This window comes from Staurois parvus, unplaced genomic scaffold (genome assembly GCF_062004578.1).
Source record: "Staurois parvus isolate SC_StPar_1 unplaced genomic scaffold, SC_StPar_1.0 ptg000696l, whole genome shotgun sequence".
Lineage (NCBI taxonomy): Eukaryota > Metazoa > Chordata > Amphibia > Anura > Ranidae > Staurois > Staurois parvus.
This window is the reverse complement of record NW_028318492.1, coordinates 10,549,796-10,656,575: the sequence shown is the minus strand read 5'-3', so window position 1 is coordinate 10,656,575 and position 106,780 is coordinate 10,549,796. Positions and strand designations below refer to the sequence as shown.

The window sequence follows — 106,780 nt, the reverse complement described above, 5'->3', positions numbered from 1 at the left end:
AATGCACAGGAGATGTTTCTAAGCTTTAAGTCTCATTTACATATTTGTACTTAAAGTAGAACTAAATGAATTGTTTCCATTTTTTTTTTTTTTTTTAAGAAAGGCAGGGTTATGAGCCTTGCCTGTTTTTGTTTTGCCATTTGTGTACCATTGGGAAATTTCACTTCCTGTCTTAGACAAAACAGGAAGTGAGAACAAATCCCTCCAAAGTGAGGAAATTCCTGGTTGGCACCTGACTTAGGTTTCCCATTCTTTTATGGCCTGGGGACAGCCCACAGTTCGGAGTGTTCTTTAACTTTCAATGATAATGGTAAACAGGACAAATAGAGTGGGGGAAATATTTCTAACAGGGACACAGACAGCAATGAAATTGTGACTGGTGTTCTATTCCCTCTCCAGTCTATCCAATTTGCCTTCAGTTATATTGTGTTTTGCAGTCCAGTTCTTGTCAACTGGGATGTAGCGGCTGCTCAGACACAGCCACTGCTCCAGATTTGCACCCATGTGGGTAGTGATGCCTGAACTCATACTGTCTGCATTCAGGGACTGGCACCCACATCAATATCAAATTGGAAGCAACGATTGTGCCTGTGCAGCCGCTGCGCCCCAGTTGACATGAATGGGACTGCAAAACATGGCCTTTACACAGGTGTACATTTAAAGTATAACTCAAGGCAAAAGTGTGGGAGTGACATCATCCCCATCCGGCCAATGATAGCAGTTGGCGTTCAGGACACGGAAGCCAGTTTCCACATGGGGACTTCCAGGACAGAGCATCGATGGATCAGAGACTAGTATAGTTCCACTTTAAAATACTTGTAAATATTTTCATGTCCTCAGTCTAGCACAGGTATGGCTGTGTCATACAGGTTTGATTGTGTGATAATTTCACCCCTACCTGACCGGCAACTGAGACCCGGATCCCGGCTGCCCAAACATGTCAGCGGCCAGTTCCAAAACGTTGCATTGCTGGATCCAAAGTGAGTATAGTTCCACTTTAAAGTGTATTTCAGCTTTTGCAGTCAAACTTGAAAATCCCCTACAATATGTTTGTTATGTTTTCCCAATCATCCAGCATACTTAAAAATTATTTTAACCACTTGCCCTCCAGAGAATTTACCCCCTTCCTGACCAGGCTATTTTTTTCAATACGGCACTGGGTTACTTTAACTGCCAATTGTGTGGTCATGCAACTTTCTTTTGGTGGTATTTATTCACCACTGGGATTTTTTTTATACAAAAATGGAAAAAAAAAGTGGAAAAAAAAACAAAACATATTTTTCTTATAAAATTTTTCAAAAAATCTTTCTTCATAAATCTTGGCCAAAATGTATTTGGCTAACTTTTTGGTAAAAAAAAAGAGAAACCCAAACCAGTTTATAAAAACATCAAAATGTAAAATCATTTTATTTAAATTATATTTGTTTTTTTTTCCCCTAGCAGTAGTGTCACCATAGTGACACTGTACTACTTGTGAGGTTGTGATCTAGATTTTTTTTTTATACAGATTGCTTTTACACCCATTAAGGCTGTAAAAGCAATTTTCTCCTTCTCTCTGGCTGCATTCCTGTAGCCACTGAGAAATAATGAGAAGTGTAATTGGTCACAGCTCATCACATGGTACAAGGCTGTTGTGAATGGAATCTGTGATCATTCACAGAATTAGCAAGTAGTAAATAATGATGTCAGGAAGTGACATCTTGTTTACTGATGTCAGGAAGTGACATCTTGTTTACTACTGTTCATGTGATCACCGATTGGCCAATTAGTGATCACATGAATTGGGACATCACACAGCGGACCCGTACAGCGATCGGTGTTCTGCTGTGTTTGGCGGACACAGATCACAGAACTGTGCGCTCCCTGGGAAGGCAATGGTTGTGGGTGGGATGTTTAGAAACATCTCTCTGCATTGGCAATGCTCCCATCTGGCCGTTTATCGGCATGGGCCGGACGTGACAAGGGTAAACATTAGATCAAACTTAGGGTGTACATTTTCTGGTAAAAAAAAAAAAAAACAACACACCTTTGAGGAAAACACATGGTGCCTAGGATTCCAAAAACTAAAGATTCGGTGTCCAGAGATTTGTGTTTGCTTTTTATCCCCAGGTCAATGTTAATGCAAAAGCTACTGGAAGCAAACCGGAAATAATGTACACAGGCTTCATATTTACAGGCAAGTAAAACGCAGCCTCTTCATGGGAAATGTGTTACATTTGATTTGCAATGGAGATGGTTTTGTAGTCATTAACATTGACTTCACAAGTTCAATTGCAGGAGAATAGGGCATGCTCCCGAAACACAAAGCAAATGCAGTAACACAGAAAAAAAAAAAAAAGTAAAGCACAAATCTCATAAGTCTAAGTGCACTAATCTTGAATATGCTCAATATGTGTATTTGGCCATATGCTTTGAGTTCAGCTTTAATCAGATGAGGGAGAACTCAGAAATGTAATTACAGTGTATAAAAGTGTCCAGGTCATTTTTAGCCAGACAGAAGTTTCCACAATGAAGGTTTTCCAATCTTGCATTCATAGCTGGTCAGGTGTTTTGGTAATGTTTGAGGTGCAATAACTGTGGGCAGTCAATCATTTTTTGTAGCCATTCATGCATCGGGAAATTAAACTGAGAATACCATGTGAATCTTTACTCATATCACACCTATTGCACCTTATATAACACATCATAACAGACTTTTACTAAAATGCAAAAATTGTGATTCACAAAACAATTGGGTGCTTTATTATTTCAGCCACTTGCAGGATGCAAACCAATCACCTTTACAATACAGGAATTTAGATGCATTAAAGTACCAGCATGATATTTTTAAACCATATATTCTTTTCAGTTTTATGTCTTTTGTTCTAACAAAAAGAAAAAAAAAGTTAAAAATATTACCTTAAAAAATGCAGTGCACAACATTTCTAAATCTGCCTTCACTTTTATAAGCAGATTCATTAACAATGTGCAAATAACACAGCTATTTCGACTCTGGCATTTCATTTTAATTGAAGTCAAGTGGGTCCATTGAGGGCACAAAGTACCTTCTGTGCTGTAAACATCGAGCAATTTTCACAAAATGGGAAGCTCAACAGCAGGTTGGGAGGAATAGACTGGGGGATACGGACAAGAGGGGAAAAAGCAAGGAGGATGAAAAACAATACACAGAAAATGTGCACGCCTGTGTATATGAGTACGTATGTATACACAAACGTACATACATACACACACAAACGTACATACATACACACACACACACACACGACTGGACAAGTCCACTTATCCGTGAATTATCACAACTAAGTGAACCAATAAAAAAATAATAATGCTGCCCTATATAAAGAAGAATATGTGGCCTGTTTTCTTTTCCACTCTTGTCTGGTAAGTATATATTAGTGTATACATTTCAATGAACGCGCTAAAGTAAAATGAGCATTTTGGCATAGGTGTTGCAGACCCTTAGGGAGTAATCATACATAATGGTCACATTGAATGTGCCAAAAACAGCTTTTGGGAATCACTTCAACAGGAATACAGACTGAATACATGCAGTAAAATGTCCATCTTCAGCTTGGTATATATTAAATTGTGTGAACATAACCAGTAGTCTGACAATATAGCTTTCTTGACACAACACAAACAGAAGGGGACTGCATTAATACATTGGATAATGTGCTCTAAAAAGGTAAGGCTAAAACCTTGATTTCTCACAGCAACATTGAATAACAGCATATTGTTTTCATTTCATATGGACTTAATTACCCTGAAGAAAGCAGCAATTACTTCTCTCTGAATATGCTTCATAAGATATTATATACTACAACACCATCTCCCCACCAAAGTCTTCATTCAGTAGGATACTTCTGGGAAGCAAAAAAGACAAATTCTGTTCATCTTATCTGTCTTCAGCTTCATAAATCCAAACAATTGGTCTGCAAAACGGTGACTCCCATTCACCTCTCTGCTAGATCTCGTCTTCTGGAGAAGAAACCAAATGACCAGCATTTTGAGACCTCCATCATTTCCACACAAAATGCAGAGAGGTGATCTGGTAGATCACTAACAGGGCTGTCCTGCAAATAATGAGTCTTGCTTGCGAACAAAGCATTTCCAACTGCAGCACTGGAGTTGGGCTCAGCTTGCTGATACACTGAAGTAAGGTCCCTACGTTCCCTTGCATGCTAGATAGTATCTGTATAAAACCTCAAGCAAAGTGAAGCAGCTGGCAGCAGATTCAGGTGAACCGAGGCATCTCGCACTGCTCGCAACGGTTTAGTGCTGGGTGATTGAGAAAAGTACAGCTATTGCAATTCCATGGAGACCCTTCAAAATCTTCATCTCTTGCTTGTCTCTGGTTGGGTCTGTGCCGATGAGCTGGAAAATAGGCACATTTTCAATTAGTTTTCAATGAATTCAACATTCACAGAAACTTCTCAATATCATTACACAGTTTTCAAAGGGAAGATAGCAGAATTTGCAGCTACAGTCAGTGGCTTAGTTTTCTAAAGGTGGAAGCTGCAGGCCTCTTATCCTTCTTCTGTCTTCTCTATCTAATGTTCGCTGCCTGGAGAAAGCTTGCAGGGTGGGAGTTGAGATGTATTTTTACTTCTACAGCCAAATTGGTACAACACCTACTTTATATTTGTTACATCTTCTGAATCACATAGCAGAACTAAAAAAAACTAGTTAACAATTGCTGCTTACTTATTTAATTGTGTACAGTTTATTTATCTTTTTGCTTCTATTTAATGTTAAGGAAAGGATTGTGGAGGCAGGTTTACCGCAATTATCCCTGTCTGTACTGTGCTGATGCATGTTTTCTTTTTATTTCTATAGTCGAGATATGAGTAACAAACCAAGGTATAACAATGAGCTCATGCTCGGGAACAGAACATACAGGAGCTCTAAGGCAGAATAAAAATTGGGCAAAGAATAAATTACTTCCTGGGGTTTGAGCAAAAAGAAATGGACAAGCTTGTTTCTTATATTTCTATTCAGATACAGTGGGTATAAAAAAGCATCACCCCCCCCCTTTAAAATAATCACATTTTGTTGCTTTGCAGTCAGAAATGAAGACAGACACAGTTTTTGTTTTATCCAGCTCTATTTACTCAGGACAACTTATAACATCCAAGTGAAAGGTATAACACCAATATGTCAGAAAAAAACAAAACAAAAACAGAATCGCTGAGTTGGAAAAAGGATCACCCCCTTGTGTCAGTATTTTGTTGAACACCCTTTTGCTTTAATTACAGACTTTAGTCTGTTGGGATAAGTCTCTAACTTTACACATCTAGACTTTGCAATATTTGCCCACTCTTCATAGCAGAACTGCTCAAGTTCAGTTAAATTTGATGGTGACTGCTAGTAGACTGCAGTCTTCAAATTATTCCATAGATCTTTATTGGGGTTTAAGTCTGGGATCTGACTAGGCCATGCAAGGACATTCACCTTTTTCTCCTTCAACCACTGTGTGGTCATTTTTGCTGTGTGCTTTGGGTCATTGTCATGTTGGAAGGTAAACCTTCTTCCCATTGACAACTTTCTGGCAGAGGGCAGCAGATTTTCCTGAAGAATTTGATGGTATTTTGAACCATACATTTTTCCTTCTATCCTGACAAGTGCTCCAGTCCCTGCTGCATAAGAACACCCCCATAACAGGATATTAATACCTCCATGCTTTACTGTAGGAATGGTGTTATTTGGATGGTGAGCTGTATTGGATTTCTACTAGACATAGCATTGAGTGTTGAGGCCAAATAATTACATTTTATTCTCATCTAACCATAACTTTTTCAATGTGGCCTCAATCTTCAAGGTGCGTTTTGGCAAAGCTCATTCGTGACTGCATGTGACCTTTCTTGAGGAGTGACCGTTTTTCTTGCAACCCTCCCATACAAGCCACAATTGTGGAGAATACGTGATATTGTTGTCACATGCACACAATGACCACTCTGTGTCATAAATTCCTGCAACTGCTTCAGAGTTGCTGTAGGCCTCTTGGTAGCCTCTCTGACCAGTTCCCTCCTGACTCTTTCATCCAGTTTGGAGCAATGTCCTCATCAAGGGAGGATCTGTGTTGTACCAAATACTTTCAACTTCTTAATAATAGACTTCACTGTACTTTAAGACATTGATAAAGTGATTACATTTTTTTTTTATCACTCTGATGACTTGTACCGTGCTACCCATAGTTGATTGTTTGCTTCAGTTGCACTAACAGGGTCTGAAACAGTCCAGAAAAGCTCGTTTCATTCTGAGCCAATCAAAAGAACCACAGTTCATCACAGCTGAAAGTAAAATGGCTTTGTGTGCCATTGGGAAGGTGATTAGATACACCTGATTGAGTTTACAAGTCTTTCTTAGGAGGGGGGGGGGTTGATCCTTTTTCCAACCTAGCTGCACTGAGTAAACACAGCTGCATAAAACAAAAACTGTGTTTGTCTTCATTTCAGGCTGCAAAGCAACAAAATGTGATTGTAGACGGGGTGATTCTTTTCTATACCAACTGTAAGCTCTTGAGGATCCATGTACACTGTAGGAGAGATTTATTAGAAGCTTAAGTACTCAGAATCTGGTGCACGGTGTCCTGTGCATGGCAGCCAATCAGCTTCTAACTTCAGCTTGTTCAGTTAAGCTTTGAAGAAAAAAAAAAAAAACCCTAGAAACTGATTGGTTTTAGTAAATTTCCTCCTTGTATGCTGTGGTACCGTAGTGCACTTCAACATAATCTGTGTGCACAGTGTCATTTATTTTGAATGGCACCCCAATACATATACACAAATTAAGTGTGGTGCAGTAAACTTCATATGGGTTACGGTGACCTGCAGTGAGAAAAAAAAATGCCAGCACAACCACACCATTCATTCAAAGATCTGTCTGCCGAGACTTAAAGCACTCAATGAAACACAAGTGCGGTGATTACTGCACTCATAGTCCATTGACACTTCCCCCAGCTCAGTAACTGAAAGTCCACATCTTAGTACAGACCTGAGCTGGAGAAAGAAGCTGCAGGAGTCTGTGCACTGCACCTGTGATCCACTAATTGCAGTTGAAATGTTTTGCAGGCTCATTTGCAACAAAATTGCACTTTTTTGGCTGCAAATATGGAAGCATTTTTAATTTTGCAAAAGGTTGCGCTAGCCTTTAAGCAGTCTTTAACCACTTCATGACCAGGACATTTTTTACTGTTTGGCACTGTGCTACATTAATTGGCAATTGCTTGGTCATGCAACACTGTACCCAAATTAAATTTTTATAATTTTGTTTTTACACACAAATAGAGCTTTCTTATGGTAGTATTTGATCACCACTGGACAAAAAACAAAAATATTGAAAAAAAAAAAAACCCCAATATGTTCTACTTTCTGTTACAAAATATATTCAATAAAGTCAAATCTCTTCATAAATTTAAGCCAGAATTTCTTTGGTAAAAAAAAATCCCATTAAGTGTGCATTAATTGGTTAGTGTGAAATGTATAGTGTCTACAAACTACAGGGAAGAGTTGTGTTCAAAATAATAGCAGTCCAGCATTACTAGCCAGACCAATCACTGTTTCTGGTATAAATTATATTTCTACATAGCAAATAATTTACAAATAGGTGTAGTAGAGCAATAGAAAACAAACAGACCCAACAGTCATGACATGCATGCTGCTGATTCTGTGTAAATGAATCATTATTGAAATGGGGAGTATTCAATATAATAGCAGTGTGAAGTTCAATTAGTGAGGTCTGTGAAAAAACAGATGTCAAACAGGTGGCCCTTATTTAAGGAAGGAAGGAAGGCAGCAAATGTACATGCTGGTTACAGTGCATTTCTCTCTGAACATCTGAGTAAAATGGGTCGTTGCAGACATTGTTCAGAAGAACAGCGTACTTTGATTAAGAAGTTGATTGGAGAGGGGAAAACATAAAGAAGTGCAGAAAACGATAGGCTGCTCAGCTAAAATGATCGCAAATGCTTAAAAATGAAAACCAAAACCAGAAAGACGTGGAAGAAAACAGAAAACTACCCTTCGAATGGATTGAAGAATAGGCAAAATGGCAAGGACTCAGCCAATGATCAGCTCCGGGGTGATCAAAGAAGGTCTAAAGTTACCTGTGAGTACTGTTACAATTAGAAGACGCCTATGTGAAGCCAAGCTATCTGCAAGAAGCCCCCGCAAAGTCCCACTGTTAAAAAAAAAATCTACATGTGCTAAAGAGGTAATAATTTACCAAAGAGCACATTGACTGGCGCAACCATGCTTCACTGTCTTCACAGTGTACTGTGGCTTGAATTCAGTGTTTGGGGGTCGTCTGACAAATTGTCTCTGGCCACTAGACCCAAAAAGAACAATCTTACTTTCATCAGTCCACAAAATGTTGCACCATTTCTCTTTAAGCCAGTCAATGTGCTCTTTGGCAAATTGTAACCTCTTCAGCACGTCTTTTTTTCAACAGTGGGACTTTGCGGGGGCTTCTTGCAGATAGTTTGGCTTCACATAGGAGTCTTCTAATTGTAACAGTACTCACAGGTAACTTTAGACCTTCTTTGATCTTCCTGGAGCTGATTGTTGGCTGAGTCCTTGCCATTTTGGCTATTTTTCTAACCATTCGAATGGTAGTTTTTCGCTTTCTTCCACGTCTTTCAGGTTTTGGTTGCCATTTTAAAGCATTTGCGATCATTTTAGCTGCACTTCTTTATATGTTTTCCCCTCTCCAATCAACTCTTTAATCAAGGTACGCTGTTCTTCTGAACAATGTCTGGAACAACCTATTTTCCTCAGAATTTCAGAGAGAAATACACCAGCATGTACAATAATTGTCACCTGTTTTTCAAAGAATGAATGACCTCACTAATAGAACTCCACACTGCTATTATTTTGAACATGCCCCTTTCAATTAGTGATTCAATTACACAGAATCAGCAGCATGCATGTCATGACTGTTGGGTCTGTTGGATTTCTATTACTCTACTACACCTGCTAGTAAATTATTTGCCATGAAGAACTATCATTTCTACCAAAAACATTGATTTATCAGGTTAGAGATGTCTGACTGGTATTATTTTGAACACAGCTCTCTCTCTCTATATATAAATAAAATTTGCCTGCCACGTGCTGCCCCTGTCGTAGTACATATACTGTAGAGGGGTGGCAAATGGTTAAGTGTGTGTGCGTGTGTGTGTATGTGCGTGCGTGTGTGTGTAAAAACATTGCATTTTTGCATGGAAGCTGTGGGACGGTACTCCAAACTTCCTTCCTGCATTTAAACTTTTGGGGATCCCAAGCGAGATCCAGTATCATGATCAGCTGATCAATGTGGTAATCTGGTCTTGCTGTGTCACCAGGCAATGGAAAGAACATTCTTCTCAAAAGGGACAAAGACATTTGACCAGTAAGGATCTCGTCTTGGGAGCAAAAAGTGGAAGGAAATGTGCCTCAACCTTTACTATAACAAAGTTTTGTAATGTCCATTTCTACAGGAAGTGATTACATTTGATATATGGCAAGATCTATCAAATCTCTTTGACATGCCTACATGTGGATATGAGTTTTTCAGTTTTACAATCTGGAGTTTACATTAGAATGTTTACTATTTAATTAACCTGGCACTGTGAATGAATAAAAAATATTTATTTTTATTTATTGTGATAAGTTCGCTATAGCTGAAATCTGGGCTAAACAAACATAAAAGTCTTGTGTGTTTATTCTTGAATCTGGGTCTCCTTTGCGTATTTCTACCAAATCTGTGAAGTAATCCAGCATGAAACAACTGTCGTTTGCCTCAGAAGCATCCTGCAATACAGACTAGTCAGTACTGCTCTCTAATTGTGCAAGTGTGGCTGGTTTTGTATCCACCCCCAGTAGGCAGCCTATGGGGGGGTCCTGCCCACAGCTTTGCAAAGCACAGTGAAACCACTCCAGTGTAGCTTTACCTGTCTGTTTAGGATGAATTTCTGTGCCAGTCTAATGTCTCCTACAGAATGAAACAGGTTTCCCTGTACTGGGTTTCATTCATTCTGGTGTGTTTTGATCAAAAGCATCCCTACAACATTATTTGCTACCTCCATTACTCACCATGCGGATGGTCTTCTCCGTGTGTGAGTGTTGGCTTTATGAACTTCCTATATACCAGCATGTTTCTTCATGTTGGAAAATAAATTGTGGGAGAAAATGAGATCAGCAAGCCGGTTTTAACCCTTTATTTTGCCATGAAGTGTGGCACCCCGTTTTGACAGCGAAAGGGTTAAAGAGATGGGCTATAGAAGCAGAATACAAAAACAGGTTCCATTTCTATCACATAAGAATGAAAAATGAGCCTCAAGTGGGAGAGGATTACCAAAACCATAAAACTGATAGATCCTCGTGTGACATCTCAACTTCTGTGACAGAGCTAGAAATGAGCAAAAACCCTCAGGATGAGGTAAACAGGATTTCCATACAAATGTGTGGCTGACAAAGGAACTACAGCTCAGGCATCACAGTAGCCTGGACCTGCAACTCTAGGTATCACATTAGCAGTCCACAGCTGGTGAAGGCAGAACACATTGTCAGCAGCAAAAGCATTTCATTTCCTGTATACATAATCATTTCTCATTTGCCCTGTTGCACTGGCATGTATTGAAACTGGTCTAGTTTTTCATTTTTACTTATAAAAAAAAAAAAAATGCTATCTGAAAGGAAGAGCAGCAGGACACATACCAATGTCCCCAGCACCTGGGTTTGGGATGTCAGGGGGCTCAGGTTTTTTATTTGAGGTCACGCTGATTCTTCTTGCTTTCCTTTCAACTGATGAAGAATCAGATGAATCTGATCAAAAAAATACAAAAAGACAAGTTACACCTAAAGACAGTTCAATAATAATATGTTTGTAGTCATTTTCAAAAATTTAGAAACAGTATATTTTATGCCTGTTTCTGGAACTGGAAGTTTTTAAATTATAATTAAAGGCATTTTTTTTTTATTCTGAATAACGTTAAGAGTGATTAGAACACTTGTAAGGTTTTAATTGCTGTCTGTGTCCCTGTTGGGAAGATTTATTTTCTCTTTGTCCTGATGACCTTTAAAATGTTACACTCATATTCAGGGTGTAACATTCAACATGTTATGAAAAGACCAGTCCCCGTTCTGCTGCTTTGACAGCTAGTGGGGAATCTCCTCCTTGCCAACGGTAAAAATTAAAAAAAACAAAAATGCGGCTGTGCAGGGCTCTGCCCGCCCAGCCACATCACTCATTCACAATGCTCTGTGAATGAATGAACTACAAGTCCCAACAACCTTAGTGGCTGTCGGCTTGTAGTTCACAATGAGCTACCATGGCGTTCTGGAACTCTATGGTAGTACATTGATTCTTCTTGTCAGCATATCTGCTTGCCCGTATATCACTGATGCAATGGTTTACAGGCTGCTGCAACAAAAACTAATAAATGCATGTTTTTATAACCTGTAAAAAAAGAGCATATATTGTTTTTTTAGCAAAAGGTGAACTTATCCTTTAACACTAAAAGTAAGGAAAAAAACCCACCAAATTGTGGTCACCAGAAGAGGAATAGAAGGGAAATCTTCCTATGGGGACACCATTTCTGGTGACTGTGGCGACTACCAGTGATTTCCCTCAATTTGCAGAAATTTCATCTCAGCTGTGACTATAGGCAGTGAAGGGAAATCTTTCCAATGGGACACAGATCAAAACAATACATTTAGTTCTACTTTAAAATCTAACATTCACATAGTATAAATATTTCATTAGGACTATGCACACATCAGTTTCTTTCCCATCATCTATTTTATGTGCCTTTTTTTTCCCCCATAAAATACATAAAACAAAAAAAGGTGTCTATTAGCAGTGGAAGCAATGTACGCCTTTTATGTGTGAACCTAGGCTAACTAGAGTTTTGACACAAATCAACAAAAGAAACAAGGCGGCAGATGACCCTCTTATTATCTTGCAGGTAACAGAAGAGGCAAATCAAGTATTTTAAAAAGTTCTTACTTACAGATTTTTTTCTTCCATAACAGATGTTTTTATTACCTTGCAGTATGCCACTGAAAGGACTAGAAAATGTGACTACTCCTGGACAACAGATCACCAGCACATCCCCCTGCTTCTTTAAACTTCCAAAAGAAGAAAGGGCTTGGACGTGTAATTACCCTGTAGACTGGTCCAGCATAACAACTCTCTACATACCCTCTAATGTACTAAGGCTGCTGGGGGAGAGGGGCCAAAGGTACTACTACAGAACGGTGGCACACAGCTGCAGACTCAAAGCTTTTGTCTTTCTACACAGAGGACGCTTTCACAGGTAAACATGCAAAAGGGTCTCTAACTTTTCTTCAAACAATATTGCATGCCAATAACAGATAGAGTTGCTCGCAGAGTTAAGGTATACAGAAAAAAAGAATCCTACTTATGCTATGATAAAGAACATCTCCCATATCAAGAAAACAGAACATTGATAACAGCATTCACCCAATTACATATTACTGGCTAAATCAAATCACCGCGATACCATTGTATACCAGTGGATATAGAAACTAATCATAATCCCCCTAAAAAAAAAATAAAAAAAAAATAAATAAAAAAATCACATTTTGTTGCTTTGTAATATGAAATGAAGACAGGCAGTTTTTGTTTTATCCAGCTGTATTTACTCAGTGCAACTTATAACAGCCAAGTGAAGGATACAGAGCCTTGAAAAAGTATTCATATCCCTTGAAATATTCCACATTGTGTCATATTACAACCAAAAAACCTACATATATTTTATTGGGATTTTATGTGATGGACCAACATAAAGTGGCACATAATTGTGAAGTGGAAAGAGAATGATAAATGGTTTTAAAAAATTTTTTACAAATAAATATCTGAAAAGTTTGGCGTGCATTTGTATTCAGCCCCCTTTACTCTGATACCCCTAACTAAAATCTAGTGGACCCAATTGCCTTCAGAAGTCACCAAATTAGTAAATATAGTCCACCTGTGTGTAGTTTAATCTCAGTATAAATACAGCTGTTCTGTGAAGCCCTCAGGTTTGTTAGAGAACATTAGTGAACAAAAAGCATCATGAAGGACAAGGAAGGCACCAGACAGGTCAGGGATAAAGATGTGGATAAGTTTAAAAGACATTTAAATTAATCATCTGAGAAATGGATTGAGTATGGCACAACTGCAAACCTACCAAGACATGGCTGTCCACCTAAACGGACAGGTCGGGCAATGAGAGCATTATTCAGAGAAGCAGACAAGAAGCCCCTGGTAACTCTGGAGGAGCTGCAGAGATCCACAGCTCAGGTGGGAGAATCTGTCCACAGGAGAACTATTAGTCGTGCACTCCAGAAATCTGGCCTTTATGGAAGAATGGCAAGAAGAAAGCCATTGTCGAAAGAAAGACATAAGAAGTCCTATTTGCAGTTTGCGAGAAGCCACGTGGGGGAAACAGCAAACATGTGGAAGAAGGTGCTCTGGTAAGATGAGACCAAAATGGAACTTTTTGACCTAAAAGCAAAACGCTGTGTGTGGTGGAAAGATAACACTGCACATCACCCTGAACACACCATCCCCACCGTGAAACATGGTGGTGACAGCAGCATGTTGTGGGGATGCTTTTCTTCAGCAGGGACAGGGAAGCTGGTCAGAGTGGATGGGAAGATGGATGGAGCCAAATACAGGGCAATCTCAAAAGAAAACCTGTTAGAGTCTTCAAAACCCTTTAGACTGGGGCGGAGGTTCACCTTCCAGCAGGACAACGACCCTAAACATACAACCATAGTAACAATGGAATGGTTTAGATCAAAGCATATTCATGTGTTAGAACGGCCCAGTCAAAGTCCAGACCTAAATCTAAATAAGAATCTGTGGCAAGACTTGAAAATTGCTGTTCACAGACATTCCATCCAATCTCACAGAACTTGAGCTATTTTGCAAAGAAGAATGGGCAAAAATGTCACTCTAGATGTACAAAGCTGGTAGACATATCCATATAGACTTGCAGCTCTAATTGCAGCTAAAGGTGGTTCTACAAAGTATTCCCTCAGGGGGGCTGAATACAAATGCATGACACACTTTTCACATATTAATTTGTAAAAAATTTGGAAAACCATTTCTCATTTTCCTTCCACTTCACAATTATGTGCCACTTTGTGTTGGTCTATTACATAAAATCCCAATAAAATACATTTATGTTTTTGATTGTAACATGACAAACTGTGGAAAATTTCAAGGGGTATGATTACTTTTTCAAGGCACTGTATAACACGAACATTGAGGGGGAAAAAAAACAAATAAAAGTCAAAAACAGAATCACTGAGTTGAAAAAAGGATCACTCCCTTGTGCCAGTATTTTGTGGAACCCTCTTTTGCTTTAATTACAGCCTTTAGTCTGTTGGGATATGTCTCTATGTCGTACTAACTTTGCACATCTAGACTTTACAATATTTGCCCACTCTTCTTTGCAGAACTGTTCACGTTCAGTTAAATGTGATGGTTACCATATGTGGACTGCAGTCTTCAAGTCATTCCACAGATTTTCAATGGGATTTAAGTCTGGCCTCTGACTAGGCCATGCAAGGACATTCACCTTTGTCTCCTTCAACCACTGAGTGGTCATTCTTGCTGCGTGCTTTGGGTCATTGCCATGTTGGAAGGTAAATCTTCCCATTGACAACTTTCTGCAGATGGCAACAGATTTTCTTCAAGAATTTGATGGTATTTTGCCTCATACATTTTTCCTTCTATCCTTACAAGTGCTCCAGTCCCTGCTGCAGAGAACCCCCCCCCCCCTCTCATAACAGGATATTACCACCTCCATGCTTTATTGTAGGAATGGTGTAATTTGGATGGTGAGCTGTACTGGATTTCTGCCAGACATATCGTTTAGTGTTGAGGCCAGATAATTCCGTTTTAGTCTCACCTGACCAGAACACCTCTTCCATGTGGCCTCAGAATCTTCAAGGTGTGTTTTGTGTGGCTGCATGTGGCCTTTCTTGAGGAGTGGCTTTTTTTCTTGCAACCCTCCCATACAAGCAACATTTGTGGAGAATTTGTGATATCGTTGTCACATTCACACAATGACAACTCTGTCAAATTCCCACAACTGCTTCAGAGTTGTTGTAGGCCTCTCAGTAGCTTCTCTGACCAGTTTCCTCCTGGCTATATCATCCAGTTTGGCATGACATCCTGATCCAGGGAGGGTCTGTGTTGTACCAAATACCTTCCACTTCTTAATAATAGACTTAACTGTGCTTCTATGAATTGATAATGCATTTGAATTCTCTTTTTGTATCCATCTCCTGACTTGTGTCTGTCCATAACTTTATCCTGGCGATCTTTTGACAGTGCCTTGCCATCCATAGTTGATTGTTTGCACTATCAGGGACACAAATACTCTAGGAAAGCTCTTTTCATACTGAGCTATCACAGTTGAAAGTCAAATAGCTTTGTGTGCCAATGAAAAAGGTGATTAGCTACACCTGATTGAGTCATTTTTCGGAGGGGGTGGGATCCTTTTTCCAACTCCATGATTCTGTTTTTGATTTTTTTAAAAAAAAATTTCTAGCACGTTGGCGTTAAATCTTTCCCTTGGATGTTACAAGTTGCACTACGTAAATACAGTTGGATAAAACAAAGTTGTGTCTGTCTTCATTTAAGGCTGCAAAGCAAGAAAATATGAATATTTTAAAGGGGGTGATTCTTTTCTATACCCACTTTATACGACCTCGTAATGAGGTGTTTATACTGGGATCATGGTTCAGGCTACAATCATGATCCTGGTAAAATATTTTATTATGGCAATTCCCTTCAATGTAAACGTAATCCTAGCAGCTACACGCTCGCTGGATTACTTTTACAGGCGGCAGAAGGGTGTCCCTACCCCTTCCCGACAGTTTATACAGGGCTCTCTTGTCCCATCGGGGAGCCAGGTAAAGATGCAACTCGTGACATTGGCTTCCCCATACACAGTGAGGAATTGATGTTGTTCCTTCCATTGTGTGATATCAGAAACCAGAAGCGACTAGGCTTTGGTCACTTTCGGTTTGTTTGTTTACAAGTCGTTGCTGGCTTGTGAAGCAGAAGATCCAACCGAGCTCTGTTTAATCTGCTGCTTTGGGGGCCAGAGGATTCACAGACCCCAGATCCCTCCATGAGGACCTGTCACAGCCCATGCTATCACAGGGGATGTTGTTCATCCCTTGTGATTGCAATAAGGTACAGTTTAACTACTTTACAGTTGCCCTAAAGCAGAAGTACTGCTACAGGGCAACAGGGCTGCGCAAAATCATGTATATATACACACATGATTTGCATGATCTTCAGGTAGGGGGCACATGCCGTCCTATCTGCGCTGCTATATTCGGCTAGGGATGTCAATCATTGGGTCCCGGACGTCGTTTTGTATCTATCTGCACTGCACAGCAGAGAGATACAGAACAGCATATCTCCTTGGTAAAACACAGCACACAGTAACCCTTTGATCGCCCCAGATGATAATCCCTTCCTGACCAGTGTCATTAGTATAGTGTCAGTGCTTTTCATTAGCACTGATCACTAGATTAATGTCACTGGAAAGGTCAGTGGCAGTTAGTTCCCACAGTGTGTCAGAATGCCCGCTGCAGTCCCGCTATAAGTCGCTGATTGCCGCCATTACTAGTATAAAAAAATAAAAATTCCAGTATATACACCGCCATTCGTACGTGCTACAACTTTCACGTAAACCAATTAATATACACATACTGGGATTTTTCTTAGCAAAGACATGTAGCAAAATACATTTTGGCCTCCCCCTCCCACACACACAAAGGCGAACGTTTTATTCGCACACACTTACGTAATTGGTGATTACGCCACACGTGAAGTATTGCCATGAACATCAGAGCAAGTGCAACAATTCTAGGACAAGATCTCCTGTGTGACTCTAATCTGGTAACCTGCAAAGGCTTCTAAAGTGTTGCCTATGGATAATTTAATGTGCCGCAGTTTGCTGCTGTTCCACGTGACAGGTTAGGTACCTATTTACTCAGCTTAACATCATCTTTTATATTTACAAAAACCAAAGAAAAAGTTTTTGATTCGGTTTGTGTTCACTAAAATCGATTAAAGTATTTCTTCCAAAAAATTTTGCATTTGAAAAACTGCTACGCAAATACCATGTGCCATAAAAAAAAGCAACACCCACCATTTTATTCTCTAGGGCCTCTGTTTAAAAAAATAAACAATGTTTCAGGGTTCAAAGTAATTTTTCCAGCAAATAAATGTAGATTTTTACATGTAAGACAAATGTCAGAATTGGCTCGGTAGGCAAGTGGTTAAGTGTACCACTTTTTTTTTTCTTAATATAGAATAAGGAGCAAGATGAAACCCAGACAGAGCTCCTTGGTCTGGTGAAATATGTATTTATAAAAGTTTAAAATTGTACTCACAACAGGGCGTTCACTGTGGTAGGGGCATGGCCCGGAAACGCATCAGACTTACCAAACATTGATTACATTGGTGAAGTCTTCAGCTGCTGTTTGTCCTTTGGAAGCTTCTCTAGATACAATTATAGTACGGAATAATTAGAACCCCTGCCATGTTTTTGTTGCTCTGTGAACCTGCGAGAGATTTACTTGCTTCACTTTGACTTGTTGCCAGAACTGAAATAGAGGGTAAGTTTTCCAATGAGGACTCTTACACAAGTCACAATTGTCGAGTCTCTCACTTTTTGGATATTTCCTCACTCCTTGTTACTAATGCAGGCCATATACGGCTCGAACATCGGCTGACTTTTCGAAAAAAAAAAAAAAAAAGAAAAAAAAAGAAAAATGGTCGTTCGTTCGGCCGACGTTACCACCAACGATAAAAAAAATCGGCCGACTAAATCATAAAATTCACCCCATAACTTCTGTCCCTTGCAGGTCACAGCTCATGCGTGGATTTTTTTATCGGTAAAACAATCGGCCGATTTGCTGGGAAAATCGGACAATTGTCAAAATCGGCCGCAAATTTTCCAACAAGACCGATAAAAAAAAACCTGTAAAAAAAAAACGAAAAACGGCCGACCAATTTTTTTTCGCCCAAAAAAAAATCGGCCTATTTTCAAACCGTCTATGGCCGGCATAAGGCTAGGGTCATACTTGTGCGAGGGGCTACAGCTGAGGGACTGCACCTGTTACCGCAGCCGCGACCACCTGCACATAACGTGCTTCCGCTCAGGAGATGCGTGGGCGAACCATTAATCCTAATGGACCCCTCCAAAAACTGGAAACCACAGTGCAGTTTCCCTGCACTGGGAACTGCACTGCACAGTTTCCCTGCGCTCCCATTTTCTGAAAAGGCGTGGGGACCTTCCCCTGCGTTTTCAGCGGATGCAGCAGCCTATTCAAATGAATTGGCTGCTGTGCACGAGCAATGCAGCTGCATGGACACTGAGTGTGAACCTATCCTTAGACAGGAAATGAAGGAAAATCTTCCACAGACAACTAAAAACTTAACAGAGGTTTTTAACCACAGAGTCTAGATATACCAAAACTGTGATCAAGAAATGTAACACATGCATTTCATTCACATAAAGGCAAAGACAGCAGTAGAACTAAAGCAGCAGGCCACTTACCTTTTTTACAAGTGTTGGGGGGCACAGCAGGACCAGGAGCTATGTTGTCATAGAAGTTGCTCAAATCAAGCTTCCCCACTCCTATAAAACAAATCTGTTAATTACAAGTCTGCATGTGGTAAATTTACCTCAACACCCAAAATAGAAAGCAGAAACAGGAAAAAAAATAGATTAATCTTGTTTTCTGTGTTTAAAGTGGTTGTGAATCCTTAAACCCAGTGACATGACAAGCCTCAGATGTTACACAGAGATGAAAAAAAATTCTCCTACACAAGTTGCACTCATTTATCTGCAACCATCTGTCTTCTATAGCCTCCTAAAGCACACATTTTATACAGCATTTTAGATCACCAGAAGGCAAGAGATCTCATGTCACATACTGCACAGATTAGAGCAGGGAACCAAGTGTAATCTGAGACTTAAGTGGAGGGAATAGACACCACCTTCTACATAGTCTCATAGGGAAATATGCACAGCTGAGGCTGTCAATCACCTGCGGTGTGCTGGGGGTGGTGGGGTGGGGCCATCTCCCGACTGCCTGGCGTCCAAAACTGTCAGAAGAAGTGACTCCTATAGATACCAGAGGAATGAGAGAGAAGACAAAAATCACACTAGGTGCCTTGGATCAAGGCAAATACACGCTATAGAAGGATAAGCTTAGTTCATTTTTAATTTCGGAGATTTACAACCACTTTAAAAAAAATGTAAGTAGCAATAGCGTAAATGCACATCAGTGATTCCAAGGTAATGCAGGCCTTAAAATACATATATATTTTAATGCATTCAGTTTAAACAGGTAAAAACATTTTTTAATTTTGTAGTGAATATTTTACTGTATTTACCATATAGTTTTAGATTAAGTTGAAGAATAAGATCTTCACTCCTATATATTTGCCCTATTAATGCCCAAAGTAGGTTAATTACACAAGAGCACATTGGGACAGAGACTAAAAGAGGAGGTAAATCCAGAATTACCCAAAACTAATATACTGCTATGCTGTAAATATGTCAAAATACACTATAGTATAATAGTTTGTAGCTCCTTAAAAGTACAACTAGTCTTTTATTTTTACCTAATGCATTCTTTGCATTACAGTAAAAAACACATCACTACTTGTCCTATCACCCCCCCCCACACACACACACACACACACACTTCCCTGTCCCTAAAAACCTACCGGGCCCATGTCATGGGGGGCACTTGCTATGGGGGCTCTTGTTCTTGAGCCCCATTCGGTTTGTCCATTCACACACAAATCGTGACTTGGCCCTGCTACCCACCTCTCCTCAATGGATCTGATTGACAGCTGCTGTCTCTGAGCCAATGAGGAGGGAGAGAGCGAGGTAAGCCGCTGCTCTCATGCACATCGCTGGATTGAGAACAGGCTCAGGTAAGTATAAGGGGGCTGGGGGGTAGAGCAGACCAAAGAAGGCTTTTTACCTTTAAAAAGGTAAAGAAAAAAAAAAATTCTAGCTTTACGACTTGAAGCATGGTTTAATTGTAAATACAGGCGTACCTCGGTTTACAAACGCCTCGGTTAATGTAATTTTCGGTTTATGAATGAAAATCCAATGAAAATAATGCCTCAATTTAAGAATTTTTTTTGCAATACAAACGAATTAATTGGTTTTCAATGTATTTACAATTTGTTTTTAATCATGTCCCTGTACAGTATTTATGCCTTTAAAGTGCACTTTATAAAGCGTATTGAACAGATAAGACTTCTTTTTTACCTTTTTCTGACCTCCAGAATGGATTAATTGGTTTTCAATGCATTCCTATGGGAAACCGAGTTTCGGTTTACGAATTTTTCGCAATGCAAAAAGTCCTGCAGAACGCATTAAATTCATAAACTGCAGTACACCTGTAACTAACTTTCAGCATAAAAATATCCTTCTTCCTGAGTTACCCTTAGTGACATTGAAAACACTTACTGACAGTTGACAGCACTGAAATCTAGGCCCAAGCTTCATATTGCTGTGTTAAATGATATGCCTTTCTTAAGACAACATGTTCCGCTGCAATGACAGCTTTTTAAGGAACAGTCTTAGCTTGTGCATGTTTCACATTTTAAAATCCAGCATTAAGTGAAAACATTCATCACCAAGCCAAGAAAATGCAAGCAAGTGGACAATTTATTATCACATGAATTGCAGACTTTTCACTGAAGGGCTTTTGAGACCATTACCTGCTGTGCACCAAATACAGACTGAGTGTTTAATGTAGGATGTTAAAAGATTTAATGCGAAGCCAGTTAATCTTAATGAATACTTAAGATTAGGATTTTGCAGTTCACTTGCAAATTAATTTCCTCTGACTCGAGTTAATAAAAAAACGTTTTCTAATCATTCACTAAGCTGTGCACAATTTCGGGCAATTCAGATTACATTTCTATACACCAGGACTGTTCAGATGTGTCAGAAATGCAGACTCAGATTAATGTAATGCTAGAGCCAAGTGCAAAGAGATGGCAAACATTGGATTCATTAAATAATGAAAATACATTTGCTGTGCAGCTTAAAAGGCTGCAAGCTAAAACTAGATACAGGAAACTCTGTGAAAGTGGATGTACTCTAAACGTTTTAGAGAGAAAACATTTGAGTGTTAAAGATAAAATATGCAGACTATAAAAGGTCTAACCACACTGGTGTTAATATTTATATTCAGATCAGATGGAAAAAATGACTGTTGGAAACTAGCTGCTATGTGCTACAGCACCATTTTGTTAGTTTTGAGGAATGCCCACCACTGACACTTCAGTAATTTATTAACGACATCACCAAAACATTTGAAATAGTAAGAATACGCTGATCTGTTGACATTTCTGTATTCACATCTCAAAACTTTTTTTTTTTTTTTTATTATTCTATGCAGTGCTGTATCACTGAATAAAATTATTTCAAAAGCCAATTAAACATTTAAATCAGATTAGTTCATATAGCCTCACACTGTAAAGATAGCCTTGATTCTATTATTGACAAAGGTAGAATGACCAGTATCTAAACGTATTAATGTAGAAACAGTTTATTCATTTACATAATTAAATGTTAAACTGAAGAGTTTAGAATAATTAAAAAAAAAAAAAAAAAAGTTTTGATATGTGAATACAGAAATGTCAACAGATCAGCATATTCTTACTATTTCAAACGTTAAACTGTTGCAAACTTTTTTTTTTCTTTTTTAGAAATTCTGTATATTTTTAGACCAAAATGTTGCCTAGCTGCAAATATAATATTATTACTGACTACAATTACTGCAAATTCTTCTTTTTTACCAAACTTTGAGATGAAAGGCAAAAATGCATTGTGCACATCAAAATAACAACCAAGATGTGTGCTTGCTGTTAATTCTGAAATAAAAATATATTTAGGCTTCTGCCCACCCTACAAATAAAAATCAAAATGCCAACAACCTCCTACAAAGTCATCTACAACTCTGTCCCAAGCTACATTACCTAACTTGTTTCAAAATACAAACAAAACAGTTCTCTGCTTGTCTCTCAAAGACCTCCTGCTCTCTAGTTCCCTTGTTACCTCCTCCCATGCTCGCCTCTAGGACTTCTCCTGAGCCTCTTCCATTCTCTGGAGCTCCATACCTCGATCTGTCCTACTATTTCCTACTCGGTCCGCCTTTAGGCGATCCCTGAAAACCAATCACCTAATGCCTAATACACACAACCAGAAGACCTGGACAAAAAAAAAAAATTGCTTTCGGAGGGATCAGCCAATAATCGGATGGTTGGTACACAGCTTTCGAGAGCCGATCATGACAGTTCATGGGACAATATCCAAAGGGACAAGCACAATTTTTCTTGTACGATACCAGAACGGATGATTTTCATTTAATCAGTGCATTATTTGTCCAAAAGAAAAGTGACCAAAACCGTGCATGCTCGGAAATGAAAGAATACATTGCAATACAATATATTACATCACTTCAGAAGTTGTATTCCGTTCGCAAGAATATTTTCGTAACTTTTGTGACCTCTTCATTTTCGATAACAGACTAGCATGCAAAAACAACTGTCAGGGTTCTGTCCATGGCAGAAGTTCTGCCATTTCTGCCAGTACCCTGCATGGCCGTAGAAGCACACATCCGTCTCAGTTTGGTGCCAGATGGCCTTTATAAAGGAGGCTCATCACTTCCTCAAGTTGCTGGATGATCTTTAGCTCAACGTGGCTTGTTCCCGTTTCCAGTGATTGTGACCTGTGATTTCCGGATACTGGCTTCGCTTGCTCCTGGACCTGTCTACTCTGCTTTACCCCTGCTCTAACCTCGGCTTGGCTTACGGATACTCTCTCGCTCCTCTGTGTATGACCTCGGCTATCCCATTCGACTATGTCTGCTCTGATTCCCACGTGGTACCTGACCTTGGCTTGAACCGACTACCCAGTAAACATCTAAATACTAGCAGGGCTGGCATACCAAGCACAGGCGCCTCCTGTCTGCAGACCTATCTCTGTGCACCAGCTGTGCGCCTGAGCTGTGCTTCACCAACCAGCACTCCCACAGGTGCCCTGTGCAACTTTGGGCCTGACTCCTGCTGTCCCCACTCTCAGGGGAGTCTGGAACTTAGCCGCAAGGGAAGTCCACTCTCCATTGGCCTCCATCACCAGGTACGTGATAAAAACAAAAACAAATGATCATTCGTCCGATATTCTCATTATGTGTATGTATGTATGAGGCTTTAGGTAGGCCTATCCTGCCTTTAACGAATATACTGTACTTCTACTTTCTCCATCATCCCTAACAGTTATCACCTTTTTTATCCTTGACCCTTACTTTAAGATTATAAGCTCCAAGGAGCAGGGTCTTATGATCCCCATTGTAGAGAATTGTATTGTAATTGTACTTTCTCCCTCAATTTTGTAACATGCTGTGCAAACTGTTGGTGCTATATAAAAACATGATTTGGTCATTTCTTCTTGATAATCCTGAGAATCCCTGATTGTTATGCTCACTTCTCCACTGCATTTATGGAGGCAGACATGCTTGACACCCAGATTTCAAACATATCTTCCTCTTTATTACATGGGGGTTGGGAATTAATAATTTACACAAGATAAGAACATTTGTGTTTTCTTTTCAACTCACGGGAAGTGGTAAGCACACTGTATTTCTGGCAAGATCAACAGGTATTTTCTATACTTGCTGAAAATGTTCTTAAACTAAAAAAATAAAATAAATGCAGCCACCAAATCTAAGGACTGGTAAGCTGCTCTGTACTACATTTTTGTTTCTGGATTTAGATATACTTTAACCTATGTATCATCCCTCAAGATCCATTCTAGGTTATCTGCAATCCCTTGGAAAAAAAAAATCAGACACCCTGATAAAAGGATGATGATTTTCCATTGGGTTTCCTTAGAAGCACATGTAAATAAGCAGTTACGACTTATGGGCAAATCATGGTATAGTTAAAAACACACGCAGAGACCTTCACAACGTCAAGTTTAACATCTTGTTATTACTTTGTCGCATATAAAATTATCATGCAATTTCCAACATTGTTGCTATGTTACACTTATTACGCTTTGATCTTTACCCCTGGACTGCAGGTCAACTTCTTTCAGTGTACAATCTATATTTATTTGCAGTTGCCTATTCAGGCTCCTCAGTCTGGTCATCTCCTCTGGCTGAAAACATTAAACAAAAACAAGATAACATGAGTTAATAGGAAATTAAAGAAAAATCATTTAAAAAGGTAAATGTTAACACAAAGTCATCTGAATAGCATTTATGCACACAGGCACTAAACCTAAATTAACCACTTATCTACTGGGACATTAGTTTCATTTTTCGCACACGATAAAGCAGAACTACAATGCATCTGAGCCCCACAAACTAAAAACACTGATTCATTTTTAATATTCAAAGCAAACTCCTCCATTCATTCATGTCTCCATGCTTTATTTTGCGGAGAAATCATTTTGATATAGAGCCGAACATCCCCTCATTTTGCAATTTTTTTATGGCGCATGATATTTAACAATTTAATAAAATACATATTTTCAGGAATAAATACACTAAAATGGATTTTAGTGCAAACAAAACAATACTATACCCAATTTATGGTAACGTATATAAAATAATATGTTTCAAGAAGTAAATAGATTACATGTCAAGCCTTAAAATAGTGCATGGCTGTGGAATTGCAAAAAATGATGGTACCCAAAATCCTCCATAGGCGATGTTTTAAAAGCCTTTAGAGGTCATCAGTTTAGAGTTAACCGTGAATTATGACTCTCACTACAAACATTTGCGGCGATAACCCACGTGTGGCCTAACTGATGTTTACATACACCTGCTTGTCCCACACTGCGCTTTTTATATGGAGTGTGCGCAAGTATGACAGGGGTGTTTTAATTTTAATTTTTTTTTTATTATTTGTTTATTTCATACAATTCATTATTTCTTTTTTTTTTATTTTATTGCTATCACAGGCAGTCTAACAATTCCCCTATGTGATAGCATGAGCAGATGACAAGTCCTCTTTAAGGAGACATTGGGAGTATATTGGAGCCCCAAATGTTGGCAAACGTTAGCTCTGCTGTCCCCATTTACAACTTTTATGTCCTTTTCCATCTTTATAAGGTTCCATTACCTTGTTACACAGGATTTTGACAGTTCTTTACTGATCCCCATGGCTCCGTATCTAGCCTAGTCAGTGCTTCCATGTAAGAGCTAACAAACTCATTGACTATTTATACACTGACACTAATTTCAATTTAAAAAGTCACAGATGTGGGACATTAACCTCTAATTGGCATTTTAACTTGTGTGTGTCACCTTGTGTGTCTGTAACAAGGCCAAACATTCCAGGGTATGTAAACTTTTGATCATGGCCATTTGGGTGATTTCTGTTATTATGATTTAAAAAGGAGCCAAACAACTATTTGATAATAAATGGCTTCATATGATCATCATCCTTTAATAAAAGAGCATTTTTTTTGCCATGATCAGTCGTATTTTCAATATCAATGCCAAAATGTTCACAATTTCTGCCAGGGTATGCAAACTTTTTAGCACAATGTATGTTTAAGCTTTAGGGCACGTGCACACTGAGCTTAGAAAAAAAAAAGCCACTTTTTTGGGTGCTGAGCATTTTTTTCCCCCTTTTTTTCAGCATGTAAAAGCACCTCTATGTAAGCCTGTATCCAAGAACAGGTATATTAGAAGAGGAGAGCTTACAAGATGAAAAAGGGAGCTGGATTTTTCTCAAAGGAGCTTTGAGAACTCAAATTTCTAACAGTGTACGTGGTTTCCATTCCATAAAGTCCACTCATTCCAAAAGAAAAAGGTAAAAGCAAACAAGGTCTTTTGAACGAAATCCCCTCCTAGGCACTAACCCCCCAAACTAGGCAAGGCTTCAATTTTTCTACCAGGCCATAAACCTCAAAGGCAGTGGGTACAATCCCAGCGTCCTGTAATGTACTCCAAAATAGGATTTTACAGGTAAACTAAAAAAAACCTTTATTCTGGTGGGCCTATTGGTAGTGTTAAGTTGTCCACCCCTTAGTTTTATTAATTTTATTTTTAGACTTGTGGTATCAAACCCAAAAGCAAACATTTATTATACTCCAGTTTACCAATTCGTAGATGTTATGGTTGCATTCATTTGCTTTTTTGGGCTCTTTCTTCTATTTTCAGATGGTGATACAACCAGTAAGTCTGTTTTTACAAAAAACAACTAACAGAATGTACCAATTACAGAGATGAGATAAACCATTTAACACTAGCAGGAGCGCTTACAAAGATCAACTTTATTTATGTAAATCCCATTATCCCAAAAAGGTAAACAAACGGTTTGCTGCTACTGCTTATAAAGTGTGAGCTGGAGTTTTTATTCAATTTATTTGTTTATTTAAATCTACATCCAACATTCCCCTGCCCCCAGACTGACAATGATGCTGTCTAAAGGCGTCCCTGTGCTCCGTCATCCAGAGTAGGGGCACTCTAATACAGGAGGTGGTTACTGGCCAGAACACCAGGTGAAAATAGAGAGAAAAGAACGGATATAGCCACCACATTTAATGATTGGTAATTTGCAATATATTAAATTGTTGGTTTTGGGTTTAACATTGCTTTAATTCATAAAAGGTTACATAACCATTTCTAGATAAAATGTATCCATAGTAACTTAGAAAAAGTGGGTTTAATAAAAATAAAAGTGTTCTGGGTGCGCATGCGCGAGGTTGCCGGAACAAACATCTCCGCTTTAGGCTCCACAGCATAGGGGGATAAGAAGACTCTTGGCCCGATCCAGCACCACGTCTTCATAGCAACCTCTCCGGCACCCGCAAGGATAGTCCGGGGGGGCCACCAAACACCAGACGCTGCTGAAACATATTAAGGAGGCCCTGGCATCAGCCAAGATGGCGACCGCTCCTACACCTGACAAAGACACAGCCAAAAATAGGGCCCGGTGTTCAAATCTACATATTCGGGGCCTCCCTGAGTCTATCATGGACGTCCTTTCCACAGTCACAGCCCTGTTTCAAGAGATGGCCCTAGCTATCCCAACTGAATGTCTTGATCTAGACTGAGTCCATTGGGCTCTGGTCCCCTGCCGCCCGGACGGCCCACCATGCGATATCATCACCAAGTTCCATTATTTTCGCATGAAGGAGCAGCTCCTACAAGCAGCCTGCGCCGCTGGGTCCTTAACCAATCAGGGCAATAGCTACCAGTTATTTCAGGATCTATTCCCAGCCACGATTGCTAAGCGTAGAGCCATGAAACCCGATGTCCAGGTCCTCCAGGTATAGCCTACAGATGGTTTGTTTCTCTTTCCAATCCCGGGACTACTCCTGTAGATCTCCTAATGATCTTCTGGATACGTTGCGGCATCTCCAACTTCATCCTCACGTCACTACTCCAGATGGCTCCCGTCGACGGTCGGTGTCCTGCTCTCCAAGCCAAATGTAGAGGGGTCCTTATACCCTTCCATCGCACGGCCCCTTTTACATTAAATATTATGATCAGAGACCATGAAAGTCGGTACCTTATCCTGTCGCGGATCCTCCTCGATTCAGCAGTTACCATTATAACCAATTATGCCCCCAGTCAGGGCCAGCTTCCGTTCCTCTCCCACCTACTGACTCATCGACTGCCATACACGTGGCACTTTTTTGTTTGCCGCCTCTGCCGCTGTCCTCTAGACTCTCCTTCCAGCAACTTCTGCACCGCCACTCCTTGGTTGACTCGCGGAGGGAACTTAATCCTGTGAAACACCGATATACCTTTTATTTGCACCCACACAAAATGTTTTCGTGTCTTGATCATATTCTCACATCTGTCGGTTTCTCTTCACGACTCCTCGCCTCTGATATCCTCCCTATTCCGACCATTGTGCTGTCATCACGTCCATCTCGTCCCTCGCTCCCTTGGCAGCTGATGCCTCTTGGATTCTCAATAATAACCTATTATCTCATTCCTCCCACAACCTGGACATAGCGATAGCTCTTAAGGAGCACTTGTCAACGAACTCCACTCTGGATATTTCTCCCCTCCTTTTATGGGAGGCCCACAAACCAGTGCTTAGAGGGTTCTGTATTAGCAAATCATCTTTCCTAAATAAAGAAAAACGTCAACCGCGTTCCCATCTTGAGGCAATTTATACTCACTCTGATCAGGCATTCCAAGCCACCCCATCACTCAGCAATCCTAAGACCTTGGAGCAGTCCTGTTTGGAACTAAACCTCTTTCTCACAGACATAGCGGAACTCTCTCTCCGTAGATCACGACATAAGTACTATACTAAAGCAAACAAACCTGACACGTTCCTCGCCCTCTCGCTCGTAGACTAGATCACGCCACTAAATCGATTCGCTTACGTGTGTCCCAGGGTGGTTTCACTAGCAATCCAGTACGCATATTACAAGTTTTCCACAAAAACTTGTCTCAGCTGTACTCCCCAATGGAATCCTTTGACCAGTCTCGTGCTGAAACCCTCTTGGCTCATCTTACTTTCCCGAAGCTGTCAGGCCAACAACTGGAAATCCTAGAGAAGCCAAGCACACCTGCTGAAACCCTGATTGCCATCAAGGTTCTGAAGATATCTTGACTTCATTCTACGTCATTGGGGTTTTGGGACTCATTTCTTGTCATGGATCTCCTCCTTGTACTGTGAGCCATCTGCTTGCGTTAGATATTTGGGACACAAGTTGGCCTCGTTTCCAATCCTGCAAGGCACCCGCCAAGGCTGCCCGCTCTCACCGTTGCTCTTCGCCCTAGCCATCGAACCTTTTGCCCTCTTGATCAGAGCCGACCCAGATATCTGTGGACTTGAGCTAGGAGGTTCTCACCATAAGCACTGCCTCTTTACTGACGACGTGCTCCTCTTTCTCACGTCCCCGCTGACTTCTACTCCAACCTTACTCCGACTTCTTCAGAACTTCGGCCACATATCTGGTCTTCACGCTAACCCTCAAAAGTTGATAGCACTGAAGATCTCCCTACCTCCTCAAGAACTGGCCCATCTGCAGCAGGTACTCCCGTTTACCTGGTCCCAACAATCCATTTCCTACCTAGGTGTTAAATTGACTGCTGGCCCATCAAAACTTTATTAGGCCAAATACCTACCTATGCTAACCAATCTTACTAGGCTCATGACCAAATGGTCCCCCCTCAGGCTGGCCTGGATGGGCAGGATCACTGTAGTGAATGTCCATTCTCCCTAAAATACTATACTTATTCAGAGTCCTACCCATTCCAGTGCCAGCACATTTCCTCCGCATTTTGCAGTGACAAGCCTACGTATATATCTGGGGTTCCGCCCGCGTATACCTCTGTCAGGACGCGGGTGTTCTGTGGCATCGCGTCGGGCGGCGCATGCGCAGAACACCAGCACTTACCACCAGGCAAGCGATAGGACCTGGGCACGCACGGCGGCGGCGATGTTCACGCATGCACACTCACGATCGCGCGCCTGGCACCAACGACAGCGCGAGGCGGGCTATTTAAATCTGGAATCAGGTATGTCAGATTACCGTTTGGTCTCATTACCTTGTTCCTGATCCTGTGTTCCTGTGTATCTGTTGCTGACCTCTGCTTGTTCCTGATTAACCCCTGTCTTGCCTGACTACTCTTTTGCTTGACCCCTGGTACTGCGCTGCCCGCATCCTGTTGAACCTGGCTTGTGACCTGACCATCCTTCTGCTCGCTCCTTCTGTACCTCGCTGCTCGCACGATACAGACCCGGCCTGTCTGACCACGCATACCTCACCCGACCATCCATCCATCCCGCTCGGATCATACCAGTAGGTCTGTCTGCCTCTTCCAATCAGATTCCGTCCCTGCACTCCCCTGCCAGTACTCTCTACCACCGCCGGACGCACTCGGGGGTCGCGACCTGGTTGCAGTCTGCACCAAGTCCATCCCCACCATCAGGGGCCCTGGTGAACAGCAGGCTGGGACTTAGACCCCGCGCCCTGAGGAAATCCGTGCAGTGGGCTGCTAGAGACTCTGCCAGGCGGCACCTAACAACCTCACTCTACCATACATAGATCTAAGCTTATGGGAGGCCTAGGTCTCCCAGATTTTACCAAGTATTACCAAGCTATACATCTTGCACAACTGCCAAATTACCATGCGATGTGCGAAATCCCTCAATGGGTCACCCTTGAATCTGCCGATGGTGACTCACTCTCAGTCGCTAACCTTCTATGGATTAGACCTCCAGACCGTCGGGACGCTTTGTAATCCAATTACGTCTAAAATCCCACAATTCCCTTCAGTCGCCGCTTAACCCTGTACTCTCGTACCTTTGGAATCCAGCCTGGTCCTCTCCACACTCCTTCACACACTGGTCCTCGGCTAATCTGCTTTGCGCCCATCGCTTTCTGACCCATAGGGGTTTCAAATCCTTCCCTCTGTGAGTCACACTCTATTCAGGCGTCAAAGGTTTTTAGATATCTCCAGTTGCAGCACTTTTACACCCCGCTTGCTATTCAATCTCATTCAGCCCATACCCTAACCCTTTTCGCTTGCTCTTGCTACAAGGACCCCCATAGACGTGGTCTTATCTCTGCACTCTATAACCTCCTTTCTACTCCTGAGTCTCTGCTAAACCCTACATATGTCGCTAAGTGGGAGAAAGATCTTGAGCCCTATGGATTGGGATCGCATTTGGTTGGCTACCAAATCCTGCTCACAGAATGTGGTAGCTGCGGAGACTAAATTACAAAGTATTCACCCAATGGTACTTAGGGGTATATTTAGCAATCCTCACCGGAACTAAGTATCCTCCTGGTTGTTTTCGGGGCTGTGCGATGGTAGGAACATACTTTCATATATGGTGGTCTTGCCGGTTGCCCAAGCTTTTTGGGCCAAAGTCTTTCGTATGCTGTCCTTGCTTTTTGCAAAGCCATTACTACCGGATCTGACCATAGCCTTGTTAAATCTTCAAACCCCTAATTCAAACTGCTCTTGCAAATCACTATGGCAGCCAAATTATGGCCAAATCATAGAAGTCCCTGTCTCTGTGTATATTAGCAGTTAAGAACAAGGCAACACAGGCAACGATTCATGCCAAAGTGGAAGCAACCATTGGGGACTCTGTCCCCAAGTTTCTGAAGATTTGGACCCCATGGGTGGAACGTTTTCTCCCACTGAATTTTGATGATTCGCAGCTCCTCCCTTAACATTCCCTGGCCACATCGTATGGTGGTTCTGTGGGCTAATCCATACATTAGCTAGATCCTGAGATTACCTTTTCTCTTCTGGAAGTCGCACATCCCCCCCTCCCCTCCCGATTCCCCCTCTTGGTCTCCTCTTTTCTCCCCTTCCTCTATTCTACCTGTACCTGCCTTTGCTTTCTATTTCCTTTGTCTTACATGGAACCTATGTTGGGAGCAGCTTTCCATATTTAGCTCATAACATTGTTTTATTTCCCCTCGCATTGTATTATACCCTATTGTTTCCTTATGGTTCCCAGATGCATGTTTTTGTGTGACATTCTCCTTCTTGCCTTGGGGCAACTCATGCCCCCTTTTTTTCCTGTACATACATTTGAATGTCCTGCATTTGTTACTGAACTAAAAAGTTTGAACATGAAAAATAAAGGGTTCTAGATATAGAAGCTGTTTTACCCTGCTTTGGGCCTTTCCTGAAGCAGAATGAGGAAACCTGAATTTCAGCAGTCAAATTCAGGTAACACCTGACAGCACGAACCACAGCAAAGGTATTAGGAGCCTTGTCCCCTGGTGTCTCAGGTTTAGGACAGAAGGATGGCAATACAATGACTGTCTAAGAGAAAAACGAAGAAACCTCTTTCAGGTAAAAATGATGGTTGAAGTCATAAAACCACACCATCAAAATGGAGAATAGAGAATGGTTCCGTACTGAAAAGTGCAGCCAATTCTGAAACTCTCCGTGCCAAAGTAATGGGAACTATAAAAATAACCTTCTGAGTTAGAGGAACCAAAGAATAATCCCAGAGGAGTTTAAACTGAGATTTTAGCAATATAAAAAGTACCAAGCTGAGGACCCATGCAGTCAACAGGTCTTTAACTGGTAGAATATACAAATCTATAAAAAAGTGTCAGCGCTCAATGATAGAAAATAGCTGCTAGCAAAAAGTGTTCACACACAAATGACAAAATATTAAATAGTCAACAACACCGTTCAGAAAAAAATGAAAATATATAAACAGTCCAATAATTTCAAATATTTAAAGCGGAGCTCCACCCAAAAGGGGAAAAAACCTTTTTGGGGCCACAAAAATAAAAAATCCTCTCTCATGTTGCATCTGGGGGGCATGAGGGTAACAAAAGTAGAGTACCAGCAGGACACTCTAGAGCACCTACTAATCCATGTCACAGGACATCCTAGGGGTTCCAATCTTCACCCATCATTGTGGGCAATGCCACTGGGGCCCTCGGGGACTCCACTTCCCCACTGGAGATCACTGCCCTGGACCTGCATAGTATCTACTGGTTTGCAAGGCAGTATATATGAATGTGCAGATCCAGTTCCACAGGTTCCAGGGCCAAGTGACAATGTTACAGGCCATCCCCACGTGAGTGGGTTTGGGTACCATTCCTCAGAGTATAGAAAAGATGTAGGAAAATGGATTAAGAAAAAGCTAGTCCTCTAATTCTAAACAGATCCGTGATACAAATGCCTGATGCTAAAAATCCCAGGAGACACAAACAGCTCTGGTGAAATAGGCTCTTATGGGAAAGGGATGAACCTTTTTTTCTTAAGGGTGTAGACCCTAGAAATGGGTTGTATGATCCACCTGGCAATTGTGGAGTGGGTGGTAGGGTATTCTCTACAAGATGCCCACAGACATTACAAATGGGGGCTCAATCTTACAAACAGAAGCTGTAGCTTTCACGTAGGGCAACTTTCTTGTCATGTTTTGGAGGCAGGACAGAAAGGAAGAACAAACATCCGCAATGAGGTGGAATGGGGAGACTACCTTATGCAAAGAATAAGATTAATCTGAAGGTAGCTGCATACAGCACATCCCACTCCAATGATTTAAAGAAGTCTGTGCCCTGTACTATACACTCAAAAAATATATATTTTTTCCATTTTGCATTGACATATGCTTTAACTTAATGCACACCTGGATTTTGCAGCTTCTAATAAAGAAATCCCAATACTGCATATGTATTTTAGGTAAATAGTCAGGAATCTTACTCTTTTTTTATTCTAAGTCTGGTATCAATTCTCTCCAATTGGCCTCACATTTCTTACCAATATTAAGCTTGCCATTTCCTCGATGAAAGAAGTACTTCTAAATGTGCGAGCTTTATATCCGGTTTGTCCTATTCTACAACTTGAGAATATTTGGCACAACTGCTATGGGCCTATATGTCACAGGCAAGAAAGAACTGCTTAAAACTAAATATCTAGGCGTTCCTAGGTTTTTGGTGTCTTTGCACTTTTACCAGTTTAATGTGGTTGTCAGTTTTAGAATATAAGAATTACCCTTTGGAAAGCCTAGGGTTGTTTACAATTTTTCTCATTTTTCTGCCCTTCTATGCATGCGTTGTTAAAATGTTATAGGTTTTGATATGTGAATGCCTTAACTATAATTTGTAGGGGCCAAACAGTCAAAATAAAGCAAGTAATATTTTAATAAAACTGCTAAATTTTTTATTCCATGTAAAGGCTTCACTTTCAAATGAAAAGAGAATACTTCCCTGGAATAATAAAGTAAGGGCTGACAAAAGAGATACATAATTTATCAATGGAAATCAGCTTTTGTATGCCTCCAAATAGTACATTATTCTAGTCTGACTTACAGTTGGAATTGCTGTGGTGCAGCTCACTCTTCTGAGGCGTCTTTGCATCAGATCGTGCTCCATTCCATTCACTTCTGCCTTCAGCAACTCTAGCCCTTCTTTTTCATGTTTCAGTTCTTTTGCAAGTCTTTCCATTCTTGCCCGCTGGTGCAACAATAAGGCTTTGAACAACAACATATGTTTTTTAAAAGCCGGAATGGTTGTCCACATTTTACAGTATTTTGTTCAAAACTGTAATTAACAATTTATTTGAAAAACAGTATCCAGCACATAGATCCAGAATTGGTTTCTGTGTTACTATCTAAATACAAAAACAGGTAAAAGCCTCTTCTTTGAAATAGCATCCTAAAAGACAGACAATCTCAAGTTAAAAAAAAAATTACACAGGTGTGTACTGCACTACCTACCAAAGATTGACCTTGCTTGTAGTATAAGATTCACTTTTATGCAAGCCAGGTGGAAAATATAGACCTCCTGCTTAAACCAAAATTTGATTCACTCCCCTAAGCCAACGTTATTAGCTTCCTGTAATACTAAAACTTATCTGGCACCCCTTTGTAAATGGCAGTTACAGTGGATATAAAAAGTCTACACACCACTGTTTCTGTAATGTAAAAAAATTAGACAAAGAAATAATTTCAGAACTTTTTCCACCTTTATTGTGACCTATAAAGTGTACAACTCAACTGAAAAACAAACCGAAATCTTTTAGGCTGGGGGAGTGAACATAAAAAAAGCTAAAATAATGTGGGTGCAGAGTGTGCACACCCTCTTATAACTGGGGATGTAGCTGTGTTCAGAATTAAGCAATCACATTCAAAATCATGTTTAAATGGCAGGGGTGTACTGACTCCTATTTTAGTTTAGCTTTTCTAGTAGGTCTTTCCTGACATTTTCTTAGCCGCATCCTACAGCAAAAGCCATAGTCAGCAGAGAGCTTCCAAAGAATCAGAGGGATCTCATTGTAAAAAAAGCTATCAGTCAGGAGAAGGGTACAAAAGAATGTCCAAGGCATTAGATATACCATGGAACACTGGGAAGACAGGCATCATCAAGTGGAGAAAATATGGTATAACAGTAACATTACCAAGAACTGGACGTCCCTCCAAAACTGAGGAAGACGAGAAAAAAAGATGGCCTGGTAGGCTTCTAAGAAGTCTACATCAACATTAAAGGAACTGCAGGAATATCAGGCCGTGTGGTACATGTGACAACAATCTACTGTATTCTTCATATGTCTGGGCTATGGTGTAGAGTGGCAAGACGGAAGCCTTTTCTTACAAGGAAAAACATCCAAGCCTGGCTAAATTTAGCAAAAACACATTTGAAGTCTCCCAAAAGCATGTGGGAAAATGTGTTCTGGTGTGATGAAACCAAGGTTGAACTTTTTGGCCATAATTCCAAAAGATAGGTTTGGCGCAAAACCAATACTGCACATCACCAAAAGAACACTATACCCACAGTGATGCATGGTGGTGGCAGCATCATGGTTTGTGGCTGTTTTTCTTCACCTGGGACTGGGGCTTTAGTCATGGTAGAGGGCATTATGAACAGTACAAATACCAGTCAACATTGGCAAAAATCATTCAGGCTTCAGCTAGAAAGCTGAACATGAAGAGGAACTTCATCTTTCAGCATGACAACGACCCAAAGCATACATCCAAATCAACAAAGGAATGGAGTCACCCGAAGAAGATTAAAGTTTTGGAATGGTCCAGCCAGAGCCCAGACCTGAATCCTATTGAAAATCTGTGGGGTGATCTGAAGAGGGCTGTGCACAGGAGATGCCCTCGCAATCTAACAGATTTGGTGTGTTTTTGCAAGGAAGAGTGGGCAAATATTGCCAAGTCAAGATGTGCCATGCTGATAGACGCATACCAAAAAAGACTGAGAGCTGGAAAAAAATCAAAAGGCGCTTCAACAAAGTATTAGTTTAAGGGTGTGCACACGTATGCAACCATATTATTTTAGTTTTTTATTTTTACTTTCCTCCACCTAAAAGATTTCAGTTTGTTGTTCAACTTAGTTGTACAGTTTAAAGATTGCATTAAAAGGTGGAAAAAGTTCTGAAATGATTTGTCTAATTTTTTTACAGCACAGAAACAGGGGTTTGTAGACTTTTTATATCCACTGTTGGTGCAAGGCATACATTGTGGGATGGAAGTAGAAAGCATGAATCTTTCCCACCACCAAGAAGTAAAGAACAGGCAGTACTAGAGGGAAAATGTGAAGGAAAGTATGTTTTAACAATTGACGATAGTAGCTGACTGAACTTTTGGAATTGTAGATTCCAGCAGGAATGCAATTTCAGTATTCTATCTAACTCCCCCCCTTTGACCCCAACTGCTACTCAAAGGGTCAATGAACCCTACCAGACGTTACCCTGAAAGTATGTATGACTGCCTGGATATTTTGCCAAGAGCAATGCCAGAGAATTCAATGGGAAATGTTCCTTCAGAAATGACTTCAGTCAAACATTCATGCTCACAGCAGGACCCTGGCTCATGAGGTTTACAAAGCCTTCTGAGCAGCAGGTGGGGTGCAGATCTAACTGTACTTAGCTCAGCTAGATGCATGGAAAGTTTGGCTGCCTTCTCTAAAAGTCAGCTGCAAGAACTTTTCACTGTATTTGACAGCAAGGTCGGTATATTGAACCTGAAGAAAAAAAAGTGAAAGTGAAAAAAAGGCTTTGATTAAAGCAACCAAATTAGTTGATCTTTTTACTATGAGTGTCACTTTTGAACTACTTTTTATAAAGCCCCTGCTCAAGATGAAAGGGGACACTACCAAAACTTCCAATGAAGTCTGAGACAGGTTAAAATCTAAATTAAAGTGGTTGTAAACTCTTACATGTACCCAGTGTAGTGACTTTTCTCAGGTGATACAAAGAGGAAACAAAGCCTTCTACATAAGTTGTCCCTGATTATCTACAGCCTTCTCTTTTTTACATTCGTACAAAGTGCTAAAGTTATAAAGATTGTCTGAGAGTTCAGAAAAAGGGGGTGGGGAGCTAAATTAAACATAGTGCTTAGCGAGAGCTCTGAAACCTGATTGGAGGGAAGGGACACACCCCTCTCCACACAGCTCATAGAAACAGAGCTGAGGCTATCAGTCAGCTGGAACTCCCTCCCCTGTCAACATTTTTCTCTCATGTCAGGAAAACTTGTCAGAAGTGATTCATGCTGACAGCAGAGGAACAAAGCAGCATACAGAAATTAAACTTCATGATCGAGAGAAGTACACACTATAGAGGGATATGCTTTGTTTATATTTCAAGACTGAGGTTTACAACCACTTTAAGTCTCATTTGCAACAGTCCATTTGTTTGTTTAATTTTAGATCCAGTAAAAAAAAATAACATAACTGAAAATGATAGATTATAAACATAGCAGGAAGAAGAGATTCCTGTTAAAACAACTGCAACACTTTGAAATAATGAAATCTATTTCCCCTTACAAAATAGAAAGAGAAATACAAATAGAAGACAAAGGCATTAAACAGAACCCCCCCCCCCCCCCCCCACCTCCAAAAGAAAAAAAAAAACAAAAAAACAAAAAAAAAAAAAACAGGTTGCATTCCTTTTATAAACTGTGTTTAGTTTTCAGCTGCAATGACTGCCATCAAAGTACTACTAGATAGATGTCTGTGAGTCTCCGACAATCTGATTAAAACTATTTTAGCATCTCGAGAGAAGCTCTTGTTTGAAACTTGCTCGTGCTCATACAAATCTCTCTCTTCAAGCATCAGAGCTGCTGTCCAATATTCATCACAACACAAACAAATCTAGGTCTTTAGCAATACAATCAAAATACATACCTGTTATATCCACACGGATCTCTTTAGCACAAATGTCATTCATATTTATTTTGATTCTGCATACATGATAATGCATTAGTAGCATAATCCCACATGGATTATGGATTAAGGAAAGCACATACTTCTGACTCATTGGAAACATTACACAGCATAGACACACCACACAAGCACTATAGAAACATAACAAGTAGAGCTGCTTGTTGTGTCAAAAAGAATCTGAACTCTTAGATCAATGTGTATGACATTTTCAGAACTGAAATAGATTGTAGAAATGTTCTCCAGTGGCACAGTGATGTACATTTTGGGCCATTTGAGGAGTATAGATTGTAAAATGGCAATGGTGAAGTAAGCATATTTAACCATTTTCCATGCTTATGGTCTACCTCCATGAACCTATCTACTGGTATCAGTGGTTTTATATTATTATTGATAATGCTCATAAGATAAGACTTTATTAATAGTCATTTTCTCCATTCATGTTGCTCAGGTAAATAAGAAAATGGAAAAATGACTAGTTACTATGGACAATACAAAATACTTCTTGTAGGCAGTTGCCATAATTTGGTTTTACATTAAAAACAAGTAAAAGAACCAATTGACAGTATGGAGGCCTGCAGATCAAATCAATAGTACAGCCCTTCCAGAAAATCATGCATGGGTAGAAGGAAAACAGCGGTGCTCCTCTAGGTCTTTAGGGAATAAAAAACCCCCAAAAAACACAACAGTACCTTGGGTATATGCGTAGTCATCTGATCCAGAACTGGAACTTCGATGGTATTTGTGAACTCCCTTTTCAATTCCTGATGATGGCATCAATGAAATTGGCTGTATAGGTTCTGGAGCACCAGGATGCTGCTCTTGGTCCACAATATTTAGCAGATTTTCAGTAGGCGCCCGTGCAACAGTAATTTTGAAAACAGTTGGGTTAGATGGAGACATCAGTACACGAGGAGAAGGTGTGGGAGAGCCACAGGTGGTCGGTGGTTGTGAATAGGTTATATATAAGGGATTAACACCATATGGAGTCTTTGGCTGGCCTTGTATTGCCCTTGAAGGTGAACCTGGCCGTGCACTTGAGGCATATGGAGAATGCGTACTCCGCTGGGGGGGTTGATTACTTATTGGTGAAGGACTTCTATTCATTGCATTTCCTGGTCTTTGTTGTGATTCAACTGTAATTTCTATTTTGTTCATCCCAGGAGCCTTGTTCATGCCAGTTCCATAAGGAAGATAAGATACAGAATGGCCACTTTGCTTTGGATAGGGAGGTGGAGCTTGCGAATAGGGATGAGGAGAAACTGTTGGACTAGGGGGCATAAACACATGTGAAGTCTGGTGACTTAGCTGATTAGGCTGTACTTGATGCTGTGGAGAGCTATAAGGAGATGTGCACTGTGACGTAGGAGGGGAACGAAAAGCAGACTGTGGAATTTGAGGCTGCTTAGGTGAATACTGTGCAGGTTGGTAACTTTGAGGAAACACTGGAAGAGGGCAAGGACTATAGTTTGGGAGAGGAACTGGAGAGGACTGGGGCCATGGTGTGTTTTGTGGAGTTTGTCTTCCTGGAGAATTTTGCGAAGACTGTCTAATGTAAATAGAACTTGGAGACCCATAAGGATTGCTTTGCACTTGAGGAAGAATCTGTAAAGCTCTGGGCACATTGTGAGCAGAGGGTATATTTTGTGATACTGTTACAGTTATAGGATTTGCACTGTAGCGAGGTATGTGCATATAATTTGGCAGGGAAGCTTGCATAGCTGACGTATTGACACTTTGCTGCTGAATAGGCTGTGGGGGTGGAGTTGGCGAGTTTCGGTCATTCAAGAAAAATGGATTGTAATTTTGTGGCACAATTGCTGGGGCAGAATGAGGCTCTTGAACCAAACATATAAGCTTGCCAGAAGCGCGCTGAGGATCAATGTGCCCATCACTTGAGCTATGAACCAGTGGTCGACCATTCATTTGTGTTACATCACCATGGAAATTGGTGCCTGGGTGAATACCAAGATTGATGTGCAAAAGATTGTTTGTTCTAGTGTCTTCTGGATTGTGCCCCTCCATATAAAGGTATTTACAGCTCTCTTGTGTCAGGGCGTGGCAGCAGGCATCAATGTTGCTGTTATTCTTCATTAAAAAAAGAAAATAGGAATTAGAAAAAAAAACTCCAATAAAAAAAAAAAAAAAATGTCAAGCAAGTATATGTACATTTTGTGCCAATTAGAGGACTTCTGTAATAGGTGAAAAAAGGCCGCCATTAGTGACTCTCTCAAAATGCTAATTGCCTAGCAGGGTTTGGCTTCAATATTTTATGAAGCAGAAACCTGCAACATGCATGCACACACCAAAAGTCATACCACCTAATCTACATGATTGTTCTTGGTGGGTGACTGGGAAAGTACCAAAGCCAATATCAACATGGCAGCCAGAGATATAGTAAATTTCAAAACAACATGACGTTCTCAAGTTGCCTTTTCATAAAAGTTTAAATTAAGCTGCATCCATGCCTGCCAAAAGAAGAATTGCCTTATCAGGACATTGTATTCTGACAGCGGCTGCAGCCCCTAATCCTTAAAAAAAAAAAAAACAACTTTCCAATGTGTCCTTTCAGTGTCTATTAACCCTCTCGCTGCCACCGACATAAGGGACTCAGGTATACAAAACTGCTTGCAGCTGAACAGGTCAGCATCCCTTATGGCCATGTCAGTTTCAGCTGCAGTTTGTGTCCTCTCCTCTCTGCTGCAATCTGTCACCTTCTCCAATCCCTCCCTCCTCCCCCCCCCCCCACCCCCTTGCCCTCATTGTTAGCTTCTGCCTCTTTCACCTGTCACTATCCTCACCACTATGTCTGCCAACTGGACCAGATCCAAGTATGTTTGGATATGGAGGTACACATGGCCACATCTCCTACTTTCCCACAATGCAGTTGCCAATGCTTATGCATTGTCACATGGGGGGGTCCGTATCTCTGTGTAAGCTCTAACACAGCAGAGAAGCACTCTTCTTACCTTTCCTGCTTTAACTGCTTCCAGTCTGCCCTGTAGCAGGACTGCAAAAAATGACGTATATATACACAATGATTTTGCATTTCCGGGTAGATGGTGCGTGTGAGTCATGTGCGCGCCCTACCCATGTCGCCATTCGTGGCCTCGGCTGTCAATCACCGGGTCCCGGCTGGGGATTGCCGAGTATCTTGCATCTCTGGGGGGGGAATGGGGAGAACTGTTTGTAAACCAAACAGTTCTCTCCTGTCAGCTCCTACTCACTGCTTTGCATGGCAGTGAAGCACAAACACAGCCCAGTATGTAAAACGGCACACAGTTAACCCTTTGATCACCCTACATATTAATCCCTGCCAGCCCAGTGCCATTAGTACAGTGTCAGTGTTTATTAGCACTGATTGTTGTACTGGTGTCACTGGGGATGTCACAGTGTTTTACTGTGCTTTACTATGCAGCAATACAAAGCAATGTGCAGGAGCTGACAGGGGAGAGATCTATTTTGTTTACATACAGGTCTCTCCCCAGTCAGTGATACACGGTGATCGCTGGGTGCTGGCGGGGATTCAACGGCCGGGACCCGGTGATCGACAGGTGAGGCCACCAATAGCAGTGCGATTATGGCTTGCGTGCACCCCCTACTTGGTAATTAAAAATTACGTATATATACACACGTGATTTTGCGCAGCCCTGCCACCCTGTAGCAGTATTTCTGCTATAGGGCAGCAGGAAAGCGGTTAACACAAACATGTTCCCTGAAGTGGTAAAGAACAGGTTCACTTTAATTATTTCTTTAATATTGGAACTGATAACATGTAGTGTAGGAATAGTAATTAGTGACACAAGATTCACTTTACGCCAGATTGGAATAGAACTATGACATAAATGTTATACTATGTAGCATCACCCTGAATTAGACTCTTAAGTGGAATGACACTAGTATGCTGCACAGCAGAACAAGTGTGATATTACACTGACTGATGTTTTCTCCATATTCGTATATAAAAATCCTGAAGAGCAAACACAGCACTTGGCAATGAATCAATACATACCTGCAAGTAAAAGAGAGAGCCTCATGTAACGCAAGTGTCTGCAAAGAAACTGCATGTGCTGCCTTCATCAAATAATTTCCAACTGTCATTTTACAAGTACAACTTACAATAGTAAAATCATACGATTTCTACAGGCAACACAGGCACTTTCCTTTAATAAACATGAGATACTTGACGTCCACAGCAATTATTCAAAGAAAAAATCCCATTGTGCAGATGAATTTTAAGATGTTGGATAATTGAGATGCCTAAGTTACATCAATATGCTGTATTTTATTTTGCACAAGACATCGAATATAAAGTAAGAAAGGGGAGTGCATTTCATTACAATATATGTTGGAGTTGATATACATGTTTTGAATATTATGATCAGTCAGGGTCAGGAAAAAAAAACAAAAAAAAGAAAAAAAAACAAAATATATCTACTAAAAAAAAAAGCCGACATTTACCATTTGCAGTCAGCACTCTAGAGGCTGCTGACTATTCTTATTTAACTTCTATGTGTAAAATTGGCTAATCCAAGGTCAATAAAACCAATCTGCTACTGGTTTTATTGACCTTGGACTGTACAATGTGTTTTTTGAGCATCAGCCTAATGTATTTTTGCGATTACAATTATCAAATATTTGTGCATTAATATTTGTTATAATTGCATTATAGACTGGATATACCCACCTCTCTCCCTGAAGAAGGAAATAACATTTCTGAAACGAGTTGGACCTTTCTCTATGGATCACCAATACTGACCAAGCTACAACTTCACTGGCAGTTCTATTTCAGTATATCTCAGATCATTAGGGTATCTGTATTCCTATATTATTAATATTATTATTACATCGAGTTTATATAGCGCCAAAGGGTTTGCTCAGCGCTGTACAATAGGGGGGACAATACATGGAACAGTACAACAAAAACAGACAGCGTACGAGGGCCCTACTCTTTCAAGCGTACAATCTAGGAGGGAGGGGGTAGTGGAACAATAGGAAGTGGCTGAGGGGGATGAAGTGGTGGGAGGAATGAGGGAGAATGGCCGTTAGGTGAGGGTGGGGTAGGCTTCCCTGAAGAGATGGGTTTTGAGGGAGCGTCTGAATGTGGGGAGGGAAGGCGACAGTCTGATGGATTGGGGCAGTGAGTTCCAGAGGATAGGGGAGGACCTGGAGAAGTCCTGCAGTCGTGCATGGGAGGAGGAGACCAGGGAGCAGGATAGAAGGAGGTCCTGTGAGGAGCGAAGGATACGGGTAGGGTGGTACTTGGGGATCAGGTTGGTGAGGTAGTCAGGGGCAGTGTTATGAACGGCTTTGTAGGTCAGGATTAGAAGTTTAAATTTGATGCGTTGGGCAATCGGGAGCCAGTGGAGGGAGAGGCAGAGGGGGGTGGCAGAGGTGGAGCGGGTGGTGAGGTGGATGAGTCTGGCCGCTGAGTACAGGATGGTCTGGAGCGGGGAGAGCCTGCACTTGGGTAGGCCAGTGAGAAGAGAGTTGCAATAGTCAAGGCGTGAGATGATGAGGGAGTGTACAAGAAGTTTGGTGGTGTCTGGGGTGAGGAAGGCACGTATCTTGGCAATATTGCGGAGATGGAGCCTGCAGGTGTTTGTAAGTGATTTGACATGAGGCAGGAAGGAGAGGTTCGAGTCAAGAATGACGCCAAGGACTTTGGCTTGCGGGGCGGGAATGATAGTGGTGTTGGTGGTGGTGATGGATAGGATGGGGGGGGGGGGGGGTGGGCAGGGGGAAAGACGAGGAGTTCAGTTTTGGAGAGGTTAAGCTTGAGGAAATGGAGCGACATCCAGTCTGAGATGTCGTTTAGGAGGTGAGTGATGCAGGCGGAGATAGTGGGGGTGAGGAGAGGTGAATTTGGGTGTAGTCAGCATAGAGGTGATAATTAAAGCCATGGGAGTGTATGAGTGTGCCCAGGGAGGAGGTGTAGATGGAGAAGAGAAGGGGTCCAAGGACAGAGCCTTGAGGGACCCCAACAGAGAGGGGGAGGGAGGGGGAGGTGGCGCCATTGTAGGTGACGCTGAAGGAGCGTCGGGATAGGTAAGATGAGAACCAGGAGAGAGCGGTATCTCTGATGCCAAGGGAGAGTAGTTTATTAAGGAGGAGGGGGTGGTCGACTGTGTCAAAGGCCGCAGAGAGGTCCAGGAGAAGGAGGACAGAGAAGTCGCCCTTGGCTTTGGCATTTAGTAGGTCGTTAGTGATTTTGAGGAGGGCAGTTTCGGTGGAGTGTAGGGGACAGAAGCCGGATTTTAATGGGTCAAGGAGGTTATTGTCAATAAGGTGGGCGCTTAGGCGATCGTAGACTATGCGCTCAAGGAGCTTGGAGGCGAGTGGCAGCACGGAGATGGGTATGAGGTTGTTGGGGTCTGCGGGATCCCTATATTGTATTATGTTCAATTTTTATGTAATTTAAGTATGGTACTACAATTTTGACCTATTGGTCATTTTACTATGTTTATAATAAAGACTGGCTTTGTTTTTTTAAGATATCTGTAAGTTTGATTCCATCTAAAAAGTACCGTGGGGGTTCTTTTTTTTGTTTGTCACATTTAGATTCGGTTTTTGAACACTTCACTCTGCATTAATTTTTTATAGAATATACGCAAAATATCACTTTATGGACATCTGAAAAATTATTGAACAAAAATCATTATAGCTCTTCTTTAAATGCAGGAAAGGTGACACTATAATTTTACAGGATTTTTTACTGACAGCATTACATCTTTTGTGGCTAGATGGTTACGACATTTTCATAACACCTGAGTAGGTAGAAGATGAGAAACCAAATTTATATTGATCCTAGTCTACAATGTTTCAGGATGCTTTTTACTTTGAGAGAATTAAAAAAAATTCACACACATAGCTGACCTGGAAAAAAAAAATTAGGACAGCTGCGGAATCTGTATTCATAAGAATCAAGAAAAACAAGCAAGCAATTTAAAGTACAGAGAAACACATTTCATGCTTTATTGAGGATTAATTTGTGTGAATAATATATTAGCAGTTCTATCATTATTCTAATATTGCATATGAAAATATAATTCCACACATGCTGTTACATCATTTTCAACTACTACAATAATGCCATACAATGATTTTGTTTTTTGAAGCAGATATTATTTTGTTTCGCTAGCAAGTAGGAAAAGGGGCTAAAGTTTGTTAGGTAAAGCAAACCACACGCATAATTAGTTTGTCACTCTAGCACATACCTGCATCATGCACTGAGATACCACTTCCAGTGGAATCTCAGGGAAGCGTTGTTGAAGATCATTTAATACCTGGATGTCAAGCTGTTGAGTGCTTTGCGCCATCTCCACATGGATGCAGGACTACGTTGTAATAGGAGGGGACTCACAACGCCCGCCAGTGGTTGTGATCTTCTGATCCTTCCTGCATTTTCTGCATAAAACACATTAAACATTCATTAGCCAAAGTAATGCAATTCTGAGTATATATTTAGTAATATATTAAAAAACCTACTGAAAACGATGGGAACAGGGATTAACTACTCCACTCAGCCAGAAGCTGTGTAGAAATATATACAGTAAATCAAAAAATTATCTCCTCCCTCCCCTAATGCTTGTAGCTATAAATATTTTTCTCATTCAATAATTTTATTGAATTAATAAAGTAACAAAGATATCAACGTTAACATGACGTTCACAGCAATATGTGGAATTCACACTCACTGAAAACACAGACGATGTAGTGAGATAAATAGAGCAAAATTGAAGTGCTATATTGTAGAAATTGACAGGTAGCTATAATATTTTTACTGGGTTTTTTTACCATTTGTCTTAAGTTTTTTTTGTTTTGCTTGCTCATTTTTGTAAAATCGCATGGAAGCGAAAAAAACAATAAAAAAAAAAAAAAGACTTTTATTAGTAAATACAAAGGGCATTTGAGTCAAACCAGGACTTTTGAGTTTATATAATAAAACAAAAAATTTCAAGGAGAGGAAACTGCATTTATTTTTCAACATTCTCCCCTGGTACATTTACAAGCTTTGGCATAGAAAGATTTGTCAGTACACCTGAACCATCCTAGGACAGGCTGCTTCACTTTTTCATCATTGTGTTCACCGTTCCCACAGAAATAAAGACAAGTCTCAATTTCACGACAGGTTATGCATTGATTATCCAGGATCAGGCGTTCCACACACTGAATGTTCACAGGAATGACTGCTGTGGGCTGGGAACCACCACAGGATCATCAATGACAGACGTCATACAGGCTTGGAAAAATCCGTATGTAAATGGATAGAAAACTGGCTAAAAGATTTTATTCAGAGAGTAGTGGTTATGATTAATACTCTGAATGGTCTAGGGTTGTCAGTGGTGTACCTCAAGGTTCAGTGTTGGGATCCTTACTTTTTAATATATTTTTAAATGATATAGGGTCTGGGATTATAAATACCATTTCAGTCTTTCCAGGTGACACCAAGCTTACAGGATGTCTCCAACTTTCAAGCTGAACTCAATGCACTGTTTAATTGAGCAACTATGTGGCAAATGAGGTTTAATGTTGATAAATGTAAAGTTATGCACTTGGGGGCTAAGAATATACAGGCACCATACATACTGGGGGGGGGGGGGGGGGTACAACAACTGGGGCAATCAATAGTGGAGAACAGGGGCGGACTGACAACTCATGGGGCCCCCGGGCAATAGGGGATCATGGGGCCCCTGTGTCCTTGCCCAAACTCAAAAAAGCCTATGAAAAAGGTACCAGGGGCATCTCATGGGGCCCCCTGCTGACCTTGGGCCCTCGGACAGTGCCCGAGTTTCCAAATGGTCAGTCTGCCCCTGGTGGAGAAGGATCTGGGAGTTCTGGTAGATCACAAGCTTAATAATGGCATGCAATGCCAAGCTGCAGTTTCTAAAGAGGTATAGACTCCAGAGAGAGAGATATCATCTAGAAAAACCTCACCTAGAATATGCAGTTCAGTTTTGGGCACCAATTCACAGAAAGAACATTGGGGAACTGTGAAAGTACAGAGAAGGGCAACCAAACTGATAAGAGGCATGGAGGAGTTCAGCTATGAGGAAAGATTAGAGGAACTGAATTAATTCTCTCTTGAGAAGAGGCGATACGGGGGATACGATCAACACGTATAAATACATCAGTGGTTCATATAGTGAACCTGGTGTAGAGTTATTACCCTGAGGTCATCACAGAGGACAAGGGGGCATTATTTACGTCTGGAGGAAAAGACATTTAATTTCAAAACACAGAAAGGTTTCTTCACAGTGAGTGTGAAAATGTGGAATAGACTCCCTCAAGAGTTGGTTCTGGCCAGCTCAGTGGATTGCTTTAACCATTTCAATACCGTGCAATTTTACACCTTCCTGCCCAGGCCATTTTTCAGGTTTCAGCGCTCTCACACTCTGAATGACATTGCGCGGTCATACAACATTGTACCCAAACTAAAATTTTATCATTTTCTTCACACAACTAGAGCTTTCTTTTGGTGGTATTTAACTACCTGCCGACCGCAGATAGCCGAATGACGGCTGCACTGCGGCCGGCCAGTTCTGGGTGGACGTCATATGACGTCCTCCCAGAACGCGCTCTCCTGCGCGCCCCAGGGGGCGCGCACCCGGCGATCTCCGTGATGTGGTAAAAGGCCATCAAAAGGCGATCTCCTACGGACACAGCTGATCACGTGATGTGGTAAAAGGCCAATCACAGCGGCCTTTTACCACCTGATCAGCGGTGTCCAATGACACGCTGATCAGAGGGAAATGCAAGTGCCGGTTCTCGGCTGCACTTTCCTCACGCTGTCAGATCGTGAGGAAAGTACTGCCGAGAACCGGCAGTTGTCAGAGCGGGGATCGGCACTGATGATCAATGCCCTGATGATCGGTGCCCAGCAGTGCCACCCGCAAGCTCCGCCCACCTGTGCCCAGCAGTGCGCCCGCTAGCTCCGCCCACCTGTGCCCAGCAGATCACCCACCTGTGCCCAGCAGTGCACCCACCTGTGTCCAGCAGTGCACCCACCTGTGCCACTCTGCAGTGTCACACACCTGTGCCCAGAAGCGCCACCCACCTGTGCCCAGCAGTGCCACCCACCTGTGCCCACCCACATGTGCCACCCACCAGTGCCCAGGGGTTGTGCCAGTCAGTGCAGCCAGTCAGTGCCCAGCAGTGATGCCAGTCAGTGCCGTCTATCAGTACCCATCATCAGTGTCACCTATCAGTGCTGCATATTAGTGCCGCCTATCTGTGACACCTCATTAGTACTGCCTATCAGTGCCCTTTAGTGCCGCCTATCAGTGCCCATCAGTGCTGCCTCATCAACGCACATCAGTGAAGGAGAAAAATTACCTGTTTGAAAAATTTTATAATAGAAACAAAGAAACTTTTTTTTTTTCAAATTTTTTGCACTTTTTGTATTTATAACGCAAAAAGTAAAGTGCCCAGTGGCGATTAAATACCACCAAAAGAAAGCTCTATTTGTGAGAAAAAAATGATCAAAATTTCATATGGGTACAATGTTGCATGATCGCGCAATTGTCAATCAAAGTGCGGCAGTGCTGAAAGCTGAAAATTGGCCTGGTAAGGAAGGGGGTATAAGTGCCTGGTAGGCAAGTGGTTAATCACTGCTGGGGTTTTTTTTTTGCTAAATTAACAAAAAAAAAACAAAATTTTGAAAAACAAACACGTTTTTCTTTGTTTCTGTTATAAACGTTTACAAATAATTAATTGTTCTTCATAAATTTAGGCCAAGATGTATTCTGCTACATGTCTTTGGTGAAAATAACCCAAATTAGGATGTATTATTTAGTTTGTAGGAAAGTTATAGAGTTCACAAACTATTGTATATATCTGAAAATTGATCAGTCCTGAAGTACTGACAGCCAATCTAATTTCTTGAGGTCCAAGAATGTCAGATATCCCCCAAATGACCCCTTTTTGCAGAGTAGACAGTCCGACATACTTCATAAGAGGAATGGCGAGTTTTTTGAAGTTGTATATTTTTTGTCATAATTTTTCGGAAAATGAAAAAATTAAAAAAATGTTCACTAGTGCAGTACAGCGTCATCATATAACTGGCATGGCGGTGAACAGGGACACTGACTGGTGACAGTATGAAAAAAAAAATATATATATATACCGTATTTGCCGGCGTATAAGACGACTGGGCGTATAAGACGACCCCCCTACTTTTCCTGCTAAAATGTAGTGTTTGGGCTATACTCGCCGTATAAGACTACCCCTCTTCCAATGCACACCAGTGGGAGGAATAGTGCCCCATCATTGATGTCAGTGGGAGGAATAGTGCCCCATCATTGATATCAGTGGGGGGAATAGTGCCCCATCATTGATATCAGTGGGAGGAATAGTGCCCCATCATTGGTATCAGTGGGAGGAGTAGTGCCCCATCATTGGTGTCAGTGGGAGGAATAGTGCCCCATCATTGATGTCAGTGGGAGGAATAGTGCCCCATCATTGGTATCAGTGGGGGGAATAGGTGCCCCTTCATTGGTATCAGTGGCAGGAATGGTGCCCCATCATTGGCATCAGTGGGAGGAATAGTGCCCCATCATTGGTATCAGTGGGGGGAATAGGTGCCCCATCATTGGTATCAGTGGCAGGAATAGTGCCCCATCATTGGTGTCAGTGGGAGGAATGGTGTCCCATCATTGGTGTCAGTGAGGGGTGGAATAGTGCCCCATCATTGGTGTCAGTGGGGGGTGGAATAGTGCCCCATCGTTGGTGTCAGTGGGGGGGGGGGAATAGTGCCCCATCGTTGGTGTCAGTGGGGGGGGGGAATAGTGCCCCATCGTTGGTGTCAGTGGGGGGGGGGAATAGTGCCCCATCGTTGGTGTCAGTGGGAGGAATAGTGCCCCATCGTTGGTATCAGTGGGAGGAATAGTGCCCCATCATTGGTATCAGTGACACCAATGATGGGGCACTATTCCTCCCACTGACACTTGCTGACCCTGTTCTAGTACGGTGCTGCTGCTGCCAGCATATGTGGTTGCAGCAGCACCTCTACACAGAGCACTTACCTGCTGCTCCGGCACTCAATTTTCGCGGGGCCGCTCGGCTCCGCCCCCTCGCCGGTGATTGGCCGCCTGTGTGCCTTTCCCGAGCTACAGTTCTGGCGGCCAATCACCGGTGAGGAGGCGGAGCCGCGCAGCCGCACGAACATCCAGTGGCCGAACTGAAGGAGACGCCGCGCTTCCTGGACCGGATCGCCGTGGGACTGGATCCAGGTAAGAGACGTCAGCCCCTGCAAACCCCTGTACTTAATGCCGCAGCCCCCCTAACATGTGTACCGGCGTATAAGACGACCCCCGACTTTTGAGAAGATTTTCAAGGGTCAAAAAGTCGTCTTATACGCCGGCAAATACGGTATATATTTTTTTTTTTATTTTTAATTTATTACTTTTTTTTAAATTTTTTTAAGATTTTTTTCATATTTTACTATGACCAAAGTAGTACAGTGTTACCATAGTAACATTGTACTACTTTGGGGAAGTGATCAGTATTTTTTTTTTTTTTTTTTTTTTTACACAATTTGCTTATAGCAAAGAATTACTTTGCTATAAGCAAGCATTTACCTGAATGACAGATTCATTCAGGTGATTTGGCCACAGCTAATCACATGACATGTGCATGTGACCTGCTGTGACCATTCACAGCTAGGCACTAGTATACAATGTATAAAACGACCATGCAGCGCTAATGCATAAAGTGATGTATACACAAAACCCTTTGGTGCAGGTGATAAAGTAAAACACCACTTAATAATAGAAAGGATCTTTAAGAATTAATCTAAAAAGTCCAAAAATACTAATGATGGTGAAAATCTTATAACAAGAGTGCTCTTGCGGTGCACAACACATAAACGTTTTTAGGACAAAAGGTGACACAATATGTGACTTCTGTGACCATATTCCTCCCGCAGAAAATGAGTGTAGATTGCACTAACCAGAGAGCGCAATTTTTATGCGCCTTTGAGTGTTAACCAACTCCTGGTCATCCGGCTACTGCAAACTGGAACTGGATCACATCCTTCCCAAACATACAGGGAAGGATCTCATAGCTTCCTGAAGGTGAGCAGAACTCAGACAAACTCCAACAGCACCAGATCATCATGAGCAGACCTGACTAATCAATCACAGCACTCTGTTACTCAGAATACCACACTGAATCTACCTGACAGCCTCTCTGAACATAATGTTAGCATCTTTATACAGGTGCTGGATATGGAAGATTTTCACCATCATTAGTATTTTTGGACTTTTTAGATTAATTCTTAAAGATCCTTTCTATTATTAAGTGGTGTTTTACTTTATCACCTGCACCAAAGGGTTTTGTGTATACATCACTTTATGCATTAGCGCTGCATGGTCGTTTTATATATTACTTTTGAGGCTCCTGGTATTTGCCTTTCATGCTAGCCGCTCTCTGATTGATTATCCAGCGCTCGTATTGTTTCTATTTTTACTAGTATACAATGGATGGCATGAATGAAGCCATCCATTGTATACAACTGTCATGTAACCTTCTGTGATTGGTCACAGCAGGTCACAGGGTACCGGCAACGGGGGGCTGGTACTCAGATCTGTCACCGGCCGTGTACCTCGCTGCGCGGCTCTGCAACCGCGCGAACTGCGCATGTGCGGGAGGACGCCAAATGGTGTACACCCCGGAAAGCTACAGCATTTTTGCAGCCCCCAAACGGCTATATGCCGGGCGGCTAATGGTTAAAAAAGGCCTGGATTATTTATTGGATACACAGAAGATAACTGGATACTATCATTTATATGTAAAGTTGATCCACGGAATATCCAACTGCTTCTTGGGGGATCAGGAAGGAATTTTTTCCCTTGCAGAAGCAAATTGGATCATGCTTTGCTGTGTTTTTTTTTTTCCTTCCTCTGGATCAACTGTGGGTATAGGATTATAACTTTTTTTTTTTTAATGGCTGAACTGGATGGACTTTTGTCTTTTTTGGCCAGACTAACTATGTGACTATGACGGGGGTACACCCCAACAGCTTGTCCTGAAAACTTGGATGTTAGTTCAAATAAAAAACAAAAAAGTATCATGAACAGTACTAATTGTTTTTGTTGCAAATGCACTAAAATGACTACAATCACCTCTACAAAAAGGGAGTAACGTACCCAAGTAAAAAAAACTGAAATACTGTACTCTTTGTATGCATTTCAAGGTCATGTATGTTTAACTGGTTCCCGCCTGGCCTATTGTACAAGGACTACCCAGTACTATGATCGGTGATGCACTGTGTTCCTCACATCACCAAACAGAGTAAAGGGCCAATGACTTTGGCTCTTTACCATGTGATCAGCTGTGTCTAATCACATGTAAACAAATGCCTGTTATAGCCATTTCCTTTCCTCAGTGCTGTCACTGTCTGAGAAAAGAAAAGCCCATAACCGGCTTTCCTGTCACAGGAGATATTTACTATAATTATCAGAGCAGCCTATCAGTGCCCATCAGTGAAGAAGAAAAATTTACTTATTTACAAAATTTTATAACAGAAACGAAGAAAAAGGGTTTTCAAAATTTTTGGTCTCGTTTTGTTTTAGCAAAAAATAAAATAAAACAAAAAAAACACAGGGGTGATTAAATACCACCAAAGAAAAGCACTGTCTGTGTCAAAAAAATTAAAAAAAGTTTCACTTTGATAAAAAGTGCAAAAACACTGAAAGCTGAAAATTGGCCTGGGCATGAAGTGGTTAAAATGAGCAAAAAACATTCAAGAAAACAATCTTAAACTTACATAAAATAGTAGGTCTTTACTCAGTTTTCAGATTACCAATAAATTATAAACTTCCTTAAGCAACAGTGATTATCAATAACAGGAAAATGCTAGGTCTATTATTTTTGTTACCTTAATTTGATGGTTTATGCATCATACCAAATTCTTTAAAACAGCACTTGCAGGGTCCGCATACCTGGCAGTCCCCAATCCCTATATAAACTCTTAAAATTACAACAAAAGCAAATCGCTTAACTGTTTAAGAAAGATATGTTGGTTGGTTACTATATTGACATCACTTTGTCCTTTTAAGCTCTGTATTTCCTCTATGAGCATCTTATATGTCACAAGGCTTTTTACAGTGTGATGGAATGCGTCTTCCCTATGACTAAGAAATCTCAAGTAACACATTCCTTTATCTACAAATAGCGATTGGCACCACTTTAAATAAAGCACTGAAGGGAGAAGAAAAGTGATAAAGAATATACAGCAAAAGACATAATTGAGAATATTTGAGATTTGTAGATTTAGCAGTATATTTTGAATGGAAGATATACCAGTTTTGGGTAATTTTTACATCAGTTTATATACTTTTAAACAGAAGTCATTCATATATATCTAAAGACATCTTGTCACCAAACGATTTCCACAAAAATCTTACTATAAGATTGTGTATTTAAAGCCCAACTCTGGGCACATAAAAAAAAAACAACAAATTCCATACAGTAATACTGTGCCCACAATGTAAGGGTTATGTGCTTGTTTTGCCTAGGGGAGAAGAGAAACCGTTTTACTTACCTAAGCCTCCATTTCCCCTGCAGGCTGTGCTCCCCCAAGATCCAAGAGTAGACTGTTCCTAATGTCCTGAACAGGTTTTTGGACCCTGAGGAGCACAATCAGGCAAGCACCTCAGCACCATATACTTCACTAGCAATCAAATACGAAAAACTGACAGTCGAGGTGGAAGAAAACCTGAAGCCTGACCTTACCTCCTTCATCCAGGTTATTATCTCTTAGCAACTACAGGAAGATTGTTGCCACTGAATCTAAACAGGGACATTAGAAGTGTAGAGTAGATGAGCAAATGACAACTAGTGGGCATATCCAAATGCCTGGGCCTGTGTGTGCCCACATTTTCCTTGTTGTTGCTAGGTCTTCTGGGAAAGTGGAGTGACCATAGTCCATCTGCCAACCATGCTCAAATGCTTCCCAGCCATGAGAGGTTTTGGCCCGCTATCTCTCCAACTATTCTCCAACTTCTCGGTAAGTTTCCAACATACACAGGGCTTTTACTTCATTCTGTAAGGTTGTAATGGGAAAGAGGATCTAATTCTCATTATACCTGTATACCCTCAGACCACTTTGACAAGTTACTGGATGTGGCCTCTTCATTAGGCCGAAACATCCAGGTTTCAGGTGAAGAGGCACTGGGGAAGAAACCTAAACTCTGTTAAACTTTGGTGTTGCTGGTGCTGGACAGCACTCTAACTACAATTCTTCTTCTCTATCATATCTCTCCACTTCCACATGTCTGGACAAGAAGTTCTTATTTAACACTATTACAAAAGCCACCTTTGATTCGTATTTAAACATTACAACTGGCTGGACTGAGTGTTTAAGGTAACGGCTTCAACCCCTTTAGCTTCTATAATGAAAAGGTCTTTTTGCTTGCAATTGTGCACTTTTCTCACATAGGGTTAGTTTTCTAGGGTCCCAGTGTGGTATTTTGTTTTTTTTCGCCTTATTATAGGTTTAGTTCTAAGTTGTTCTCCCTATTGTTTACTGCCAGGCTGCATTTTTCCTGCCACTGTGACTTTCCTGTCACCGATACCCCAAAATGAAAACAGCGACAAACATTAAAGGATTATGCTTGCCAAATAAACATTTAAAAACCATTCCTCATCAAGAAATGACCAATGTTGTTCTTTTGCAAGAGACCCATTTACACAAGGAGGACATTCATTTTTGTTGCAAGTCATGGCTGGGCATTATTTGGGGAGCTTTAGCGAAGGGGGCACAGAACTAGGTGTCATTCTGTTGCATAAACATTTACAATGTGGCATATTGCCTAAGAATTGTGATCTTGCAGAAAGTAGATGGGTGAATGTATCTATTCAAACTCCCATAGCATTAATGTCCACAACATACTTTCTAAATTAATAGTGAGAGGGAATTTCTGTGCAGTTCCTGATCCCTTGAAGACTGGATAATTACCAACTCCTCAAGACTATCAACTCTGTAGCCTCATCTCTTCTACTTCTGGAGGCATTTTGCACCCTCTGGATATAGAGATTTTACTCACCATTATATTGTCCAAAAATTCCTCTCAAGATTGGATATGATTCCGATTGAAGAAAACCTACTGCAGAAAGTTAAATTAGCTAGTATACTACCTATGACTATGATAATTCCCTAGCTCTCCTAGAGCTTCATGATTGATTACTTACAAAGGGTAGATCCTTATGGAGACTCCCTTCACACCTCTGAATCCTTTAATCACCACTTCCAGTTGTGTGGGTTGATTCTATTCTCTATTGGGAAACAGGAAAATCATTCCTGCAGGGCAAAATAATGGCTTTTACCACAGTTCAGAGACAAACTGTCCTACATAGCTACTTAGAAGCTAGCAACAAAGCAACAGAAACCCATTGCAAAATAAGCAGCATATCAGAGACCTGAATTGTCCAAAATTGGTCTGGCCCTCAAAACAAATCTCCACAGCTCAAAAAAACAAGCACTCTGGTTGAAGAGACGTGCAGACAGTGACAGCTGAGGAAGTCTGCCTCACGATTTTGCATGCACAGGATATGCACAGTGGACAAAGCTGAAGCTTTAAAAGTTCTGCCCAGGCCCGAGTCAGTTTCACTGCTCTTTGACTGTGCAAGTTCTCTTACCTTTTTAATGGTTGATGCAAGCCACAGCCATGACATTATCCAATTGAATCCTGGTCAAATGACCTTGCAACTGAAGGGACAATCAAATTGTCCTGAGCTCCAGGACGTTGATCGGGAACAGAGCTTCATTTGATGACCATGCCCCCTAAACTGAGAGGGCCCAGACTCCTCCCCAGCTTGACAGGCTGGTGGCCATCAAGACACCTTTAAGATTAATGGGAGGGGGAATTTTACTGGTTACAGTGATGAACTGACCATCCATCATGTCAGGGCAAGGTTGGTTTTGTTGGACATGGTAAACAGGAAAAGAGAGAGTCCCTCCCTGGCAAAATGTTGATCTGCAATGGCCCCGAGTGAAGTTGCACATATGGGACTGCCTTGAATGCAACCACCATTAGGCCCAGAACCCACATGCAAAGGTGAATGGATGAGTAGCTGTAGACTGAGATTGAAGGTTTTCTGGGGGAAGGAAGACCATAGTCCTGCCACATCCAGGAAAAGGCCCCGATATCCAAGCAATAGGTTGGATCTAGCATGGACTTCTTACAGTTTAGGATCAATCTAAAGTGCCCAGGATCCGCACAGTCCATTGGACTTGGTCAGACAGACAGTAATGACTGTTCTCTCAGGAGGGGATGGGAATGGAAATTACATGAAAACAGAGCAGGGCCAGAACAGGGGCCAGCAAATTGATGAAGATTCAAAGCACAGGGGACAGATAAAAGGGAAGGGCAACAAATGCAAAATGCTGCATGTCCAGGTAGTTTTGATGTGCAGGAAAGATAGAATAGTACAGATAAGTCTCCTAGGTGTAGGAAAACCATCATTGACCAGACAGATACTCTACAGAACTTTTGCACTCAGGAAACTACTAAGGGGCTTTAGATTCAGAATAGGATGAACCCCTCCCTTTGCCATGGGGACAGTAAAAATATTGGAATAAAAACCATGGAACCGCTTTGGTTCTGGAAGAGGGATGATGTCCTCTTGAGGGAGGAGTTGCTCCAAGGCAACAAGAAAGTCTGTCCACCATTGAGAAGATGTAGGCAAGTTTGAAAGCATGGAGGCAGAGAACGAAACTCCAGTTTGTAACCCCTGGACATGATGTCCTGGACCAAAGCATTTTAAATGCACTGGGATCAGACAGCAGTGAAGGTTGACAGACGCCACTTCCACATTGATAAGTGGAAGTGCCCCTTCACTGAAGGGAAGTGAAGACTTTATCAGCATGAGGCCAGTCACCATGCAACACAGGCTGAAGCAATTGGTGTATAGAAAGAAGACTTTGTGGAATGGGCCCCTCTAAGGAAAACATACTTTGGCAAGGTTGACACAGGTAGCTCTATTTTTAAGCACTTGTGTACTGTGCCCACAGGGATAGAAACGGTGTGCTTGAACTTTTAGGGGAAAATCACCAGGTCGTCTTCTTGTGCAGAGATGAAATGAAAGAACTGGTACCATCATCCTGTTCCTCGTCAGGGAGCTCAAGGACAGGCAGAGTGAGATCAAAGGAGGAGTCTGGAAAAGAGGATGAGGGGCTTGTTTAAGCCCCTTGTGGTCTGAAGTCTTTAAAATGGTCATAAAATTATCCCATAAATATAACCCAAAAAGATACTTTTTTTGTATTACATTAAAGACAAGGATTGGAGCAAGTGAGCACCAAGACCTACACTGCATTCTTCAGAATGACAACACAGTCCACCATAGCACAGATATACCATAGCAGCCTCTCTAAGCATATGTCTCCCCCTCCAAAGAAACATTTGTAAGCGAGTCATCTCTACTATGTTTCAATTTTCTCATATACTCAGACACAGATGCAGCAAATTCCTTTATAGATAGATAGGAGAGGGAAGATGCAGATTAGAACTCTGAGCCAGAGAAGAGTCCACAATGACTAAGTCGACATCCCTAGAGAAGGGTAAGAAAACCACCTTTGGTTGCCAGCAAAACTGAAGCTGGGGGATGCTGAATCCCTAGTCCCCCTTTGTTTTAGGGGTACTCTTGACAAGTGCTGCAGCAAAAGTGCGGGTCTGCTTGCCCAGACACCACTGTGCATACGGAGGTCACTCTGTGCTGTGGTTTCTGGATTCAAGGTGCAAAGATCTGTTGGCACTGCATGGGGACCCACACAAAATGATAAGTGCATGCACAAAACGGATTACAAGAAGGGAAACTGCGCCTGAGCCCCAGCATTCCTCTGCTGAAGCTTTGGTGAAAAAGTGTCCCTTATTTGATTTTTTTCTTTCTTTTTTAAGCAGCTTAACTGCTCTCTCCTTCAGGGAAAGGTCACCACTGCCAGACGAACCACAGCCTTGGAACTATCTAGCACCCTGTGGCTTACCATGTGATGTATGTTGTTCCAATGTGATCACCAATTGCAGGATCCAGATTCTTTTTTTCACTCCCTTTTTCCATGTGTGAGAGATAACAAGGAATCCGCAGTGCTCATGTTTGGGAGTGGTTCTGTATCCCAAAATTGAGGCGCTCAGACTGCCAACTTGGGTTAACTACAAATACCTTTTTTTTCTCCTGTTCGCTTCCACAATCCCCATCTAGGTGAGAAAGACATATCCAGTGACAGCTGCCTCCTGGGACACCTATGTCGCACATGTCAGGAGACATAATGCCAGTATCAGGTTTCAGTGGTAGTGAGCTATTGATCGACAACTCGGGGCTCCTCACGGTGCGGCGTCTAAGCCCTAGCCCACTTCTTCATCAGGGCACCTAATGGTGGGGATGGACAGCAAGCTGGAACCAGGTCGTGGACTCTAGGTACGCGCAGCTGAGTAGGAGACCGCTAACATGTACAACGACAGGAGATAGACAAGAATCCAGGAAACAAGGTCAAGGCAGGTGGCAGGCAAGCACAGATGGTAGCTGAAGCTAGGGTTGTTACAAGAGAAGTCAGACACAGAATACACGTAATATTAACGGAACAGGCGCTCAGAGACCTGTAAAGCTGCTCAGGCAATGCGAGCTGCATTGAGCATCTTTTTCAGCTCCTACATACTCCCAATGGAGTCCCTCTGGACATATTTGACTATGCATGCTGGGAGAGTTTGATGACAACTGTGCATGTCAATATCAGCCACTCCAGTAATGAGTTCTTGGTACGTTATTTTTTTTATTTGATAGAGTTTCTAATTATATAGACAACTTTAGGACAGTGCAAAAATAGAAACTGTAGTATATTAAAGTCTAAAGTTGCTTGGTTTCCATGACAGTATTGCTGGTTGATCCAAACTGACAAGTGAGTTTAACAGTTTAATGTTATAAAATTACTTACTGAAAGCAATGCAATAGTGTACAAGCTTCTAACTGTAATAAAGAAACCATTTCTACATTTTGAAAATCTGTTACATTCATAATTTCCTATGTTACCTCGAGAAACATGAAAATTTGATAACACTGAAAGCGCTCACAAATAACCATATTAAAAATTGAACACCTTCTTTCTACAAGATAAAAAAAGCACATATCAGAACAAAAAGGCTGCTTGTTGGGTATGAAACCTGTAGTTATTTTATTAACACACCCTTCCCACCATTGTTTTACAAACAAGCACAACTAGGAAGTATTCCCTTACACTATATATGTCCAAAGCCTAAAAAAGGCACACGCCATAGTGTTTATGTCTTGCAGGTTCAGGGCTATAATGCTTAGCATGTATGTGAACTGTGTAGATTTATTACTCATACTGCCAGTTATCAAAACAATAACTAATAATAAACTAAACAATGATTTTAGGATCTAATTAAGGGAAAAGTTCACATATTTGTAGTTGCAGGAATGCATGTAAATTGCATGAGTTCTCGCAGCCGCACAAAAAAGTGCTGCTTTTAAGATAATGCACAGTAGCACCCCCACAAACGTGGTGCGGTTTCTTGCACATGGAAATGAATGGTGCCAAAGCACCAAGTGCTTTCTATGCGGCCTTGTTTAAAAAGTTCAGGGATCTTTTTCCAGCAGAAAACGCATGTACAGCAGAACATTTTAAATGAATAGGCTGCCGTGCCTGCACAAACACAGCATGCAGAACCACAAAAATGGGAATCTTACAACAAGCATCCCTAGGAGACAACATGGAGTATATAAAAGCCATGTCATGAAACAAAAAATCATTTCTGAAAATGATTTTTAAACACATGGTTAGTCATTCCGGCAGTGAATCAAAAGAGCTGAAAAATTAACAAATTTACTGTATATAATCTAATCTTAGAACTTCTCACTGCCGTCCTCTTTTTATCCCCTTTTCTCTGTAGACTGCAATTAATTTTCTAAAGTCTCTTCTCTCACTTGTGGCAATAAAACACACAGCTATGAAAAATTATATTTATAATGTAGCTCTGGCCAATATTTTTTTTTCAGTTTTAGAAGCAAACGGGTCAGTGTCCCATTATCCTAATGTCCTACTACCGTTATCACTGTGCCTAGGAACTAGGGAAAATCCCTAATAGGAACACATTTAACAATAAACAAAAATTTCTTCTAACCTAGAGATTTAAAAAAAAAAAATAATAATAATAATTTCACTGCCATTGTGCTACGAGCGATGTTCCCTCACTTTTTCTCCTAGTGACATTTTACTTTGCAATTATTTTACTGAACACATGGATTAAACAATGAAGGTCATTGATGGAAAAAATATATGAGTGTACCTAGGATAATATTTCCTAATCAATCCAGATGTTGGTTTGACCTGCTCTGCTGTACCTGGTCCTTTGATATTTCAGCATGATTTCAAAACAATCTTAGCAGGAGAGTCCCTGAAGGTAGATTAGAATGGGCTGAAAAGGATTTCTTTCCTCAGTTGAAATGTTACTAAACCCACAACAGTAAAATCAGTCTGTTTATGCAGTAAAGCACGCTTGTAATACTCACTGTGGAACTTAAGGGCCTCTGCATTCTGTAAAAAGAATGTTTGATTCTCCCCTTCGTTCACTGTCCCCGACTCATCTCCTGACTGAGCATGTGCAGCTTGCGCCCAAGGCTCTGTTCTGTTTTGTGTGAATTGCTAGAGAGGTTTTTTTTTTGCAAGGGAGGGTGCATGTAAAAAGCACAGGGCCAACCAGAACTGTCCAAACAGATGGTCAGGGGTTATGCAGTCTCAAAGGACAGTGAGAGGAGAATGAAAACTCCTCCTACAAGCTTTAACCAGTGCTCAGCTGGACAAGTCACAAGAGTGCTGTAACTGCTGATGAGAAAAGGTATTTAGCAGTTAATATTTACTAAAATAATTGCATTTTCATGTTCTGTGTACTGTGGGAGACCAGATAAAGTGAATGCAGGTTCCTGGGTTTAGTAACACTTTAATGTGCAGTGTTTTGATCCCAAATACTGCTACCCTAGGAGTACTGGGAGCAGAACCAGCCCAATTCCTCTCCTAGGTTAACTCGGCATCCGAAACATGTCAAATTTATATTAATTTTGAGGCTAAATTCAGACTGGACAATAATCTGCATGTTAGCACACTGTACCTGGTAGGCATTCAGAGATATGAATACCTATAGTAAACAGTTTCTGGGACATAGTCATAAACCTAGTGACATCCCAAAAACCACACCTGAGACACTTAATTTGTCAGATGGCCTCTGTCAACACATCTTTGATACCACAGAAAAAGGGAAAGCCAGGACATTTTGACAGCCCTCATTTAACATCAAACCAAGGAAGAACTGTAAGAGCCAATGTACCGTCTTGCTTGATGGACTCCAAGCACTTTGCAAGTATTTCAAGAATTTGTCTGTGATAAAATAGGGTGAAAGCAAAAGCATTCAGATTAAAAACACTAAGGTGAAAGCTAAAGATCTGTATCTGAACCAACTGATATTAGAACAAAACTGGTTTTCATGAGAGAATATTTAGCCGGTCATTTGTTAAACATGGTTCCGTTTATTAATGAATGTAAACTTTTAGAAATTCATTAAAACTGGGCCCAGGATAAACAAATTAGGTCACCTTTAGGAAAAGCCATTGCCAAAGGTGTAAGCCATCTGCGTACCATCCAAAGCCTGACCAAAAACTCCCAAAGATGGCATCATCCCATTCTACCTTGTATCTAGGACGTTCCTAAGATATCACTATCTCCTCCACAGATTCTGAGATGAGGAGAGAGCACATGTGAGAGGGTCTGAATCTGCTGGAAGTGTCTTAGTAAGGTCCTAGAAACAAGGCAGGATAGGAGGATGCCATCTCTGAGTTTTCAGTCAAGCTTTGGGAGGTACAGTGGATATAAAAAGTCTACACACCCCTGTTACAATGTAAGGTTTCTGTGATGTAAAAAAAGAAATATAAAACAGATAAATCATTTCAGAACTTTTTCCACCTTTACCTGTGACCTATAAACTGTACAACTCAATTGATAAACAAACTGAAATCTTTTAAAGGAGGGTAAACATAAAAAACTAAAAACAATGTGGTTGCATAAGTGTGCACACCCTCTTATAACTGGGGATGTAGCTGTGTTCAGAATTAAGCAATCGCATTCAAAATCATACTAAATAGGAGTCAGTACACACCTGCCATCATTTAGAGTGCCTCTGATTAACCCCAAATAAAGTTCAGCTGTTCTAGTAGGTCTTTCCTAGCATTTTCTAGAACTGGGACCTTATGTAAGCCATAGACTGTTCGTTTAGCGGCCGATTTTTCGTCCGAAAGAATAATTGGCTGATTTTTGCACTGTTAGTGGGGCAATGGCATCAGCCAATTTTCTCGGTTCTTCCTCATTTCGTTTATCGGTCATGCTGCAAAATTTGTAAAAAACGGACGAATTTCGAAATTATTGGTGGCAACATCGGATTACAGAATGAGCGATGTTTTTCGGAGAAAAAAAATCGGCCGATAAATGAACTGTCTATGGCCTGCATAAGTCAAGGTAGAGGGAGTTATGAACAGTTCCGAATACCAGTCAATATTGGCACAAAACCTTCAGGCTTCCGCATGAAAGCTAAACATGAAGAGGAACTTCATCTTCAGCATGCATGACAACCACCCAAAGCATACATCCAAATCAACAAAGGAATGGCTTCAGCAGAAGATTAACCCCTTCACGCCGGATCGTCCCGGCGTGAAGAAAAGTTCCTGGGAGGTGGGTGGGACGGGGCTTAGTGTCATGTGGCCGCCGTGACGTCACATGATCGGGAAAGGTCCCGATCGAAAGAGCGGACCGGGACCTTTCCGTGAGCACCTCACATGTGTGCTGGGAGCGCACAGGGCGCACGCTCTCAGCACATATGTTTTTTGTTCAATGAAGGCCCAGACGCCGGGAGGCCGTACATTTGCGTGCGGCAGGCGTGAAGGGGTTAAAGTTTTGGAATGGCCCAGCCAGAGCCCAGACCTGAATCCGATCAAAGATCTGTGGGGTGATCTGAAGAGAGCTGTGCACAGGAGATGCCCTCACAATCTGACAGATTTGGAGTGTTTTTGCGAGGAAGAGTAGGCAAATATTGCCAAGTCAAGATGTGCCATGCTGATAGACTCATACCCAAAAAGACTGAGTGCTGTAATAAAATCAAAAGGTGCTTCGACAAAGTATTAGTTTAAGGGTGTGCACACTTATGCAACCATATTATTTTAGTTTTTTTTATTTTTACAGTTTTACTTCCCTTCACTTAAAAGATTTCAGTTTGTTGTTCAAATGAGTTGTACAGTTTATATTTTACATTAAAAGGTGGAAAAAGTTCTGAAATGGTTTATCTTTGTCTCATTGTTTTACATCACAGAAACCTGAGATTTTAACAAGGGTGTGTAGACTTGTTATATCCACTGTACATAAATGGCCTATACCTATAGCAAGAGCAATATTTAAAGTGGAAGTCCAGGGTTTTCCCTAACTATGCATAAACCTGCTCCCACCCTAATTCTAACTCCTACTCCAACTACCCTGTGAAAGGGTCGCTGGAAGCCCAAGAATTTGACTTCTGATCGCTCTTCTGGAGAAAGTTGACTGTCAGTCACTGGCTCTCTGCTCTGACCCTCCAGAGCTCATTTGAGCCTCGGACAAGAGTGGCTGGTTCAGGCTCTCAGTAACACTCTGAGAGACTGAGTCAGCTGCCAGTCAGGCATCTGAATGTGTCCCAATATTATTGATGGGATCCCTCCAGAGTCTGGAGCTGCTCTCTTATGTCAGCCAACAGTGGGCTTTAGCCTGCCATTGGCTGATTCTAGGTCACAGGAGTGCAAAAGTAAATGCACTCATGTGACCCACAGGAGAAGTCTGACCATTCTGCTTTTTTAAGTAGAACTGATCATAAACAAATACTTAGTTTTGTAGAGTAACGTGAGTAGAACAAGATTACCTAGCTGGTTGGGTCACATTTTTTACTGCTTCCTAACCCCCTATGAACGCCACTGACAATTGTTAAAACAGGGAGCAGATGGAGGTATACAAAGGTATAGGAGGTATTACCAGATATCTTATATTGTTAAGCATGATATAGAAGCACCATTCTGTATTTTCCATGTATATGCAAGGTTTGACTATGGTTTGTGATTTATATGTTAGCATATAGGATTGTAAAATTTCTTGCTGTCAGTTGTGTATGTGTAGCGCTTCACCAACATTTGAACTTATACAAACAGTAGCGTTAATACTGCCTGCAGAGTTTAGCAGGTGTGATCATTTTCAACCTTCTCTACTTACTGCTATTGAAACATGCTGAAAATGTGCCTATAGCCTATAAAAGGTGCGGTTGCAAAGCATTGAAAATAACTTCCCCATTTTAGCACTGTTACAATTAAAAAAAACAAACACTCTTACAGGGTATCTGAAGAGTATCATTTTACGTGACTGTCTGTGCAGTATGTCCCAAAAGCACACGGTTGCCAGGAGGTGCGTTAAAGGCCGCTTTAAAATTCAAGAACTGTGCGAACTTAACCATAGAAAAAAGTCAGCAGTATATAAGTGTACTGATATACAAGCGAATTAAAAACAACACATACCAAAGAAAATAGCAGTGCAATGGTAGGATAGGAATTTAGGTCACACCCTGGTCTCACTGATTGTTTTAGTATCTTGGAAAGCAAAGTATTTCAATGCCTTTCCAACCTGCACACAGTTCTGATTACAGCTACTCTTACTCCCTATAGGCTTCTTCACAATGGTCTTTTAATAAAGTTGGTTCTACACTAAATGGCCTGTTGAAAATACATAAAAAAAACCAAATCAGTAAGAAACCAAAATAATCACACTATACGGGCCCATTTACACCAGGTACGTTAAGCAGGCCATAGACGCATAGATGCAATTTTCTTTCCTACAACCACAGGAAGAATCAACTTCCTGGCAGCTGGCAATAATTGCATGTAAAAATCCAACATGCTGGTTGTATCCAAGTTGTACAACAGTCAAACTATCAGCCTGCCCATAGATGATTCAAATCTTGGTTGGTCCCTGCTGAACAGGCCAAAATTCAAACCATTTATGGTTGGATTCAGGATTGGGCTGGGCAGCTCCAACACAAGGCAAATGGAACACAGTACTCTTGCCCCATACAGCTTAATGAAATGTCATGCAGCTCCATGGCAAGGGTGATGTCATCTTTCTGAACAAATCTCAAAGAATGCTGAATAGCTAAAATCTAGTGAGGCGACAATCTTGCACTTTATTCCAGCACTATGCAAAGTCGCAGCATTGTTTTCAGTGCCTGATGACGAATTTCCCCACGAATCACTATCGCTCAATTCTGCAAGCGACTCTAATTTACTAATCGCTGTTCCCTAGCTGGTCTAAAGCCACTTTTGACCTAAAGGGACGCTTTATGGACGCCATGGACGTTTCTCAGCTTCTAGGCAGAAAGAATAGTAAAGTGCAGGCAGGGCACAGGACAGGGCACAGGACAAAGCACTAGGGACAAAATTTAGGGGAAATGGTTTGATACAGTAATGAAATACTAAGAGATTACAGTGTATTGTGTGTGTCAAATTTTTACTTTTTTGAATCTCCCGCCGGTACCTCCCCCTGTACGACCCAACGCTCGCAGGGAATGGAACCCGGAAGACGGATGCCGGCAGTCACAGCGGGAGGACCTCGTGGGATCCCAGGACAAGGTAAGGATCAAAGGAATCGCTGCAGTGTAATCTGGAGTGTTGCTCAGGGTTACCACTTTTGGTACTGAAATTAACCCCGAGCTACACTCGGGATTACCGCTAGGAAAGTTAAAGCGTTACTAAACCCATGACCCTGCATTCACTCTATCTGGTCTCCCACAATACACACTACATGGAAATGCAATTATTTAACCAATTGCCCTCCAGAGGATTTCCCCCCTTCTTGACCAGGCCATTTTTTGAATTATTTTAACTGACAATTGCACAGTCATGCAACACCGCACCTAGATGAAATTTACATCCTTTTTTTCCCACAAATTGTGCTTTCTTTCTGTGGTACTTGATCGCCTGTGCGGTATTTAATTTTTTGCGCTATAAGCAATAAATACCAACAATTTCGAGAAAAAAAAAATATCTGGACTTTGTTATTAAACATATCCGGTAAAAAAATAAATAAATAAAATTTAGGCCAAAATGTATTCTGTGACATGTCTTTGCTTAAAAAAATCCCAATACGTGCAAATTAATTGGTTTACATGAAAGTTATAGCGTTTACAAATGGAGGGATACTTGGATTTCTTTTCTTCCTACTAGAAACAGCGGCGATCAGCAACTTTTAGCGTGACTGCGGTGGGCATTCTGACACTGGGGGGGGGGGGGGGCGGGGGCGCAACTAACTTGGTGTCACCGACATCCCCAGTGACACCAATACAGTGATCAGTGCTAAAAAAACAGCACTGACACTGTACTAATGACACTGGGCAGGAAGGGGTTATTGTGAGGGGTGATCAAAGGGTTAACTGTGTGTAGGGAGTATTTTACTAGAGGGCAGGGGGCGTGTGCTTCACTGTAAGCACACTGATCGGGATGGCTGTGCTTTGCAGTGTGCCCGAGCTGACAGGGAGGAAGACTGTTTGTAAACAAACCAGTCTTCCTCCCCATCGGTGATTGTCGGTAATCACCGTGCGTGTGGGTAATTACTGGCCGAGACCCAGAGATTGACATCGGCGGCCGAGAATGGCAGGGCAGGGTGGGTAGGGCGCTCACGCATGCCCCCTACCCGTAAATGCAAAATCACGTATATATACACACACACACACACGATTCGGCGCACCCATGCCGCCGTATATCTGCTATATGGTGGAGGGTAAGTGGTAATGAATATTATTATTATACAGGATTTATATAGCGCCAACAGTTTGCTCAGCGCTTTACAATATAAAGGGAGACCATACAGAAACGATACAGTGCAATACAAAAGGGTTAAGAGGGCCCTGCTCCTTGGAGCTTACAATCTAATATTTAAATCTAAAAATATAAACTACTAAATTCCTTTTCTCATTGGCAGTGAGAACAGTCTTGTGACTTCTATCAGTGTCCAGCGGAGCACTGGTTAAAGTTTGTAGGAAGAGTTTTCTGCTGTAGGAGGATGCAAGACCCGCTGACCACTGTTTGCACAGTGCTGATTGGCCCTGTGTTGAACACTCTCCCAAGAAAAAAAAACCCCAAACCGTCTCTTGCAATACACACCAAACTAAGCATGGGCAGAGTGACTCCATATGATTCTTATTAGGAGAGGGAGAGGAGGGCACTGAAAGAAGGGGAGGATCGGAAAACCCAGGATCATACAGCATTTTTACACAATGCAGAGGATTACCCCTTAGGTTCCACAGTGAGTGTATATGCAGTAAAGCATTCTTGTTATAGACGGATTTCACTGTTGTAGGTTTAGTAACAGTAGGGAAAATAATAATTTGATCCCCTGCAGATTTTGCAAGTTTGCCCACTCGCAAAGAAATGAAGGCTCTATAATTTTTATCATAGGTGTATTTTAAATTATAGAGACATAATATCGGCTAAAAATCCAGAAAATACAGATGATACAAATGTTATAAATGGAGTTGCAGTTCAATGAGTAAAATAAGTATTTGATCCCCAAGCAAAACATGACTTAGTACTTGGTGGAGAAACCCTTGTTGGCAAGCACAGAGGTAAGATGTTTCTTGTAGGTGGTTACCAGGTTTTCACACATCTCAGGAGAGATTTTGGTCCACTCTTCTTTACAGATGTTCTCTAAATCATCAAGGTTTCTTGGCAACTTGAAGTTTCAGCTCCCTCCATAAATTTTCTATAGGATTACGGTCTGGAGACTGGCTAGACCACTCCATGACCTTAATGTGCTTCTTCTTGAGCCACTCCTTTTTTGCCTTGGCAGTATGTTTTGAGTCATTGTCATGCTGGAAGACTGATCCACGACCCACCTTCAGGGCTCTGGCTGAGGGAAGTAGGTTCTTATCCAAGATTTTACAGTACGTGGTCCCGTCCATTGGTACCTCAATGCGGCAAAGTCGGCCTGTACCATTAGCACAGAAATAGCTCCAAAGCATAATGTTTCCACCTCTGTGCTTGACTGTAGGGATGGTGTGCTTAGGGTCAGAGTCAGCATTTTTCTTTCTTCAAACAAGGAGTTGAGTTAATGCCAAAGAGCTCAATTTTGCCCTCATCTGACCAGAATCCTTCTCTGAATCATTTAGATGTTCATTGGCAAACATTAGACGGGCCTGTACATGTGCTTTCTTGAGGAGGGGGACCTTGCAGGTGCTGCAAGATTTTAACCCATGGCGGCGCACTACGTTACCAATGGTTTGTTTGGTAACTGTGGTCCCAACTGCCTTGAGAACATTCACAAGCTCCTCTCGTGTAGTTCTGGGCTGATCCCCAACATTTGCGAATAATCGCTCCAATAGTTTTCTTCTCCCCAAGCTTCTTTCTGATGGTCTTGTAGCCCATTCCAGCCTTGTGCAGGTCTACAATCTTGTCCCTGATGTCCTCTGACAGCTCTTTGGTCTTACCTATAGTGGTGCCAAAGAGATTCTGTGGACGTGTCTTTTATACACAAAAGGAGTTATCGTTAGGAGCACCTTCTTAAATTGACTAATCTGTGTACCACATGAGCCAGTTTGTGGGAGTCAGAATTATTGTTGGTTGGTAGGGGATCAAATACTTAATTTACTCACTGAACTGCAACTCAATTTAGAACATTCGTATCGTGTTTTTTCTGGATTTTTGGTTGATATTCTGTCTCTATCATTTAAAATATACCTATGATAAAAATTATAGACCCTTCATTACTTTGTAAGTGGGCAAACTTACAAAATCTGCATGTGATCAAATAATTATTTTACCCACTAAATATTAAAATTATAAAACACACACAAACATTAATAGTATGCTGTGTTGGCCATGTGCGCAAGTCTGCAAACTTAGAATGCATAAATTTTAAATGTTTTCTTGTTACTACCTGCAATCAAGAATTGGATGGAGAAAACAGAATTAGATGACTCAATACACAGACAGACACAGTGTACCAAGCCAAATTTGAGGAGCATGGTACCCAGTGACTGCTGTGAAAGCCAATCAAAGTGGTCACATGCTACTGTTTCCATTGTAGATCCCTCCCCCTCCTACTAGAGTGGAGCTGAAGTATGTCAGGAATGGGAAACAAGTGAATATGTACATATGATCTCCAGCCTGTCTGTGTAGGTGAGCTGTAAATTAAACCGTTCTGCACAATATACTCTTCATTTCCATCCTTCCACTGCATTTGGTTTGTACATTAACCCCTTTACCTCCTCCTGCCTCTGTGTAGGACCTGTACAAAAATGTATCCAGTGCATTATGCCCAAACTCCATGTCTTAAATCCCCCCTTTCCCCCTTTAAAATACCAGTGTGTTTCTTCATTTTATAAAAAATTGATTCAATTTGGATCACCTTGAGATGTCTACTTGCCAAAATGGAGTCATCCTAAAAGTTTTCGTACTGTCCTAGCATTTTTATTTTTAACGGAAACTAAAAATTTTCAGTCTTTTTTTCCTTTTTACAGTAAAAAACAACAACCCCAGTGGTTATTACATACCAAGAATAAAAGCTCAGTCATAAATTAGTCATTTTCAAACTATCACAGCACCGAAAGCGGAAAAACGGCCTAGTAATGAAGGGGCATTAAAGGCTGGCACTCGAGCATTTAACCCCTTGTCGACCACACTATAGCTGAAAGACGGCTACAGAGCAGCTCTCTAGTTCTGGAAGATGTCCTCCCACTCGTACGCCTTCCCAAGCTGTGGACAAAGGGCCAACCACAGCAGCCCTTTACCATGTGATCAGCAGTGTTCAATCACAGCTGGTCACATGTAAACAGACATGACAGTTATTGGAATTTCCTTTCCTCACACCCTGCCTCCGTGTAAGGAAAGGACAGCTGCTAACCAGCCAGTCTGACAGTACATTGTTTACACTGATAATCAGGGCACGGACCATCAGTGCAGCCCCATCAGTACCGCCCAATCAGTGAAGAAAAATTACTTATTTGCTAACTTTTAGAATAGAAAAACTAAAAACATTTTCTTGGCCTTTTTTTGATTGTTTAGCAAAAAAAGAAAAAATAAATAAATAATCCAGTGGTGATTAAACACCAACAGAAAAAAAAATGATAAAAATTTCATACGGGTACTGTAATGACTGTGCACAATAGGGACATGGAATTTGTAATGTGACAGCCATCTTGTTAAGGTCTCAGACATTTTGTTTTCTTGAGCAGTGACCTTCCTCCCTCCTCATGCAAACTATGGAATTTGTAGCCGTAAGTTTTAACAAACGGAACATCAAAAGAGCCCCTGATCTTAACTAAAGCACAAGCCAGAGTCCAGGCCTGGATGCCAGCTGTAAACAGCTAATTAGTCTTGGAAGGATGTCTGTTTCCACAACCATGAAAAAAACCTCTTCCTTCTGCCCTATCGTAAAACCATAATAACCCAGTCAAACCTGTCACACATGACCGTGAAATGGCCATTAAAGCTCTAGGAATGCAGAGCGTGCCATAAAATGTCTATTCTACAACTTAACAATTCCACACACAATTCTTAAAATCCAACAGGAAAAGGACACATTAATATCAGATATTTGAATGGGGAATATAACGCCGAATAATTCAAGGTCATACATGACTACCCTAGCACATACAAAAGGGGAGAAAGCAGTCTCCTCCCTCCTGGGTGACAAAGGTACGCTGTGTTTGTTATCCCTGGATATGAAATATAATTCTGAATAATATTCTGCCAGCTTCTAGAATACCACCAACAGGTATTGGAAGCAGAGACAGACTGACCATTTGGAAACTGGGGCACTGCCCGAGGGCCCGGGGTCAGTAGGGGGCCCCATGAGATGCCCCTGGTACCTTTTTCATAGGCTTGAGTTTGGGCAAGGACACAGGGCCCCATGATCCCCTATTGCCCGGGGGCCCCATGAGTTGTCAGTCCGCCCCCGATTGGAAGTTAATATTAGTGTAAAATTGTATTTGGGAATTGGTCGCAAACATGGTGGCCTCCCAGCACCCATCCCTTAAATTGGATTATTGGTCAGCTGGTCTCTGGCGGCACCCCTTTGATATCACAGAAAAGAAGGAGGACAGGACCTGGTAACGAAGCTCTTGTTTTACCATCAACCAAGGAACCCAAGAGAGCCACGGCAACGTTTTTGCTTGGACAATTAGACTCTGCTAAAGCCAGAACTTTGCAAGCATTCTCCATTTTCACTTCCATTTATTTCTCTGTTGCATTATTGTTCTATTTCTTTGTAAAATCCTTTTCTGTAAATATTTTATTTTGCATCAGTTGACCTTTTCATTATTCAACTATATTTTAAAAAGTGTTAAAACTAGCTCTAAAGCTTTGAATGCAAACTAAAGAATCCCAGTCTCTTGAAAAGTGCTACTGATAATAATCCTCTGAATATATCAGTCTGTGGTGACAGTGTGTGTTGCAGACGTTTATTCTAAAATCATAGTGTTATTGCTAGGAATTTTGAGTTTCCTCCTCGGTAAAAAGGTGGTGGGTGGCAGATTAAACGGTTAATGGCTAATTAACCTAACCCAGTGACAATCACTCTCAGGCTGCTGGCACGTAGATTGTAGTCGCAAGAACTGGAAAAACTCTGTGCAGGGTGCAGCTGAGAGTGCCATTGTTATGCAAGGGGCAGTGTGGTATGAGATTGGCTGGTCCTTTGTCACAAGTTGGTGAGAAGGGCAGGAGTCTGGTTTCTTTGCTTAAAAGTTGCTAAGGGTGACAATTGCCATTACACTCACCTATACTACTTTGTGCTTTTTTTTACCAAGCTTACATTGAAGTCTAATATAAACATCATACAAGTTTACTCTATTCTGTGTGTCTACTTTCTGGTGGTAAATTTACACACAGTTTAAAAGAGTACTGTGGTGAAAGCAAGGGTTGGGCTTTACAGAGAGAGACCCTGAACGACAGGGAGAATATAAATAACTCAACAACTCTGAAGGGGGTAGTGCTACATACATACTAAATTACTAGTCGACCAGAATAATTAAACTTACTTCCCTTGAATACTATTGAAGTCCATCTCCTCTACCATCTCAGACCTGCCAGAAAGCACTAGGACCCTGGCACACCATCTACAGTTTGGAGAAGTCTAGTTAGACATAGTCTTCTTAAAACAATTGCAACCAAAAACTCATTCAACTGAGGTGGAAAGCAAACCAAACAACTCCTGTATGCATGAAAATAAAAGTCAAAATGTTATATGTGCAAAAAGAAAAACTGAAATTTTCTCTAAGTGTATGACATTCACAGTTCAGTATGTTTTGAGCCTTGCCACTCTAACTTTCAATGGGATGATGCCAACATGTCATAAATGAAAAGGGTGGATGTACAGAGCTAGATGCAGTGTTATCTAAGTACAACAGCAGTTGACCTAACATGACTGTGCAACCAAATTTGAACAGCATTGCCTCATCCTACTTGCATTTTTTTTTTTTAACAAAATGCCTAAGCCCAAGCACAAATGTTTAATATTTTGCAGCTTTGCATGTGGCTGAATTAGTTTCCATTTTTTCAAGCTTCTTTTCCTTTATTTGACTCTGGTGATTCTGCCAGTAACACATGTCCTGTGAAATGTTCCTCCAGTGTACTGTCTGACGAGAAGCAGCAATGTCACCCTGAGCCTGCACATAATTCATACTGTACCCCAGAACTCACATGTATCACTTACTCTCCTTTGGTATCGGCTACACTGCACAGCAAGGTGTGAGCTCGGTCCATGTGTGGGTTTGAGTCATGTAACGCCGCCGGAGTACAGTACAAAATTATGTGAGTGTTACTGGTTCTTATGTGGTTTTATTAATAAAAAATGTCTACACTATGGCAGTTTTTATTGTCTTTAACCCAACCGGTATGAGTGAACCTCTGGTGGCGTTTGAGAGGAGTGTTGGAAAACCAGGGTTATTAAGCACAAGCTGGCCCAGGATTCATGGGTCAGTGTATATGGGGAGTGTGATGTGAATGTGTAATTTATGACACACTGGGACACATGAGATTGAGCACAAAGCACTTTTTATATATGCACTTTAAAAAAACATTTTGGTTTCATTTTATTTGGTTTATAAGGCACTTCATATGGTGGCTGAATTTTACATTTTAATGCACTTCATATGGGAGATAAATTTGGTGTTTCTAGGTTAATAAAGCACTGTATTTATATAAATCCATAGAAAGGGCAAACCTGAAGTGTGGATATTGGGGGAGCAATTCAGGTTATTGCTCTCTCGTCTAAGTGTTTGGTATGTGGAGATGAAGGGTTATGTACAGCTTGGAGTTGGCTCAGTGCTTGTCCCGTGCCTCAAAACTATCTGCCACGCGCTGGATAGGGAGCTGTACAACAGTGTTCTACCTTTTTCAAAGTCTGTTGAGTTTCAGCCTATTGTAGGCAACATCTTCACTAGAAAAACACACACTAAAATTAGTGTTGCTATTCAATGTCTCTATTAATGCAGTTCAACATATGCATATAACAAGGGTGGGACCATTTTTGCTTCACGGACAGATTTTAGATGCTTATTTGCTTTTTGCAACATGTATTGATTTCATTACTTTCACAGAATCAAAAAAAAAAAAAAAAAAGTACACCAAAATAAAATGGTCTATAAAATTTTGTATATATTATATACAATATTAAATAATGTTATTGTAAAACAGAGTGAAAAAGGTGGCTTTTGCGGTTCATACCCTGGAACGCCTAAGCTGGGTGCTCAACTTCGAGGAATCAGTCCTGGAGCAAGTACAAAAGTCTAGAGCAGTGGTGGGCAACCTTTTTTTTCAAATGAGCCAAATCTCGCCAAAACCACGATTGAAATTTATTTTGAGAGCCACATTTTTAAAACTGAAAATACATCTCCCATATAGTAATTCATCCCCCATATAGTAATTCATCCCCCATATAGTAATTCATCCCCCATATAGCAATTCATCCCCCATATAGCAATTCATCCCCCATATAGCAATTCATCCCCCATATAGCAATTCATCCCCCATATAGCAATTCATCCCCCCATATAGTAATTCATCCCCCCATATAGTAATTCATCCCCCCATAGTAATTCATCCCCCATATAGTAATTCATCCCCCCATAGTAATTCATCCCCCCCATAGTAATTCATCCCCCCCATAGTAATTCATCCCCCCCACAGTAATTCATCCCCCCCATAGTAATTCATCCCCCCCATAGTAATTCATCCCCCATAGTAATTCATCCCCCATATAGTAATTCATCCCCCATATAGTAATTCATCCCCCATATAGTAATTCATCCCCCATATAGTAATTCATCCCCCATATAGTAATTCATCCCCCATATAGTAATTCATCCCCCATATAGTAATTCATCTCCCATATAGTAAGTCCCCCCCCATATAGTAATTCATCCCCAATATAGTAAGTCCCCCCCCATATAGTAAGTCCCCCCCATATAGTAAGTCCCCCATATATAGTAAGTCCCCCATATATAGTAAGTCCCCCATATAGTAAGTCTCCCCTGTGTCAATTCACTTACCTTTGCTCCGCGCGTTCCTCTCGTCGTGCTTCCCGCGCCGTTCTGGTCTTCAGGGCGGACTGTGAGAGGAGAGGAGTTAGTCACGCTGCCCCGCCTACATCCTGGCTGCCCCGCCTACATCCTGACAGCTGCAGAGTCCTGACTTTTGGGGCGGCCGCCCGAGAGGGGGGAGGTGAGGGGAGGTGAGGGGGCGGCCGCCCGGCACACGCCCGTCCGAGAGGAGGGAGGGGAGGGAGAGGAGGGAGGGGAGGGAGGGGAGGGAGAGGAGGGAGGGGAGGGAGAGGAGGGAGGGGAGGGAGAGGAGGGAGGGGAGGGAGGGGAGCGGGCGCCCGGCACACAGAAGAGCCGCATTTAAGCTTGTAAAGAGCCGCATGTGGCTCGCGAGCCGCGGCTTGCCGACCACTGGTCTAGAGTATTTGGGGTTGTTCCTACACAGAATACAGGCAAAGGTGTTTCTGCCTCCAGGAAAGGGACATGCCCCGAGAAATCAGGTTCAGAAGTTGAGGAGCAGGAAGTATCCTTCCACAAGTCTTTGTATGAGGTTAATGGAGTAGAAGGTATCCTCGTTCAAGGCAGTGCCCTATACGCAGTTACATTCAAGACCTTTACAGAGGAATCTTCCATTGGTGTGAAACAAAAAGAATACTGCATGTCTCTGACCCCCCAGGGTGCTGCGAATCTTAAAATTGGTGGTAGGAAGCTTGGAATTTGGAAAGGGGAAAATCTTTCCTGCCAGTGGTTTGGAAGCTAGTAACAACTGATGCCAGCCTCTCGGGTTGGGGGGCTGTTCTAGAGGGGACCACAGTTCAAGGGACACGGTTGCCGCAGGAAATATCGTTCCCATCAATATCCTGGAGCTTTGAGCAGTGCAGCTTAAACTGAGGTATTGGGTGACCAGGCTTCGTGGCTGGCCAGTCAGGGTTCAATCCGACAATGCCACAGCAGTGGCATACATCAACCACCAAGGTGGTCCCAGGATTAGGTAAAACACATTCTGGCCTGGGCAGAAGTGCATGTTCCAGTTTTGTCAGCAGTATTCATTTCAGGGATAGAGAATTGGCAGGTGGACTACTGGACTGCAGTGGTTTCCGAGAGGAATGGGCCCTGTGTCCTGAGGTGTTCTCGGCAATCTGCCAGCACTGGGGGGGGGGGGGGGGGGGGTGTCCGGACGTAGATCTATTGGTGTCCAGGTTCAACAGCAAGTTGGACAGGTTTGTGTCCAGGGCGCAGGACCCTCTTGTGATAGTAGTGGATGCCTTGGTAATACTGTGGGACCAGTTTTCCCTAATCTATGCCTCCCCCCCCCCAATGCAGCTACTGCCGTGGCTCTTAGGCTGGATTTGAGACAAGGTGATTCCAATGCTATCAGCTGCATCAGCATGGCCCAGGAGGTCTTGGTAAGTGGACATTGTGAGGCTAGCAGTGGACGATCCATGGCCTCTGCCAGATCTGCTGTCTCAGGGACCTATATCGCACCTAGCTTTACGGTCTCTGAATTTGACGGCATGGCTATTGGGACCCAAATCTTGAAAGATAGGGGAGTGTCAGGCTCGGTTACCCACACAATGTTAAATGCTAGGAAGCTGGTTTCTAGAAACATTTATTATAAAGCTTGGAAGACATAGTTATTGGTATGAAGTCCAAAAATCCATGGAAAAATATTTGATTGGAAGAATTTTGTCTTTTCACCAATCAGGAGTAGAGAAGAGGTTGGCTGTTGGTACTAATAAAATGTCAGATTTCAGCTTTGGACATTTTTTTCCCCAAATACCCATTGCTCCTCTCTCTCTTTGGTTTGTTTCTTTTTGCTTTACAGGAGGTGATGCGTACTGTTCCTGTCAGCCCCGTGTCCTTGGGACTTGAACTTGGTCTTGGCAGTGTTACAAAAACCACCATTTAGCCTATCAGGGTAATTCTATTAGTTTTGCTAACTCAGAAGGTTCTGTTTTTGGTGGCAATCACCTCTGCAAGACGGTTGTCGGAGTTGGCAGCTCTCTCTTGTAGAGAACCACTTTTGATTTTGCATCAGGATAAGGTGGTGTTGCGGCGGACTCATCTGTCTTTTTTGCCGAAGGTGGTTTCTAGTTTCCATTTGAATCAGGACATTGTACTTCTCTCTTTTTTCCTAGGATTCAGTCGGCAAGAGAAAGATCTTTACATGCCCTGGATGTGGTTTGGGCAATAAGGATCTTTTTGAAAATGACGGTGCAAATAAGAAAAGGCTGATTCCTTGTTTATTTTGCCAGTTAAGTAGCAGAGTGGATTGTTAATCAGTTTTAGCTGCTTTGGTGTTAATGGAATTAACAACAGGTGCACTGCATGGATAACAATGAGGCAACCCCCAGGAATGGTTTTATAGGTGGAGGCCACTGACATTTTTCTTTCTTTACTCATCTTTTCTGACTGTTTTTCAGTAGTTTTGCATTTGGCTAGGGTCAGTGTCACTACTGGTAGCATGAGACCATACCTGGACCCTACAGAGGTTGCACAGACAGTCCCAACTCCTCCAGGATGGCACATCAATACATGCCATTGCCAGGCTATGTCTTCCAGTACAGTATCAAGAGCATGGAGGAGATTACAGGAGACAGGTTGTTACTCTAGGAGAGCTGGACAGGGCCTGTTCTTAACCCAGCACCAGGACCAGTATCTGCTCCTTTGTGCAAGGAAGAACAGGGTAAGCACTGCCAGAGCCCTACAAAATTACCTCCAGCAGGCCACTGGTGTGAATGTCTATGACCAAACAATCAGAAATAGACTTCATGATGGTGACCTGATGGCTCGCCGTCCTCTAGTGGGCCCTGTGCTCACTGCCCAGCACTATAGAACTCGATTGGCATTTGCCGTTGAACACAAGAATTGGCAGGTCCGCCACTGGTGCCCTGTGCTTTTCACAGATGAGTGCAGGCTCACACCCATGTGACAGGCATGAAAGGGTCTGGAGAAGCCATGGAGAACTTTATACTGCCTGTAACATCCTTCAGCATGACCGTCTTTGGTGGTGGGTCAGTGATGGTCTGGGGAGGCATATCCATGGAGTGACGCACAGACCTTTACAGGCTAGACAATGGCACCCCGACTGCCATTAGGTATCGGGATGAAATCTTTGGACCCATTGTCGGACTCTACGCTGGTGCAGTGGGTCTTGGTTTCCTCCTGGTGCACGACAATGCCCAGCCTCATGTGGCGAGAGTATGCAGGCAGTTCCTGGAGGATGAAGGAATTAATACCATTGAATGGCCCCCAAGCTCGCCTGACCTAAATCCAATAGAACACCTCTGGAATATCATGTTTCTGTCCATCCGATGTCGCCAGACTGCATCTCAGACTGTCCAGGAGCTCATTGATGCCCTGGTCCAGATCTGGGAAGAGATACCCCAGGAAACCATCTGTCGTCTAATTAGGAGCATGCCTCACCGTTGTCAGGCAGGCATGCATGCAAGCACGTGGGAGACATACAAACTACTGAGTACCCTTTTGCGTTGCTGCAATGAAATTTAAGCAAAATGGACTAATCTGCTGCATAATTTTTTTCACTTTGATTTTCGGGGTGCCTTTGAATTCAGTCCTCTGGAGGTTGATAATTTTCATTTCCATCAAATGATGGGGCATCCTTACGTTCCTAACACACTACTCAGTCCATATCAGCATAGATATGCAGCATGATATTTTTCCCCATTGAGATCTGATATGTTTTCAAAGTGTTCCTTTAATTTTTTTGAGCAGTGTACAAAATGTCTCTTTAAATGTATTTAAAGTAGTACTAATATTATTATTATACAGGATTTATATAGCGCCAACAGTTTGCTCAGCTAGTACTATAAAGCCTAGGCATTTTTTTTACCTGAAAGCACCTTTTCATGGTTCTACTTAGACACAATTAACATTTCTAGGATGTTCCTTTTAACATAAAAAAAATCTTCTCTTTGCGAATTCAGGTCCACTTTAAGGATCCATTCACACTTTTGCATTTTATATGTGGTTAACAGAAGCGTACAGGTTTGCATTTTGTATACTTCACATCTGTGCAGTGCATGGACATGCATTGACCAAACACGTTTATCTCCATTTCTTGACGAGCTGACTCAAGTTAAAAGGACCTATTAATAGAAATTGCAGTGCAAGTCAACGTACCTGCACAAAGTAATTAACAAAATGCAAGTTTTTTTTTTTGTGTTTTTGCTGAACACAATACAATTATATATCTGCTATTGTAAACTGTTAACAACAAAAATGCACAATGATCAATATTTTAATACAGTTATATAAAAGTAAATGTGTATATAACACGCACAATAAATTTGTAGATGTTAGCAGTGTTAAGCTAATGTGCCAAACAGCTAGGGTGCTATAGCAATTTTCAAGTCTCCCAATGTTAGTTTGGAGAGGAGCAATATAATTAGAAATGAGTCAGACTAATAAATCTACATTTGCACAGTTGTGTGAAACTGACCCCAGCATTTAAATGTCTAGAATAAATCATGCAAGAACAGCAAATAACAATAGCCCTTATTGGATTCACCTCGCTCTCCACATACCATTTGGCAAATGCAGTAGGCATAGGAGTACCCAAAATACCAAGGCGGCACACATTTACATAGCCCTAAAATAACAGCAATTCATCAGAGGATGTCACTTAGTTTCCGAAGCCTGCAAGCCACCGCTCATCACACTGTGATGACCCCCGATTATGGGTATTTGCCTATTAAAGGCCTAGTCAATGAGAAGAAAATATGTTAGAAGCTGACATTTTCAAGGAAAACCAGTAGTATTTTTTGCTATATTTAAAAGCGTCAGGAATACATATAGACTAAGTAGTTGTTTCTGCACTTAGAAAAATAGGAGGGGGGAGGGATGTATAGAGGGGGGAGGGAAATCAGGATATTGGGGGGGTGTCAGGGCTTGACAAATCCCAGGTCACCATGGCAACCAGAAACCACATCCTGGCACCTGGCCTTTCACCAGCCCACTCACCGCCAGCACCAGGCGCGATCAACTCCCATTTCCCAACACCCCAGACATGCAGCTTACCCACAGCAAAGCCCACGTTCCTCTTTTCTTCTCCAAACACCGGCACCCCTGTGCACACTCCGCCACCTCCCCCAGCAGACCCACTGGTGCCATGCAAATAGGCTCCCCCACCAGCCAATCCGTGCATAACGTGGCCCACCCCATCTCCTCGCAGTCCCCACATGTGATGCAGGAGGCCACACAGAATGCCACACACACCAAAAACCTCAGCCCCCAAAAACCTCAGCTCCAGTCCCCTCCATGCGCAAATTCAAGATCTGCAATCTCCGTCATTGAAAATAAAGCCGCTAGTCAAAAAAACCTCCAACTGACTCCTAACTTTTTTAGCTGGCTCCTACATTCAAAGCAAATTTGTTAAACCCTGATGTAAGGGTTTACAACCAGTTTAAGTGGAATTGATAAAGCATAAAAGTACTAAATTACAGCAGAAGACAAGGTCTACATATGTTTTCTCTTGGTATAAAATGGCAAGGATTTGTTCATATAATTATTTCATATGGATGCGTCCATACAATTAATATCCATAGTGGAAAGTGACAACCATCATTCTCCAGTGTAGTATTAAATTATTTTATAATAAGTCCATTCCCCACCATCCCAAAACACTCATAGAAAACGTCAGGCAGGCCATGAATTTGATGTGTGCTTTTAATTCTCTTCAGTAAGAACCACAGTAAGCCTAGGTACTGTTCCTAGTGCTGCAGCTTCAATGACACCATCTCTCCAGTGGGCTGCTGCATGGGACTTCCTGTGTGAAGGTCATCTGTTACTGTATGGGACTACCTTTATGACTGACAATTGGCTGCTGAATGGAACTACATGGGGTTGATTTACTAAAACTGGAAGGTGCAGCTCTGAATAGAAACCAATCAGCTTCCAAGTTTTGTCAAACCTTAATTGAACAACCTGAGAAGCTGACTGGCTTCCATGCACAGCTACATGAGATTCTGAGTGGTCCAATTTTAGTAAATCTCCCCTATATGTCTCTGCTTGTGTTCCTGCTTGGACAAAAGGACAGACAGACACCGAAGGAGCTGAAGAGCCAGCAGAAGGAACCACTGTATGCAATAGGGTTAACAAATATTTCTTAGCTCATCTGGTCAGTTGACTGTTTGCCTCCTCCTGTAGGTATTGCTTTTGATGTTTTTAACCTAACAGGGTTACTAAGTATTTTTTGTTCTACTCAGCACTATTATTGTATTTTTATTTCATTATTTTATTATTTAAGTTTTACATTTCAGAAAGGGGTGCCTCAAGATTGTGCGTAATTTTAAAGTGTGCCTTGACTAAAAAAGGTTTGAGAAAGACTGCACTAGTTTTTTTTATAACACAGATCAATTGAAATTTACTGTATGCATTTTACTTTTAGGTAAAAGTTAATTCACAAAACTCTCTAAAATAACAGCTAGACTGCCATTAATTGTGAGGTAATAGAGATACATCATTCAAAAAGTTAATCTGTGGTTACATCATCTTGTAAAAATATATAAATACATATGTACGGTATATATAGTACATACACATTTGGATGAAGAGAAAGATAGATGCACTCATATTCATGTGACTCTGGACAGTTATTTTTTATACAGTTTACAGATATGACCCCATAAAATGTGTTGCTCTCACTCACCAATTTCATCTTTGTTTCATTTTCCATGAGCAGTGGTCTTCAAACAGTGGCCTATGGCCTGGATGCGACCCTTTGTTTGCTTTTATCCAGGTCTAAAGCCACCATTTCTTCTACTGATTTCAACACTGGGGAGCCAACAATGGGGCACTATTTATCCCACTATCCACAGGTGCTATATATACACACAGGTGAAACTCGAAAAATTAGAATATCGTGCAAAAGTTCATTTATTTCAGTAATGCAACTTAAAAGGTGAAACTAATATATGAGATAAACTCATTACATGCAAAGCAAGATAGTTCAAGCCGTGATGTGTCAGTCATAAGTGTGATGATTATGGCTTACAGCTCATGAAAACTCCAAATCCACAATCTCAGAAAATTAGAATATTGTGAAAAGGTGCAATATTCTAGGCTCAAAGTGCCCCACTCTAATCAGCCATAACACCTGCAAAGGGTTTCTGAGCCTTTAAATGGTCTCTCAGTCTGGTTCAGTAGGAATCACAATCATGGGAAAGACTGCGGACCTGACAGTTGTGCAGAAAACCATCATTGACACCCTCCATAAGGAGGGAAAGCCTCAAAAGGTAATTGCAAAAGAAGTTGGATGTTCCCAAAGTGCTGTATCAAAGCACATTAATAGAAAGTTATGTGGAAGGGAAAAGTGTGGAAGAAAAAGGTGCACAAGCAGCAGGGATGACCGCAGCCTGGAGAGGATTGTCAGGAAAAGGCCATTCAAAAGTGTGTGGGGACTTTCACAAGGAGTGGACTGAGGCTGGAGTCAGTGCATCAAGAGACACCACACACAGACGGATCCTGGACATGGGCTTCAAATGTCACATTCCTCTTGTCAAGTCGCTCCTGAACAACAAACAACGTCAGAAGCGTCTTACCTGGGCTAAAGAAAAAAAGACCTGGCCTGTTGCTCAATGGTCCAAAGTTCTCTTTTCCGATGAGAGCAACTTTTGCATCTCATTTGGAAACCAAGGACCCAGAGTATGGAGGAAGAATAGAGAGGCACACACTGCAAGATGCTTAAAGTCCAGTGTGAAGTTTCCACAGTCTGTGTTGATTTGGGGAGCCATGTCATCTGCTGGTGTTGGTCCACTGTGCTTCATTAAGTCCAGGATCAATGCAGCCGTCTACCAGGAGATTTTGGAACACTTCATGCTTCCTTCCGCAGATGAGCTTTATGGGGATGCTGACTTCATTTTCAGCAGGACTTAGCACCTGCCCACACTGCCAAAAGCAAAAAAACCTGGTTCAATGACCATGGTATTACTGTGCTTGATTGGCCAGCAAACGCGCCTGACCTGAACACCATAGAGAATCTATGGGGCATTGCCAAGAGAAAGATGAGAGACATGAGACCGAACAATGCAGAAGAGCTGAAGGCCGCTATTGAAGCATCCTGGTCTTCCATAATACCTCAGCAGTGCCACAGGCTGATAGCTTCTATGCCACGCCGCATTGAGGCAGTAATTGCTGCAAAAGGGGCCCAAACCAAGTACTGAGTACATATGCATGCTTATACTTTTCAGAGGTCCGATATTGTTCTATGTACAATCCTTGTTTTATTGATTGCATGTAATATTCTAATTTTCTGAGATTGTGGATTTGGGGTTTTCATGAGCTGTAAGCCATAACCATCACAATTATGACAAATCACGGCTTGGACTATCTTGCTTTGCATGTAATGAGTCTATCTAATTTTTCGAGGTGTGTGTGTGTGTGTGTGTGTGTGTGCGCGTGCTTTTTTTTTTTTTATTTATATCAAGGAACAGTGAGCCTGCCATTTTCCACTCCAAATTGCCACAGCCCTGCCCTCTTGAGGTCTGAAGGACAGTATATTCACCCTTTGTTTAGAAAGCCTGGAGAGCCCTTTCTTAGTGTATAAAAAGCTAAAACCTGATTCAGTCATTATGTGCAACAACTCACTTTTACTGGTTTCCTTTTCTCAAGCTTTTTATGGATAGTAAGGACCCAGTCAGAATATTTGCTACGTTAATGCAATACATTTTTGAGCATTATGTCATGCTGTGTAACAGTGATTGGAAAGTTTTAATTCTTGCTTTATTAAAAAAACAAACATGTCTTACTTATCTGCTCTGTTTAATGGTTTTGCACAGAGCAGCCTTAAACCTCCTCTTCTGGGGTCCCCAGCCAGCACTCCTGGTTCTTCCCCTTCACTGAATAAAAAAAACTTTTTATGGGGGCCCTCATGCGGGCTAGATCCTGAGCTGTCTTGTTACAGAATTTGACTGACAGCAACACGAGCCAATGGCTCCCACTGTTATCAATCTGCCCTGTAAGAAGGGAGAGACACACTGTTTATATGCACAGCGCAGAATCAAGATCAGGCTCACTTAAATATAAGGGAAGTGAGGAGGGAAATGCTGTGGCACAGAAGGTTTCTTACCTTAATGCATAAAATCATTCTTGTCCCAGGATCCAGCGATGTGCTCACCCAAAACGTTCCTTCCCTCGTTTCTCTGTCCCCAGCATCTCAACTGTGCCATTTGGTGAAAGGGGGGGGGGGGGGGGGGAGAGGGCCTTAAAGCAGAACTTCCCCTTTTGGGTGAAGCTCTGCTTTAAGGTTTAGAACCACTTTACCCATCCATTTTGAGTGTACTATTTATTTCCCCAATGCACTGTACGGTACCACAGGGTATAAATGGTTCACATATGTACATTTAGTTCCCCACTATACAGTTTATACAAAAATAGAAAAACACGCATTTTGTAAAGGACGATTGAGCATCTATAGAAGCAATGAACAGAAATTGAAGAATTAAAGTTTTAGTTGGTACCTCTGGTTCTGTGTGGTTGTCAAATGCTCAGAAAAATGACAGGAGTAGAATAAGCATGAAGCCTGCAAGATGAGCTGTAAACTTAATTGGGAAAACATATCAGTGCAAGTAGATCTATCCTGAAAACTGTATTTTATGTCAATGGTAGAAGCACTTTATCATTGACTGCAAAAACACAACACATAGAGGCTCACAGAGAAGATGTCTGTGTATAGGGAGCACAGATAATCACAGGCATATTTAGATACTAGTCAGAAACCATGTAAGCAAGCCTACCAGGAAACTGACACCTGTACTGGGCCAATCATCTGTTTCCGGGGCATTCACAACCCCACAGCCACATGTAAACAATGTATACAACAGGGCAGTCAGTTATGATTGGCTTAGTACAGTTGAGAGCTTCCTGGAAGGCTCGGTCAGATGGGTTCGGACTAAAATCTGAATGTGGCTGAGTTCAACTCCAATAAGAAGTAGTTTACTGTACAGGGGGTCTAATGCAGGCCATAGACGGGTCGTTTATCGGCCGAATTTTCGCCGCCAGCGGGGAGCAATTGCTCCCACTGACGCCCACAGCGGGGCGTAATTCCTCCCACTGACGCCAACAGCGGGGCGTAATTCCTCCCACTGACGCCAACAGCGGGGCGTAATTCCTCCCACAAACGCCAACAGCGGGGCGTAATTCCTCCCACAAACGCCAACAGCGGGGCGTAATTCCTCCCACTGACAACAATGAAGGGGCATTGTTTAGCCCCACTGGGAACAATCTGGCCCCCCTAAAGTCTGAATGACAGTAAAATGGCCCTTTGTTTAGAAAGTCTGGAGACCCCTGATATATAATAATGCAACTACAACCAACAATAGATGTTTCCACTTTGAACGTAAATCTGCCCCCACGCTGTCATAGGGTTTCCAATTAAAGTAGATGTAAAACCAAAACCTCATACAAGCCTTCATTTGAAAAGTAATTTCAGTATATATTTGAAATTTGCAGCTTTTATTAAAACAGAATACTCGGTGCTCCTGACTCAAAGGTCCTTGTGCAGACACTTCCTGCTATGGGGTGAAAATGGCTGTGTCCCTATCTACTGACTGTTCTCCTGGGTTGTCACCAGCTCTCCCAATAGAGACCACAACCAGCTGTACCACAGCACAGGCAAGCCGTCCTAAGAAATGATGATCAGTTTGTTCTTGTAGTGCAGTGTTTCTCAACTCCAGTCCTCATGGACCCCCAACAGGTCATGTTTTCAGGATTTCCATTATTTTGCACAGGTGATTTGATCAGTTTCACTGCCTTAGTAATTACCACAGCTGTTTCATCTGAGGGAAATCCTGAAAACATGACCTGTTTGGGGTCCATGAGGACTGGAGTTGAGAAACACTGTTGTAGTGCAAGGGTAGCCAACCTCAGAGTCCTGTAGTGCTTGATAGGACTTCTGCAACAGCTGGAGCACTGGGATTGCCTACCCCTGCCATAGTCCATGGACAGGAAGTGGCTACAAAGCTGCCTTGAGGATCAGCAGCCACAAAGATGCACAAGAAGCTGAATACTGTGTGTATGTTATATATATATATATATATGCCGTTCCTTGAGATTTGCCGTCATTTAGAGGAAACAATCCTGCAGAAGTTGACATTTGTACTGGAAAGCTGTGTGCATGTTCATTTACTAGGACATTTTACATACATCATTAACACATTGAAGAAAAGGTAAAGCTGTAATAAAGAAGAGCCCTGTGTCAAGATATGACACCCACACTCTGCCCTGCTTGGTCCATGATGAGACTCCCTGCACAGCCCCCAGTCCAGTCTGTGTCCCTGTGTTATATCCCCCTCCCCCGTCACACAGAACAGACTCCCCTCCCATCCCCCTCGCGCACACTGTAGTGCACACCCTACCTGTACGGGGAAGAAGCTCGGCTGCTGCGCTCACTGCTGTCCCATGACGGTGCCCCAGTGTCAGGAAGCCCGACCAGGTGACACGGCTGTCAGTGCTCCATGTCAGGCCAGCACAGAGCGGTCCCCAGCCTGCAGCAGCAACACAGGCGGATCCCGAGCCCGCTAAACGCTGTGTAACCTGACCAGGCCTGAGCGCCGCACAGCGGGTACTGGAGATGTCACAGATCGCTGGGATGATGATGTACTGTGCCTCTCCAGCACAGAGCCCACACTCACTTCCTACATCCGGTCCCGTGGTCTCGTGATGTCACCTGGACAGAGCTAGAACGGGCAGGGAGCGCTGGGCTTTCACTAGCTATCGCGAGAAGTGACGAGGGGGAGCTGGGTGCTGTTAGTATGTATAGCAGACGTGCTTGTATTAGGGGGGAGTTATTGTAGTTCGTGTATTAGCCTGTGAAGGAAAATATGGTTATACACTATATTGCCAAAAGTATTGGGCCAGCCCTCCAAATCCTTGGATTCATGTGTTCCAATCACCTCCATGGTCACAGGTGTATAAAATCAAGCACCTAGGCATGCAGACTGCTTCTACAAACATTTGTGAGAGAATGGGTCGCTATCAGGGGTTCAGTGACTCCAAGCGTGGTACTGTGATAGGTTGTCACCTGTGCAATAAGTCCATCCGTGAAATTTCCTTCCTACTAAATATTCCACAGTCAGCTGTTATTATTATAACAAAGTGGAAGCAACTGGGAACAACAGAAACTCAGCCACCAAGTGGTAGGCCACGTAAAATGACAGAGCGGGGTCAGCGCATGCTGAAGTGTAGGGTGCGTAGAAGTCGCCAAATGGCTGCAGAGTCAATAGCTAAAGACTATGTTCCTTATTGTCATTTTTTTGGTTTGTCTATTAATGTTATCAGTTCTCTGTCTAATCTCATCGGTGGTATTTCATTTATCTTTTCTGCTGGTACATTTGCTACACTCATTGTCATTTTGTGATGGCTCTACGACTTTTATCCTATAATGTTAAAGGCCTTAACTCTGTCTAGAAACGGTGGGTGGCTTTGAAGGAATTCCGATCCTCAGGAGCAGATATTATTTTTGTCCAGGAGACCCATTTTAAATCGACAGGCTCTTTTCGTTTTGCCGCTAGGTATTTTTTCCAATCCTATTCAGCCTTCGACCCATCTGGCAAGGCTGGGGTGGCAATCCTGATTCGAAAACACTGCTCCCTTCGGGTTGTTTCCTCCAAGCTTGATCAACATGGTCGCTTCATTATCTTAGAATGTTTGCTCGGTGACACCCCCCTTATTTTAATGAATCTCTATGCCCCAATTCAGGTCAGTTGCAGTTCCTCACACAAATGCTCGCTAAATTAGGGTTCTTCTCCACTCTACATATGATTACTGGGGGTGATTTTAATTTAATCCTTTCACCTCACAAAGATAGGAAGGTTCTCTTCGAGTCCACTCCTTCGAAGCGGCAATGCTCCTCCTCAAAATCCTTCCGCAAATTGATCAGGGAGCATCATCTCTTTGACGCCTGGCAGATCCGACATCCTACCCACAAACAATTTACTTTTTGCTCTACACCTCATCACAGTTACTCCCGCCTAGATCACTTTTTCATTACAGCTCCTCTTCTCCCTCTTCTAGTCTTTTCTGATATCCCATCACCTGGTCTGATCACGCTTCTTTGACCTTAAACATGTTATTCCCTAATGTTATTCCAAAAACAGGCCATTGGCGCTTTAATGAGACCTTTTTATCCATGGAACATCTCCGTACTGAGCTCTCTCAAGGACTTGATATGTACTTTCAACTTAATGCAGGCTCTGTAACATCTACCTCAACCGTATGGGAAGCCAATAAGGTGGTATTTCGTGGCCTTTGTATCTCTATGGGCTCTCGCCTGAAGAAGTCCTCGGAGTGAGCCAGGATTGCTCTAGTCCGCCAGTTAACTCTGGCTGAACATAGACTCCTTGCAAAACCGTCTATTTCTGAGCGGTATAGAGTAACTTCTCTTCGTGACCAAATCAAGTCCCTTGATGCCTGTAAGTCCACAAAATCTCTTCTCTGGGTCAGGCAGAAATTCTATGAATTCTATAACAAACCTCACCGTATGCTTGTTAATAATCTTAAAGCCCAATCCCCTCTACGGTGCTGGACCATCTTGTCCAGCCGAATGGAGGTCCTACTTATGATCCCCATGTAATGGTCTCCCTTATTGGCTCATATTATGAATCCCTCTATAACTGTTTGACCCCAGACCAACACCCTCCTCTCACAGAGATCTCTTTTGATAGGTTTTTTGACCCTCTATTGTTGTCTAAGCTTTCGTCTTCTGATATTGCAGCTCTCAACGCTGACATCTCGCCTGAAGAATTATTTAATTCAGTCAAACATCTCCCCTCACGCAAAACCCCGGGACCAGACGGGCTTCCCTACTCTTATTATAAGACTTTCATTGGTACCCTGGCTCCCCACCTTCTCTCTTTCTATCACGACCTTTTTAAAGGTATTACTCCACAAGTGGACTTCTCCCGTGCTTACATCTCTGTAATTCCCAAACCTGACAAGGATCATTCTATCTTAGATAACTACTGTCCTATTGCTCTGCTGAATTCTTATTACAAGATTTGTACTAAGATCCTAGCCAATCGGCTCTCTAAACTCATCTCCAAACTCATACACAGAGACCAAGTAGGCTTTGTCCCAGCCAGACATGCAGCGGACAACACCAGGAGATCTATTGATCTGGTTGACTTGGTTAACCGGTCTTCTATTCCCACCATTTTATTGAGCTTGGATGCCCAAAAAGCATTAGATCATCTCAGCTGGCCTTATATGTTTATGGTGTTGGAGAAGTTTGGCTTCCGTGGACCTTTTGTGGCAGCTTTGAAGGCCCTCTATTCTCATCCTTCCTCGCAGGTCAGAATGGCCTCTTTTCTCTCGCCCCCTTTCCAAATGTCGAATGGTACGCGTCAGGGATGTCCTCTCTCTCCTCTGTTGTTTATTCTCTGTTTGGAGCCACTGGCTATTGCAATCCGGTCCCATCCTGATATACAAGGCATAACGTCTCATGGTCGTGAATACAAATTGTCCCTTTTTGCGGATGATATCCTTCTTACACTCTCGAACCCCCAAATCTCCCTAACAACACTGCATAAACGTTTACAACAGTTCGGGGCTCTCTCGGGTTATAAGGTTAACACCTCCAAGACTGAAGCACTCCCACTCCATATCTCACCAGTTGTCCTCTTGTCCCTTCAAGAATCTTTTCTGTATCGATGGTGCACCCGCTTTCTAAAATACCAGTTCAATATATGACGCCAACTTCCCGACTCTATAGCTATTTCCCGTTCCCTGAAATCTTGGGATACTCTACCCTTATCATTTTTGGCACGTATCAACATCATAAAGATGACTGTTTTACCCAAACTTTTGTATTTATTTGCGACCCTCCCTTTCTCTATGTCAAAGCTACACTCCCTGCAGAAATCTCTTCTACATTTCATTTGGCATAATAAGCGACATAGAATTGCACGTAGTGTACTGCTTTCTCTGCGTTCTAGAGGAGGCCTGGGTGCACCGGATATTGTGACCTATTACTACGCTACTCACCTCCGCTTCCTTACATCATGGCCCACTCTATCCCCTCCTAATCTGTGGACTGAGATAGAATCCCTACAATTGACCCCGACTTATCCCTGCTCTTTCCTATGGTCATCTTCGACGGTGGACCTTTCCCCTATTCGCCGCCTGTTCCTTGGCCCTATGCAATTCTCCATGAGTATATGGCGGAAATGAAAAACCAGGTTTGCATTGGCCTCTGATTGCTCCCCACTGATATCCTTTTTAACCCTGACCTTCCAGATAGTCTGGCGGTGCCCCGTATGTCTCCTTGGGTCACGGCCAGACTTTTCCAACTTCGTCACCTAGTACATCCTGTTACTCGAAAGCTGCAACCATTCTCATATCTCCAGAAAAAAGATCTGCCCTCCCACCATTTTTATATATATCTCCAGATACGTCATTTTTTCTCCACTATATCCCCCATGGTGACTCTTGGGAATCCTACTCCCTTTGATCGTCTCTGTATACAAGGTCCACATCAAAAGGGCATAGTTTCTAATATATATAAAATTATTATGGATGCTACTCCCCTCGCTAGCGACACTCATCACTACATGCGCAAGTGGTCCCAGTTTTTTGCAATGTGACATTGACCTTACACAATGGAAGAAAATTTGGGACAACACGTCTAAATCTTCCGTCTGTGTGGTTTATAAAGAAAACACATATAAAGTTTTGATGTTATGGTACAAAACTCCAGAGGTTGTCCATGCCTTTAATCAGAGTGCTTCTTCTGCTTGCTGGCGTTGTGGGAAAGACATTGGCTCCGTCTTCCATATTTTTTGGACTTGTGGTTCCATTGTCCCTTTTTGGGAAGATGTTTTGTCTTTTTTACAATTGTTATTGCAGACCTCTCTCCCTTTTGAGTCTCTGTACTTTTTACTGAGCCTGCCATTTCCAGGTCTTCCCAGAATGGCTAGGAAACTCTCCACACATATTCGGACTGCGGCCAGAAGAAGCATTCCTATGTGTTGGCTATCTTCTATACCTCCTTCGATGTCAATGCTGTTTAAAATTATTGCTGATGTGCGACAGACGGAGTACCTGACTGCTATACATGCCTGTTCGATTGCTGTGTTCGAGGCAGTGTGCCACCCATGGGAAAATTTCTCCTCCTCCCACCTTTCTACAGATTTTTAGTTTTGACGGCCTCCTCAATGTAACTATATGTCAATATTATGTTTGTAACCATGCAGATCTCACCATCGATGTGCATATATCTTTGTGAAAATTATTAAAAATTGTTAATATAAAAAAAAAAAGTTAATGTGCATGTAAAGGCAGGCGTTCCAATACTTTTGGCAATATAGTGTATGTCCCTAGAGTAACCAGACAAGGAGGGAACTGAATAGTTGTGGTGTGCAATGCAGGGAGAGTGTATAATACCCACAGAGGATTGGGGTGTATGTGTAACAAGAACCTGAAGAGAAACTCTGTAAGCTTTTAGGGCTGGTTCACACCATAGAAATGCAGTCTGGATGCGTTCCAGATGCGCTTCTGAATGCTCGTTTTAGATGCATTCCAGCTTACTTTTTCTCCCTCTCTTTTTCAACTTAAATATGGACACGTGCATTTTAGTGCATTTCTGTTGCATTTGTGATACATTTTACTACTTTCCAGTACAGTTCAGTGCAGAAGAAAATGAAGCATGTTCTACTTTTTTTTTCTGGAACTGACCACATTGGTATGAACTATGCCATTGGAAACCATGTAACCTGCTATCAGTGCATTTTTGATGCAGAAACAAATGCACTAGACTGCATGTGGTGTGAACTGGCCCTTATTGCTGTTTGTTTTTTCACTGTTCACATTCACACTCTCTGTTTATCCTGAAAGACTGGAGACAAAATTGTGTAGCACTATCCTCTCGAGGGCCGCTGAGTTTTTGGGTTCCCCTAAGCTCTGCACAGCCAGGTAGCACGCATTTTCCAGCACTCTCATCCAAAGTCAGTAAAATAGTTCTTGAGCTTGGTTTTGTTGTTTTTATTAGGGGTTTACAACTTGGATGGGGTCTAGGGGTATATGGGATGCCCAAGAAACTGTACAACTTTGGAGGAAAACTTCTTCTTCAAATATGAATAAAAATTCATCAACAGTCTTAGTAAGAGCACTTTGGTGAACCTCCTCTGACCCCCGATTGAAACTCTCCTCATCCACCCATCCATCTTGAGGGTGTGCCTGGGCAAGGTATTCCAAGATCAACAGTGAAGTAGTCCCAGTGGGAACTAGTTGGGTATTGCATCTGACTGCCCTCTCCCCTCTTTGGCTCAGGGGGTGTAAAAGTACTCACACTGTCCTTTTCCTGTAGCTTAATGGGTTGCAGCTGCTTTCAGGCCTTACACAAATTGTGGCGTAAACTGTGCCCAGTCTTTCTCACTCATTCATATCTACAGGGGTTGGACAAAATTAGGGAAACACCAAATATGGTGTTGAACTGCCTCTGGCATCCAAGACGGCCTGAATTCTCCTGGGAATTGGCAAATAGAAGTCTTGGATGGTGGATAATGAAACCGAATACCACTTTTCATGCACAAATCGTTCCAGTCCTTGCAGAGATGCCAGAGGCAGAAAATGAGCCTGAACCTTGTTCTCCAAAATTGACCATAGTTGCTCTATGGTATTGAGGTCCGACGACTGTGGTGCCCAGGGAAGGTGTGAGACTTCGTCTGACAACACCAGCTGTGTGAATTGAAGCATTATTGTCTTGGTAAATGGCGCTGTCTTAAGGAAACAATGTCTGCACCATGGAGTGCACATGGTTGGCCAAAATTTGTATATAGTTGCTGGCACTGACTCTATCTTTCTAGGTAATGATGGGTCTGCAGAATACCAGGATATGACTGCGCGAAAGCATTATTGCACCGCCACTGTGCTTTACTGTTGGCACAAGACAGTCTTTGTCATAAGCGTGGGATGGTGTTTGCCCAGAAACTGTATATGCCTTCATAACCTTTGAAACTGTACCTCGCAACATGGCAAATAAATGATCAGATTCACGTCTGCTTTCAACATGAATATCGTCATCACTTTCACAACTGCAAATCGTGTAGTGTTTCCATATTTTTGTCCAACTCCTGTATATGCAACACCAGGGACTCCCATGCACCAAATATGCCCAATGTGTGAGCTTCACAGCAAATGCATATGTGCATGATACCAAATGTTGGCAAACGGTATCAGTATAGAAGTGTGCCTGATTGGGGTAGTTTTTATTACCACCAGTTTACGGCCCCGTTCACACCTAAGCGTTTTGTAGTTTGAAACAAAATATGCAAACCCAACAAATCAATAGTTCTTTATGGTGCCTGTTCATACCTGAGTGTTCAAAAGTCTGTAGCCAAACACCTGTTGCTCAAAACAAATGGTTATTGACTTCATTTCAGGCAGATTACTGTGTTTTTGGGTGATTTGAGTCCCATAGACTTGCATTAGTGTGCTTGTACATGTGCAATATGCATGTTTTTGTGCTCATTTTTACACTCGTATGATGTTCAGCAGGTTTCCTCCCCTACAGGTAATGACCAAATAACATTATTCCACACAAACTCCATGGAAGATGGATTAGTCAGTGCTGTCTCTATCTGATTTTGAGGCATTCGTTGAGATGGTGAGGGAGCACTCCTGTATTTATGATCTCCAGGACCCTCAATATAAGAGCAGTGCAAGCAGAATAAGGCATTGGATCAGAGACCTAGCCAAATGTATTCTGAATGTCAAAGATTAATTGGCACAGTGAAAGATGACAAAGGCAAGCTGTTCAATCTGTTGCATCTGTTTATCTATAGCACTGTATGGTATCCTTAACTGTTTTTATTTATGCAACCTGGCTAGAGGTTTTGCAGTACACCAACACATATGTGAGCACTTTGGATTGTGTTAGGATGATGCAGAGCTGGGTAGACTAGACATCTGCACACTGGAAAATTTTGCTTTGTTTCGGATGCATTTGTTCATTGAAGAATTTTGTTTCGTCATATTCGTTATGTTGACCCAATTCATTTTCAGAATTTGTTTTTATATCTTCGGCATTCATTTTGTACATTCAATGGTCTGAGTGGATTTGAAAAATGTTGCACTTTTTTCCGGAAAATTGCTATATATTCAATATATTATTGAATTGAACAGATTTGAAACGGAAGGATTCTATATTTTCGGACAATAGTTCAACCCACCAATAGAAATGGCATGAGCTGATTGGACAATATTGACTGGCATTATGCGCATCTGAATTAATGTATAAATGGAATTTGGATCCATTCATTATCCACATTATCAAACAAATGTAAAAATTGAATTCATTTCCCCATGGGCCCAAGCTATTATCGCATCATATGGTCATCGAAGTGAAACAAATGTGTTCATTAAATTCGTTATAACTTTTTTAATTGAAATTAATTTCTATGTCTATTCGGAGATTCATCTCCAAGCCTCCTAAAATGACATTTTTTTCTGAAAAAACCAAATGCACATGTCTAAGGTAGACATAATGTGAAAATAATTGTGAGAGATGGTATCTCTGTTATCATCACAATAAGAACCCACAAAAACAAAGATCCAGTATTTTATTAGGCATCTCAATAATATCTTACACTGCAGATGATAGATTTCCTTAAAAGAACAAGAGAGTGCAAGTAAAAATGTTTTTAAAGTTATTCTACAGCCGTACTCTGCATGAGACCTGTACTGTGGAAGAAATCATGTAGGATGCAAAATCATCACTGACATGTACCTTGTGTGCTTCTCTGAGCTCTGGTTCAATGGGCCCTCTGTAGACAAATGCAATTTGTTTCATTACAAATCTAAATTGTCCAAAATTTTCATTATTTGGAGATTCTGAGGTATACGAGTTTCCGAGCCACAATAGTATCGAATTGCAACTAATCCAAAATAAATTATAGCGAACAACTAAATTCATTTATTTCATTCGGATGTTTGAAGCATCTGACATAACATAACGACATACCAAATTATCCAAATTGATCTGGATCCATTTTGTTTTTATGTTGCATTAAATTTTTTTATTGTTATAAAAAATGCACTACATATAAAATGGAAACATATTGCAATAAATACAGTAAGATATAAAAGTTAAATAAGTCGATGATTCCTACTTATTGTGTTTGGGTCGGATGGAGGTGGTGTGGTGGATCTGGATCTATCTCCGAATTATAACATACCAAATGAATCCGAAATTTGTTCCTTATGTTATTTTGGATTCATTTTATTTTATTTTGCATTAACATTTTTCATTATTATAAACAAATTCTCAAAACAAATGATTCTAACATAAGGAATATGATGAACCAAATTATTAATTTAACAAAACAAAACAAATGTTTCCATTGTTTCCATGTTGTGGATATTGAATTTTCAAAAAGGAATTAATTACAGTTGCAAACAAAGTTGTGCAGGACACATGTTGCTTTAGCTGCACTGATAGCATTTTGCATGTTTAAAGGACACCTTAATCTTTGTAGAAAAAAAATATAAATGCACATATTTTTGCAGAAACAAAATGTGGATTTATTTAACAAGAGCCTGGAAAGTGTTACACCCATGATCAGTGGATCAGGGGTGCTACGTCAGGCTTTTGCAGACAAGCTCTTCAGCTTTCTGCACATACCTCCATACGGCTGTTTGAAAGCTTCAGGGTTTGTAAATGAACTACTAGAGTGCTCATAAGTGCCCTCATAGTTCATTCAGAACTACAAGCCATCAGCAGTGATGACTGACAGTAGTTGTAGTTCTACCATTCACAGGAAGCTGTGAATGAATGATGCGGCTGTGTGAGTGGAGCCCTGCACAGTCCTGCTCTTTTCAAAATATGACAGCAGGGGTGGGGAGAAGATCCCCCACCCACTGTCTTACTGGGGTGGGGGGGGGGAATCGGTGGAACTGGAGGCATGTTACATGTTCCAAAGGGTGAACTTAGCCTTTAAGATGATAGAAGTTTTGAAAAAAATGCTGCTTATTAGAAAGGATTCCAAATGCACACTCAACAACTCTATGTGCTCTGGTGAGGTGATAATTTAAAATGTTCTGTAAATTCAGAGTATGACCTGAATAGAGCCTTTGCATATGCCCACCAAGGGCAAAGGCCTCTTCCCCAAAAAGTACATTTGGTAGAGGTGAGACTTGTTGTTCTCAGCATTGGACTGGTCCTAAAGGTCAAGCCTATTTTCATGCAGTAACTGTCCAAATTAAGAATGGCCAAAAAACTTGGAGTCTGAGCTGCTTCCATATGACCATGTATCAATATACCTAAAGTAATAACATGCATCAGCCACCACAAATAAAAAGAAAAATACATTGAAATAAATAAACTACTTGCTTCCACTTCAAACTAGCTCAATGATTCAGATGTATTTTCCATCAATAGCTCCCACACAACTGGGAAAATTGCAGCATTCCCAGAAAAAATCAGATATCTTTGACCTTTCTTTCCATGTAGGTTTTTTTCATGACAACATCCTTCAGCAAATCCCATATGACTGAGTAGGTGTCAAGGATAATGCCTCTTGCCATTGATTTTCCAACCATAAATATGAAATGCAGACTAACCAGTGGTTGCCAGGTACCTAAAAATAAACAAAACATGTTACTTTCTACATTTTTCTTTCAACAGTGAAGTGGATTAATACCAGGTGGAAGAGCTTAAAGGATGCATATGAAAACCACCGAAGACTTCTGCAGAAACGGATCAGTGGATTTGGCTCCATGTGTATATCTCCATGGGCCCGAAATGAAATTTCTTTGACCAGTTTTGAATATGAAGAAGTAAGCTAGCATTTGTTACCATGTTACCAACAGACCCAACAGTCATGACATGCATGCTGCTGATTCTGTGTAATTGAATCACTAATTGAAAGGGGCATGTTCAAAATAATAGCAGTGTGGAGTTCTATTCGTGAGGTCATTCATTCTTTGAAAAACAGGTGGCAATTATTGCCCTTATTTAAGGAAGGAAGGCAGCAAATGTTGTACATGCTGGTTACAGTGCATTTCTCTCTGAAATTCTGAGGAAAATGGGTCGTTCCAGACCATGTTCAGAAGAACAGCGTACCTTGATTAAAAAGTTGATTAGAGAGGGGAAAACATAAAGAAGTGCAGAAAATGATAGGCTGCTCAGCTAAAATGATTGCAAATGCTTTAAAATGGCAACCAAAACCTGAAAGACGTGGAAGAAAGCGAAAAACTACCATTCAAATGGATAGAAGAATAGCCAAAATGACAAGGACTCAGCCAACAATCAGCTCCAGGAAGATCAAAGAAGGTCTAAAGTTACCTGTGAGTACTGTTACAATTAAAAGATGCCTATGTGAAGCCAAGCTATCTGCAAGAAGCCCCACTGTTGAAAAAAAGACGTGCTGAAGAGGTTACAATTTGCCAAAGAGCACATTGACTGGCCTAAAGAGAAATGGTGCAACATTTTGTGGACTGATGAAAGTAAGATTGTTCTTTTTGGGTCTAGTGGCCAGAGACAGTTTGTCAGGCGACCCCCAAACACTGAATTCAAGCCACAGTACACTGTGAAGACAGTGAAGCATGGTTGCGCAAGCATCATGATATGGGGATGTTTCTCATACTACGGTGTTGGGCCTATTTATCGCATACCAGGGATCATGGATCAGTTTGAATACATCACAATACTTGAAGAGGTCATGCTGCCTTATGCTGAAGAGGAAATGCCCTTGAAATGGGTGTTCCAACAAGACAACCACCCCAAACACACCAGTAAATGTGCAACATCTTGGTTCCAGACCAACAAGATTGACGTTATGGAGTGGCCAGCCCAATCCCCAGATCTTAATCCAATAGAAAATTTGTGGGGTGACATCAAAAATGCAGTTTCTGAGGCAAAACCAAGAATTAGAGAAGAACTGTGGAATGTAGTCCAATCATCCTGGGCTGGAATACCTGTTCACAGGTGCCAGAAGTTGGGTGACTCCATGCAACACAGATGTACAGCAGTTCTCAGAAAGCGTGCTTATACAACTAAATATTATTTAAGTGATTCAAAGGAAAGCAAAATCTTCAAACATTTTTCAGTTTATATAGTGAATGTTTGAGTTTGTAAAGAAGAATACAAACACTGCTATTTTTTTGAACAGTCTAATATTTACTTTTCTTCAATTTTCTTTTGAGGAACAACACAAATTTGATATATTTTTCTTCATGTTTTGATTTGGAATAGAATACAGTTGTGGCCAAAATTATTCAACCCCCACTGAAATTGAGTGTTTTGGCCAGTTTGACATTGCTTTTGATCATTCAGTCATCTTGCTTACATTTACATTAAAGAGGCACTTGTAGGTCAGACAAATATAACATAACAGTTATAATGAAATAACCACAAATGTCTTTTCTGTGCTCACAGCATTATCAGTTTTATTCAACCCCCAAGTGACATTCAATCTTAGTACTTAGTACAGCATCCTTTTACAGTTATAACAGCTTTTAAACGTGAAGCATAGCTTGACACAAGTGTCTTGCAGCGATCTACGGGTATCTTCGCCCATTCTTCATGGGCAAAGGCCTCCAGTTCAGTCACATTCTTAGGCTTGCGCACTGCAACTGCTTTCTTTAAGTCCCACCAGAGGTTCTCAATCGGATTTAAGTCTGGTGACTGCGATGGCCACTCCAAAATGTTCCAGCCTTTCCTCTGCAACCATGCTCTAGTGGACTTGGAGGTATGCTTGGGATCATTGTCCTGTTGAAAGGTCCAACGTCTCCCAAGCCTCAGGTGTGTGACGGACTGCATCACGTTTCCATCCAATATCTCCTGGTACTGAAGAGAATTCATGGTACCTTGCACACGCTGAAGCTTCCCTGTACCTGCAGAAGCAAAACAGCCCCAAAGCATGATTGACCCTCCACCATGCTTCACAGTAGGCAAGGTGTTCTTTTCATCATAGGCCTTGTTCTTCCTCCTCCAAACATAGCGTTGATCCATGGGCCCAAACAGTTCTAATTTTGTTTCATCAGTCCACAGAACACTATCCCACAACTTTTGTGGTTTGTCCACATGGCTTTTGGCATACTGCAGTCGACTCTTCTTATTCTTTGGAGACAGCAAGGGGGTACGCCTGGGAGTTCTGGCACGGAGGCCTTCATTACGCAGTGTGCGTCTTATTGTCTGGGCTGAAACTTCTGTACCCACATCTGACAAATCTTTTCTCAGTTCCTCAGCAGTCACACGGGGACTTCTCTCCACTCTACGCTTCAGGTAGCGCACAGCAGTCGAAGTCAGCATCTTCTTTCTGCCACGACCAGGTAGCGTTTCAACAGTGCCCTTTGCCTTGAATTTGCGAATGATGCTTCCTAAGGTGTCTCTTGGTATGTTTAACATCTTTGCAATCTTCTTATAGCCATTGCCCTTCCTGTGAAGAGAAATCACCTCTTCTCTTGTCTTCCTGGACCATTCTCTTGCCTTCACCATGTTTGTAACCACACCAGTAAATGTCTAGAAGGAGCTGAGTATCACAGTCATTTTAAAGCTGCCTAATTGGTGCTTATTATGCTTGATTGCTGCTCGGTGACATCCACAGGTGTTTTCAATACCTGATGGAAAGCACCTGTATGAACCTCTGTTCTTCAGAGTGGTAGTCTTTAAGGGGTTGAATAATTGTGGCAATGAAGAAACCACATAAGAACCATTTACTACTGTATTACATAAACAATTGATGTCATTTTAGTTGCATTTGGGTAGTTACAACGTCCTTGTAGGATTTGATTCTGAATACAATTCCAAATGTACACTATAGTCCCTAAACCCCTTTACAGCATTGGGGGTTGAATAATTTTGGCCACAACTGTATGTAGTGTTCCCAATGCATTTGTGTGTACGGAAATAAAAGCTATTAGAAGGATTTTGAGCTTTATTCACTTTTTTCAACACACTGCTATTATTTTGAACACAACTGTACCATCCTCAGAATCACCACCTCCTTATGGGCCCTATGCACATTATTCCACCCATCCTCTGCCAACACACATGGACATTTTGCACAGGCAATAAATGTGGCCAAGTCTACAAATGACCCTGTCCAATCACCAACCACTTAGTAGCAGCTTGGATCAACCTGACATCCCTGCTGTGCTTAGCAGTTGTGATTTGTATATTTCTTCCAGATCTGTGTGGTAATCCAGTTTGATACTTTCCTCTGCAAAGTGATTTTTATTAAAGACTGGTCACTGCTGCTTTCTCTTTTGCAGGGTGACTGGTTGTTTTGATAGCTTTAAAAAGTTAAATATATTTTATTAATTTGTAAGTAGTTGTTATCCAAAAAGTGGATTGATATCTTTTGTGGCTACTTTTGTTTTTGTTTAAAGTTCACTTGTGCCAAGGGTTCAGCTATAATTTGTATGGTCTGCTGGTACATATGTCATTTGCTGGACAAGTTTTATGTTTATATTTAGAGATGAGCGAATCGAACATGACGAAGTGGAATTCGTTCCGAAGATTTGGAAAAATTCTATTCGCGACGAATCCGAAGATTAGCAAACTTCGGATGCACGAATCGAATTTTCCCAAAAATGGCGGCGACATGTGTGGCGACGGAGAAAATGGACAGAGAAGATGGGGCGGGGATCTCTGGGAAGGCGCGCAGACAAGGTGCGCTGACCCATAATGCATTCATGACATGTGATCGCATTAGCCAATCAGCAGCCAGCCAGCACTGTGTAATGGTGGAGCTATAAATCGCGGCCATCTTAGAATTCTCCATTAGCCTCCGGTCATTCAAGAGAGACAGACCTGTGTGTATTAAGGGACAGAGTTAGGGCCACAGAGACTTTAGGGCCACAGAATCGTTACTCAGGGACACAGAATCGTTACTCAGGGACACAGAATCGTTACTCAGGGACACAGAATCGTTACTCAGGGACACAGAATCGTTACTTAGGGCCACAGCTATCAAAGAATCGAAAATTTAAAGTGACATACACCCTTTTTTTTTTTGGTGGCTGTCGTGCACAGTTGGTGCTGCAGTTTGCCGATTGTGCAAAATAAACTGACTTTCTGCTTCACAACCACTATTGTACGTTCAAAGAGTCCATTTACACGCCGGCTGGCGGTAATATTTTTTGGGTGATTAGTGCATTCCAGTGACAGAAACGTACAGTTTCCAGCCAACGGCAAGCTGCAATTGACCGATTGTGTACAATAAACTGACTTTCTGCTTCACAACCACTATTGTACGTTCAAAGAGTTAGATCCATTTACACGCCGGGTGGCGGTAATATTTTTTGGGTGATTAGTGCATTCCAGTGACATAAACGTACAGTTTCCAGCCAACGGCAAGCTGCAATTGACCGATTGTGCTAAATAAACTGACTTTCTGCTTCACAACCACTATTGTACGTTCAAAGAGTTAGATCCATTTACACGCCGGGTGGCGGTAATATTTTTTGGGTGATTAGTGCATTCCAGTGACATAAACGTACAGTTTCCAGCCAACGGCAAGCTGCAATTGACCGATTGTGCTAAATAAACTGACTTTCTGCTTCACAACCACTATTGTACGTTCAAAGAGTTAAATCCATATACACGCCGGGTGGCGGTAATATTTTTTGGGTGATTAGTGCATTCCAGTGACATAAACGTACAGTTTACAGCCAACGGCAAGCTGCAATTGACCGATTGTGCTAAATAAACTGACTTTCTGCTTCACAACCACTATTGTACGTTCAAAGAGTTAGATCCATTTACACACCGGGTGGCGGTAATATTTTTGGGTGATTAGTGCATTCCAGTGACATAAACGTACAGTTTCCAGCCAACGGCAAGCTGCAATTGACCGATTGTGCTAAATAAACTGACTTTCTGCTTCACAACCACTATTGTACGTTCAAAGAGTTAAATCCATTTACACGTCGGCTGGCGGTAATATTTTTTGGGTGATTAGTGCATTCCAGTGACATAAACGTACAGTTTCCAGCCAACGGCAAGCTGCAATTGACCGATTGTGCTAAATAAACTGACTTTCTGCTTCACAACCACTATTGTACGTTCAAAGAGTTAAATCCATTTACACGCCGGCTGGCGGTAATATTTTTTGGGTGATTAGTGCATTCCAGTGACAGAAACGTACAGTTTCCATCCAACGGCAAGCTGCAATTGACCGATTGTGTACAATAAACTGACTTTCTGCTTCACAACCACTATTGTACGTTCAAAGAGTTAAATCCATTTACACGCCGGGTGGCGGTAATATTTTTTGGGTGATTAGTGCATTCCAGTGACATAAACGTACAGTTTCCAGCCAACGGCAAGCTGCAATTGACCGATTGTGCTAAATAAACTGACTTTCTGCTTCACAACCACTATTGTACGTTCAAAGAGTTAAATCCATTTACACGCCGGCTGGCGGTAATATTTTTTGGGTGATTAGTGCATTCCAGTGACAGAAACGTACAGTTTCCAGCCAACGGCAAGCTGCAATTGACGATTGTGCTAAATAAACTGACTTTCTGCTTCACAACCACTATTGTACGTTCAAAGAGTTAGATCCATTTACACGCCGGGTGGCGGTAATATTTTTTGGGTGATTAGTGCATTCCAGTGACATAAACGTACAGTTTCCAGCCAACGGCAAGCTGCAATTGACGATTGTGCTAAATAAACTGACTTTCTGCTTCACAACCACTATTGTACGTTCAAAGAGTTAGATCCATATACATGCCGGGTGGCGGTAATATTTTTTGGGTGATTAGTGCATTCCAGTGACATAAACGTACAGTTTACAGCCAACGGCAAGCTGCAATTGACTGATTGTGCTAAATAAACTGACTTTCTGCTTCACAACCACTATTGTACGTTCAAAGAGTTAAATCTGGTTTTATTTTTGGGGTGCTTATTGAATTAAAGAGTATGTCAGACAACACGCAGAGGAGTGGCAGAGGAGGCAATGTTTCAGGAGCGAGCAGATGTGGCAGCAGAGGAAGGGCTCGAGGCAGCACTAGTCGCAGCCAGAGGCCAGTGCTCCCGGTGTCATCCAGCGGTCGTGTCTCCACCGACAACCGTGCCGTCATCGATTGGTTGACTCGGTCGTCTTCCTCTTCCCAGGTCACCTCTGACACCTACAGTCAACGGTCGGTGGGTACGTCAGACACAACCGTTAGTTGGCATGGCCCGGGAGCAAGCCCACTGAAATCACGTGTCCTCGACCTGCCCCTGTCCCTGGTATATGATCTTCTTCGCACCCACGGCATTACTTCGTAGAATTTCTGCATTGCATCTGCAATCACAACGCTGACTTCCCGGATCGCCACTCAGCCATTGGACTCTTGATAGTCGTTTCCCCACACTGCTGCTGGGGGGACTTTTTAACCTAGGCCTGTGTATGGCCTTCAATTGAAGCTGCTTCCGCTCCGCCACTCTGCCATTGGACTCTTGATAGTCGTCTCCCCACGCTGCTGCTGGGGGGACTTTTTAACCTAGGCCTGTGTATGGCCTTCAATTGAAGCTGCTTCTGCTCCGCCACTCTGCCATTGGACTCTTGATAGTCGTCTCCCCACACTGCTGCTGGGGGGACTTTTTAACATAGGCCTCTGTATGGCCTTCAATTTAAGCTGCTTACGCTTCGCCACTCTGCCATGGGCCCCTGTACCACCTCCTCTTGCTGCTGCCAGGTCCAGAGTGTGTCATGGGTCCCTGTATGGCCTCCCATTGCTGCTGACTTCATCGCCAGACTCTGCCATGTGCCACTTTCAGGTCTCCTTACACTGTTGGTGGGTTCCATTTTGTGATAGGGTGCTGTATGGCCTTCCATTGCTGCTGCCTCCACCGCCACCCTGCGCCATGTGCCTCTGTCGTCTGCTCACGCTGCTGACGGCTTCCGCTTTTTAACCGAGGCCTGTGTTTGGCTTCCGAATACTGCTGCATCCACCGCCACCCTGCGCCATGTGTCTCTGTCGTCTGCTCACGCTGCTGACGGCTTCCGCTTTTTAACCTAGGCCTGTGTATGGCTTCAGAATAATGCTGCCTACACCGCCACCCTGCGCCATGTGCCTCTGTCGTCTGCTCACGCTGCTGCCAGGTCCATACTGATTCATGGCCCCCTGTACCGGCTCCTCATGAACGTGGTTCAGCGGGTTTGCATCACTTAACGGCAAATCGTTGACAAACGCTGGGACATTCAGTGTTGTGCGCATTAAGCCAGACACCAAAGGGCAGCACAGACCTGTTATTACTCGCTCAAGCATGGCTGAACAAAACCAGTCTCTACCACAAATTGGACCCAGACCTGCCCAGGGTCTCATAAGTAGATTGCACGGAGGAGTAGAGTTCGTTATTGGAATTAACTGTGAGGGACTTTTAAACCTAGGCCTGTGTATGGCCTTCAATTGAAGCTGCTTCTGCTCCGCCACTCTGCCATTGGACTCTTGATAGTCGTCTCCCCACGCTGCTGCTGGGGGGACTTTTTAACATAGGCCTCTGTATGGCCTTCAATTTTAGCTGCTTACGCTCCGCCACTCTGCCATGGGCCCCTGTACCGCCTCCTCATGCTGCTGCCAGGCCCGTAATCTGCCATGGGCCCCCGTACCGACTCCTCATGCTGCTGCCAGGCCCGCAATCTGTCATGGGCCCCTGTACCGCCTCCTCATGCTGCTGCCAGGTCCAGAGTGTGTCATGGGTCCCTGTACGGCCTCCCATTGCTGCTGTCTCCATCGCCACACTCTGCCATGTGCCACTTTCAGGTCTCCTCACACTGCTGGTGGGTTCCATTTTGTCATAGGGTGCTGTATGGCCTCCCATTGCTGCTGCCTCCACCGCCACACTGTGGCTCCACACTCTGGTTTTGGCCCTGTGACTGCCCAAATGAGTGAAGTGTGCGGTGATTCTAAGATCGACGGCACTCATCTGCATGTCATACTGACTGACAGTATTATTTCTCTTCCCCAGCAGACTCCAAGGGCATTTAAATTAAAGGTACAGTGTTCTGCACTAATATAAAGGCTCTCTGAAGCCTAGAAACACCCTTTTTATAAGTTAAATTCGCAGCGAATATATTCGGCTCGAAGCGAATTTATTCAGCGAATTCGGCGAATCAGCCGAACCGAATTTTTGAATAATTCGCTCATCTCTATTTATATTCATAGTGAACAAACACTTTGGACAGTTGTGTCCTCAATTATTAAAAAAAAGTATATATACATAAAGTAAACTTTTTTGACGTTTGTCTGTGTGGTTACTTGTTTTAGAGTCTGCAGGGAACATTAGTGCAGAACTTAGAACACATTTATAGGATGGATACTTACCTCAATGCGATCATTAGGCTTTCTACAGGTTGAATACAGTTTCTAAAGAACCTGTCCATTGGCTCCAAACAACTCCTAAGTAAACTGAGCAGCTGGTCAAAACTGTGCGAATAGAAAACATAGGAGTAGTGAACAAGATTTATAAAAGAGAACTGTAAAAAGCTACAACAACAAACAGAACATTGCGAAGGTTTTCTTGGACATCCTCATGTAGTCAAATAATTTTTCCTCATGGATGTAGGTCATTGTACATGACCCAGATCTGGTCCCTCTCTTTTGTATTTGCAGTGACAGGAAAGACCCAGTATCTTCGCCTACTCCTCTTTCTCTCTTCTTCCATTAACAAAAAGGAGATTACTGCAGCTGCTGAAACACACCATTTCATTAGCTATGGTTGGAGAGCACAAAGCACCTCAAAAACACACAGAAAAGCAGGAAAAAGGAAAAACCCAGGAAGCAGAAACACAGAGCAACAATTAACCTCCCTGGCGGTATGATTATTTCAGATTTTTGGTGCTGAAAGCGGTACCATTATTTTGCATGGAAATATGTAGTTTTTTTATTGTAGGCTGTAATTTTTAGGAATAACTCACTGAAATCTGTCCGAACAAGAGTCTATTAAACATCCCGGGTATGATAAAATTTGAAACACGAAATCATAAATTATAATTTAATAAATAATCATAAAAAATAATAATATAATAATAATACATTTAATTCAACAATATAATCAAACCGAAAACACTGAAATTTGAAATAGAGCGCCAAGTTCGTACATTGCTGAGCAAAGTCGCAACATCGTTTTCAGTGTCTGATGACGAATTTCCCCCACGAATCATTATCACTCAATTCTGCAAGTGGTTCTGATTTACTATCGCTGTTCTCTAGCTGGTCTAAAACCGCTTTTGACCTAAAGGGACATTTTTTGGACGCCATGGATTTTTCTAAGTTTCCAGGCAGAAAGACAGACAAAATGTAGGCAGGGCACAGGACAAAGCACTAGGGACAATATGTATGTGAAATGGGTTGAAACAGCAATGTTTTACTGTGAAAAAAGTGTTTTGAAAAAAATGACATTTTTTAAAATTTTCAAATTTCCCGCCGCCGCCGCCCGTACGTCCCGACGTCACGGGGACCGGAACACAGAAGCCGGATGCCGGCATCAGCCGGAGGAGATGGCCGGGGACGCTTCAGGGGACACATCGTGGGAGCGAAGGACAAGGTAAGTGCTGCAGGGACTCCCTATGCAGCGCCGCATGGTAAGCCCGAGTGTAGCTCGGGGTTACCGCTTTTGGTACTAAAACTCTACCCCGAGCTACACTCGGGAATACCGCCAGGGAGGTTAATGATACTGCTTTCTGCTGGCTGATACAAAAATGCCTTACCTGAAAAACATATGGAAGAGCTAAAACAAAACTAAAAATGCCTGTTCACTTGAAGCAGAGATGTAAATGCATGCTAAGATCTCTGGCAGTGACTGATTCTTAAAGTGGAACTAAACCCACCAATTTAAAGCGGAACTAAACCCTCCTATCCTTTTCAGTCAAGGAAGATGCCATCTTAGCCTCTGATCTGCATTTGCCATGGTGCTGCACATGTAATCAGTTATGACAGCTATTGGATGGTTTGACAGTTTGGTTGACTGCACAAGCAAATGTAAAAGTTAGCATTCCCAGCATGCCGGGAATGTAACTATTTTTTTAAACTGTTAAATTGATGGGTTTAGCTCTGTCTGAACAGTTACTTTAAAGTGGAACTAAACCTGTAAATGTAACTGTTTCCCAAAGTAGTTACATTCAAGGCATGCTGTGAATAACTGTCACATTTGCTTGTGCTCTTTAGTGAACTGTAAAGCCATCAAGTGGCTAGAGCCATAACTGATCAAATGTGCAGCAACATGGCAACTGCAGATCATAGGCTAAGATGGCAGCTTCCTTGGCTGTAAAGGAAAGGAGAAGTTGCTTCCATGTTAGGGCTAGTGCATGCCATACGTGCATGAAAACTGATGGAAACTGACGCTCAGATTTCAGATTGCAGAGACATTAGTTTACATCAGTTTCATGCAAGTTTCAATGCGTTTTATACATGTTGCGGATTGCAGCACAGAAAAAAATCTGCAAATGATACTAGTGTGGTGTGAAGAGGGCACCTAAAGAATGTTTGATTGCATTGGGCCCTTGCAGAACGCATGCAGAAAAACTGATGGTGTGAACAGGGGCAGACTGACAACTCA

The 106,780-nt window shown here is 41.9% G+C and overlaps 1 protein-coding gene across 2 annotated transcripts; it reads right to left on the bottom strand.

Moving 5' to 3' along the window:
• Positions 1 to 2,713: 2,713 nt before the first annotated feature.
• Positions 2,714 to 85,962, bottom strand: TAB3 (TGF-beta activated kinase 1 (MAP3K7) binding protein 3). 2 transcript variants are annotated; one of them, XM_089653006.1, is made up of 8 exons: positions 85,650 to 85,962; positions 44,899 to 45,088; positions 38,374 to 39,769; positions 33,830 to 33,990; positions 24,118 to 24,208; positions 18,572 to 18,652; positions 10,689 to 10,796; positions 2,714 to 4,374 (listed from the first exon to the last, which is right to left on the bottom strand). In XM_089653006.1, the coding sequence occupies exons 2-8, from the start codon at positions 44,998 to 45,000 to the stop codon at positions 4,235 to 4,237; spliced, it is 2,079 nt and encodes a 692-aa protein (XP_089509132.1). In that variant the 5' UTR covers positions 45,001 to 45,088; positions 85,650 to 85,962; the 3' UTR covers positions 2,714 to 4,234. The 2 variants fall into 2 exon arrangements, with proteins under 2 accessions (XP_089509132.1, XP_089509133.1); XM_089653007.1 differs by having other exon boundaries at positions 44,968 to 45,088.
• Between the last annotated feature and the right edge of the window lie 20,818 nt (positions 85,963 to 106,780).

Coding starts and splice junctions, on each gene's coding strand:
- TAB3 (XM_089653006.1), bottom strand. CDS start 45,000: ATGGCGCAAAGCACTCAACAGCTTGACATCCAGGTATTAAATGATCTT. Junction 39,770..44,898: donor TATCTCAGTGCATGATGCAG/GTATGTGCTAGA, acceptor TTTTTAATGAAG/AATAACAGCAACATTGATGC. Junction 18,653..24,117: donor AGTTGACCTGCAGTCCAGGG/GTAAAGATCAAA, acceptor TTTGTTTTATAG/GAGTGGGGAAGCTTGATTTG.